At 37.5% G+C, this 144,179-nt stretch overlaps 5 protein-coding genes across 5 annotated transcripts in view; 1 reads left to right on the forward strand and 4 right to left on the reverse strand.

The window, feature by feature from the left end:
* Window positions 1-10,616: 10,616 nt before the first annotated feature.
* Window positions 10,617-16,177, reverse strand: MLANA (melan-A). Its single transcript, XM_066569727.1, has 4 exons — window positions 16,104-16,177; window positions 13,814-13,910; window positions 11,636-11,737; window positions 10,617-10,685 (listed from the first exon to the last, which is right to left on the reverse strand). Exons 1-4 carry the CDS (start codon window positions 16,175-16,177, stop codon window positions 10,617-10,619), a joined length of 342 nt encoding a protein of 113 aa, XP_066425824.1.
* A 9,303-nt stretch (window positions 16,178-25,480) lies between these two features.
* LOC136568602 (monocarboxylate transporter 13-like) lies at window positions 25,481-33,485 on the reverse strand. The gene is made up of 4 exons (XM_066568664.1): window positions 33,284-33,485; window positions 29,501-29,644; window positions 27,559-28,365; window positions 25,481-25,707 (listed from the first exon to the last, which is right to left on the reverse strand). The coding sequence occupies exons 1-4, from the start codon at window positions 33,483-33,485 to the stop codon at window positions 25,481-25,483; spliced, it is 1,380 nt and encodes a 459-aa protein (XP_066424761.1).
* Window positions 33,486-46,030: 12,545 nt separating this feature from the next.
* On the forward strand, window positions 46,031-67,049 carry ERMP1 (endoplasmic reticulum metallopeptidase 1). Its single transcript, XM_066569756.1, has 15 exons — window positions 46,031-46,560; window positions 46,915-47,216; window positions 50,624-50,751; window positions 51,077-51,182; window positions 52,061-52,207; window positions 53,804-53,896; window positions 55,260-55,472; window positions 56,634-56,854; window positions 59,593-59,767; window positions 60,304-60,494; window positions 61,162-61,314; window positions 61,804-62,006; window positions 62,670-62,785; window positions 63,322-63,485; window positions 64,801-67,049. The coding sequence occupies exons 1-15, from the start codon at window positions 46,031-46,033 to the stop codon at window positions 64,963-64,965; spliced, it is 2,907 nt and encodes a 968-aa protein (XP_066425853.1). The 3' UTR covers window positions 64,966-67,049.
* A 3,935-nt stretch (window positions 67,050-70,984) lies between these two features.
* RIC1 (RIC1 homolog, RAB6A GEF complex partner 1) lies at window positions 70,985-117,318 on the reverse strand. The gene is made up of 26 exons (XM_066569468.1): window positions 117,178-117,318; window positions 107,641-107,748; window positions 103,434-103,510; window positions 92,991-93,098; window positions 91,786-91,928; window positions 91,411-91,547; window positions 90,396-90,487; window positions 89,224-89,312; window positions 88,230-88,374; window positions 87,707-87,755; window positions 86,433-86,585; window positions 85,868-86,071; window positions 84,397-84,435; window positions 84,031-84,141; window positions 83,348-83,437; window positions 82,557-82,717; window positions 81,416-81,554; window positions 80,244-80,360; window positions 78,744-79,472; window positions 78,261-78,419; window positions 78,017-78,150; window positions 76,746-77,032; window positions 75,761-75,955; window positions 73,807-73,984; window positions 73,489-73,677; window positions 70,985-73,189 (listed from the first exon to the last, which is right to left on the reverse strand). The coding sequence occupies exons 1-26, from the start codon at window positions 117,316-117,318 to the stop codon at window positions 72,904-72,906; spliced, it is 4,260 nt and encodes a 1,419-aa protein (XP_066425565.1). The 3' UTR covers window positions 70,985-72,903.
* A 19,155-nt stretch (window positions 117,319-136,473) lies between these two features.
* The window catches only part of LOC136569180 (programmed cell death 1 ligand 2-like), a 9,078-nt gene continuing 1,372 nt past the window's right edge, over window positions 136,474-144,179 (reverse strand). The window contains exons 3-8 of the mRNA XM_066569527.1: window position 144,179; window positions 142,612-142,974; window positions 141,282-141,563; window positions 139,817-139,957; window positions 139,020-139,061; window positions 136,474-136,924 (exon numbers count right to left, since the gene is read on the reverse strand). The exon at window position 144,179 is cut by the window's right edge and continues 68 nt beyond it. Of these exons, the coding sequence (XP_066425624.1) occupies window positions 136,899-136,924; window positions 139,020-139,061; window positions 139,817-139,957; window positions 141,282-141,563; window positions 142,612-142,974; window position 144,179 (855 nt within the window). The 3' untranslated portion in view covers window positions 136,474-136,898. The remainder of the gene's footprint in view (window positions 136,925-139,019; window positions 139,062-139,816; window positions 139,958-141,281; window positions 141,564-142,611; window positions 142,975-144,178) is intronic.

The following is a 144,179-nucleotide window of genomic DNA, read 5'->3' on the forward strand; positions in this document are numbered from 1 at the left end:
TTGCCTTTTAAATAGCTATGACAAAGGGGATAAAAGCTTACATATCTGTATTTAGCCATGTTTGTAGACTGAGTTTCATAAAAATGAAGCTTCAACCTTTGCTTTCATCCTGTTGAATTTTCTACTTCCCTTCCCCTTTTGCTGTACACAGTTTTGCAGTTCAGATGTTGACTTGAAGAATAGGACCACATCTTACTGCCTCTGTCAGCTGCTGTTTAAATTGTTCTGAAAAGTAACCTGATAGCTATTTAGCTGAAGTTCTGGGAAACTGGAGGGAAGAAAGGCTTGTGCCTTCCATGGGAACCTTTCCTTTTGCACTAATTAAAAGAATTTCATTGGGGAATTGCATCTTTCTGGATCAGAAATCTCCATCTTATCTTAGAGCTGGGAAAAATGGAAGCTGTCAGTTTTGGGATGAAAGAAGGTTTGTTTAAATTCAGAAAAAGCTACCTGCTACAATTTTCCTACTTCTCATGGAAGGTGTTTTGTAATTGATTTTAAAGACACCTGGTACTAAGGGTGTCTGCATGCCCTTGTAGAGTTTACAGTACTAAGGATCTCTAAGTCTGACTGCATTTTACAGTTGAATGCTGCAGGTGTCTTTTCCAACACAGGGAGATGGCAGAGAATGGCAGTTTTTTCATGGACATTTTACCCATATGTACCAGCAACTCATTTTAGTTCCATTTCACTGCTTGAACCTTGGGATTTGCTTTTTTTTATTTTTCTCTTGCAATGATTGTTTTTTCCTTTTTTCTAATTTATGCTTACTGTAGAGTGAATTGTCTACATTGTTTGGAAAGCTCAAGTCAAAGTTCTAATATTGAAGTTGTTCTTGATGGAGAAAAAATTCTTGCATGACATTTTTCTGTGTGCTAATGTAATGGAAAGATTTATGCTATAATTCTAATAAAGAGAAAAGTTAGAAAGGCTGAATTTAGGAACTCAGGACTCAAGTAGCTTGCTTGAATGATTTCGAAGAAATTTTCTGAATTAATATGGCAATATTTTATGATTTTCATAAATATTTTATAATTTGGCAGACATAAACTTTACAACATGAGAAGTTTGATTAGTTTGATTACAGTTTTCATGGATTTTTATTCTCAGACATATGTTCACATTCCAAATCCTACTGGAGAAAGACTTGAGACTGCTATGTAATAGGCTTGCAAATTCATTATGTAAAACCAAATTTTAGTAATTTTTGTGAATAAAATTCCTATTCTCAATACTCTTTTTGAATAGTATGAATTTCAGTCAGGGATAAGGCTTTTTTTCAAGCGAACCTAAATACCCGTTGACAATTTGCGATGTACCTTTTGCACTCCACCAAATGAATAGTGCTACCAGTAGCACAAAAAGAACTGTAAAAAAGTAGATTATATTCACAGGCACAATGAAAAAGCAAAACTGCCTGCATCTTGACTTGAAATTAAAAAGACATTTAATGAAACATATAAACATAGATGTATAAATCAGCCTTTTAAGAAAATATGTTCAATATTTCAGAGCTTGTAAAATGCCTTGCTTTTGGACACCCTCTGATATTGTATACAATATTCAAACACTATATTACATGCAAAATTCTAGCTTCACTAATGACTTTGAATATTCTGAATGACATCCTTTTATTTACCTGAATGGACATGTTCTGCATAATAGTCTTGCTTTGCTATGAACAGAAAATTACATTAATTTTGCTTCATTGTTCAAACTCTTATGTGTGTGCTGCCATTTTCTCATAGGGATTCTGCCACCTTAGAAGCAATTAATATTTGACAAGTCTTAGAGGTCATAGAAGTACCTATTCAAACCAAGTGTTTCTGCCAAGTCATTCAAACCTGTGCTGATTTCACTGTGTAACATGGCAAAGGGTTTAATGTGAAAAGGGAAGCAAAAATTCTCCTGGTGAGTGAAGAGAAACTAATATGTCTCATGGGAGTAGGTCAGAAAAATACTAAAAGGTAGCATTTGTAGGGCATCCATAGCTGCCACAGTGTGTGTGGTTCATAGTTGGTTTTGCTTATACTTTGTGGTAGTGCAGAACTTTAGTAGCCCAAATTAATTTTAAAGTAAATTAATAATTTTTATTGAAGCATGAATGTTTCTTATGTTAGGAGTGTTTCCTTTGAATAGAATGGCCAGAGGTGCTCACAAAAACTTAATTTATGTAGACTGCTCTCTGTAAGCTGCACCTCGGATGAGTTCACTGCCTCAAAATAGTAAGAAAAATAAGATTAATAATACTGCATCAGAATTAAGATCCATCTATCCTATTATGATGGCCATCAATCCCAGCATCAGCTAGTCTCCTGAAGCACTTGACAGTAGCATTCCAAAAGAGCACAAAACCAGGTCTGAATACTCTTTTAGTATCCACTTATCTGTGAGCCAGAGTATTCCTCACACAGCTGTGATTTTTTTTCCTATTTAATAGCTTTCAGTGTATTTCTCTTGATGAAATACACCAATCCTTTCAAGAATTCATGGAAGTATGTAAAAAGACTATTACTATCCACAGCATCCAGTGGTAAAGAGTTAGTAAATAAATCTCCTTTCTGGTTTTCAAACCTGGCACCTGCTAGTTTAATTTGATGCAAATAATATTTATATTGTAAGATAAAATGAGCCTTTGCTCTTTGCTATTTTCCCATATGGCCTATGTAGACCTTTGCCATGTTGATTGTCTCTTTTCCAGAATAAAGAGAAGTTGTGAATTCAATTATTTCTTTCATGGAAGTAATCAGTTGCTGTCATTGCTGTGTATACCTTTTCAATTTTACCGTATCCTTGAGATGTGCTATCAGAAGAGTGCATGTTCTAAAGGTCCTATGAGCTATTCAGCAGTGTGTTGATGAGTTTTCTTCATAATAATTATTTCAGTCTTTGTGGGTTGGTTTCTGACTATTATTTAGCCTTGTACTAACTTTTTCATAGATATATGAATTGTAAACCAACTTCACATCAGTGTCCATTTAATTCATCCAATAAATCTATACCACTTGCAGAATATTTTAGCTGTAAAGACATGATCTTTAAAACAGGTTATTGAAACCACTGCAAGTCTGGCACTCTCTGTTCCTATTTTTCTTGATTTTATGTCTCTTGAAGATGTAAAAGGGCAAACTGCTGTAATGATTTTCAACATGATGCTTTTAAAATCTCATTGTTTTTGTGCATAGGATATAAGATAAAATCTGTATATGGTCATTTTATACCATACCAGATGGGCATCCATATAAGGATTTTTTAGTTCTTCAAGAAGCCACTTTCTAAATGTGACAAAGAGCAATGTTATTTAAAAAAATTTCCTTGAAACTACAGTGGCATAAAAGCAAACTTAAAAATCTTGATAATTCTTGGTCTATTTTCCTATTTTGTCAAACTATGGAATTGTCTAGTCAGTAATCACACCTGAATGTCTTGAGTAAACTTGGAAATCAGGATAGTTCATTGTTTCATATGTGACTGGTCCAGGAATTCTTCAGAAATTTGGTGTCCTTACAGTCTTTTATTACAATCTCAGCTGAACTAAGCACATTTAATGAAAATGGTATGTAAAGGTAATGCAAAGGAAATATAATTTATTGCTTATAATATTTCTTGAAATTGTTTGTTACTCAGAAGGTCCATTAAAATATGCATAAATATGATTTCCAACCTTTTGCAGATGAAGACAATGAAGTTCTGAGTTCTCATAGCAACATGGAGAAACTGGGAATAGAATCCTTGGTCCCCTGACTCCTTCCAGCATCCCATCCATAACTAAAGGTTAGACACCTAGATTACTGCTTTATCTTCCCCTATTCTCACTTTTTACAATGAAGAAAATATTTGGAAAATGCAATTATTTCAGGAATGTGAGGAACATTGAAAAATAGCATTTATAAAAATTAAATAGCAAAGAGAAGTAAGATAGTAAAGAAACAATTGTGATTTTTTTGATTGTCTTCAGGCTTTAGAACTTTGCTTTTCAATGCCGATGTCATAAAGAGAAGACAATATACTATTTAACTAGTTGTTCATATTGATTCCATCTCAAGTATAAATACACAAGAATGAATAAATAAGGATAAAATAAGACTATTTCGGCTGTCAATTGGTCATTGCCATCTGGTACCAACATACACATTGAGATCTGCCTTCATAACATACTGCTATTTATGGAATCATTGCTCATTCTTTTTTTTAATCACATGCAGCAGTGAAATTGAATAACAGAGGAATTAGTGACTGGTATTACTGTGTAGTCACAAGGTGTCTTCCTTATAATAAAGGAAGGATAGTATCATGATGGATTCCATTTACATAATATTAAAAGCTGGTATTTTTAATAAATTTAAAAATTTAAAATTATAATAAATTTTTACTACTGAGAAGGAGGAATTGTGTGCATGTATTTTTAAAGAACATTTACAATTCGTATTAGCAACACAGCAATACTAAAATTGCAGTAATTTGTTTGAGGCTTGTCTGGACAGTATTCTACAGTTCAACTACGTTATGCCTTCAAAATATTGTTCTTGCCAGTAGAGTGCTTTTTGCAATGTGATCATAGAAGGACAAAAAGTGGGAGAGGCCTATCTGAAGTATTTCCCTCCTCCATGGCCTAAGAAATTAATGGAAAACCAATACATTTTTTAAAAGAGAGCCCATGTCTGAAAGTGAATGTTTTAGTTAGGCAAATGAAATGCAAGTGATGTGGCTGGTGCAGCACACCTGTCCTTGTATTAGCTGCACCTTGGACTGGGTGTTTCACTTGCTGTAGTGGCCAGTAGGCAATGCTTAGTGGAAAAAATTAAGAAATAGATCAAGTATGAGTTAATTTTCCCAGTATGTATACACAGTGCCAACAATAATTCCAGCAAAATTGTGTGAACTCAGCCTGAGCTTGTCTGTGACATGAAAGGGCAGATTTTGCAGCCAAAAAATCAGGTACTGCAAAAATGTGAGCAGTAATTCAGAGAGGCAGAGCAGCAGTAATAGCGATATAAAAGCATAAAACTGCTTATCTATTGTAAGGAGCGATGCATGAATTGTGTTTGATGGCAGAAGGTTTGAATGAGGAGTTGACTGAAGTTGTTAATGGGACCAAAATCCAGGGAGTGAAGATCGTGTGGGCTGCATATCCTGGGAATTATGAATGTAAGAAAGACAAGCTCCTTAAATCTGTGTTGATACCAAAAATGTTCAGGTTGAGTTTCCTGGAGATAGAGAAATAGGAGTAATTTATAACAAGGTAGACACCTGACACCTTTTAATCCTTGCAAGGATTTCTCTACAGGATATTAATGTCAGGGAATAGTCATACTTACCATATGTTTTTTTTTTTTTTGTTTTAATGCAAATTCTGAAGCAGTTCTAAGGTTTTTCTTTTTTATAGTTTCCAGATAACCATCCTAAAATTCTTCTTGCAGAATCAAATCTAGCACTGAACTATGTCTAAAAAGGGCCACTCTTTTGCTCCAGAATGTCAGAAGCAGTAAGTTACTTGAGGCGTACATGGTGCTATGGAGAAATAGAAGTCAATTACTTTTGCCAAGGTGAGTGGGAAAGGACAAATTGATAGAACTTGGAAGATGATACTTTTTTCTTAAGAAACTTATTTTCAACAAAAATGAGTCAGATCTTTCCCCTTATAGCTACAAGATGATGGTAAGGTAAGTGAAAAAAAAAGAACTGTGAAGAAAGAAGGCTGCTTTTCTGTGTATGCAGAGAACATAGCAAACGTGCAGCAGAGAATTCTGTTTCTCCCATCCAGAGATGGAAGGTAGTGGAGTTGAAAAAACTTCACAAAACTAGTATTGAAAGACTGAAGTATTTATATTAGGCCATCACTCTTTTTTTGTACTGATTTTAACTCATGTAATGTATCTCTCAGGAAAGGAGCAAATAAAGCTTGTGGTCCAAACATCCAATTGAGGCTGTACTAAAATGGTTTGGAAATGTGAAAGCACATGTGCTGCTTAAGCATTGTTCAGATTTTCACCCATGTTAATCCACCAAGACTGGAGTTTGCAGCTATCCCATGCAAAGAGCTTTCTGGGGAAACAAGAGGAGGCAGTAACTGTGACATTTAATGTCAATAGTGTTGTCACAATGGATTATAAATGCTGTCCTTTTTTCTCTAGTTAAATATGGCCCAGTAGTCTCTGGTTCTTTTTTGATGAATAAATGTCATAGAATCACAGAAGCAGAGAATGGGTGAGGTTGGAAGGCACCGCAGCAGATAACCTCATCCAATCTCCCTGCTCAAGCAGGATCATGCCAGAGCGCATTGCACAGGATTGCTCCAGATGGTCCTTGAATATTTCCAGTGAGGGAGACTCCACAACCTCTCTGGGCAATCTGTTCCACTGTGAGTTGTGACCCAGTGGCATTTGAGAGATGGTTCATGGTGGGTGAGGGTAAGATGGATGAGCCTTTCTTCTTCATATTGCTGTAAGCACGAGGCAGTTCGGAACACCACTATCCCCAAAAATGTCTTGTGTTGGCACAAGAGTAAAATCTATGTGGACAAAACATCTAGAAGAGCTAGATTTTGGCAGCAATGGAAGCATTCTGTTCATTAGAAATCTAAGACTGCTGCCTTTGAGTCAAATACTTTTTGTGTAAAATAAGTAATGTAAAAATTTGAGGTTCTCTAAGGATGCAAAATATAGAGAGTTAATTCCAAAAAGTGCACAAGTGCTGGATTTTAGCTGGCAGCATATATGGGATGTTTAGATAATACTGATAGATAGCCTTTTAAACTTTGTATTGCTGCTAGTTTGCCTCTATTACTGCATGTCAAGTCCAGTGCAGACCTATGTCCAAAAGATAACACTGGAAATTTCAAGCACTTTTCAGCTCTAATGGGCTGTAAAATATGTTTAATGAAATGGCATGAACACACAACAACCTTTCAGCCTTGTTGCACAGTTTAGTACATAGTCAACAGAAAAGTACAAGTGCATAAATGCTACTTCTCAAAGACAAAGAAATTCATTAACATTTTTCCTTTACATAAGAAGTGAAAAGAAGGTTGCTTTTTAAGGCAAAAAATGTACTCTTATGTCATGTGAGTACATGGACATAACACCAACAAAGTAATGGATATTCTACCAATGTTAGACATAAAAATGAAGCAAAATATATCACTGAAAAATTACAAGCAATATGGCTAATACGAATCCAGTTCTTAGAGCCAAGATAATATACATACATCTCCAGCTGTAGCAGAAGTTAAGTCAAAGGACATTGCTGAGGTGAATGTCACTAGATTCTCCTAGCAAACAGCTCCAAATGCCAGTCATTTACACTAGACTAGTGAGACTCTAAAAAAGCAAGCACTTCCTAAGGAAGGTTCGTGATACTTTTTTTTATGATAACTTTCTGACATGTATAGACTGTACCGTTCGACTCTTTGCTCAAGAGGGTGTTTGCCTGCATGGTGCAGTATGCCAGGAAGATTGAACTCCTGGGACTTGCTGCATTTTACCTTTCTTCAATATCTTTGAAGGCTACATTAAGGCTTGTAACTGCATTAGAAAGTAGATGCTCCAACAGGCTCATACCAGGAATCCAAACACAGACAGTGTAACTACTATTGCCTTTCTAATTTACCAATCTAACCAAAACACACTATATTAGGAAGGGGTCTGTTTTGGAAGTGTTTCTGCATCTACGTCAGGGTTCCGTGCATGGCTATGGAGAAGTTCCTAAGATCCTCTTGTACAGATAAGCTGTAATAACAGTGTGTCTGCTGCTCTGATAGTGCAGATAAGCAGCAAGCAGAGCATCATTCTCCAGCTATGACCAGCCACCTCTTCATCAGCATTCTGGGGAAAAACTCAAATTGCCCATGAATTTCTTCATTAGCTTTTTTTGATGGCAGAAAATGAAGCACAAATATCATGTTTGTTCAAAATTATAGTTGTAATACAAGGCATCTGATAGCAGCCTGATTGCAAAGCAGGTAAAAACCAGAGGAACAGAAGGTCTTTGACTTTTATGTCCTCTCTATTACATACATGACCAAACTAAAGAAATTATGAATCTAAATTTTGGTGACCAGTTGCTGGGGTCATATAACTGTCTAATCTGAAACACTTTCCAGGAAGGTTGAACACCCACCCTATACCATGTTCTCCATGTACAGTAGTTAAAACACTTCTGTCCATTTCTCTTTAAAGGAGCAGATGTCCTGGAATGTTTTAACTAGTCTTTGGTAAAGTGCAGTGTTATTGAGTGCAATACAGAAAGTACCAGTTCTTGCATCATGCAACTTTGGCAATTACAGGTCCCTTGTTTTCAAGGTCTGACCTGTCTTGTATCAGTGTTTCTTTATTTTAATGAGTCAGCAGCCAGACTCTGCCATGTACCATCACTGGGTATAGAGCCAGATTTGAAAAATGGAACTTAGAATGGCATTCAGCACGAGTAATGAAGTTTACAACTATTTGAGTGCTCTGTGAAGCTCTATTTTATGCTCTTATTTTAATGCACTTAAATCTGAGACCACTGTTTGACTGTGTCTATCAAGTAAAAATACTACTTTCACCAGAAGAAAAAAGGAGACGACTTTCTGAAAACTAAGGATACGTTACCAGGAGGGCTTATCTATTCTTTAAGTATCTATAAATTCAGCTCAAAGTTTAATTGTCCCAGTTCTGGCTGCTGAAGAGTTTTAACAATTTAGCCTTACATAGTTCCACATTTCTACTTCATCAGTATTAACTTCTTCATGAGCTTTTGCAACATCTGGTAATATATTTAATTCTGACACTACTAAAAATGTGTGCAATCAAGTAAAGCTTTTTGAACTCTAAGCACTTCTTCATAGTAAGTAATCTCTATTAATTTTTTAATTGATTTTTTTTTCTCAGACATGAGAAAATGACTGCATATGTCAGTTCTATTCCACTGTAGTGCTACAGTCTTTTGAAAGGCAGCTGCCCTAGAGTAGAGAAATGCTGAGTGCTGAGCTGCTAAAGATATCAGCACCGAGTTTTATCTTACCAGTCCTGCAAGAAAATTAGTCGGCCATTGTGTTCTACATCTCTAGTGCTTACTAGCTATAAGATGGCGTTTTTTATGTTTTCCTGTGTATTCTTCTTCCTGTTGCTAAATAATTCCACAATTTTTTTCCTGACAGGCGGATATTGGAAATGACACAGGTAAGCAGCTTTTTAGGTTAAAATTCAAAAATATGTCTCTAAGTTTTTAAATAAATATATAAACTAAGTTTATAAAGACATATGGATGGATTATAACCTTTCACAGCAATTACTGATATTTATTACCTTCCAACAATTTTAATCTATATAAACATTTTTATTACAGAAGAAACATTTCAAAAAACCCATCTTTATTATTTGTCAACATAAATGGAGTTTATGTTAGGCAAGTAACCCGTGCCTTGTGTTGAAAACTTACTTTGTTTTAATGTGTTTGTGTATTTCATGACAAAGAACTAGATTCTTTACTAATAGCAGTTAATAATTGCTTTATGAAATCAGTTTTCTTCTTTAACTACTTTTGATTTTAATGAATGTTGTACCATTCTAGCTGTCTCCTGTGAGATATTACGCCTTGTGTATAAATTTACTGATCTGCATATAATCTTAAGTAATAATCTGGCAAGCAAGCAATAACAAAAAGGTTGAGTAAACAGTAACTATCAAATGTATGTAGCTAGTTTATGCATATCAAAATCCTTAGTTTTGTATTACTGCTAGTGTTCTGACAAGCTTGGGAAATTAACATCTAGGAGTCTGCTGTATTCTGTATTCTTCAAGAAACATGGTTTTTGTGCATTTTCTTATATAGTTTCATCATATTAGAAAGAAATTACATGTAAGTCTTTAAATTTACAAAGTTCTTTTGCTCTCTCACATGACTGCCACAAGGAAATGAAAGAGGATGTCATTATATCCATTGCAGTATGAAATAATATGGACTCCAAGTTGCCTGGATTGATCATGTTTTATAAGGAATTAATTCATTACAGGTACATAAACAAGTAATGTGAGGTTAAAGTGTGTTGTAAAACATAGTCACTTTTTGGAAGTAGATTTTAAAACTGCTGGTGAGGAAAACAGTTTGTAAAAGGACATGTAGTCAAAATTGTTTGGTTCATTTTGTGACAGATTCTTTTACATTACATTCTAAGGAATAGTTGTTTGGGGTTTTTTGGGGGGTTTTTTTTGTGGGTTTTTTTTTTGTTTGTGTGTCTGTTGTTGTTTTGGTTTTTTGGGGCTTTTTGTTATTTTTTTAAAGAAAGGGAAAGATGAAGACAAAGGTGCTGTCACTTTTTACGCTAATTGATACTGAACAGTGTGTCACTACAGATCTATGTAGACCTGTGAAGGATTCAAGATGACTAGACCATAATGTATTAATCTGACTGCAAGAAGTGAAAAGCTTAAAACAAAAGCACATTCAGATTTATTAAGGCATTTCAAGAACCAGTTCTGTAAATTAGGCAGGAATACTTTTCAGCAACTGCTAATGAAGACATGTTTTTTTCTTTTGTATGATTGTAGCTTTAAGCAAGTTAAGCATATACAGGAAATAAAGAGCGAGCATGAGTGAATGGAATCAGTATGTTGATGGTTTCAAATTTCATCTTATCATGGTGAATAAGGTGGTGGTGACTGATCTGCAGCAATTTTGTCATAAGCTGGTGGAGCATCAGGTACCTGTGGTAAGGAAAATGGGTATGAAAGATCAAAAAATATCCCAATTGAATTATAAGGAAAATGACAAGAAAATGACCTTAAACACACAGCAAGCTATTTACCACCATATTAGATACAGTTCTATGACTTAAAGAAGCCAAGGTCCTTCATTGTGTCTATTTTTTAAGGTTACTTTTTGGTAGTATGTTTTCTGGTTTTGCATCAGATTCACTTTATTGCTCTTGTTCATCCAAAGAGAGAATTTTCAATGTTAAAAAGGCAGGAATAATTTTCTGATATATATGGGGTGGTTTTAGATTGATAATTCAGACAAATATTGAAGGTTTTAAGAGTCTTGATGCAGGCATATTGTCGTATTTCTAGTGGTAAAAATTTGAGCAGCTTATTTTAAATGTTTGAGGTTAGCCTCTTCTCAATTCTAAAGCAATTTAAACACACCCATTTATATATACTTATCACTTAATTTACCTTTTTGAAAATTGAAAGCTTAAATACAATCATCTTTCTGTAATTAGAAGAGCTAACACATTGAAGTTTTATAATATACTCTGATAATGCTTATCAGAGTATAGTGTGTACAGACACAATTTTGTTGTTTGTCTGAATGGTAGAAAATCAGTTAGGGAGATGTTTGGGGTTTTTCAGTATTTTTCAGCATTCAGGTGTTGCATCATTCTAATAGATTGCAAAATGATCATACAGCTTAAGAATAAATATAAATTGAAGACAATAGTTTTAAAGTAAGCATTTTAAATAGTAGATGTAATATTTTTCTTTAGTTTTTCACAGTACAAATTTTTCCAAATACTACTTTCTAAGTTGATATTGAAGCACTGAAGACTCAAAGTAGGAGGGAATACACCATGGGAGAAATCATCAAGTGTCTGTTTAACAATATTATCTCACCATGTCTTACTCAGTTTTAAGTGAGGTCTTGACTTGCAACTTACCACAGAATTAAAGTCTCTGTAGTCCTGCAGAGCCATTTTGCAGTCCAGTATTTCTCCCTCACCTACCACGTTTTGTATTGTGCTCACACTAGAGCTTTTGCTCTGTGACAGATCATAAAGAAATATGGGGGAGGTGAAAGGAAGAAGAGATTGTGAAGTTGGAGCAAAACTTGACAGCACATATACAGTATGTATTAGAATCTGGGATTAGACACAATGCAAGTAAGAAAGATACCTCACCTAACACTTTTTGCTGTCTGCTGAGACATATGCTCTCTCTCCTGTGTAATCCAGCTACATTGACAGATAAATAAGTACTGCATTTTTCAGACTGATGCAGGAAATGACATCTCATGTACCCAAATGCCTCCTATTTTTTATGCCAGCTATTTTTTTCCTTAATCCCGAACCTTTTTGTTTTCCATTTTTTCAGCATTTCTTTTGTACACATTCTGTACCAATTCTCCCCTAGCCAGAAATAGCCTAAGAAAAAATTGATTTTCAAAACCAGAAAGTAGAAATCTCTCACAAGATGGAATCAAAAAACAGATTATGCTTTTTGCCAGGACATGCAAAACAGACATTTGGTTTGATTTTTGAAGGGGTTTTTTGAGTCTTGAGTCTTCATTTTTTGCAACATTTCACTAAGAAAGTTCAGCTTTCAGGTATTCTGCCAGTTGATATATGTATTGGATAGATAACTGGATAATTGGATAGAAAGAGACTGAGACAAAGTGACCAGAAACAGCAAGGAAATGGAGTTGCTGACTTAGATGAGACCTTTGCTGGGTTTTTTAGTCACAAACAGTTACTTATATCTTCTTCAAAATATTAGGTTAACTAAAAGATACTGTAAAACACGTATTTGCCCAAAGCTTTGCCTTGGTTTCAGCTGGAGTAGAGTTCATTTTCTTTTAAACAGCTGGTACAGTGCTTTGTTTTGGATTCATTATGAGACTAATGCTGGTAACACAATGATTATTTGGTTTTTGTTCAGTAGCTCTTGCTCTAAGTCAGAGACTTTTCAGTCGCTCATGCTTTGCCATTGAGAGGATGCACAAGAAACAGGGAGGGCTCGTGGCTGGGACACCTGACCTGGACTAGTCAAAGGGACATTCCACACTGGAGAACATCACGCTCAGTGTAAAAATAAGGGATTTGGCTGGGAGGAGTTGATTGCTGCTCAGGAATGAGATGGACATCAGTTAGGGGTGGTGAGAAACTGTTTTGGGCATCATTTGTTCCTTTGGGGTTTTAGTCCTCTCTTTCTCACCTTTTTTATGATGATCATTAGTAGTAGATGAATATATTTTGTTTCAATTACTGAGCTGTTCTAATTTAACCCCTGAAGTTCACCTTTTCTTTCCTATTCTCCTCCACACCAGGGTGGCAGTGGGAAATAAGCAAGTGTCTACACAGTGATTAATTGCTGTCTGGGGTTAAACCATAACAAGCTTTCACTTGAAAGAATTAAAAAAGACCTCCCTTTCATAGAAGACGGAGCAAAACTTAAAAAATAAAGTTTTGGAACTTCTAACAGCAGTTGTTATGAGAGAGATTGTACCTTATTTTTAAAATAGCTTCTAAGAAGACACAGATGAAAATATTTTTAAAGTAGTCTTTAGAAAACAAATCTCAAACCTGTCCACTTTTTTGTAAATCTTAAAATTGCAAGTCAAATTTTGCATGGATGAATCTCACATCATCCATAGGTGAGCGTATTTACCTTCTCTTCTTCCTGGATTTACTCTAATTTACCCCTTATTTAGGGGTAAATCTTATGAACAGTGAATATATTACTTTTATTTAAATGAAAGGACACTGAATGTCTCTTCATTTTGTGTAAATATAAATAGAATGCTTTCTACAAATAATTTTTTTTACTGATCTTACAAAATTTACAGATAAATTTTTTTACTGATATGTTGTGCAAAGTTGGGCAACTGGTTTCATGTCCCTTTGCTTCTGGTTCTTCTTACCCCTTTGTCTGACTTGCATGTTCTTTGGGGCAGGTTGTGTTTCATATGTGGTTTTGTCTGTGACATATGTCAGTGTAAATACTGCTTGAGATAGTGATGTCTTGTTACAGATTTTATGTTCTCTGCATTATTGTTATGCAAATCAAGGTAATTTGTTGTCAAAATAATAGCATGAGAGAAAATGAGCTGCCACACTTACCTGCAGACTTTTGTAGCCACTACGTCTTTTGTAATACCAGCAGCCAAAGGCAAGTAAAATTGCCAGCACCAAAATGAAAAGTCCAATACCCAGAGCTCTGTTGGGAAAGCAAAACAAAATTTGCACCACAACTAAATGCATCCTCCCAGGAGCAAGTATGGTTAGACCAAAAGTTTGTGTCAGCAACTTTTTGTCAGAGGAAGCCATGGAGCAGAATTTACTTCAGAAAATAGGCAAAGTATCAATAACTTCATTTAGTTTCTGTAGATTTACCTGTTAGCTAATTTCTCTACCAAGTTCTTATAAACATTTTAAAAATATATTTATTTGAAAATAATTATCTACCAGTGACTACTAATTCCAAAATCATACCTGTCTGTAAGTCTCTCAAATCACAGCATTGTGATATTGCAAGTGAATGTGAATTAAATTAAATGCCACATCTGCAATGATGCAGCTCATGTTTCTTTGCTAAATTTCTTTGGGCAGCAAGTATTTAAAATGTATCATAATTGCATCATATTGCAACAACTTCTAATGAAGGAAGTTTTTTTGATGCATAAAACACATTGCAACCTTAAAACATGAGTAAGAAACTTTGAATTATTCATAAAGAGTTCTATAAGGATTTAGTTCTTGCATTACATACCAGGCACATTGTTGGCATCACTGGGTCATTTTAGGGAAAATATGTTTTGCAAATTGTGCTGTAAAACACCCTTCCCTCACTGCTTGCTGAGGACTTGGCAGAAGCAGCACATTTCCACTTTACATCAAAAAGCAAGCTGACAAAGTAATTTCAAATTTCCTAGTCACAAAAAGCCTTCTTTTAGTTTTAATATCCTCCCTGTTGAGAAATACTGAATTCATTCCCCAATTTTTTGTTCTTTCCCTGTTCAGGAACAGAAGAATATATGAAATGATTAAAGGGAAAAGAGTATGGGGAAAAATTGCTGTGTGAATCAGGATAAACCCATTCTAACATACACAGAGTTCACAGCAGTCACTTTCTGATGCAGCCAAAGTTGTGAGATGGCTCCACTGGTTTTCCTACTCTCGCCAGCACAGTTGAAACTTGGAGGGACTACTTCTCCAGGCAACATGTGCCCTCCCTACATTTTTAGACTTCTTGCTTGTCACATGTTGTGTTGTTTTAGCTGTCCATTAGCCTGTATGCCCTTGTCCTGGTTTAGGGCAAATTTAGGAGAAAACCCAGGATTTGTTTCTGGAGCTGGTACTTCTGACTGCACATTTGCCATCTAACTCCTTCCCTAACTACTCACAGGATAGTATGGAAAGTGTGTATGCAATTTCTTGCCATTCCAGTTAAAGCTGAAGTTCTGCTGCTAAGAATCTAGGGCTCATATCTAGAATACTTCTGGTACTGGAAGGAGAAGGTCACTTTTGGTACTGGAAGGAGAGAGTCACATATCTAGAAAAACTACTTACAGATGCAGCCACAAGAATTCACAGCAGTTAGAGGTGAGCATGCCTAGTCTCAAGTGCTGAAACATGACTAGCCAGCCTTTTTTTTTTTTTTTTTTTTTTTTTTTAAAAACTGAACTGCTTTGGATGGACTATTAGAGAGCTTTCCCCTTTGTTTATTCTTTCCACCAGGGCTGATGGAAGAGCAGCTATCTTACAGTATGAGTGTTTGCAACAAGTCATAGTTTGGGGCCCAGTAAGCCAGTACTAACACAATTCACATACAGATATTCCAAGCACACTGGAATTACTTGCCTTATGTAGTAAAACATGAGCAGTTGGGTGGTGTCTCTAATAATCCCAGACCAAACATATTTTATTGTAATTCAAAGATAAAAAATATTTGGCAGAAACAATTTGGGAGTCATGTTTGTATGGCACTGAAGTCTTTTGCTCTTTTTTTTAACCATTTCTCCGGGGGGTTTTCGCCATTCTTTAGGGTGAGACAATGTCTCTTTGAGGTTCCTAAGAGAGGTCTGTGAATCTAGAGATTTAGGGTACAGATCACCTTGCAACAGCCTTAGAAGTAAATTCTAAATAAACCTCAATAAACCTGGTAAAGGATGATGACTTGTGATCATATTATTTAACTCTAGATTCTTGAATTCTGCAATTCTGATTTTTCATATCATTGATGGCTCTCTAAGGTTGCCCCTTGACAAACATTAGAGAGACCTATAAGATAGTTAAAAGGCACTCCATCTATATACAACAGTGAATTTTTTGGATACAATTTTCTGGTTTTCTTTCAATACAAATTCTTTCACCAGCTTACATGCTAACATAGGTTTTCATTTACACTTACTCTTCCACTGCAAAATAGACATGTCCTTTCCCTCTAAAGTGGTTGCTGTCCAGGTGGTTATATCTTCTGGGCATTTTGTGAGATTGGTCCTGCTCAAACCTACAGGGTAGAAACACAGTGTGTCAGTGTGATAAATAATTTGTTACCATTGAAGCTTAATATTTTCAGCTTCTTTGTTTTAATGTGAGCATTTTAGAGAGGCAGGATAATCTGATATTTTCAGAATCAAGTAGATTCCTATACACACAACTAAATCCCAATTTAGGATAAAGCTCAAAACCATAACTATAAGTCTACATATTAGTATCATCACTGACATCAAGGTGTTTGCAACTGAGTGTAACAGAGTTTGCAGAATTTGATGTGGTCTGTTTAGGTACCAAGCGATGGCAGATTTCTAAAGCAAAATTGAGAATATAGAAAAAAAGGCAATTTTCCTGGACAAGAAAAACTATTTAGAAGAAAAAATAATACTGATCTTAACAATAGTTGTTTTTCTATTCTGTAATTCCCTGTAAACACTCAGGGGATAGGTTTTCAGTCACTGGATGCTCTCAGAGATCTGTTGAATTTCAGATGGGAATACTGATTCATGTCTGCTGACAATCTAAACTCAGATGTGTAGTAATTAATTTTATTGTAAATAAAATTGTAATTTATATTACAATCTTCATTCCCAATCTTAAGGTGGTAATCACAGCTGTCTGAACAGTTAAAAATCTATTCCATCAAATATAGTGAAGAAGAAATCCTCAAGTAATCATGTTTCTGTAATGTGAAGAGCACAACAACAGATCCTTACTTGATTGTATCCCACTAATCTACCCACCCTATACAAGTAAATTAGAAAACACAATGGCTTTACTGAAGATAATTCTAGCCAAGGAAATAAAGCATATTGAGTTCACTTAGAGACAGTCAAGCCTCTTCTAAAGCATAATTTTTAAACAAAGCTGAAAACTTTGTGTAAAACAAAAAATATAAATCTTACCTTCTTCAGACCTGTATTCTGCCTGTTAACTGAAGGCATATGCAGCTTTCTTTTACTTGGTCTGTTTTTTTCTCCTTTGATCTGTCCTCTTATGACTATCACGAGTTTAAATTCCTTTCAGTTCAGCTTCTGAATGCATTAATTAGCATGAAAGGGGCAAGGAGACAACTTCTCATTTTATTCTGCATCCTTCCCTCTTAAAAAGCAGCAGAAAAATCTGTTGTTATTTCTTGATTAATTACATGTGCTCTGAGAGACAGCCCAACACCTTTTTACCTGCCCAATAAGCACAAGCTCCTAGAGTGGGCAGACTGTTTCTAGATTCAAACATGTTTTCATCTAAGGCTGCTTATATTATTAGAGAGGACTGATATTTTTGCATGTATTTACTATAGCTTTGTTTGTGCAGTCTTTTTGCACCATTTTAACACTGTGCAATATAGTATATGTAGACCAAAACTCATTACCCTGTGACAGAAGTGTCTTTGATTAAGGTAAGTAGAGTTTAATTCTATACTGAGAAGCAAATACTGCAACAAAAAGAGGGTACATCCCATGGGCTGCAGAACTAATGAAGCCGGGCTTTTGCCTTTGTTAACGCTGTAGTAATTCCATTTACAAGATCAGGCAAGAAATGGCAGCCTGTGATTGATTCAAAGGTCTGGGTACTGTGATATACCAGCAGTTAGTTACAGCCAAAAGAGCAAGGAGATAAAAGAGCCATCTTCTGCTTGTCATTTGTCCTAATGAATCATTAATCTGAGCCTCTCTGTCCCTCTAACATTTTTTTTTAAGTTTGAAGGATTAAACCTTTTTAAGGTTTTACTTGTCTTTGAAGCTGTGCACAGGGTTCTAAATATAGTAAAAATGGCTGACAGACTCAAGAGAAAATTCCTCACACAGGGCACCAGTTGTGAGAATACCAGTCATTGGTTTTTGTGGGTCTGCATTGAAGGCACTTGAGACAGTAATTCGTGTTTGGACTCAAGTGTTTATTATTTCTTATCAGTAAAACAGTCTCACTTCTCTGAGTTTGGCAGCTTTTCATTAGAAGGCACCAAATGGCTAACAATGTCTTGTTACAAGGTCTTTTAAGACTAAACTATCCAATTAAGAACTGACACCTGGATTATTTTCCCTTTTGACCCAATAACTGATCCCAAAGAGCCCGCAGCGCATAATTTCTGCCCAATTACAAAATGCCACCCAAACACATGGAGAAGAAGGAAGAAGAAGCATGAAGAAGAAACCCAGGATGACACCCTGTGCCCTCCATCTTGCTTCCATCCACAACATGCTAAAAATCCCAAAACCTAAATTTCTCACCAAGTAATACACGTACACTACTCTCTATAATCTATTTCATACTTTTGAGGATTCTAGTCTATCTTGAAGTCTAGGAAGCTTTCTCCATGAATGAGGGTCAAAGTCAGTGCTCCCCTGGGGGTCAGGGCACCCCAGAGCAGACAGAGAAATATTCCCAAGGTTTCCACAGGAAAGAACAGACAGTGTGATTGACCAACATTCATTTCATTAGGAAGTCAGATAAAAAGTATTAACATCAGTATTTTTTAGCTAGGATGGGGCTGATTCTTGTATTTTTCCTAATTATGGTAAAAATTGTTTCATGGTAGTGCCTAGAGACTGGACCAGAGGCAGTGACCACAGTCTGAAACACAGGCTGTGCTCTCTGAACATCAGGAAACCCTTTTTTCTGTGAGGATGACTGGGCACTGGCACAGGTTGCCCAGAGAGTTTGTCGAGTCTCCCCCACTGGAGATCTGCAAAAGCCATTTGGGCACAGTCATGGGCAACCAGCTCCAAATGGCTCTGCCGCAGCGAGGGTTAGACCACAGGACCTCTAGAGGTGCCTTCCAAACTCTGTCATTCTGTTATTAATGCCAGATCTAGTTGGTTTTGCTAGACCCGGTAAAAGTTTGAAGCAACACGGTTTTTGCAGAGGGGAAAACAAGGGGTACAGGAAGAATGAACAGTGAGGAGCATAAATTTGCTAATTTGGGCAAGTTAACTCAGATGAACTCAATAGGAATTTCAAAGGTGAAAGAGATGCAGGGAAGTTTCTGTAAATATCCATGTATGTAAAACTGTAAGTGGACGCTATTACAGTCTGTCAAGTTCCTAAGAGACATGCCAGCCCTTGTGCACTCTGAAATGTTGTAAAGTTCCTTATCAAATCATGTGTTTTCCTGAAGAAAAGCTTCACTTCTGGAAGAGGATGATAACTAAAGCTTGCTTGATCAGGCTGCTTGATCTTGTGAGAATCAAAACATTAATAAAGAAAATCCACGTGATTTCTTCATGTAGCAAAACCAGTCTCTGACCCTTACTTCCCTCAAGTGACGTGTAGGGTAAAATGTCAACTGCTTGAGTATTATGTGTTCTGAATGAATCTCTTGTTAATAGTATAACAGGAAAGGGAAAAAAAAACCAAACAGTTTTGTCATGGATCTGTGGTGCCCTCTGCAATGTAAATGCAGAATGCTGCTATTGAGGATTTGGATGGATGAAGAAACGAAACACCACATCCTGCTTTTGATCTCAATCTTTTTACAAAATGTTATTTCTCTGATACAGTGCTGCTAACTCCATCAGTGTAAAGTCACTAGGGTTGACACATGGATTCCAAAGGTGTTTTGTTTTCAAAGATAACTTTTCAGGAGTAGAGGATGGAAGAGGAGTACTTTAGAGAAACCCCAGAGTAACCCAGCTTTTTTCTTACAGCCAAACCTGTGGCAAATCCAGGACGCTCTGATGAATCTTGGTGAAAGGTAGGAAATGAATGCTTCTGGTGTAACTAAAAATAACAGGCTTGACCTTTGAAAAAGAATAGCTGTTAGATGGTTTTGTGCTGTTGACATTATGATCCCATCTTTCTAGGACAAGATTCTGGGATTTTTATTAATTTACTTCCTTTAACTGATAATTATTTTTCTCTGATATTTGAGGCTTTCTACAGCACATAGAGCAAAGAAAAACAAGTACAACCTGATTTAGTTTTGAATTTTATGGGAAACTCACAGGTATTTCACTGCTAAATCTACATTACCAGTAACACAGTACAGTAAGAGAAAATAAGGAATTATATCCTTTCAGTTTGTCCTGAGGATCCTTGTCTGTCCATGGTTTGGGGATTTACTTTGAAGGAGGTGTTGTCTGGCTTCCATACTGAAGAACTCCACTATAGGCTGGATTTGAAGCTTTTTGAAAAGAAGCTATTCCTCAACTTGCTTCTACCTTGACTGCAGGCCCCTCCAGGGAGCAACATGTCCTGTGCAACTGCCTTGCACAAGCACCATAAATATGTTCATCCTGAAAGCCTGGTTCATGACAGAAACTTCCTCCTCAAGTAATTTCCAAATGAAGCTGTGGTCCTTACTGTCAGACCCATCTCCCTCTGCTCCACCTCTAAATCTTACAGTAAAAGAAGGAATGGTAGTCTTAATCCCGTAGAAGCTGTGCCAAGAGAATGTGATTACAGTGGTGCCTTTGTTACTCTACCATGTTTTTCTAAAGAAAAATGTCTGAACAGCTTTCTGGCAGTTTTCCTTTGCGCCTATTTTGTCTGTGGTAAACTGGACAAGGGCATTGTTCAGATTTGTGGGGCTTTCTCCGTGAGATGCAGAATGATCAGCCATAGGTGAAAAACTTTTGGATGCAGTTGGATGCTATCAAGGTGAGGTTGAATTGTTTCCCTTGCATCTAATTTCAGAAGGACATACCTGGATTCAAGAGAATGGTAGTGCTTTCCAAAGCCTCATGACCCTGTTTCTACTGAAACTAACTTTGCTAACTTTTGGGGTGAGAAACTCCTTACAGGTGGGCTGCTGATTTAGGCCTCTGAGGCCATCTATTGAAGAAAGTTAGTATAGTCAACACTGACTACATTCTTAGAACTTGGATCAAAAGAGTCCTTTGCAATAGGTTGCTCAGGGAGGTGGTAGAGTCACCATCCCTGAAGATGTTTCAGAGGCATGTGCACTGGACAATGTGGTTTGGATTTAGAGGTGACAGTGTCAGTGCTGGGTGGATGGTTGGACTTGATGATCTTAAAGGTCTCTTCCAACATTGGTGATTCTGTGATTCTAAGTAATCCCTGTATTAAGAGTCCAGTGAAATTTAAATTGGAATATTAATTAATTTAACTTGGAGCTGCAGCTGAAGTAAAAGCAGTTCCAAAATAAATACAAATACTCAGTACTTGAGCTCTGGATATGAGGGGAGCTGACTTCAGGCTGCTCAGGGAATTAGTGAGTTAGATACCCTGGAAAGATACCTGCTTTTGCAGGTGCTGGAGTCTGTCAATGCTGGTCACATTTTAACCACCATCTTCTAAGGGCATAGGAAGAGGCAATTCCCAAATGCCAGAAGTCAAGCAGGGGAGGCAGAAGATGGCTTGGCTGAGCAGGAGTCTTCTTTGGGAGGTAGAGGCAAGAAAAGAAGGTGTAGGCTCAGCAGAAGCAAGGTCAGATGACATGGGAGGATTACAGAGATGCTGCTCACCACTGCAGAGAGAAAATTTGTCATGCTGAAACAGTAAAAAGCTTTTTCAAATATATTAATGGCAAAAGGCAGTGTAGAAATAACATCAGCCTGTTACAGGATGAGGATGATCATCTCAAAAACAGTGACATGGACAAGGCAGAGATGTTCAACACTTCTTTGTCTCTACTTTCAACACCAGTAAGGGACAAAGGGGATCCCACTGCCTGGAGCTGGAGTACCCTGGCTATGAGAATGATCAGCTCCCATGATCCTGAAATTGTACAAAATGTCCAGCCCACAGCTGGGTAAACACATCATGTGATGGGTGATCAACTGACTGATGGGCTGCACAAAGAGTTGCAGTGAATGGGGTGGCATCAGGCTGGTGACCTGTCACTAGTGGGGTTCCACAGGGCTCCACCTTACGGCTTAGGTGCTCTTCAACATCTTAATGATTTGGACGCAGGACTTGAACACTAAGTTTGCTGAAGACATTAAATTGAGAGGAGCTGTTCACTTCTTTGAAGGCAGAGAGGCCTTGCAGGGCTACCTTGACAAATTGCAGGTCACCAAACAAATGAAGTTTAACAAGGGAAGGTGTCAGATTCTGGCCCTGAGATGAGACAACCCTGGGTGTGTGTATAGACTAGGGAATGAGGCTGAAGAGCAGCACTGCAGGAAGGGACATCAGGGTCCTGGTCTGTGGAAAGTTGAACATGAGTCAGCAGTGCCCTGGCAGCCAGGAGTGCCATCATGTCTTGGGGGCATCAGGGACAGCATCTCCAGCCAGGTAAAGGAGGGGATTGTCCTGCTATGCTCTGCTCTGGGACAGCCTCACCTTGAGTGCTGGGGGCAGCTCTGGGTGCCAGAGTAAAAGAGGGTAATGAGGAGGCCTCCTGCCCAAAGGAGGGTGTGATGAGGAGGATGAGGTGTCTGGAGGGGAAGCCATGTGAGCAGTGGCTGAGGTCACTTGGTCTGTTCAGTGTGACTGAGGGGAGATCTCATTGGGGTCTTCAGCATCCTCATGAGGGGAAGAGGAGGGGCAGGCACTGATCTCTTCTCTGTGGTGACAGTGAGAGAACCCGAGGGAATGGCCTGAAGCTGTGTCAGGGGAGGTTTAGGCTGGATATCAGGAAAAGGTTCTTCACCCGGAGAGTAGTTGGGCACTGGAAGAGGCTCCCCAAGGAAGTGGTCAGAGCACCAAGCCTGACAGAGTTCAAGAAGCATTTGGACAATGTTCTCAGGCACATGGTGTGATTCGTGGGATGGTCAGGAGTTGAACTTCAATGATCCTGATTGACCCGTTCCAATTCAGTGTATCCCATGATTCTATGATTTGACTTCTTTTGTGCCATTAGACAGATACATAGCAACAAGATTGACAGTGTGTCCAAGGGACTAATATTATTTAGTGCATTTAGCCAAAAAAATAAAAGTATTTCTCAGAAGATACTGTTCAGCCTGGTGGGAACCAGGGGAAATCTCCAGCCTGAGCCTTGACAAAGCTAGTTCTGAGCTCAGACTGGGCTGCTCAGGACTTCAGCCATTCAGGCCATGAAAGCCCCAAGGATATTATCAGCCCAACTATGCCGGACTATGTCCGTGCTGCCAGGCTCTCCTCATAGCTTCAGCCTGAGCTCTCTCTGTTTCAGCTTTGCTGCTGCCTCACCCTCATACCATGCACTGCTGTGAACAGCCCAGCTGCATCTCCTCTATTCCTCCTCTTGGTGCCAGGGATGCTGTTTGTTACCCCCAAAGCTGCTGCTCCCCTGGCTGAACCGGCCCACAGAGGTTCACAGAGGCTGAACCAGAGGTTCCACAGCCTCTCAGTGATCCTCTCCTGAACCCAGTCATCTTTGTCAACTTCTTTCCTGTGCTTTGCTGCTCCAAAATGCATGCACAACCATGGAGCAGAGGGGAACAATCCCCTCCCTTGACCTACTCCTTGTGCCCCTGTTCTTCCAGCACAGTGTGCCACTAAGTGCCTTCTTCGCTGCCTATATCAAAATAAATTGGTGACAGGGCTTGTAAATAAAATACAGAATTTTAACAGAGTGCCAGAGCTGGAAACTGCATCTATTAAACATTTCCCCATTCTTCCCACCTCCAGCAATACCATCTCCACTTTATAAAATGAAGAGTTATTTTAAGTAGTGGAACGCTGCAGAAGACTGTAGAATAATACTCAGAAAAATCTAAAATTTTCAACTGATAAGTTTAAAAAGGATTTTTGTCAGGTGTGTCAGAGCCTTACTACAAGACTTTGCACACTCAGTTGCTCTCCTTCCAATGTGTGTTCTTCAGTCAAGCCCCCACAGGTAGTTGATTTATTAATGGTTCGTCTGATTCCCTGTAAGTTAAATTAAATTTTAGTTCTTATGAGACAAGAAGTAATTCTTTCAGATGAGAGATTTAAGTAAATTCAACTTCACAGAGGAAGTGTTTCAATGGTGAAAATTTCTGAAGTTTTTAAGTAGGGCAGATATGATATTCATAATAGTTTGAAGGCTTTAAAGTGCTACATATTTTTCCTTTCAGTGTTTCTTTCTAGATGTTATTCAACCTTTTCTCCCTTAAATTCTGTCTTTCCCTAATACAGTAAAATTACAAAAAAACCCAGTTGTTTGGATACAGACTCTTTTTTATTCTTATAAATAAAGACTTTAGTCAAAGTATTTGCCTTAGGAAAATTGGAATGTGGGACTGAAGGGGACATCAGGAAGTCATCTAGCCCATTCTAGTACTCTGAAACACATATATTTATATCCTTGATTATATGTTATCTATTCTCTGATGTCTCTGTATTTTCATATTCTGCATTCATATCCTGCATTGTATCTGAACAGACAACAATGAAGCTTTTCCCATATTACATAACTGCCTTTCTGGGAATGATATAAATTACCAGTTGTTTTAACAAGAAAAGGAATTAATCACGTTTTTTCCATCTCAGACTATTATGGATTTGAATGCTGTTCTCATGCCCTATAAAAATTTTTTCTTCTAAATCAGGCAAACTTTATTTCTTATACTTTTCCCTTAATTTCTTAATTGTCTCATTTATGTTGAACTTAATTCTTTGCAACTCATGTACTTCTTCCAGTTAACTCTGTTTTGCAAGCATTATCTCCTCTGCATTACCATTGTTATCTCCTCTATATTATCATAACACAGAAAGACATTTGCTATTTTAAATACAGGGTTGCATTTGAGATTCTCTACTCAGTTTGAAGTCCACTGTAGCCTTAGTTCTTCCTATACTACTCATTAATCCTTCTCCATTTTGTGTGGGTGTATTTTGCTTTTTACTTCTGATATCTAGGACTGCATTTCTCTCTACTGTATTCTGTTACTCATATAACTTTTACCTTTTACCAGGTTTGTTTATTTATTTATCTTATTCCAGCACTGCTCTGTAGAGTACCTGCAAATCCTTCAGCTCAAAACTGTATTCATTTACTTGTGCTTTCAGATACAACTTGTTTACTGAAAATACTGGGCACCACTTCCCCAAGTAAGCATTTGTGAGCTGATGCCTCTTCCTTTTTTTTAGCAATAGCTGCAGTCTGTGATTGAGGGTAGAGTTTGTATCTGCTGCACACATGCTTCATGGCAATTTAATTTAGGCTATGGTTTGCCTATTTCATTTAGCACAGCCCTCTGGGACTCTACTGAAGGCTTGCGTAGTCAAAATGCAACTTCAATATCAAAATAATATGGTAATGGTTACTGCTCTACTTTGCATGTAAATTAATTACTTTCTTCCTTTGTTTCAAACAGTCGTACCCAAAATTTCTGTTCTTCTAAATGCTAATAATAGTGAGTTTGGCAAAAACAAAACACTTCCATGTGTCCTTGAGAGGCTGTCAGAGGTCTGATGTAGTCACACCACTACATTGTGCTCTCCATACCTTCTGGTTTGATGCTTCAGGATATGGAGGGAGGGGTAAGGTAACGTTGACTTTTCTGGTTTGTTTCTAATCTTGCTTCCTCTTATTTTTCTCTGTTGGAGTCGATCTAAAATAATTAAAAATCCAGCTGATAGGACAAGAATGGCTCCTGCCATGTAGAAGCCTGCTCTGTAATCTCCAGCCATGTCCACAATCAGACCTGGAGAGAAACAAATGACAGGAATATGATTGATGGAGAACAGATGAATGTAAATTAGCTCAGCATTGTGAATATATCCTCTTACAAAGGCAGTGTACTGGCTACATACTTGTCTGGCAGATTTCTACACCGTAAGCACAAGGAATATCACCCCAGTATAGCATTTTTCATTTTTCATTTTTGTGTTTTGAAACACAATTAATGTCTCATTGTTTTTCATTTGTGAATTGCTAGTGAAACAATATATTAGACAGTTTTAAGTACTTTCCAACCAAAAGTGTGGCAGACAGTGCAGGTACTGGCAGAATGACAGACTGTGCAGCTGTGTATGTGAGCAACTCAATGTTCTGTGGGGTAGCTGTCACCAGTTGCTGTAATTTGGACCACAACTACAGCATGAGCGAGTTTAAAGAAGGGAAGGAGATTCATCTGCTGGAGACAAAATTGGAGAATTTGTCTGACGTGTTATGGGTTTCCAGTCCATCATTTTACAAAGAGTCACAGAAGCTAACAAAAAGACCTTGGTTTTCAGGGACATTGAAACCAACCAAAATATATGATGCCATTGTGTATTATACTGAAAAATCTCTACAGTACAGTAGTACAGTAGTAGCACTGCAGCAGTGTGTCAGCTGTCCTGTGGGTATGATGGCACATTCCTTTGTGGGCTGATGAAGGTTGCTTGCTTTTGGGAAGTTTGTCCATGTTTAGGGTACTTCCTCGCCCTTATTCTAAATTAAGATCAGCCCTATATAGGCACAGGAACCATGAACTCAAATCTTTTAGATTTTACACTCAAAGGAGGAGAGGAGAGCTTGAGAGGCACTTAGGGTTCCCTGCTCTTCCATATCTTCTTTGTAGTTCACTAAGTATACAAAAAGGGGTCGCACTGATTCCCGGATAATTAGTACTAGTGACCAGCCACTATAAGCTGTATTTTATTCAGATCTTTCCAACACATTTTCGATACTGTTCTGTTTCAAACCCTCTACAAATCTCCTGGTTCCTGTATTTCAAAAGTGAATTAAAATATTCCAGTATTCAGTTGGACTCATTTGCAACCCATTAGCAATGTCATTACCACAAAAGTCACTTGTAGTGAGTGAACAATGGTCTTTGGATGAGGACTCAGATCTGCATTGTACAAGTCACACTGGTCTTTTTTTTTTTTTTTTGCCATATCACTTTTCAAAGCCTCTACAGCTTGCGGTTCATTTGTCTTGCATTTTTCTAAGATGACTATATCTTTTTGCCAGCCCATAAATCCATGTGCTGTCTCATTGTCTGCTCCCTCTTCCCACTGTTCTTATGTGCTGCCTTCCCTGTTTATTATACTAGCTGGCTCAAATGCTGTCTAAAACCAGCAGGCATTTCTCTGAATATTTCCTTGAGGTTTGCATAGCCTAAGGTTTCAGGCTGTTCAATTTGAACTTCTGTAGAAACCCTCCCAACAATACCAACATTTGTGCAACATCAGTGTTCTCAAATTTCAGTTTCTTCTCTGAAAGTGTGTGTCTGCTGCTTGTCCCAAAGGCGCACTTTCTTAGCTAGATAGTTGGAGGCCATCAAGTGGCATTATGTGGGATTCAGGAAGCAGGACCACCATGTGAACCCTAGCTTTCATCCCTCCTTTCTTGTGTGAAGGCATCTCCAAAATCACACAGAAGAGAGGGAGCAGTGTATTTTGAAGAGGATTTAAACTGACTATTTGTTTTTATGTACTTCTTGGCTCAGATGCCCCTGAGCTAAAAAAGGGGGGAAGTTGAGTGCAGATCCAGATCTTTTCAGTTCAGATTACCATTCCCCTTTCCTCTTTTACACTGTATTTGGCAGTGAGTTGTCTTAACTTACCCGCAAGAGGAGGCCCCACAAAACCTCCAGTGCTTCGAATAAGCATGAAAAGTCCTAGGGCACTGTCAAATTCTGGCATGCCTACAACATCTACTAGCACTGTAATGTGAATGGCGACCGTTGTACCAAAGAAGAATCCATAGAAGCCAGTGAATATTGCCAGGGAAAGGTAATTGTTAGCCAGTGGCAAGAGCATCAGGGAAGTACTGATCAATGTAATCGCCATTGCCAGCAAATGAATGCTTTTGGTAACGTGGAGGTTGGCATACCAGCCACACAGCAATCTGCCTCCAAAGTCCACCATAGCCAAAATGGATAGGAGGGATGCAGTCCATGATTCATCTATTCCCAGGCTGTAGCTAAGTGGAACTAAAAATAATGGAGGAACAAAAAAACTCATAGCAGCTAATATACCAAAAATGGCATAAAGTACAAATTCTGGTCGCCTCACAAGCATCCAGTTGAAGGTTTTGGGCCTGATGGGAGACTGATCTTCTTTGTCTGTCCTGGATGCACCATTGCCAGGTGGTGTTTCAGTTTCATGATGGCTGGCCTCAAGGAAGCAGCTGCTTGCCAGGGGTCGCATCAGTACTCCACAGACACAAATATTGAGTTGGATGCCACCTATGATCAAGAGGGCACCTTTCCATCCGTATTGACCAATCAACCACTGGAAAAATGGCCCAAAGATGAATGCAAAGGCACATTCTCCAGCACTGGCAATAGCATTGGCCAAAGCCCTTTTCTTGGAGAAATAGTGGCTAACAATGCTAATGGCTGGTGTCCACGAAAAAGAAATGCCAAGACCTGAAAAACATCAATAGAAATAGCATAGGTTAGACACTATTGAGGTATTTTGTGAAGGTAGAAATTAAAGCAGTCAGTGCTTCTACATTTGCAAAGTTGAAAAGTGTTAGAAAGAAAACATTTTTGCCCAGAAGAAGCATGAGCTTAGCTGGAGTAGGTGTAAGGGTATACTTGTGGCTATATTATATTCTGTACATTGTATATATTCAAGTGAAAAAGCAGAACGTGAAGTATATACATTATTACATTTGCACTTAAAAAAAAAAAAAAAAAGAATTTGGTTTCACAGCTCTGCCAGTGCATGAGAAATCCCATGGTCATGGGGTTGGAGCTAGGCAGATCCCAGTGTCCATGCTGTGTGTGTTAAGGCTGGTACTAGGTCAGACCAGCTGGTTAAGCTGAGCTGTGTTCAGGGTAGACATGAGTGAGGTGGGACATGAGGGAAGTTGGTGTATTGCCTCTATTTGCTCTTCATTTTCTTGCTCAACTGCTTTGAGCAAATTTAAAACCTGCTCTAACTTAGAGTTATTTTGATGGCTCCCTAGACTCTTTGGCAGCCCAGGACTGCCAAAGGGTTCAAATTCCAGACATTTTCTCAGGCATCCAGTGCAGAATTCAGAATGGTTTATTTTATTCCCTGCTAGCTTTGCTTCCTGTTCCAGGAAAGTCTGCTAGCTGTTGGAGACAACTTTCTGGCCTGGTTTTGCCTGAAGTAAAGGAAAGGATTGGAATAAAATGAAAGCCTGGGACTCTGTTCAAACCATAAGATAAGCTGATACAAAGTATAGAATTTGGGATCTCCCTGTCTTTTTACTTCAGTTCCCTTTATGAAGTTTTTTTAAACCTTCACAAAGCTCTTATCTCTGAATGAAAAACAAAACATTTAATTTTCTGCTTGCATATAATTTGCAAGTGTAAATTATTGGCATCTAAATATTTGTCTTCTTTGTTGATGCAGATTTCCTGTACAAACTCTTATTTCCAGAGTGAAATGGGAGGGAAATCACTTTTAAAGAACATTGCTTGTTCTGGCTGCTCATAAAGTCAAAATAGATAGCAGATTTTAAAACTCCTACCACTAGCACCCTCAAATACGTTGCTGGTGGAAGAAAGCCATGAAGCCATAAATTCATACCCTGTAGGAAGCCAGTTGTTGCATACAACCAGACCATGTTGAGTCCAAAAAATCCCAATGCCATTCCTGAAAAAGCCAGAAGTCCTCCAGTGATCACAACTGTCCGATGGGTATATTGTACACACAGTGAACTGGCAACAGGGGCTAGATAAGCAGAAAAATCGGAGAAAGAAAAATACATTTGAACATTAATCTGATCAACATGGCCAAATAAATAAAACATTTTGACGGTGACTACCCTTATAATGCTTGACACAAACAGCCTTAATTCTGCTGGATGGGATAGGAGGTCAATCAAAATTTCAAAATTTTATCCTTGCTGATAGAGAAATTACTGTTCCTGAGGCACAGATTTGAAAATATATTCAACATATGTGGACTCTTTTAAAGGGAAAGAGCATTTTAGTGCCTTCCTTGTAGTAGGACAGTTCTACTGACTTTCGTGTAAGGATACAGCTACCAACAAGACAGAACCTCACAGACTGTTTTAGCAGAAGATGAAGATTCAGCCACGGAATCTATAGGTTCATCTATAAAAACTGTACTATTGAGAATGTGTTATTGATATGTCTGGCATGAAAACTTTCTGAAGAAAACTAACTTTTGTTTTCTAGAATTTTGCAAAAATCAACCCTTAATGGAATTTTAAAAGTTTATAAAGGACCAAAAATTAGGGTTTATTTTGTGGTAATACTTTTTACAGAAAATTGGCAGTTCATTTCTTAAATCTTTATTTAGTTGTACAGTTTCTCACAACAGAGTGCAGGGGCTCTTCAACACAAGGGCAAAGGTGCAGGTGGTACAGATCTGATGGTGCAGCAGCTGCTTTGGTCTCTAGTCACTGTCTGGAAACACCTGAAATGTCAGAGATATTTTTGCTTAATTACAGATAGTTTTACTGCCTGGCTGGTTTTTTCCATCAGCATCACAAGAGTCGAGGTCAAAGCCATAGGATTTCTTTAAATGGCCGTGGCCACTAGGGGGTTCCCAAGTACCACCTGGCATGAACCAGCTCCCTAAAATCTGTTAAATATCCTGGGAACTGGAGTTCATGCATAAAACCGAATTCAGTTAACAGGGACCACGCTTCTAAATATAAATAAGTAGGAAGACAATTATTAAAAGAGAGCAGCTGGCAAGTAAGGTTTCACAGTACTTTGTAGGGGCAGGTTGTTGTACATTAACCTGTGCTAATCAGAATTAAGAGAATTTTGTAGCTAGGATGAGTGAAATAAACCTGACAGAGTACTAGTTGTTGCAAAATCTTCAGCATATACATTGCCTGACAGCAGAAAGACCTGGCAGGAGTTACATAAACTTCAAATGTCTCATCAGGTTTTACAGCAAAAATCTGATAATTTTATAAACATGTTAAAATGATACTGAAATTCAGTCATTATCTTACTATGTAGTTCATGAGACATGATAAAGTACATGCTGTTGGTGAATCATAAAATATGATGAAAAAAAGAAGAGAAAAGTTGACACAGGGTAACATCCATGAAAGTTCTTGAAGACAAGAAAAAGAACTGCAGCTGGAGCAGAAATATTACTAAATCTCAATTCTTAAATAGTAAATAAGAAGAATAAACAGGCAGAAATTAAACATGGAGTAGCAAGAGAAAGAAAGAAGCTAGCCACAGAACTGGAAATGGGTAAAATAGCTTGACTCCAGAGTTTGAAAGGACAAGGGCAACACACAGAAAATGCACAAGCAATGGAAAGGGATGACAACAAGAGTACAAAGAGAAAGGTGTTGGGAGGTGTACATCAGTAGCCAGAGAAGGCTGGTGAAGGTGATGGGGAGAATCCTTACTGTGGTAAACTGAACAGCCTGTTGCAAGTGCAGACCTTGGGAGTGGAAGCACATGCTCTCCTTCAACACAAGAAACAGACCTGCTGTTGAAAGGATTCAAATAGGAAAAAATAATTCAGTGATCATCCTTCTACTGAGCCAAGTGACACTTAAGGTTTCCCAGAGAGAGACATTAAGAAAGACTAAGCAGGCCGGGAAACATGCTCAAAGAACTGGAGGCTCAGGTGATTTTCATCAGGAAGTTTGTGGTCCCTATAAATGAAGCAAGGCAGAAGAAGATGAGGACAATTATGTATTGACCTGAGACATTTATAAACTACTATATAGAGGGGGTTTGGAATGTTTGACCACCAAGCTTTATTCACTGAAAGAGGATTATTTTCAATGGATTTCAAAGGATGAAAAGCAACTTCTGCTGAAAATTATAGCTGCCTTCCTTGAAATAGGCTGGCCTCCCATGTGGCTAGGCAAATATATTATTTTTCTGGTTTATACTTGATATTATTGTGTTAAATGCTCTATTCCTTCATACATTCCTATACAATGTAAATATATGCTATAACAAAACAAAACCTAACCAAAACAGGACTGTTAAGTTTTTCCGTCCTGTGCTGGGTTTTTCTTCTCATGAACTTCAAATGCCTGAATGACACAATAGTATCACAATATGTCAGTGATACATCTATTTTGTTAACCAAATTGATAGATTACCATTTATTAATTTCTGTGGTCTGTGAAGCAGGTTTTTCAAATTTTTTTTTCAGTTAATTATATCTGTCACTGCCAAGCAGGCATCAAGGATAATAGTTTATGGAACTGATAAAATCTTTTCAACTCATGACTTATTTTATCTTTTTACTTTGACTTTGGGTTACTCTTTTTTCCTACTGAATACATTTTTCAAAGAAAGATCAGTTGCTCTTGATGTTTGGAAATACTGGAGTTCCAAGCAATAATACTGATAGGTGTGGACTGAGTAGGATGCATGTAATTATACAGTGTCTATGCAAAGAAGTGTCTTCGGAAAGAAAATTATGATAGCATTTATTATGTAAGGATATTTACCTATAGCAACCATATATCTCTATGAGAATATGCAGAGCAGATTTCACAAATTCTGTACAGTTCAAGCCTGCACATGTTTGGAATCCTCACATCATGTGAAGGATCATGCAGTTTGCAGGGCACTAAGGACTCTCTAAACAACCAAGCTGAGTCAAATGCAGTATGTTTCTTATTTTTCCCTCCTTCATTTGATGTCATGTGGTATTTGACCTCACTGCCTTTGACTGGGATATTTCACTCTATCTTCCTCTACTCTCTGCTTGCATGGCCATGTCTTTATTGAGTTCTCTCTGTGTGAATAGATTGTTTTTTTCTTTTTAACCCTGTGAGTTTTCTGGTAGATCAGTAACTTGGAATCATAGTAAGAGGGGTGAAGAAGACATAGAGTTGGTAATACATGCAAAGAAAGGGGATCTTGGTGAATATAAAAAGAAGTGGGAAAAAGCAGGACTGAGAATAATTTTGGTAGCAGATGGCTTACCTGATGGATGGGGTCACAATCCTTGTATTCTGAAGTACTTTGAAAAAGTACTTCAGACAGTCACACTGAGATCAGTGAGCTTGCACAAACTGTTTAAAGAGCTTGATTCAACTAGCTCTGTGGCTATTATTCCTAGTGAGTTTAACTCAAAGCCTGTAGCAAAACTTAATCATGAGTTTAGGTAAATGATGTTTTTCAAGCAATCAGATTCCTATGTTTATAGAGTTTTGTTATTAACCCATTCCAAATATGAGGCAGTAAATGCCAATTTTCTGAAATTTTTCTGTATTTTCTGTAGAGACTTCTGAAGGAAGTCTAGACCTTATATGTTGCTGGGATTGGGGTTTTTTTAAGGAAGACTTCCAAACTTTCTCAGGTGATTAATATTAAAATAAAATGCTAGAGGAGTACTACTACCTACCTCCTAAATGAAAGACTGTAATGGTTACTGATGTGATCCAAGAAGTGGTGCTTGCAAGTTCATCAAAGTGCTGCTGGATTTCAACAAAGAACAGACCAAAAGTCTTGAGGACAGCAGCAGTGAGGCCCATCACCATGAAGGCTGACACTACCACAACCCATCCATAGCCACCGTCTGGTGGATTGCTGTCTTTAGCCTGCATCTTTTCTAATTCTTAGTTCTTCTCTGGCGTTTGGGTTGTTTTTTCCTTTTTTTTTCTGGAGTGGTAGTGATGGTGATGAGGTTTTTTAACAGATCTGCAAATTGGTAGAAGGCCCATGGTTAAAGAAATAATTAAAATATTCTAGTAATGGCTTACACAAGTAATTATCAAGTTAAAATACAACATTCATTACAGTGGTTTGACTGAAAATATTTCCTGAGTAACAGAGGTCTGAAGACACAGAAGACTGAATAAAGAAATTTAAAAAAAAATTCAAGTACAGAGTTAAGAAAACAAAAGAAGTATGCAGATGTGAACCAAGGAGAGAAGATAATGGGAAGATATTCAGACATGAAGATTTTCAAAGATAGAAGAATTTTAGGGTCCTCAACATTTTAGCATTTATAAATATTAATCATTCCTGTAATGCCAAGCATTTTTGCCAAAATGGTGCACATCCATCCTTGCAAAGATATATTCATAGGCAAGAATATCTTATTAAGCACAAAACTGAAAAAGCATATTTCCCTTTAAAAGTTTTGTGACAAACATGCAGCAATCATGCAGTGCATGGAGGACCTGGGATCTGGCTGGAGGGAGAGAAACATTCATACATTTTTCTGATTTCTTCATGGACACTAAATGCTGAGCAGGGATATTGTACAAGATACAGAAGACCAAAAAATACCTATCTCAGAAGGAGAATGGGAAACTTGAGATAGCTGAAGATATACTATACTTAAAATTCTCTACCCTCTGTGCACCTGGGAAAAATGAGCTGCATGAGGGAACCCGCACCACTTGAAGTTATCCAGTACAAAGAAGCAGTCACTAGTCCTGTGATTTGATCCCTTGAGGTGCATGATCTCAGGAGGATCTGAATCACTGCAGCAGGGTGGGGAGAAGAAGCCATGAGAGCCTTGTAGGGATCAGAAACAAAATCATTCTACTGCCCCATATCTAGACTGACAAGGCACTGGACTCATTTGCACATCTTAAAAAATCTTAGAACAGCCACAAGAGAGGGAGAGACTGCCTTGTGTTGAGGTCTGTACGAAAGAATCAGGTTTTCATACCCACAGTTTCTGGGGTCATCTTAAGCAAGTTGTCAGATCTTGCTGTGCCTGTTTTCTCAGTTGTCAATTGTAGCTAATACTTTCAAAGGTCATAAATTTTGTAAAGCTGGACGCATTAATACTTGTATTAGTGCTCAGTTTACTATAAGAAAATACAGAAATTATATCAAGCTGTAGCTGTAGCATTCTGACAATGCTGAGCTCAAGTAGCATGGTCATAATTTTGTTTGAGGCTTGGAAGAACACAAAAAGGACACAACACTCAAGCTAAATGAGCCTGCCTAGGGAGAGTGATACTGATATTTCTGCATTCTGCAAAGACATGCCTGGGCAAGGGATTATAATTTGGGCCACAAGACAGATAGAAGAAATCCTGCTGCTTACCAGGCAACACCCAGACTAAAACAGGCATGATAAAATCTGCATGACACCACCCAGCACCCTTCACTTTCATTAGGCAAACTCTGTCCCAGGAGGAGAATAAATTGGGCCTTACTGCACACAGTAAGGCCCAATTTATGCTTAAATGAACAGCATGTTTCCTTACGACAAATACATCTTTTATGTCACAGCTCAGAATTCATCTTTCAGTTCCTTTTAATGATCACAGTGTTACATGTAACTCCCAAATAAAATTATTATTTCAGTTCCATTATTAATTAATAAGGTAGTTATTTTCCAGCAGCGCTATGGATTTCAAAGCAGTGCAGCTACATCCTATAGGGAATTGCTGGAATGCCTGAACAGGGTAGAAGAAAGCATAGATATTACAATAAGGGAACATGTTTCTGACACCACACTTTGCTTTCTTCCTCCTTCACTTGCAAGAGAAAGTTTATTATAAGATTATGTAATTGCAAACACCCTAAGCTGAAAAAAGCCACATAGGATCTCCTTTTGCTCTTAACTATTGAGTAATGGTAAACAGTAAGGTATTAATATCCTCACTTACTCATTTTGTCCCTGGAGTTAACCTTCTAAATAAAAAGGAGTACCTGTAGGGTACTGCTCCTTCTGTTGTGCCTGGTCATACACAAGGTGCCTCAAAAATGTAAAGCTGTGCCTGGAAGCATAAGCATTCTATCTAGCATCCCACTGACTCCTACCTCCAAAATTTCTCATGGCAGCCGGAACAGATGTCCTGTGAGACATGGACTTAAATCAGGAAAGCCTGTGCTTGGTGTCTGCATCAGCAAGAGCAGACAGCTCTGTTAGTAGTGTTATTATGCTCATGGCAAATTTTGCCAGCAAGAACACACAGGCAAGAGTGCAACCTTTATCTTTGCACCTGGATAGCTACAAAGACACTTTCTGAGGCACTGGGGGTGTTCCTCTATTAATGCTCTACAAGTTCTCCAAGCTATTTCTGTTTTGATTCATGCCAATTATTCAAAAAGCTTATCAGACAATAATAAAAATAAATTATAAAATGCTTATCTCATTGCTTGCATTTTAGGGTGCCACATAAACTTGTGAAGATGGATACTTGTTCTACTTGGTTATCTTGTGCTCCATGTTCTAATTTGCTTTTTACAAAAGAGCAAATTAGTTGAATACTTTTGCTGCACATTGCAAAACAACATGGTGGTGGAATCAAGAAAAAACTCTTGTTAGTATGAATCCTAAGCTTGTTGTTTTCATGCAACTCATACTTAACACTCCCATGTATTCACTGTCTCTGAATGGAGGCTGAGTGGGCTCCTTGTGAGCTGGTGATACTTTACAGATATAGGTCCCCCAAGAAGACAAAAAAGGGCAAGTATTAAGTTTTTCCACACTTAGATAAAAAATGTGACTTTGTAATGGGTTTTTGGTTTGGGTTTCCAGTGCAAATATTGTACTATTACCTTGAATTTGGACTTAGGAAAAAAAAAAAAAAGAGAAAAGGAAGAAAAACATACTTAATATACATAGACACAAAAGTACTTTTACCAAAGGCTGATACCATGAAACAGGAGCTATGTAAAACTAAGTACAAAATATAGCTTTAATAAATTAACAACAGATTAATTAAATAGTTGTGTTTTATTGGTTGTATTAGAAGAAAGATGGAAAGAAACAAAGAAATCAATTGTAATTTATGCTGAAACTTCCTCTACACATGTGACTTGGTACACAGGCAAGGATCAGGCTATGTTTGTCACATTCAGATACCTTATAATTTTCATCTAACACTCAGACTGGCTCTGCTGATGCTCACTTGTCACTAGAGCTTCAACTACAGTAGGGTCGTACTAGTTACTTCTCCTCAGACACAAATACAGGAGGAATTCTTCATTAAATTTTCCTTTCTAACTTCACAGCATCATTTTAGGAGTCAGTCTAATGAGTATGATCTATAGCAATTTATAGACAAAGCATACTAGGATGGTAAAGAGGGGCTGAATGCTATGAGCAACCAGTTAGAAGTAACAAAAATCAAGTGTAGCATCAAGAAATTACCTTATTCAGCCAAGGCTTGTATGGGATATGAAACTCTTCCTTCACCTTCCAGTTGTATGTAAGTTCTTGAGTTGTGCTGAAAACTACCAGGTCATCTCTCTCATCTGAACTACCATCTGGCTAGCTGAACAAACCAATTTGTCTCCTTCAGGATGTGTAAGCATTGGATTTTATAAGAATCCCCTCCTCCCCTCCTCAAAAATCATTTGACTCCACCTATACGCAGAAAAACAAAGTTCTGTCCTGACTAGAGATCAGAGAAACAAAATTAGGAATGGGTGGAGGAAACTTACAAGAGGAATGCAGATTTTGTTATTTATCTGCACTATACTTACACTAGCCTTGGACTGCTGTCCATGTTTTCTACTGAACTCAACTATGGGACCAACCAGAAAGTTCAGATGTGTCAGCTGGCTTCAGACTCCCCTGTGTTCTGGGGCATTTACTGCAAATGTTTATCAAATTTGAAATTCATTTGTGGCTTCCCCTCTGCTTGTGCTGTTGGGCAGATGTTGGCTGCAGTGAGCATCACATAGCCTGCAGCAACTACAGAAGTTACAGGAAGCTTGAATGTGCTCTCCTGAGCATGATATATGCATATTTGAACCTTTCACCACACCAGAGCAGTCCTTTACTTGTGTGATTTTAGAGCCCCCAGTTAAATACTGCTGGTCCTTGTAAAACTTTTCTCTCACAGCTGTCACTGTTGGTTTATTGGAACTTATTCCCTTTCCTACCAATTTACCTTGCACTAAGGTTGTAGTGGCCACACTGCTATTGTAATTGTTGGGGGGGGGGGCCCAGGGTGGGCAGTAGCTTGTTCCATTTTGTAGTATTTTTATTTACATGTTCGTATACTTATTTCATTACTTGATTAATAATCTGTGTAGTTTGTGTGTGCTAAGGGAAGTATAAATATGCAGTTGACCTGCATAACTAGAGAAACAGATATATTTCATATTTTGGCATATTTGAATGCGAAGCCAGCAAGTTTGCAACATGACATTCTAATTTTCTTTTGCTGGGAAAATTATTTAGAGTATGTTTTAGGGCTGGAGAAGACAAAAATATGGCAAAGGAAAATTATGGGGTAGTTTTTGAAGTTGAATTAGTGTGCAGTCTTGATAAAAAAGTTGCTGCCACTCCTACTTCACCTTCTCACTACCATGTGAGTTTTCATGCAGTGAACTAGACTGGTGAACTGACCCTGCTGTTCGCTACACTGGTGCAGTTTCCCAATTTGGCAAAATTAATTGTGTGCTTTTACAATGCAGAAGGCAGAAAAAAAAAGTAGCCAGGAATGAAACTTGACAGATGCTTAATCCAGAGGCAAAATTCACATGGTGGTTGTATACAACCAATGTATTCACATGCCCCTTGAGCCCACCACATTCTGACCCATGATGTTGCTGGGCACAGGGGTGTGACTGATTCGCCTGCAGTTCCACTGGCTCCTTATTGCTTCACTAAAAACAGTAGTTATGGTTCCCCTTTGCCAGTCATTGACAGCTCCACCAGCTTCACTGCCATGACTTACTTCTCAGATGTGACATTGTGGCTCAGCCACTTCCTCTGCCCAATCCCTCAGAACCCACGGCTCACCCAGTGAGCCTCCTAGTGTTTCTGCCTGACTTCCTCATTGTCAGGATGCTTGGAATAGGTGGGCCTTGAATATTGTATTACAGTTATGGGAATTCAAGTCTATGGACAAAATAATGAAGTCTGGAATATTTCACTGATCAGTCCATCAGGTTATTTTTAACATTATATTCACTGATATTACTGGGGATTATGTGCAAAGGAATATTGTCATGGCCTGTCATGACTCTCTCTTAAAACCAGAATAGTCTTAGCGGTACTACACTGAATGTTCATTTTCTACAGTCCTTCCTACTAAATACATTTAGTCTTTACTCATACTATGTAGTTTGGGTTATCCAGAACTACTATTATGCATTAAGACCACAGTACATTTTGCTCATTTGATCAGGCTAAAATATTTTCACAATTTTCTGTTACCATACAGAAGAAATTTTATGCTATACCTGTGTACAGTACTTCTCCTTAATCATCTATTGGTTTTCTCCACATGTTAAATTTACAAATAAAATTTAATTATCTTTTATTTCTACTTAAAAAGTAAGAAAAAAATTGTAGACTGCACTTCTATTAAACTGCTTACATTATTTGTTGTTCAACATTTAAGCATCTTAGAAAACTCTTACAAGAACTTTCATGTTTCCATTCATACACTGGAGGAAAAAAGTTTATTTCAGGTGGCAAGAAGAGTCACTTCTCCTCAGATCTATTTTGTCAGCTCAGTTTTCACTAGTTCCAAGTTAGCTTCCAAGTTAAGTGCTTGAGTAAGCACGAAATACATTCACAGGTAGACTGCTCCATGAAATATTTGGTGTAGAGTGAAATGAGAATCTCCCTGGAACATCTGTACTTCAATAACAGTGATTCATGATTATGAAGAGATTATGCTTAAATGCTGTCTGTCAAGTCATAAAGAATATATTGAACCATTCAGGAGTTAGTGTGTCTTGGCTTTTATTGCTAGGCTCATAGAATGAAATTGTCAATGGTTGGAACAGAGGCTCGATATGTATGTATTTCTAAAACGCCTTTTTCTCAGTATTGTTGAAACTGAAAGTAGTGATTGTGTTCTCAGCTGCTGTAAATAATTTCATCTCCACTGATTTCAAAATACTTTTACTTCACTCCTTTCACCACCAGAGAATTTCTTCATTGATTTCTCAATGGGAACAGGGCTGTCTTTGAAGAAGACACAACATACCTACCTATTGCCTCTTAATTGTTATTATTGCAGTATATATAAAATATGGTAAAAAAGTCTCTGAAATGAAGTTCTTATTTAAAAAACTGCACAAATGTTGAAAGCCAGCCTTGCATAAAGTCTCCTCATAGTCAGCTGTGCTCAGATGGAAAGCAGAGAGCTTATTGAAACCATGCCTCCTGCATTCATCAGTCTTTCGTAGTGATCATGCTTGTCCGTCTGCTTGGAACTACCTGCTCTTATCACATACATATTCTTTTTTTTTTTTTTTGACCAAAGCCTTCTGACAGCATTGATAAACAGATAGTAAGCCAAGATAAAACACTCCCAGGTCATATGATCCATCAGCTAAGAGAATATTGATTGAAATGACTGAATCAAAATGACTTTGTTTGATTTGTGGTGTTAAGTGATTACTAATGTAATAGAGGTAGCCTGAACATAAATATTCAGAGAACTGTGTGCAGGAGAGATAGCATATGAAAAGATTGGAAAACTGTTATGTAAGAAATAAACATGGTGACATCACTGCCAAAATAGCTGAAATGGAATGATAAATGAACCTGCGTAATTAATGTGGATGAATACAGAGGTACTTAAAGTCTTGAAGGAAAAAATTAATCTTGATATGATTAGAGAAGAAGAACCAGGGTGGTGATTCAGTTGCATAAAGTTAGGATTACAAAAGAGGTGTGTTTTGTGGAGACAGGATAGCTGGCAGATATCAGAGGGGCTAAAGAGCAGAAAGAGGTAGCAAATAAGCAAGTGAGTGATTAGGGTTTGTTAGAAGTTGTCAGACTGTAAAAAGCAAGCTATTTAACAAATAAAAGAAGAATAATTGGCTTGGTTTTGGACTGGGTTCTGGTTATCTGATTACCAGTTAAACAAATTCTTATTAGTTTAAGATTGACTGAAGTTTTACAGGCTGGGAGCAAATGAAGAAAAAGCTGTCCTGAAATTACAGTCACGTGTGCTGATTGCTCTCTTCCCCAGGGAAACATCAATCCCTGGCCTCCCTTTATAACAAAGGAAATGCTCAGCCTGCATGGAATGGGGGGCAGAGTATCTACAGGGAAGAGGGTGACATAGAGCCTGACTTGGCTGCAAGTGGAGGGTATATTTATCTGAACAAAGGTTGTTTTGTTTTTCAACAAGCAAGAATCAGCTCATTTTCTCTGTGTAATTCTTGGTTGTCATTATAGCTTCCAGTACAAAATTATAGGGTAAGAAGAGGAGGGGACACAGGAAATGAGTACTGCTAAACAGGGAAGAGGGTAATGCACTGCTTACCAAATCAAAATGGTCAAGTACAGTGCTGATGCAAACAAGAGTCTCTCTGTGCCCTATCAATCTAGCAGCATCTGTGGGTGGCTTCTCCCACTTCCTGTTCTGAAAAGAGTGACCAGGGTCTAATCATTCTGCTTTAATTATAGCATGAAGGTGAAAATGCCCAATTCTTGGGTATATCTGGAGTGTCAATAAGGCATTTTCTGTCTTCATAGCTTAAGAAACAGATGGATGTGTTTGGCTAAATTAGCCCTAAATGTCCCACCATTGATGTCTGGGAAAGATTTTTGCAAGGATTCAGCTGAGAGCACAGACATTAAGGGATATAAGCTCATTAGACTTCCTGTCCTATTTTCTTAAACCAACCTGTGACACACTGTGCTATCCATGGCTAGGTGTTGTATTGTGGAAAGATGATAAAGTGAGGAAATAAAGTCCAAAAAGAAGAAGTGCCAGTTTCCTTGACAGCATGAAGTGTGCCTGTATAGAAGAGTTCTGAGAATGGACATCAGCTTGTATTGAACTGAATACAAGGCTACACAAGGCTGCCCTGTATTTCTATAAGGATGGATTATTGAAATTTCAATATTCTTGAAAACATTCTTCCTAGTTTCATTTTTAAAACTAGGATGGCAACAGATAATGAAGAATGTGTGCTGTCTCAGAGCAATACTGAACACTTACAAAATTTGCAAGGCAAACATTTGCAGTACACAGAATAAGAATCAGGCCACAATTAAGGGACGGCAACTGGACTGTTGGTAGTAGTGCCCAAAACATCCACCTTGAAGACAGGGCAGAAAATTGGTTTAGTATGAGCTTCTAGTTATAACATTGTGGTTACAGGAGTGAGGTAACTGCTGGATATATGGTTGAAGAGATGAAAGATCTGTGCCTGAGGGAGGAATAAAGATCTAGCTCTATTGCAGCAGCAAGGCTCAGTGATCCAACACCACCTTCTGTGCAGGGAAGCAAGATTTTTCCAAGCCCGCATCTGACACTAAGGAAAGGCTGACATAATAGGTCCTGGAAACTCAGAATGTAAAATCTGATTCTTCTTCTTCACAGAGTTTTCTGCTGAGTCCAAATTTCATTGAAAGCTGGTCTGTCAGAGAAACTGTGGGACACTGAGTGGATGGCTGGAACATGCTGCAGTGACAGAACCAGATTCCCAAGACAGCCAGACAGAACTGTCACTTCAAAGCTGTGGCAGCATACTTATGTTAAAGCAAATAAAGATCTCTGCCTCCCTGCAGAGTAGCAATGATCTTACCTTTGTATGTGTCACTGGTGTAGGTGCTGCAATGCTACTTCTGTTGGTTTAGCAATGCAGGTAAGTTACTAGAAAACTTGAAATCATCAGAATGGTTAGCAGGAGCATGAAAGGGCTGGAAAATCACCAGTTGATAAAACTTAAGCTTGAAGATGAATGTAAGAGGGGTCTTGATCATGATGTATTAACACCTACACTAGACTAGACAACTTGTAACAAAGGGATTTTCAATTTATTGGTCAATGATGTACGAAGATTCGACGAATAGAAAATGGAAGCTAAGAAATTAATACCACAGTAAGTCACATTTGAATAAGAAAGGTGACAATGGGAACAATTTACCTGCTATTTCATCACTGCTTATTTTTAGTCAAAACTGAATGTTCTTCTGAAGATAGTGTATGTAGCTGATGGTGGCCTTAGCATATAAAACATTTATATCTGTACTTTTCTGTAAAGCAAGAATGCTAACTTGCTATGACTTAACTTAGTTTTGCTACTAAACTAGAAAATAAATCCAACCCATAGTCCTTATCAATAAGGCATTGTCTTTTTACTTTTTCTGATTAAAACAAGGTTTACAAGTATAATTAATGCTCAGTGAACATGGGTTTTTCCTATTTTGTGAGCTGACAAAAAAAAGCCAGCTTGGATTGCAAGATACTAGGTTAAACATCAGCCTTCTTGACATAAAGTCAAACTGAATTTATGCTGAATAATTTGATTGGAAATCAGATCCAATTATCTTAAATTGGTCATTCCAGACTAACAGAGCAATAAAGGGCACTGTGTTTGTTGATAAATTTGACCCTGAAATTACAGTCATGTCAAAACATGTAAGCACTATAATTCCAGTCTAATTCATACCCCGCAGTGCCCTCCCAAATGCTGTGCTCAGAACAGAAGATAGAGGGCTGTTGCTCTTTCAGGCATACAAAGTCTTTCTGATCGAAAGCAGGAAATTACTTCTGAATTTTGAATTGGCAGAATTTTTAAAATTGTTTTGATCTGTAAGAATATGACTGTGACAAAAATTAGTATGTTCAAGACGTTTTCTTAACAAGGGGTGGTTTAATGTTCAAATATTGCCCAAAAAATAAAAGGAGAATTATAAGGAAAACAATGAAATTTTTCTAGAGTTCCAATCCTCATGTAGACCTAGAGCCAAAAGAAAGCTACACATTAACAAATGACATGTAGCTCCTACTTCTCAAACTGTGCATAATGCTTCAGATCAATAATGTAGACATAGTAAAACTGATGCGAAACAAAATATGTTGCTGGAGAGCTACTGGCCCTGCCTAAAGCTGCTTAGGTAAGTCTTTTGGGAGTGGTGGCCCCCCAGTATTTTAACACTGATGATATTATGCTTTAAATCAAAATAAGAGATGAAAGTCTGTATTTGATTCCTTGATTGTCTTCTCTATATAACTTCAAGACCTACACAAGAATTTCAAAGGAGAAATAGAGACCTACATTCAATAGCAAGCCTGTCTTTCTTTAAAACCATATTTTCTTAAGTATATTCATACTTTAAAAGTATTAATAACCTGTATGAATATACTTAAGTATATTCATACAGGTTATTAATATGACATTGTCAAAGGGCAGTTTCCATTCCATGACATATTTGGGGGGGGTCACATTTGATTTGTTTTGTTTATTTTGTTATTTGTGTTGCAAATCTTTCACTGGACTAATTCTGCACTGGTATTTTTAAAAAATATTTGAAAATTTTTAAAAAAAATTATATTGGAATTTTTCATAGTAGTTTCTAATGTAACATCTACTTTTGAGAATGTAACCTGTAGGAATGTTTGTCTGCTTGTGAAGGGAGAGGTAACATAGGTAAGTGAGACAAAAGCAGAAAGGAAGAAAAACTGAACAAAACAGAATAAACCAAGACTCTCAGCCTAGAACTGTGTTACTGGGTCATAGCGTAATTGGGAGTTGCAAATCATAAATCATCACTAATAATGTTGTCTGTACTGAGGATGCAGTGAAGCAAATCAGAAAACTTGCTAAGCCTGAGTATGGAAATTTCCTAAAGAACCTGGGGTGTGCAAAGAGCATAGTCATCACCTTTCAGTGCACCACTTTTTTCAGACTTTTTAATTCCAAAGAGTATTGCAAATCCTATTAGTGTTCATATGCCAATAAGGGCAGGGTAGAAAGGAGCGGTGTTCAGTGTTTATCTGCACCACTGGATTTATTGAAACTGCCATTTCTTTAGATCATTACATATTTTGTTTCCAGATTACATCACAAAGCAGCAAAAAGTAGGTATCTTTTAGGATATCTTCAAAAATGGTGAAGAACACTGGAAAGCAGTATGAAAAACATAGGGAAAATGACCACAAAAAGTGGTCATCTTCTGTGCCATCAATCAAAGGCAGTGTGAGAGCAGGAGGAAGTGTTCTCTCCCAAGGAGAACCATGTGGAGTGCTGCATGAGTGACGGTCCTTGTCACTGCTCGGGCCTCATCCTCGCAGGTGCTCTCCTTAGCATAAGTTCACTAGAAGCCACTATTCACTAGCACCTCCTGGCACTATTGCTCTGCACCCCAGCCTACCTGAGCTCCAGCCTGGGCACTGCTACAACTATGAAATGCCAAAGATATAATGCAGTGGAGGGTGAAACCCTGCAAGAACCATCAGTGCTGTTACGTTTTTTAGGGTGGGGGTTAGGGTTGAGGCACTTTGCCACTCCCCTACATGGCACCACTGTTACTTCTGTGAACTGTGAACTTTCCTTTCTGCTTTAACAAAAACAAAACCAACCAACCACTGAAAACAACTAAAAGAAGCAAGAAACCAGGGAAAGCCTTGAACACCTTTGTGAGCAAGCACATATCACCTGGGGCAGTCTTTGGTCAGGTGCAGGGTCAGGCTGGAGCTGTGGCTGCACAGAGGGCCCAGGGCTTCACCTCTGTCAGGCCACCACTTCCATGGACAGTCACTGCTGAGGGCTTCCCAGCCTCAGTGTGCAGCCAAACCAGGCCCAGCTGCACTGGCTGTGCCCAGTTACAGGCCCCTGAGGACAACAGCGACATGGAGCTCCTGGAGCAGGTCTGACAGAGAGAAACAAAGGTGGCTAAAGAATTGGAGCATCTCTTTTATGAGGAAAGGCTGAGAGAGTTAGGCTTGGTCAGCCTCAAAAAAATATGTCTGTGAGATGGCATTCTCAGTGTAAGTCTCTGAAGGGAGGGTGCCAAGAGGATGGACCTGGCTCTTCTTAGCAGCTCTGAGCAACAGGACAAGAGGGCAGAAGACAAGACGACAATGGGCAGAAAATTATGCACAGGAGGTTCCACCTGAGCACGAGGAAGAAACCTTTATCTTTAAGGTGCAGGTGACTGAGCACTGGAACAGATTGCTCAGAGAGGCTGTGGACTTTCCCTCATTGGGGATATTCAAGAACAGTATGGACAAATCCTGCGCCATGTGTCTGGGATCACCCTGCTTGAGCAGGGAGGCTGGACCACTTGCTGTTGCCCTCTAACCCGACCGTCCCACCGGCGGTGCGAGAGCTGCAGAGCCAGCGCCACCGCCGGGGCCTGTGCCGGGCCACGTGAGCGGCGGGCGGGGCCGGGCCGGGCCGGGCCGCGCTCTGACCCTCGCCCGTGCCCGTACGGCGGCTGCGCGGCGGGAGGGCGGACGGCACGGCCATGGAGCGCGGCGGCGAGACGGCCGGGTGGCGGCTCCGCGCCACCGCCGCACAGCGCGACCGCCGCCGGCCGCCGCCGCGAGAGGACGGCGACCCCGGCGCGGGCGGCAAGAAGCGGGGCGGGCGGCGGCCGCTGCTGCCGCTGCCCGAGGCGCGGGGGGCGCCGCTGGTGCTGCTGTACCTGCTGGGGCTGCGGGCGCTAGCGCAGGTGTCGCACCGGCAGCTGCTGAGCCGCCCGCCCGCCGCCGCCGGACCCCGCGACTTCAGCGCCTCCCGCGCCAGGTACGGCGGGGCCGCCGGGCGGGAGGCGGCCGGGGTGGGTGGCGGTCCCTGGCAGAGGGGTCGTGTCGCGCTGTGCCCTGGCGAGTGCTCGGAGCTGATGGAGCAGCGCCTCCCCCATAGTTTAGTTCCAGTAGTCTCGTGTAGTGCTCAGTGTCTGGGAAAGCTTCAGGTTTTCAGTTGTTATGTCACCGAGACGTCGGGAAGACTAAAACTGTCACTTGAATTTCAGTTTTGGAGTGTTAGCATCAGGTGAATGTCTTGATAAAAGTGTGCTTTTTCAGACATTCAGAAAAAGACATATACGCATATACAGAACCTCGCTAAAGGTAAAATCTTCAGCTTCTCCATTCACCCTTCTGCTTCTTTTTAAATTGATATGTTCAGGTCAGAAAACCAATACCATGGCTTACTATCATGGTAAATAGTTAAAAAGAAGAAGTCCTAATCAGGCCTATATTCCTATTACAAGTTACCATCTAACTGGCTGTAGCCTCTTCTGCCTACCTTGAGTTTTGAAATAGAACCATCTACAAAAATGTTACAGTTGTAGATAAGTTACATACTAAATGTATTGATGCTTAAGTTTTAATTTATGTCTTACAGGGGATATCTTGACAACATTACAGCAATTGGGCCCAGAACAGTTGGAAGTCCAGAAAATGAAGTTCTTGCAGTTAACTACCTCTTAGAACAAATCAGGGGAATAGAAAGAGAAAGCACGGATGCTCACAAGATATCTGTAGACATACAGAGGCCCACAGGCTCCTTCAGCATTGACTTTTTAGGGGGCTTTACTAGTTACTATGCAAACATAACCAATGTGGTAGTAAAGCTGGAACCTCGCAATGGAGCTGAGCATGCAGTGTTATCCAATTGTCACTTTGATTCCGTACCAAATACCCCAGGTGGGTCCGTGTGTTTGTTCCATGTTTCTGTGTGTGACATGAGCTGCAGGGCTTGGCTCATGGATTTCTCCTACCAAGTAGCCACACTAGAATAATGCACGTGCCAACTAGTCAGCTTGGTCTCAGTGAAACTCATTGTTTAGAGTGACAGGTTGATCCTGTTAAACTCAGGATTTCACTCTCATTTTCTGGTAGGCAGTGATTTACAGATGCTTATCTGGATTTCTGGGAAGTTTGGATGTATCTGCCTTTCTTGTACTTCACTGCTTATGCATATTTTTTATGTGCTGTTTCCACCCATCGTCCAGGTCTTTTCATACTTCTGTACTGATTTAATCCTGGTTTTCCTTTCACAGGATGCTTTGTGCCAGAGATTATGCCCACACGCATTAACGAGTCTGTTTTCCCCTCCTACTGGTATCTCAGATTTTCAGTCTGATATGCTTAAGATATGCCAGTTGTTTTTTTTTCTTTCCATATTCAAAGCTTCTATCTCAAAAGACTGTAGTCATCAAAGGCTGGAGTACTATTACCTTGATAGTGTGAATATATTTTACCTGCTAGTTTGATTGTCACTTTTGCGTACTCTCTTATTCTTGTTCCTCTATATTTTTAAAATCTAATCCTTTAAAATTGTTATTGCAGCAAGGGTGTAAACTGCTTTGTAAATTTGTGGGTTTAACAAAGCTAGGAAGGTATGGATCTAAAACACGAAATCTGTTGTAACACTCAGCCACAGGTGTGTGCCTGTTATTACAGTTAAAAAACACCCACAGATGGCACTCACCAATGGTACAGCTTTTACTGGACTTTCTTCATTTACATCCCACACAATATTTTATTTTTTTGGTGGCAAGCCTTCTGTTTTGTAGCACATGTGACTAGTCTTCATTATTAAGGAAACAGTTGAGTGTTAGCTAGAGAAACAAAGCTTTTGCTGGACTCCTGCCTTTTTTCTGAACATAAATTGTGTATTGAACGTCTCTTTCTCAATTGTATTTGTACAACATGAGCTTCTAAATTTAGCTTAATAAATGCATGATTACTATACATGCTCTGTGACTGAGGAACTGCAGAGATGCTAATTACTGCATGTATAGTCTGTGTATGTCTACCAAGACTTAGAGTATTTCACAAGCATAGTACTATGATAATTAAAAATTGTTTTCAAATTGATGTCCTATGTAAATTGTGTGTTGATTTCTGTGGATTATAAAACAGGATTATGTTTATATCAGTTATTTTCTTTACAGTTACTCAGACACTAAAATATTTCACCAACCTTGCTCGGAAGTGCCAAAAACATAGGAGTGGTTTGTATAGGATTTTAGAGAAAACTGCAGAGGAGCCAGAAATCATCCTGTGTGCTTGTTCTTAATCACAAAGCAGCCTAGCCCTTTACAGCAGCAAGGAGTTGCTCTGCCTTTTGTTTTCTTAGTATGCCACTTGCACATTACCTAAGCAAGAGTCTTTTGTTCTCTTCTCCCGTGTTCTCTTAGCTATTTGCTTACAGCCCTTTTTTTCATTACCAGAAAGGTGGGCTTTTAACCAGAATCAGCATGACTCAAAGATCAGCGAGTAATACATTTGAAAATCAGATAATAAAATATAATCTGCTTGTGGTGCTTATAGACACAAAATGTGTGAAGCAAATCTCAGTAAATAATTTATTTTAAAAAATAGAAAGCTTATGTTCCTTGTGAAGAAAAAAACATAAACTCTGAAGTCCTAAAATATGTCTCTTGTTCTGATTCTACTACTCTTTAGTTTATATGGCCTATTTGATTATTTTCTGATAAACTTGACAGCAAAAACATTCTTGAAATTATCATTGCAGACATGATGTGGTTTTCTTAGTTTAACGATATCTGCTGTAAAATCTGTGACAACCTCCTGTCAGTTTTGTTGTGTATGAGGTATTGGGGTATGTTTTCTCTGCAAGTTTGTGTAATAGTCTATGGCAGCATGGCTACTTTTGTCAGATGTATATCTCTTGAAGCCAGTAACTTTTATTTTTCTTAGCCTCACAGCAAGGCAGGTAAATGACTAACCTCACTGTAAACTATATGCATCTGCTGAGTTTTCAATACAGCATTTTAAATAAAATAATTAGATGTGGCTAAGAGCAGATTCCTGATAAACTGGGGTAGCAGTTAAGGTCCCTTTCAACTCAGAATGTTCTGTGGTTTTTGTGAAATTAGTGAAAACCTGTGACAATCAGGGCTTTAAATCAGGTATTTGGGTGGTGATCTATGGAAAGCTTTTGTCAGAACAAGGCCATAATTTCTGAGAAATAGGATAGAGAATTGTGTATTGGAAAGATTTCAAATTTACTTATTCTATGCAATAAACTAAAGCTAAAACCTGGACTAAGATTTATGTTTGTTTATATTAGGAATATGTTGTTTTCGTAGCAGATACTTCTTAAGTTTTGCCTGGTGACAAGCTTTGGAAAAGCTGCTCTTTTTTTTCTTTAATGTGTAAATTGAACATTTTGAGCAGCTAACAAGTGTACCTAAATAGCGTGCTGACTCCTGAACTTGAGGAGTGTTGAACTTGTTGGCATCTCAGTGCATGTCAGCAACATCCATGCAACCCAGGCCCACAGGAATGAGGTTTAAATTTCTGTTTTCTCCCAGATTTTATTTATTAGAGCAGGATAGGGAGGTGCTACAGCTTGCACCAAAGTGAGGGAAGTGGGAAAATGGGAGGCCTTGACTCAAAGATGGCTGCTTAATCAAGATAAAAAACCAGTGGGGCGTGGGAGGTGTGAGATTGTAGTTGGATGAGAAACTCAAAGACAACAGAGATTAGAGTGAAAGGGGTTTCTGCAAAGAAAGAAGGGCAATGAAAAGCATCTGATCATGAAAATCTTTTATATAATGTTTACCTTATGGAGACTTTTAAAGGTGTGAATTCTGGTATTTCCTTAGCTTTATTTTGCAGTCTTAGCTTTATGTTACTTTGAGGTTTTGTCCTCCTAATTGAATGCATTGCAACAGTGTAGAGCACTTCAGGGTGACTTTTGTGGGAATGTATATTTCTTAAAATTTGAGTGCTGTCAATGAAAATTATATCCTTATTTGTTCATGTTGTATTTAGGAAAACAGATAATTATCACATTGCTTTCCTAGTAGCCTGGTTAGTCTGTTTCTCTGGAACAGTAGTGTTGAATCTGATGTCTTGTCATTCACTTGCCCAACTTCTGAATTTATTTTTTCTTTCATCTGTTGCTTTCAACTGGTATAGACAGAGGGTACAAGCAGCACCAAAAAATATACTAAAGCTTAACACAATTGTACTGCAGTTATATTAAAACTGCAATAGCATAAACCATTTTCTCTCTCGTTTTTGTTACAAATCTGTGTGTTTGTTGTAAGCCTTATTATTTTGCTGATTATTTTAAGGTGCCAGCGATGATGCTGTTAGCTGTGCAGTGATGCTTGAAATACTTAACACACTTTCAAAATCATCACAGTCCCTGCAGCATGCTGTCATATTCTTGTTTAATGGTGCAGAAGAAAATATTTTACAGGTGAGAATGTGCCAGAATTAAAAATTATACATCAAAGCAGTATATTAAAGCTCTTAACAAATGAAAGATGTAGCTTGTGTTTAATCTCTTGAAATATTCATTGATTACCTGTCTTTTCTGAGTAGAATGTGTATATTTCAAAGGGAAGCATGCAGTTGGATTAAGGGTATTGTATATATTAGTTTAAATAGAAGACCTGCATTTTCTGCATCTCTTTGTGTTTTCTGCCTTTTGCCTTGAGTTATATGCAGTCTTGAATGATGGAAAATAACATTTAGGCTTGTCTGGTAGATGTTTGACCTATATTTTTTGTTTCCCCATCAAGGCTAGTCATGGCTTCATTACACAACATGAGTGGGCCAAGTCAATCAGAGCTTTTATTAACCTGGAGGCAGCAGGTGTAGGAGGAAAAGAACTTGTTTTTCAAACAGGTATGAGCTTGCATTGTGTCCAATTTCTACACTAGGATAATTTGATAATAAATTATGCAGACTTGAAGGAATATTGAAAATGACTCATAAGCAAAAGACAAGAGAACGTCTGTGCCTTTTTCCTGGTCCTGTGCACCATTTAAATTGTTCTTAGTCTTTAGATAGTTACAGGCTAAAGCTCTACCACAGAAGTTGCTTCATAGGTGGGAAGCCTGTGGAGGGCAGAATAACAGAATTGGGTTTCCCTTTTACTTTAGGATAAAAAGGAGAAAAGTGTTTTGGTAGTACATATATCTTAGCACTCATACTTTCACATGTTCTATTTATTTTTCACAGAAGTTCTTGTAAAATCAGGAAGATGTTGGCATTAGAACTCCATCTCATGCTCAGGAAGCAGCAAAACTTCTGTGTTTTGTAGGCTGCGGTTAGACCTGTGCCCCATCCTAGCTGGACTGCGGACATTCTTGTCCTGATGAAGCCCTTAGGTGTTTACTTGCACTGAATGCTTTAGGGGGACAGACTTTTTTCTAAACAGCAGTACTGATGTGTGATACATGATGGATTAGAAGCTTGGCTAAAGGTTGTGACTTCTTCATTAATGCTAGGTCTTTTTGGGACATGGCTTCTCTGCTCTGCCATTGTTGCTCTCCAGCACGGGAGGCAACAGTGGCTTAGTTTTTTTCCCCTCAGGTGTAGCTAATTCTTTCTCTCAAGTGTGAGTCATTCATCCAACACAATTGTGCTTACTATATGCTCTGCGGGGCAAGAGTGTTAAATCTCCAGTGAGTTACTTTGTGTTATTTGTTACCGTGAGAATGCATATCCTAACTGAAGTTCAAAATATATTTGCTGTGAATTTTCTGCTCATCTTTTGTTAGGACCTGAGAATCCTTGGTTGGTACAAGCGTATGTAGTTGCAGCCAAACATCCCTTTGCCTCTGTGGTGGCACAGGAAATATTTCAGAGTGGCATTATCCCAGCAGATACTGACTTCCGTATCTACAGGGATTTTGGCAATGTTCCAGGTATGTTATCAAAAGGCATGTCAATATACATTACATTTTTATAACAAGGACACTCATCTCTGGTTGACTATTGAACATCCTCAAATTTGATCTGTCACACTGGGAGGGAATTTCCCTGTTCCTTTCCTAAGGAAAGAGTTTTTAGATTGAGTTTGTCATATAGTTTGCTAGGGATGTTTTTAGATGACTGGTGTTTTCCAGAAAGAAGCTTCCTGGTAGAAAAGTTTCTTGAAAATCAGGAAAATACTCCAGGAATTAACAGTACTCTATTAAATATTCTGGTTTGAAATATTTTGGTACATGATGTTAATAACCTGCTTGCAGGAATGAAAATGAAATGTCTGTACCTAATAGATAAAGCAAATTCATCTTCTTTAGAGATAGTGACATAGTCATTAATGCATTTTCATTTTCCTTGGGTTTTGTTTGGTTGGGGATTTTTATTGTTGTTGTTTTTTTGTTTTGTTGTTTTTGTTTGGTTGTCGTGGGTAGGTTTTTTCCCTTACTCGTGGTGGTGTTTTTTGGGGGGGATTTGGCTGTTGGTTTTTAGGGGGTTTTGGTGGGTTTTGTTTGTTTTTTTTCCATAATCAAGGACTGGACAGAAGCTTTTTAGTTTTGTTAATCTGTGTACAGCTTGCTATCCTTTCTGTGGAGAATGAACCGTGGGAAAGAAATGTGAAATGTTCACTCAATGAACACAGTTCAAAAGACTGTAAATTTCTGTAAAGTCCTTGTTGTCCAGGACAGGTTGTCATTGGAGTCACTTTCAAGAAAAGTGATGTTTTTTAATTGATTATTGGTACAAAGCAGTTGTTCTGACATATTCTGTACTGTTCTGAAGTACGCTTCTCGTCTGAAAATAAAGTAGCTGATTTTGTACAATGTGTTCTTTGTTCAGAATCATACCTGGATGGTAAATGATTTCTCACTGACCTCTGGGGTTTCTTTTATAAACCGATAAAAAATAATTAAGTTTAACAACTGGTTTGTTTCTCAGAATTGAGACCTAATTTGCTAAAAATCGTGAGAATTCAGATTGCAGGTAGCAGCTTTTTGCATATGCAGCTGAACAGGTGAATGGGATACACCGAATGTATAACTTATCAAGCAGAGGGTTTAACCTTTGGGTTTTGGTAAATACTTTTGTTTACACATTAGAAGTACAAAGAGCGCACCTGGTATTTTGAGAAGGTGCTCTGTAGTTTCACAGTGCTGCTTTTTATTACTTTTCAGCATGAACGTTTATTGAAGTGTTGCAAGTAAGCATTTGGCAAGCACCTTGTACATCTTGTACATGAGACTGAGATGATCTGGTGTTTTCATGTGTTTCTCCAGTTAGGTACAGATGTCCTGGGAATGGGTGCATGCAAAAGGACAGATACTTTAAAATATTTTAAAGCTGTTCTCTTTTAAAGACACTGGAAGTCCAGTTAGTTTTCCTTCTGTAAAGAAGACTACTTTGTTCATCTCTAAGGATAATGACTGGGTTACAAAGTAGAGCAGCATTTTCTGTAAAGTATATGGGAGGATTTCACGTATTTGTTTTGGGGTTTTAGGATTGTATATATTTTAAAAATGCTGCTTTTCTTTTTGTAGGAATAGATTTGGCTTTTATTGAAAATGGCTACATTTACCATACAAAATATGACACATCAGACAGAATTTTGACAGATTCCATTCAGAGAGCAGGTTGGTATTTTAAGGATTCAATAATTTACCAAAGAGTAGTATTGTAGCTGCTTTTTCATTTTGCTGTAAGACTGCTGTAGCATAAATTAATAATTTTAATGACACATTTAATACATGTTGTTTGTGTTCTCAAGAACACAAAGAAAGAATTAACTGAATACATACATTTTAAATAAAAAAGAAATATAGTTGGTCAGCTTGGGAAGATAAACTTTACCAGCATCCAGTGACATTAGATTCCACAGTTGCTTTCAAATCAAAGTTATTGTCTCTCCATTGATACCTGATTATTCAGCATTCTGTGTTCCTTTTATCTCACTAAGTCCCATTATTGGTTAATGTTTTTCATCAGAAGCTTTTGAGTAGTTTGGTGGAATAGAGACTGATCTACCAACAGAGATTTTTGGATTAGAATGGACCTCAGGCAAACTTATGTGGTAGCACGCAGACTGTGTAAACAGGATTTATTTTCTACAACAGGTTGTGCTCATAGCAGGCTATTTGACAGAATGCAGTAAAGAAAATTATGAAGAACTTTAATTTCCCAGGAAAAGCTAGCATAATCCTAAATGCCTCCAGGATTTTGACTATTTACTCTTCAAGTTCATACAGAAGCCAGCTTAGATGACCACCATGAATTATGGTTTTAAACACTTCCTTGCACCAATTTAGCTGCAGGACAGAAAATAATGCTTTTAAATTCCTGTTGGAAAGGTGATTTTACTGGTCATGATGGTTATATGTAGAACTTGTCCCATTAAATATATGACAGATTAAAAAGAAAAAAAGACAAACTTTACAGCCAGTAAGCACTTTTAATGGTCTAAAAAAGCAAAATCAAAGTTTAGAATGATTGCTCTCATTTGGCTGTGCTGTGTAAAAGCAAAAGATGATTGGTTCCTGGAGGCTACAGAGTAAAATAGTGGTCTTGTCTTTACAGTCATATAGGGAAGGAAAGGCAGGTAATTCATAGTCATGGAAACCTGGAGGGATCGCTTAGTAGTTAGGAAAGGATGAAGATTAGGAAATTATAAATTCTTCTCTGGGTTAGCCTTCAAGTCCAGTGCTAAATATCAGAAGTGAAGAAGAGTTTGTGGGCCGAAAGCTTGACTGTTGCCTTCACTGAGGTCATGTCTAAGTGCATGAGACTTCCCAGGTATACTTATTTTGACAGCTGGATAGAATAACTCATGAAGATAATATTTGTATATTGTCAAATACCTGTTTGAGTATAATCATTTGTGTATTCATGCCTTTGTTGAGGATATTTCTATACAATCTTTCAGAATGGTTATATTAAAAATGCTGTGTGGTAATTTATTAACCTTGATATAATTATACTGTGCCTCTGCTCCTTTAATAGGTGACAATATTCTGGCTGTCCTAAAATACCTAGCTACATCAGAAAAGTTGGCTAAATCTTTTGAGTATCGACATGGAAATGTTGTGTTCTTTGATATACTTGGTTTATTTGTCCTGGCTTATCCTGCTCGTGTTGGCACAATTATGAACTATATTACATCAGCAATTGCTTTTTTTTATTTAAGCAAAAAAGTATTACAGCCAAAACCCAGAGGTAAGTCTAGGTGATTTTGGGTTTTGTTTGTTTGTTTGTTTGTATTTGGGGGGTTTTTTGGGTGTGTTTTTGTTTGGTTTTTTTCCGTCGGTTATTTTTTTGCTTTTTTGGTTTTTTTAATTGCATTATTCATCAATAAATAGTAATTACAAGATGCAAAAACGCAGGTGAAAAAGTGTTCAGGCCATTACAGCATCTGATTAGTTGAACTTCAGAAATAAATTTTAGGTGTGCAGCATGCCATAGGAGTTGCTTTGTGTTTAAATCTTAATATTAATATCTGAATATTAATAATGGTGAAAGAATATGATAGGCCTAGATGTCTAGCATTTATGAATCATGATTTTGTCTATTATCATTTCATGAAGGTTAAAATCTAATCTTTTAAAGATTTGGAAATTGAAAAAAAAAGCCAAGTATCCATATTATGGGGTTTTTTTGTTAATTCAGATATGGTGTCAGAACCATGTTTCTTCTTCACTTGTCTGTAGACAGGACCGAGTAAGGAAAAAATAGGGAAAATGACAGCAAAATTTAATAGAGTGTAAACCAACTTAAATCTAGTTAGACCTTCTTAGTATGTGTAGGAACATGTTTATTTAAAAGAAATAAGGCTTAAGAAATCACCCCCATCTTCTCCTCAACATCCAGAATACATTTTTGGAGTAAGAAAATGTTACAAGAAAAGCAACTCAAATTTTTTGTTGTTCTTGGGGGGAATGAGGAGAGGGACTTGTGGGGTTTTTTGGTGGTTTGTTGGTTTGGTTTGGTTTTGTATTTTTTCAGGGGAGAGTTTTTATTTTGGTTTGGAGTTTTTTGGTTCGTTTTTTGTTGGGTTTCTTCTTGGGCTTTTCTGTATACTTAAAAGTGGAACCATGGCTCCACTGGCCCCCTAGTAAAATTTTTGCTAGAAAATTAAGAAAGCTGTAATCTGCAAAATACACCAGTATTCTGGGAATAAACATTGCAGCAGGGATGTTGCAAACAGACATGCAAAGAATTAGGCTAAGTGATGCAAACTATGCTGTTGAGATACCTTCACAGGGGATCCCTTTATTTTGGTCATTAAAGTAGTTACACTATGGGGTAATTAAAATTTTGATGATAGTCTGCAGTAGAATGCACAAGTATTGAATGAGACTTCTTTTTTCTTCTTCATAGCTGTTCATAACCTGAAGAAGTTACTGACTGCATTCAGCTTAACCCTGACAAGCTGGGTGTGCACACTGGTGGCAGTCCTTATGGTAGCAATGTTTGTCTCCTTCATTGGACGGGCTCTTTCTTGGTACACCCATTTCTATGTTTCTGTGTCTCTCTATGGCACTGCAGCTGCAGCTAAGCTCATTCTTGTGCACATGCTAGCCAAGAAGTTCTTCTACAAGGTAGGCAAGGCTTTGTTGTTATTGTTGAAGGGCAATGAGGTGTTTAATCTGTGGAAGATAAATTTGAGCTGCTAAAAAAAAGCAAAAAGTTTTTCGTATTTAAAGTGTCACTGTGAAAAATTGCTTCATCTAAACATAGAGATTGTTCTGCTAAATCAGAGAGGTAAGAGCTATGTGATTTAAAGCAGCTTTGACCTTTAGGAGATGTTTCATAAAAAAGACAGGAGCCTTTGTGACTTAGGTCACAGCAAGCCCAGGCAGTGCCACAGGCTGGGGCAGAGTGGCTGCAAAGCTGCCACAGGAAAAGGCCCTGGGGGTGCTGGTGACAGCAGCTGAACATGAGCCAGCAGTGCCCAGGTGGCCAAGAAGGCCAATGGCATCCTGGCCTGTGCCAGCAATGGTGTGGCCAGCAGGAGCAGGGCAGGGATTGTCCCCCTGTACTCAGCACTGCTGAGGCCACACCTCAAATCCTGTGCTCAGTTCTGGGCCCCTCACTCCAAGAAAGACATGCAAGTGCTGGAGCATGTCCAGAGAAGGGCAGTGGAGCTGGGGAAGGGTCTGGAGCACAAGTTCTGTGAGGAGCAGTTGAGGGAGCTGGAGTTGTTTAGGCTGGTGAAAAGGAGGCTCAGGGGGGACCTTCTCACTCTCTACAACTGCCTGAAGGGAGGGTATAGCCAGATGGGGTTTGGTCTCATCTCCCAGACAACCAGGACCAGGACAAGAAGAAATGTAAAGTTATGCCAGGGGAGATTCAGATTAGATATTAAGAGACATTTCTTTATGGAAAGGATTATCATGCTCTGAAAGGATTATCATGCTCTGGCTGCCCAGGGAAAGGATTGGGTCACTATCCTTGGAGGTATTTAAAAGATGTGGCACTTAGGGACATGGTTTACCAGTGGTCTTGGCAGTGCAAGGCTTAGATCAAATGATCTCAAAGGTATTTTCCATCTTAAACAATTCTGTGATTATTCTGATTTATGGTTGTTTTGACCACAGCTGGAGATGTAACAGAGCTCTGTCTGTGTTCTTCTCTGCAATAGGTAAAAGTCATTTAGGCCCCTGCAAAGCTCAGTGAGGATTTGGTGTGTTACTTTTCCATTGCTGTCATTTGTCATGAGTACTGTCTGTTTACCTGTTTTGCTTAGGATTCTTTTTTATGGACTAACCAATGTGATTTAATGTGTGTAATAATTTCATAATTATGGATTATAACAGTCTCATATGGTTTTGTGTTAAATACGAATAATCTTGAGGTATCTGATAGATGACACTCCTCCAGGGCAGAAGTTGACTACTCAGGCCTGCTAGGTTGAGGTTTTAGGTGCAGTAATATTTAGTCATTCAGCTTGCTGTTACTTATATTGTCTCGGCCATTTGGGTAGGTTTTGGGCAAGGGAATTTAGGAAGCCTTAGTTGTCATCCAAATACAAATGTTTGAAAAAGTTTTAAGAACTTCATGCCATTTGATTGTATGAAAAATTCTGAGTGGATCCATTGTGTCTTTCTCTGGAAGTAGTTTTTTTGAAAGTTTTTGGGGAAGGGGAGTGTTAAGTGGTACACGTATCTTACTAAATGTATGTATTTTGTGTTTTCCCTTTGTGGAAAAGATGAGCCATTAATAAAATAGATGTAATGTTACCGTTTTTCAGTTGTCTGGATGAGCTGGTTGTTACTTTCATTAGCTGTTAAGACATTTCAGGCTCTGGATCTACTTCATGGCTACTGATTGCCTAATCATCAGATCAGCCATCTGAAAATCAGAAGTGCTGCATGCTGTAGCTTGCACTAGACTGTACAGTTAATGTTGCTTGCATTTGACTTAAAAGTTGCATAAAAAATTTGGAAGCCAGTTTCTTCCTTAACTATCAGAAGCAGATTCATGGCTCAACAACTTGTGAGTTGATAAGCTTTATGTTTTGAAATAGGTTTGGCAACTTTTATGTTTCTTCACTCTCCTCTTTTTTTTCCTTCTCACCCCGAAACTGAAGTAGGTGCTTTCTGATAACCATTGTTCATGCAAGCAGTCCCTTGTGCTACTAGCAGGATTTGCAGTTAGGAATCATGCCATGCGAACACTGCAGAATTGCCCATGTAATTTTAAAAAAAACCAAACCCAAAGCAAATCATATTTTTGATGGTTAAATTTCTTCTCCCCACCCCCCCCCGCCCCCTGAAACATATCTGCTGTTGTCTCACATATTATGTCTTTTATTCAAAACAAGTAACATATTTTAATAAACAGACCTCTGAAGTGACAGCTTGTGGCATGATCTAAAGAGGGACCAATATAATATTTGTGCATTAATAACAGTGCTTGTGTAATAAGTCTTTTAATAGCTGTTCAAAAACAAGTTTACATTCTCAGGAGGTCCAGATAATTTTTCACCCTTAAGTATTACACAGTTTTTTAATATGCTGTGTTACTTTTTTTAAAAAAGGCTCTATTTGCCTGAAACACTAGCCTTGTGTATTCTTTGGTATTGTCATTTGTACATCGCCTTCCTCCTTCTTCCCCAGCCTGTGTAATATCTTTTTCAAGTTATTTCAGCAGATTTAGAAAATTAATAAAAAACTTATACTGTCATGGATAATTCTTTATGGTAAGAGGATGGTGAGATGGTGGTATTCAAAATTGTTTTGCCCAAGGAAAACAAAAAAATCCACATTCTTTGTATACAATTATGTGTTCTCATGAGATGGGACCTATGGAATGTTTTTACTTCTTTTTGTTACAGAATGTGAATGAGCAGTTCCTGGGAGATGTTTTTTTCGATGCCTCATTGATGATTTGGTCCATAGCATTGGCTGTGATGACTCACATGGGCCTTTGTTCAGCATTCATTTGTACATTGTGGGTAGCGTTTCCTTTACTCACTAAGCTGATGATCCACAAGGAATTCAGCCAAAAGGGTATGGATTTTGACGGGTAGATATTATGTTTCTAAACTTGTACCCCTACTCTTATTTAAGCAAAAGAAATCGAAACATTGACTTTGAGTAATCAAATTAACTAAGTCACATTTTTGTCATGAAAAAAGTGTTCTTGAACTAAAGACAGTTTGAAAGTGTGAGAAGCTTTAAAAAAATACACTGAAAAACATCCCAGGTCTCAGGCTGTAAGAACATTATGTGACTATATTAATAAGTGATCAGAATTTTGATGAATAGTAAGGTTCATAAAAATATAATAATATTTAAATGATGCTTGGGACAGTAAACGTTTCAAATTTTTTTTGTAATACAAGATTAATTTTGTGGTGATTTTGAAAATTATACTGGTGTTAGCTGTGCAAAATGAGATCGTCCCATATCCATGTTAGGGATGAGGACCAGAATTGTGTATTGGGACTTGCAGCAGTATATCCTTGTGGATATTTCAATAAAGTTGTGTGTTTATGTCCTAAGGTTTTATTTTTTCGTCTTTTGTTTTTTCCTGTTCTGTACAGGTGCCACAATAAAGTTTATTGCGATGTACATGCTGGGGATGTTTGTTCCCTATCTGTATATGCTGTATCTTAGTTGGACTGTGTTTGAAATGTTTACACCTGTCATGGGACGAAGTGGTTCAGAAATTCCACCAGATATGGTGTTGGCAGGATTTATTGTGATCTTCACTGTAATCCTGTCTTCCTATTTTGTAAGTAAATTTGCAAATGTTGTTTAAAACCCTTGAGCTTCTCTATAGTTTAGAATAAGATGTGCTTTTTAATTAATACTGGAAGTTAGTGATAGTTTGACAGTGTCTTAAACATTACAGGGAATTTCTAGAACACATGTCAAAGATTCCACAGTTTGTGTTAGTCAAAGAAAGATCATTGAAGAGGAGCTTATATTGCTCTATGGTAATGTAGTACAGGCTGATATAAAATACGAAATGTAATGCTAAATTTTGAGTAGAGATTGAGTAGAAATTTGATTTAGGTGTAATATATGACTGAACAATACGTATACAAACTTCAAAAAGGATACTCAGATTTGTGGGTTTTTTCTGCTGCCATAGGACCTGGAAAAATTGGTTTGTTGGTTGGTTTTTGGGTTTTTTTTGTTGGCAGATGTTTTAAAAACAAGAAAATTTTGAAAGTTCCAGGAACTACTCACTTTATTTCTTTTTAAAAAAGAAATCATCTTAAAAATACTAGTTCTAAATACTGAGATTAAAAAGACATAATTGCAAGTATCACCTCACAAAGACACTTCTTTTTAATGTACCTTCAGTTCAATAATTGAATTTTAGAATTATGCAAGTAGTGTTTTATATTTATATGTTGCAGTTTTATAACTGGACTATTTTTTTTATTCTCTAGATTAACTTCATTTACCTTGTCAAAAGTACAAAAACGACGCTAGTAACTTTAACTACTGTGTTTGTAGTCACTCTGATTCTCGTTTGTAGTGGAATCTTCTTTCCTTACAGTTCTGATGCAGCTAATCCAAAGCCTAAGCGAGTCTTTCTCCAGGTAAGAAATGTTTGCATGTTGTATGACCTCTTTTGGTTGCAAGAATGTTTAGTTTTTTCAAGGCTTAATATCCCCTTTCTTTCTTGGTTTAAAAGCTCTAATGATTATTCTTGGTTTTGAAACAATTGATAATGTTTCTCTTGTTCACTCTGTGTTCAGCTCACCTTTGTCAGAAGAGGCAGGGTGTTTTAGGGGGGTTTAAGTAGGTGAATTGTATAACAAATGGTAATTTAAAAAGTGAATATGGTTTGAGGTGGGCTAAAACAGTCATCTTCTGATAGTGTTTTTATGATATGTTTTTTATCTGAGTAATTCTTGCATTTACATTCATAAATACTCAGATACATGTTCAGTGCTGAAAAGCCTACTGAAAATGCAGTAGACCTTAAGGTATTTCAGACCTTAAGGATATTTCAGAATCACCTCTGGCTCTTGCAAACTCCAGAGGCTCCATTATCTTTCTGTGTTTGTTGTTTTTTTTCCTTCTAGCATACGAGCAGAAGATTTCATGATCTAGATGGAAATGTGGTTAAAAGTGACTCTGGTATATGGATCAATGGGTTTGATTATAATGGAATATCTCACATAACTCCCCATGTACCTGAAATCAATGACACCATTAGAACTCCATGTGAGGAGCAGGCTCCCTTCTGTGGCCTTCCTTGGATTCTGCCAGTCCATTTCATGTTCCGGTTTGTGTGAACTCTGCCTCATTTGAGCACTTTACTGCAAAGTACAGGGGTCATTTATGCAATTTCACTTACATAAGGGAGAAAAAACTAAGGATAATCTTGGTCTAAAAGTAAATAATCCTTCGTCTGTGTCTTCTGCCGTGGGTCTGCTGCAGGAGCTGTAGAAGTGAATGTGTGGAAATTAGATGTAGGCACCAGAGGAGAAAAAGGTGAAGGGGGGGGCCTCCTAAAGGGCAGTTCAGAGGAGGAGGATATATGTCTTCTCCCTTGTTCCCTTCCTTCACTGCAGCTGACAGCAGAGGATGTTTACAGTAGCAGGTCTCTACAGAAGGAAACCAGCTGCTGTGGCTATTTCTCACACCACAAGAATCTTGAGAGCAAAAGTTTATCTGTTTGAAGGTGAAAATGTTCTCACTTGTTTGTTTTGTAATTTAAGGCAGATGAAGGTAATTAATTGACACACTAGTGACAATTTTTCTATTAATATGACCTTTAAATATTTGTCTGGCCAAAAGCTGATTTTACCTGTCTTCTGCTAGAATCAACATCTTTTGAATATTTCATGTAGCAGCAGCACAGTCAGCTTTACTATGGAGAAACTTCTTGTCTTCTGACCTCAGGGTGTTGCATTGAGAATAACATGAAACTTTTTTTTCTCCACAGGAAAAACTGGTATCTTCCTGCTTCAGAAATTTTGCCAAGAAGCCCCATTCAGTTTAAACTTCTGTCCAAGAAGCTGATGCCTTGGAATTCTGTGAGGTTAAGCTTTGAAGTATCTGGTGAGTGACTGAAGCTTCTGGTTTATGATTTGTGTTTATTTTTATGCCCATAATAAATCAGGCTTTGACTCCAGTACTGCAGGTTCTAGTGCAGTTCCCAAGATAGCGAGCTTTCTCAGATTAGCATGAATTAATTCAGTTTCATAGCACACTAGAAACTGTGAGTAGTTTTATAAGAAGAGAAATAAGTCTTGCAGTTCTTATTTCTGTGACTGGTAACTTCATCTGTCTTGAGTAAGTCTTGATTTTACAGAAGGTCCTTTCTAAGCTGGATCTTGTAGTATTTTATATGTTAGTATGTATAAGTCTTTTTTATATTTATTATTATAAAATGTCCTGTGTTCCTCTGTTACCTTAACATCACACTTATCCCAGTGCTTAGGAAAAATTGGAGCATCTTCTGTATAGAAGACATTTCTGTCGTGCTTTGGAAGACATGAATAGTAGCTCAAGGATGCCCTGCTGTTCCAAGGGAAAGCAGGTGGTTACTCTGCCTCTGCCTGTTGATCCCTGTGGACACATCTCTGTCCCTGCAGGCCCGAGCCACATGTCCCTGTACGTGCGGCCGCGCGTGGGCTCCGCGCTGTCCCGCTGGTCCCTCGGGGATGGAATGCCGGTCGCCAGCCTGGGGGGAGACTACTTTGTGTTCTACTCCCATGGGCTGCATGCAGCTCCCTGGCACTTCTGGGTGGAACTGACGGTGAGTGCGGCACTGCTGGAAACTGGTGATGCCTTGGTCCACCCTCTTCCCACCACAGCTGCATTCCTGTGTGAAAAGTGTCACTGTAACTTCCTAATGCTTTGGTTTATTTGGTAGATCTTAATTCTAGTATCCTTCTTTTGATAGGTCAGCTTTATACATCAGCTCCCATGTATTTCCCATGATAGTCCACCAGCTTCTAAACAGCCAAGGGAAAAATACTTTTCTTGTCTGCATGGTCTTTGATTATAAGTTTTGATTTCTCTGATCTTCCCCTCACAGTTCCTGAAGTTTTACCTTTACTACTGTTATTTCAGAGTTGTTTTTTATTATTATGAGTAGTTCTCTTTCCCTTTCTTTTCTCTTGTTTGCTTGGTTTTGGGGAATTATAGAATCCTTGGTGGAAAATGTACCTGTCCTGAAGCTGAAGAGAGCTGTAAAAGCTTTGTTTCCTAAATTTTCTTTTGCCTTATTTTCAGCTGGAAGCAAGGCTTCCAGCCTTCCTGTTTGAGTGGGATTAGACTCAACATAACCCTCTCACCCTATAACTTTATGTCCTGCTTCCACCTAAGCTTCTACTCAGCCTTTGCCCTAAGCAGCCCAGGCCTAGCCTTCCACTGAACCCACCTAATCTCAGCCCTACCATGTTTAGAGAGCATAGTACTGTCCATCTATTATCTATCTGCCTCCCCACCCTTCTAACTTGCAAAGGAATAATTTTTTGCAGACCTGTATGTTTTTAATATAGGTTTAGCGGTATGTTGTTGTATGTATGTTTTTACTATAGGTTTAGCACTTATCCTTTGAGTAAATATTACAAGTATCTTTGAAAGGTCAGAAAGCCCATTTTTCCTTCCTGCACCAGGCAGTCTAAACACAAATAATCCTCAAAGGGTACTCAATAAGGTAGATTGGAGTCTCAAGTGTGACAAGCCTCACGAGCCAAATAGAGGCAAAGCTAGGCAGAAGGGGATTTGCTGTAGAAGGATCAGTGTAAACACTGTGTTGGAGTCCATGTCTTGATTTGTCAGCAAAACAGACAAACACTGAAGCAGGAGCATGTGGAAGCTGTGTAACACATCAGAGGCACTGTGATCTAAACATCTGGTTGCCAGTTCCTTTCAAATTGAACTCATCATGTAATCAGACTGATATGTTGAAGATAGGGAGTGTTTTAACATAGAAGACAAAGAGCTGCAGGATGGACAAAGAACTGCAGGACAGATACTGTCTATAGAAAACTACATCTGAATTGATGTATATTGAAGTGTCAGGAACAATCATAAAGATTGTGTTGTCCTTTTCTCATTTTCAGGCCCCAGAGAAGCATTCTGATGGAATAGTCTCCCTTGCCATAGCAGCACATTACTTTTTTGGGGAAGATCAAAAGTCACCTCAACTCTATGCCTTACTGGAGAGGTTTCCAAACTGGACGTTTTCTTCTGGCTGGTCCTGTACCTATGATCTTTTTGTCTTTTAATTTTGACAGCAATGCTGCAGGGCTGATAGGGTTATCTCTGATGCAGCACGCCCTTATGGCAAGCACTTTCTAACAAGATGCCAGAGACTTCAGCAAGAATTTAAAATACTTCAGCAAATGCGTTTCTTTGGCAGTTTGACTGTTTAAAGACTACTGCTATCTTGGGGATATAATGATACTTTTCTGAATGCAGTTCACCTTGGCTCTTCCACTGAAGTGGCAGTTTGGCTAGTGGGTTTCTTAAAATGAAAACTACACTTGACGAGGTAATATTAGCATAATAAATAGTGGCAATTGTAATGGGAGGGCTTAATGGAATTATTTTGATACTGTGTAAAATACAACTGTACTTGACTAATACATGGAGTATCACCTACCAATCCTATCCGTCCTATTCAAGTCTGATCTCCAGCTAGAAGGTGTTTGTTCCTGTGGAAGCACGGCAGAGGTGGCAAAGTCCCAGGCATTACTTTTGTCACTGGATGAAGTCACTGATAGCTGTGGTACTCATGTTGGCTGCATTGAGTCCTTGGCAAATGCACAATGCAGAGAAATCAATATTATGATGGGACATGGTAATTGTTTATCCAAATTGTATGTTTCTGTTAAAAAACTTAGTCCTACCCCTTTTCCTGTCTTTCTGGTGTTACAGCATGAGTGGCTAAGTTCAACCTAACTACCATCTTGTGGTTTTGTTCCTGTTGGGATCTTTCACTATCAGCACATGAGCATGTGACTTGCTCTCTCATACATAAGAGTGCTAAGTCCTTACTCCTTTAAGTGGATGTCTTATAATTAACCTACTCTAAATTTTTAGTTTCCTTCCAATTTATTAGAATTGGCTAATTTTGGTATCTCCTCTGGAGAAACTTTTGGTAGTGTGTCGGTATTGCACTTGCTCATACATTTTACTATTTCTTAAAATAAAGTTTCCTTTCCTTAAGGAAAAGCACCTAAAAGAGTAATCTTGAAAAGATGTCTAATATTCTGGATTGCTCTTATTTTATTTTCATAGGATGGATTTTTATAAATGTCTGTGTCTTAGAGTATCTTCCAATTTTAATTGGCAAGCTTTGAAACCAGAAGCTACTGACCTCTTTTTTATACTTACCATCTTTTTGGGGTTTTTTAGTGCAGTGGTTAATAGTTAAGGGTAATTTTTGAAATTCAAAGAACTTGCTATATCTGAAGGAACTTAATGGTTTTTTCCAAATTATATATAAAACATTTGGCTATATCAATATCACACTACAAATTTAAATAGTTAATCTCATGAGTATTGCCTAATGTCATGCAGAGCAGATTTTGTGCAGGCATCATTTTGAGTAGAAACATGCTAGTACTGATAAGTTTGCAGAGCACATGAAAGAAAATTGTGTGACAGTTAATTTGTGTGAGCTGTGATGGATAACAGATCTTCAGTCAGGTATTTTTCCTTTAGATTGTTCTGTAGTAGTGTGTAATAGTGGAAAGAACCAGTTTCATTGGTTGGTCAAGGGACATTAACAAAGATTGTCAACTAACTCATGGACTAGGGTAAGAGGTTTAATTACTGTAATCATAATGAACTGGCCATCAGTATCTTAAAACCTGGGGGTTTATACATTAATGTGCATTAATCATCACTTGATTGTATCTGATTTGAAAGTACAATCCCTATATTATTTAAAAGTGCTATTAATGATTTGAAAATCAGAGTTATAAACTAAAACTCCTGTGTCTTGAATCTCAACGAATGTGTTGTACTGTACTCTAGCTGATGCACAGCTAGTTAACTAAAGCTGCACTGATATTTACCATCTTTCTCAGTTTTGAGTTTTGTGTTTTCCTTATGATTTAAAGCTTTGGAAGTGCTGTGTGAAGAATTCATATGGGGAGCCAAAAATATAAAAATGCCTGTTGGCAATTTCTGAAACTTTAAGTGAAGCAATAACTTCTGCTGTCTCAGGATTTAATCCTTGTTAAATAAATTTATTATGAGGTATATCTGGTTTGTTGCAAGTTTCTGTCTTTGTAAATAAAAGCAAAACTTGATTGGTGACACTTGATTTTTAGCATGATTAAAGGCTATATATTTGCGTTTCCATTCATTGCAGTAATGTTTTACTTGAACTTGGGGTAGAAATACTGCTAAGAGCAGTATAATACTGCTGGGTCAGACAGCTGGTGTTAGAGCTGTGTGGAAGATAAGCTTGGCCAAAGAATGCAAAAATCATCTGAGCTGAGAAAAGTCAAAATGGGAATTCTGGTTGGTTTCCTGGAGAGGAGGGTGGTTTTTGAAAAAGATGTGATACAGAGGAGTCACTGGTAGCCAAGCTAAGTGTTCTTTGCAAAATTGATTTTTGAGACCAGTTTTATTGTTAATCTAAGACAAAAAAAGAGGATGGAAAAATTCTCTGTTTGTGTCCATCTGCTTCCCTATTCAAGTACAAGCAGATGAGTCTTCTGCTACTGTGGGTTACTATTTCTCCTAAAAAAAGCTATGTGTGATTTACTCTCTGAAATGTATGAAATGCAAGCAGCTAGTAACTTTAAGGATACAAGGGCATAGAGTAGAAACAGTATTTATTCTTAGTAGAGGCAGTAAACAGTTGGTTAAAATTACCTTGTGCTCATTGGAAACAATTTACATCCACAGCATTTTCTCAATTGCTTTCTTATGGTTTTCCCCTCATTTTGATGGCTTTGAGAATCTACTATGTTTTCTATTAAAATATGTATTTCTGAAGCTGAGTACTAAGCATTTTATCAATTTAAGCAAAGGAGACCCCTACCTACATGTTGTTGTTATGCAATCTAGTGCATCCTTACAGTGTGTCACCATACCTTCAAGATTGTCTTTCAAGTAGAAGCATGCATTTGAAGAAAGAAGTGTTGGGATAGGTGCAATGAACAGGAAAATTTCAGCTATCATACACAAACTGTTGAGCTGAGTGGGGCTGTTCTGTGCTAGTAAGACCTGTCTTTGATGTCTGTCAGTCTGTGTTGGATTGCAGTTCTCCTGGAGAAACACCAATCAAATAGATAAGATCTGACAAGTCTATACAGAGGTAGTTGTAGCAGGTGGGATGTAGCTGAAGAACAGTTTGTCTGCATGGCAAAGCTGTTCCATACTTTTCTCCCTTGAGGGCTAAACATAATCTGACTTTTGATAATTGTCTGGAAGGGACCTGCAGGATGACCCATTTTAGAACTTGGTATGTGGTCTTGGTGGAGAATGATAGAAAGACATGCAAGATCAGTAAACCTACGTTCTGTGGTTACTGTTAATTTATGTAACTGGCTTCCGTTTTGAACACAGAACATTCATTCTCAACCTTCATGTAAATCCGTTTCAGTCTCGGGGGAATAAATTGATCCTAGAAATTAGCCAGGCTCTCTTGTTCACTGTGAAAGAGGTTCTGTTGGGCTGGAACTCTTCATGGTTCTGTCAAAACTGTGGGTGCAGCTTAAGAACATGCTAAGCATTAAAGCAGAGTCTTGAGCAGGAAGTATAAGCCAGTTTAGGGAGATCTGTATTTCAAGCAGGGTGTCAAGTATCAATGTTCCTCAGCAAACATGTTTTTAAAAAAATTCAGTTGCAGAAAGATTAAAGAATCAGTCTTAAAAACTAGCAGTGATTCATCTAAAATGGAATAGTTCTTTCAATCTGTTCTGAGAATGGAACAAATAGAAGCTTCAAAGCCAATAAGTGGACAGGTGAATTTAAGTAACCATCTTAGAAGGCTGCCCATGCAGAGTTTATTTGGAGATGGTTTTTTCAAGGGAGAAGGTGGTGGCTTGTTCTGTTTGGGTGGTTTTGTTTTGAGGTTTTTGTTTTGTATTGTTCGGGCAGGATTTTTTTGTTTTATTCTTTTGTACTTGTTGGGTTTTTTTGGGGGTGTGGAGTTTTTTGGATAAAAAAGGAAAGAGTAGTTAGGTGCTTTGTGTCTGCTATGTAGTAGCTTTAGGCTCCAGCTCTGAACTCTTAAAGCCTTCTCTCAGTGCTCTCTGAATAAGTAAACCCAAGGAATTTCCCATTTCAGGGGCCACATGATAAACAGAACACTCAAGTTTGTATCTCTCTTTTCTCTGTTTAAACACTGGGATGACTTACACCACTCACCCTGTGCTGCCATTCCTGTCCCTGCCTACTAGAGTACTTCAGCAGTGTTCAGCTCTAGGACAGGAGACGAAGCTGAAACAGTAGATTGTGTCGGTTGCCTTTATGTTCCCTCTTACTGTGGGAAATCCATCCTCCAGTTGAACCCAGCTTACCACCCTCAGCAAGTTACCCATCATCTTTTATAATATCATTATCGCCACACACAACTTCTCCCCTCAGTTTATTATGAAAAGGACCTCCTTTGTACAGGTTCTGGCTAGATTATGAATTCAGGTATTTCTGCTTACAGTGGGTCTCAAACCTGTAGCTTAGAGACACTTTGGCTTGAAAACCATTTGAACTGGTTTCTTTGACCTAAAACATGCTGAGGAAAAATTAGTTTACTTGGGTTGACAAAAGTGATAGTGAAAAAGTACCTTCAGAAATGCAATTTGATTCAAGCAGTTTTGTAGGTATACCTGGTGTGAAAGGATCTAATAGCAAAGAATACAGAGTATTCCTGTTTTTCTGGAACAGTTTTGCACAGGATGAGAAACAGATCAAGAAAACTTGATGATGTGCAAATTGTTGTGAAGGAGGAAATCTTACATCAGCCAGTTTTATGTGAGCTGGATACACGAAGTGAAAAGAATGTCAACATGTTGGGATTTCATAAAAAGATGTTTATCCTCATCTGGTTAAGTGGCCCATTTTTCCTATCTTTAGTTAAATAGTGCATATTTGTGGATGACTAGACCTTTTGTGGAGGGTTAACCCTGGGTAGCTGATGGGTACCTATCAAACAGCTGACCCTCCCCTCAGCAAACCAGGAGGAGAAGAGGGGATGAGAAAAATTCATGGGTTGAGACAGGGACATTACTCACTGGTACCCACAACAGATGAAAGAAACTGGCCTTGGCAAAATTATTTTATTATCAATTAAAATATGATTACCAAACACTTTCCCCGAACCTCCCCTTCCTTCCCAGATTCATTCTTCTGCCTTCTCTCTCACCATGGTGTAGAAGAACTGGGGATAGTCAGTTAAGAGTCAGGTCATGGTCAGTCTATACAATTTCCTCTCTGCTTCCTTCCTTTACTCACTATTGCCCTGCTCCAGCATGGGGTCCGCTCCATGGGATACCGTCTCTCATAAACTGCTTCAAAGTGGATTCTCATTCTCCTCTTGCTGGGGTGGTCCTTCAGGAAGAGACTGTTCCAGCATGGATCCCTGTGGGCCACAGTTGCTGCCAGAAATCTGCTCCTGTGTGGGCTTTTTGGGCTGCAGCTTCCTTCAGGGCTCATCCATCCACCTGCTTAGTGTGGGTGCTCCAAGGCTGCCACTGTGGGTATCTGCTCCAGCGTGCTCCACAGTGGGCTGCAGGTGTAGAGCCTCTTCCTCATCATTTAAAGGACTGAGCTGCTGAGCAGTACCAGAGCAGTAAGAGGCTGATTAGCAAGACTATATAATTTAATGTGTGTATTTACTTGGATTGAGCCACAGGCTCCAGGGAATCTCTGTTCCAGTGCCTGGACTACCTCCACCTGCTCCTCCATTATGGGCCTGGCTGCCTGTGCAGGACTCTTCCTCACTCATATTCCACAGCATTTTTTACTCCTTGTTAAATACATTACAGAGAGGAGGTACCAGCTTATGTTTGTTGGAACTGGCTCTGTCTGACACAGTCCTCCCTTGCCACCACACCCCTGCCACCTAAATGCACTACATCTCTTTTCACAGCAGCAGGTGGATGTAACTTCAAAGATGCACTAATAAGGCAAAGGCTCGATTCCTTCATCCTGTAAAAAAAAAGCTGCAGGAGTATAAAAAACAATTTCATCAGGTGGTTTCTCTGAGAGCTTTGTCTCTCTAAGATGGCCTACGTGAATGGCTTGCAGTCAGAAATAGTTCTTTTTCACAGGAGTAACTTCAAGTAAAGTTGAATATATTTGTCTTTTAATTACAAGTATAACAGCAGTGAAATCAAAATACAAAATTAGCATGTAAGATTTGCATAGAGATAATTACTACTAAAGAAGTACAAACTTCTAAAATTTCACAACTAAAAAGATTTACCTGCTAAACAACAGTAGCACAGTAGTAAGATATGAATATTAAGAATGTTAATATATCAGTTAATGTATGTTTTACTTGCACAGATCCAAAACCTGAACAGCAGAACGCTGACCAGGATGGGCTTGGCTTACATCATTACCACAGAACCACAGAAAAATATTAACTTGAAGCACAGTTTTTATTTCTTTTAACATAGATTAAGCAGGTTTCTTTATCATAAAAAAAGCTTTAAGTATTATCCCCTTAAAACAATAATGAATTTTGACGTCAGGTCACAAGAGGCTTGTAGGTATGATAGACATTATCTGTAACCAGTAGCTACAATGCAGAATAAGCTTAATGCTGGGACTCAGACTGAGTTTCTTTCCTCTAACTTCAGTCTCAAGTTTCAACTCTTAAAATGAAGTTCAAGTTGCATTCATTAATAGCTCCAGCTTTCCACGTAATACTCGCAATTATTGCACTTGTACTGGTTGTATTGGCTTAGAAAAGCCATTCTAAAGCAACAGTTTAATATCTGTACATTTTAAAGCACTTGATCTTATCTACAAAGGAAATAAAGATGATGAAACCACAATTCATTTAAAACTTAATTGTGAATAGTCTTAATTTCAGAGTTTAAATGGATGTGCATTTAGTAACTACACTAGAAAAGCAACAGATGCTGTAACTACCATAGGATGACTAGTTTGGTCCATGTCAGTAATCAAATGATGTTATAAAAAATAAACTAGTTTATCGTGTATAAAATGAGTAATGTTGCATTTTTGTTCAGATTGCACAGTACAAACAAGCTAATATCTAAATTAATACTGTTACAGGTAGTTATTACATAGGGACAGCAGCTAGAAAAAATAAGTACCTCAAAGCAACAGACTTCTGCAGCCAGGTTTTCATAACGTTGTATGAAAGTTAAATATGTCTTAGTTAGAAGTATGCATACTATAAAATGTTTGAAAAATGTTTAAGTATGAGCTGTTAAACTAGTTTTCCATAGCAAGAGTATATGATGATTATTTACATTTTAAAAATCCATTTATCAGAAAAGAATTTACAATTAAATAAATAACCTTCAGCAGTCCCTTAACCCAACTACAAGATCTGTTAAGTGGCAGTAAAAAAACAGGTAAGCCACCTTGTGTCAGTGTTAGGTCAGTAAAGTATGCCTCATCCAGAAAGAAGTGCAACTCTGCTTTAACTTTGCTAGTCATCTAGAAACATGCAAACACACATAGGTACCTCCAAATATGGTACAGTCTTGAGTATTTGTACAAGATTATTCACAAAAACATACAATATATTTTACAGTCCTTTAATACAAAATATCGGTATCAAACCAATCTGAACTGCATTGATCAGACATTTATTAGGCAGGCAAGCTGCAAAGAAAACAGTTTTTATATTTAATCCCCTGTTCGCCTTTTAAACTCAAGCAAGATATAAGTAGTTTCTTCAGAACGTGTTGGTGACGTAAAGGTACTGATGAACACAGGCTGAATCTGTCTCCATGTGTGTTCACTCTCCAACACTATTTAAAGTATCAAAATGTAAAGCTGCAGTCTGGCCGTTGCATCAAAAAAGAGTCATGCCTCCTTTTGAAATTATTTGATGAAACTGGTGTTTAGTTATCCCCACTAAAAATTTCAAAGACTGAAATATTAAAAAACCAAAACAAACAAAATTAAAAAGAGAGTTCAAATCCAAAACACAGAAGCAGATCTAAGAGCTGGTTTGCTTCCTTTCACACCTGAACAAATGGAAGTTGTTCACCTTCCATTTAAGACACAACACAGTCATAACTGCCTTCTTGGAATGAATCCTCATCCTCTGTCTTAGCCTTGTCCTCTTCATGTCTGCTTGCATTGCTGCTTCCAGCATCACTCTGAGGATTAGTGCCATGGCTAGATGAAGTCCTGCTTTCCTCAGCTCTTGGGTTCGCTTGTTCAGGAACCTTAGAAGGATTCACTGGCTGAAATGCTTCTGGTTGTACTTGCTCTTCTACTATTTCATTTAGTTTCTGGATCTGTGGTTTGATGATACTTAGAAATGGCTTGTACCCAGGGCTAGGAAGAGAATGGGATGAAACACCATAAATGAATTAAAATTAGTACTTCTGTCATGTACCTGAAAAGCAGAAATGTTTATAAATAAAGAGAAAAAGGCAACCCTGATCAAATAATAAAAGTTGGAAAGCTCTGGGTTTGTTTTGGTTTGGTTTGTGTTTTGGGGTTTTTTTTCCCAGTTTGATCACAACTCTCTAAAGTGAGGTTTGAGATAAGGAAAAGATAATAACTTTTGTTACTTTTTAGGTAACAAAATATCTACAGCTCAAATGAAAATGAAGATAGAAAGTAACACTTACCAATCTGTAGAAGCCCACTTGTCAACAGCATCTAGGCCAGTCTTAATATTCTGACAGATTTCTCCATCAATATCAGAGGACTGCATGATACTGAAAACCTGGCTGATAACTGAAGATTCTCTGAGAATAAGGCCTATGACAACACACCAATCCAGACATCCTGCTTCCATGAAGATATGTAGCAAATACCTATATGGAGAGAAAGGCTGTTTATTTTTCTACTCCCAAGACAAAAATTGCAGTGTGATTGTGCAGATTGTTTCTTTGTCCAAATGCTGCAAGCCAGCAATTCTCAGTCTCAAAGGTGTCATTACTTACCGCAGCTGCACCTGTGACTTGTGTGGCCCTTTACTGGCCAGCTCTAGAGAGAGCTGCTCAAGCTCTGACTGAGTTAAACTTAGACTGGAGAAGTTTTCATCCACCATGGTCCAGTCTCCATCCACCATAGAACTTGTTTCAGTCAGGTCCGTTGCTGAACCAATGCTGCATTCATCACCTATCAAAAACACTCAGAAACATAAGGGAAAAAAGAAACTACTTACTTTAGTAAGACTCAGAATTTCTGAACTACTTCCTATAAAAATTGACAAACAGTAATGCTTTACGGTGCATCACAGTTACTTCAGGCATATTGTCCATCCCGCTTCAGCATTCTTCTTGTCACACTGGATGGTAGAACTAATGTTGCAGGAATGCAATAGCTTTTCTATCCAGTAAAAATAATTCAGGAGAATTATTATCAGTAAGGCATCCTAGTATCTGCTGGCAATCATCATAAAAGCACCAATACAGCATCTTGCATACTATAGTCATAGAATTAAGTCCAGGAAGGGTTACAGTCTGTCTAAAATTCTGCTTATTTAACTTTAAATTTTGTTAAAATGAAGTTTCAATATAAAATTATTTTCTTCATACAAAACCATGAAGATTTCACATGTTTTGTAATGTAAATATTTACCAGCACAAAATACAAAAAGAAGTATTTCCAGTAAAAACATGAAGAGCACATGCAGTAACAGAATTTTCAGAGGAACAGTAACAAAGCTAAAAACATTACAGTGGTGAGTCATGAAGGCACCTACTCTTGAGAACTATTTCCATATTAAAGCATATGCATCTTTTCTTGGAAAAAGTTTAGGAAGTCAAAAGGTTATTTGATTATATTCTTGCCCATAAATACCAGTGCCGGATTAGTAATTTATGAAATTTTTATTAGAATTCAGCTTGCAATGTTTTGAAGGCTATTAATTTCGTTTCTTTAGAAATAAACTGCTTCAAACTGTGTAGCAAAGTCCATTGAACTCAAAGGTCTTCATCCAGCTCAGAAAAAAACCCCCACATATACCTATTTATATAAAGACCAGTAGTGGCAGACAGCAGTAAAGTCAATGCAATGAAAAGAGGTAACTATTTTCTTGCAGTCTCCAGATTTAAAAAACAAGAGAAACAGGAGTGAAAATAAAATGAGACCGTGCTCAAGCAGACAGAAAACATCTCCAAATGCTCTGAATCTCACAGAAGAGAAGGCTCTACAGTTGTAAAAATTAAGAAAAAAAACTGTAGCTCACACTATGTACTTAGATCTTTGCCCTAATGGAGTGGAAATCACATGATTTAGATACTGTTGAAAACGCTCTATGCTCAAGGACAAGAAGAAGTATACAAAATTTTAAAAAGAATACAATGGTCTGACAAACTTTTCCCATATCCTTTTGTGTTCAGAAAAAATACATACAAAGTACAATTTCTATTTTAGTAAGCTCGTCATACATTGCACCTTTTATAAAGCAATTTACATAAAGCCTTAGGAAAAAATACAACTATATGGATCTCTAATTTCCTCAACTTCCTCAATAAGTGATATATCTAATATTCTTAGAAAACCCAAAAGCACAAAGTTCATGCAATTAGAGCTGTTCCAACACCTGCAAGAGGCTGATTTATGCAAGAGACAAGGAAACAAAAAACCACAACGTAGGACACTCTTCCTATCCAGACTGAAAAAATATTGAACTTCAAGTTATCACCACAGATAGAAACTTCAGCAAATATTCCATATTCAACTTCATGTCCTTAGAGATGTACAACATGGCCATTACCTTTCTGCTGTAAAAAATTTGATTCACTTTTCAATAAGTCCTTTCTTTTTTTTTCCTGAATTTTTCTTATCAGTAGTTGAGAAGGGACAATACAACAGTGACACACAAATATCAAAATATAAGCACACACTTCACATTCTTCCAATGAGCAGATAGAAGGAAGAGTGACTAACCTTTACTTAGCAAAGGAGAAAGGAATGCATCTTGCATGTGTGGTCCATGGGATGAAACAGTATCAATCTCTCTCTGAGAAGAGCTGATAGTACCAAGCCAGCTACGACTGCGAGGTGTGTTTGAAATCCCTGTGTCCATTTCCATGTTTACAAAGGTGTCTGTAGACTGAGATTTTAGTAGTTGTTCCCCCACAGCTAGAAAAATCAAAACACACCATAGAAAAATCATGCAAGTATCCAGAAGGAAATTTAGACAGTTCTCTCCTGGCATTTCAGGAAGCTAAAATTTCCATCTAAGTCAATATTAAGGGGACCAATGAAATTCAAGGGAATGCAGCAAGTTTAGGCATTTCAGGAATTTCTAACTAGCTTTTTATGAGAGCACTGGCATAAAAGAAGCATGATGTAATAAAGTGTTAGCATCAACAGAAGTAAATAATGATGCTGTTACTAAAAAGAGGAAGACTTGGCAGCAATGTCAGCCTTGCCATATGGAGATAAGGTAGCAAATGTCAACTTTGCCGTAAGGAGGTAAGGTAGTGAACTGAGAGATCAGTAACATAAAGGAGGCTTAGAAGTCTTCTAAGTTCTTACTGTCTAACAAAGTAAATTTCAAACATTAGGAACATTACTATTTATTTTTTAAGAAGTTAATCAAAAGCTCATCAAGAGACTACAAAAGAATATTGATTTTAGTTATTTTCTGCAGCAGAATTTACACTGAAGCAATGTCCATGTTGAGTTCAACATCTACAGTGATGTCCAATTCAGTACACCTGAGAAAGCAGGAGAGGTACTGTCTATGCTAAACAGAATCTCTTAAAAAAATACACTCTCTGTGAGAAAGCTGTGCAGGTGGCAAGCCTCAGCCTGTTCTTATCTTGGCTAAACAGAGGCAGAACAGACCAGAACAGAGATTCACAGATGTAGCATTGCAGGACGGAAATCTGAGTTTGAAATATATCAAACTCAGATGCTACTGTACCTGTCTTGTACTTTCCATTCTTGAAAGGTGAATTAATGGATGAAGCTGGTATAACTGGAAATGGCCAGAGGAAATCCTTGTGTAGCTTTTTCAAAGCACACACAAAATCCTCCACACGGGCAGCTCTGGCTCGCTCCTTGCACAACCAGCCGATCAGCTCAAAGCCCAACTGTGCAGCAAAGCAGCCAAGGTCTTTCAGCTTGATTTCCTCCAGCAGACGCCGAGCATGCCGCCAGAGCATCATGTCAATATACATGTTCTCAGCACAGTCACTGTCTTTACTCCACCTACACACACAGCACAGAACAGCCAAGTGAACACTGATAAAGCTGAGTCACAAAGGCCACAACTGCAGAACATCAAGTCACCAGAGTAGTAAAAGGGGAGCTTTCTATATAACAGCAGAAGCAGTTTCCCTAGTTCCTTGCTGTTTATATTCTCTAAAAGATCCCACTGCCTCAACAGGTAGGTGAAATAAAGGATTTAAGTTACAACAGCAGCAGTTTTTATAGAACATTAAACTATTAGCAATGCAGAAAAAAGTAAAGTAGGAGATAAAAGGCAGATGACATTGCAAAGTTTAGAGAAATAGTCAAGTATTGGCCCACAGCCCTTCCTATCCAAACCTTTAAGACAGTACTCTCTATTAAAAATTCCTAAATTCAGAATTTATACTAGGATGGTTTTAGAAATCAGGATGGGGAAAAACGCCAAAGCAAAGATAATAATTTCAGTTCAATCCTACTTCTGAACTGTAATACCTATCAATATCAAGTCGGTACACAGCAGCTTTAGAGGGGTTCACCCCAAGGCATAAAAGGTTCTATTTGTAGCTTGGAAACACAGTGCCAGATCAAGATGTGCACGGCAGCAGAGCAGTACACTGTGATGCTGTGAACTGTGAGCAGTTCAAAATGCATTTTTCAGAAAAACAGGTCCTTTAAATATGAGGCACGTGATCTCACTAGCTACTTAAATTACTACACATGTAATATGTACCACATCCAGTGGTTTCAGAGTCTTTGGGTCAGCAATATCTATGTAAGCATACCTGTGCATACATACAAACATACATACATGTATTTACATGTGTGAGAATATATTTTCCCAAGAATGTTATGAGACACAAACAGTACAAAAGTTGTGAAATTATAAATGCAAAAAATGTGGAAGGAGATTATGACAAATCTATCAAATAATTTATTCCTATAACTTAAATTAGTAAGAAGTTAGTCCTCTACCTAATAAAGTGGGGAATGAGAAGACATTACCTTTTTCCAGACGGGCCAGAGGGCATACTCAGAGTCTTTGTCAGATTAAATTTGCTATGGAGATTCTCCGCTGATTGGGATAAACTAATGCTGCGGTGCCTGAAGAATTCAAAACCACTACTTGAACTAGGTTCCTAAAAGCAAGAAAACCAAAACATACACTGAAAGTACCAAACATTATATATAATATGAAGATTAATCATACAAGGCATGATGCTCAGTATTTACTTTTCTCATCACAAACCTGAGTTGTTGGTGTAGTTGGGGGTGTTTCTGTTTCTCCAGAGCCAATGGCTTTAAGAAATCTAATCATATGACGACAGAGATCCCACTTTCCCTGCTCTAAGGCAGTATTAAATAGGAGAGTAGCGTGTTGTCTGCTAACTGCTGGAACTTCCATATTCTGCAAGAAACAAAGCATAATTAAGTGATTTTGTTTTACTATAGAAGATCTGAAGTTCTATTAAGTCAAGTCACACTACTTCACATTCGAGTATACCAAAGATTATAAACAATAAATTTCATGCTATAATTTTCCCATTTAAAACAGTAAACTAACTACTTACACTGCATGATCTTACCACCCTTCATAACTGGACATAATATCAACAGAAAACTGTTACATTAAAGATCTGTTGAACATGCACAACTTTGATATTACTTTTTTTTTAAAATACTGCAATATTAGTAAATATCAGTACTCTTGCAATATATCTGGTGCTGTTACCTGTAGGATAATAAGGTAAGAGGCAGCTGTGTCCAAGTCCTGGGCCATTAAGCACTCTTCAAATAAGTCCTTCGGGTTTCCAACAGCAGCAAAAAGGTAATTCCACAGGGCATATTCTGTCTTCCTAGCACAATGAACAACTGTCTGCAGGAAGAGGGGGAATTCTGTAATGAACTTCGCCACAGTGGGAAGGAGAGGGTCGGGAATGGGTTCCCGCGAGGTAGCTTCTTCTTCCAGCACTTCATGAAGCATCAGTTCTAGTACATGAGGGAAGTATGGTAATGTGGCACAGGAGTGGGCCAAAAGCAAGGCTTGTTCACCGAGGTTCCTAACCAAGAGCTGGCGTAAAATGTGATGGAGGTAGATCTGAGAGGTTCTCTCAACAATGGAGAACGGAAAGAGAACCTCTAAGTGTTCTCTAGCACTGGTTTGAGTGTATAAACAGTCATAGAGCACAGTGTCATTAACAGCACCAAGAACCAAGGCATCTTCAAACAAAACAGCCAATGGGTATATGTTGATGTGGAAAGGCAGCATGATCCGTCTTGACAGAAAGGAATGCGGTTTTCGATGATCTCTGGGAAACAGGGGAAGCCAGACTTTCATACCTGCCCCACCACAGCTGAGCCACAGAGCCTCCAGTAAGTGGCGTTTCTGTTTGTTAATCCTGCAAGTAGTCCATACATTTTCAACAGACTGGGCTAGGACAACTGGAGCACAAAAAGGCAGCTATTTAAAATGAAAAAAAAAAAATCAGTATCCATTATTCCTTTTATTTTTACCCTATTCACAAGAACTCAATTTTTCAGCTAAGTATTGTCTTCAAACATGTTATTCTTCTAACATAGAAGAAACAAATCTGCTTCTCTCTTATCTGCATCCTAGCATGTGACAAAACACCACTTAATACCTATAACTATTAACTCAAGACATTTCTTTTTGTAACCTCCTTAATAGTTAGTCAGGAAGCAGAGATATAAGAATAAAGGTGAAAAATAAAAACCTGTTCTCTGCTTCTTCAGTTAGCCCCCAAGTCCAACCTAGAATTGACAAATCTTTATCTGAATTTTCCAAATTTCAGTCTCCCAATGTGCTTGTTTCAAATAGAATTGGTTTTCATCAGCTCAGAAGAATTGAAAGTTCAGTAATTGATTTGTATTGTTGTTATTGCCAAGAACTCTGTAAATGTACTCTGCAAAAAATGATAATGTTCCATAAACATACAAAACCGTTCTGGACAGACTAGAGATTTTCTGTTATTGGTGCATATGAAATTTTTGGCAGTATCTTTAATCTTAAAACTTGTCTATTTTATTTCAATATAACTAGCGAACACAAGCAAATGCTCATATACTTCCAGCCAACAATTCTGTCAGTAAGCACAAATACTGCCTTGCTGATGGTCTTATTTTCTTTATGTCTGGACCACTCTCTTGCACAGCTTCTTCCATCACTGCCATCTTTGAAGCCATACACAGTACTCCACATACATTTACTCACATGCTTTCTTTGATTAGGATTATTATCTTTATCTCGTATCTGGGGTCCAGATCGATCCCTTTGCAACATGATAAGTTGTCCTGCTAAGTTAAGCATAATACTTTCAGCTTCACAAGCCTAAGGATAGAAAGAATATTATGCAAATTATTTAAGCTTTTTGAATTATAATTTTACTCATAACCACATTAAAAACCCAGAAAAAATGTAAATTAAATGTTCCACTTTACAGAGATGACTAACAGCTGAATTCAATATAGAAGGACTCAGAAAAATCAAGAACAAGTTCTTGTGCAAAGGAGTAAATACTGGAAGGTTTCTTATTCAGCAAACTCATTCCATGTGTTTAATATGGACTTTTTCCAACCATGTGTCTTAAAATGGGCAATCCACCAGCATTCTAAGAAAAATAAAAGTCTGTATTCTTATCAGTATTATCACAGTATGATTGCCAGTATCTGACTGCAAAGACAACATTGGTACACAACCCAAGAGCTGAGCCAAAAAGAGCTGAGCCACAGTTGTACAGCATCTTGAACTTTTATTTAGCTGCAGTTAGAGAAAAATTGTTTAAGGTGTGTCAAGAAAGCAAACTATTCTGCTCAGTTAAGTCTACTCCGTTTTGATTTACGACAAAAATCCAAGTTCTCTTCGCATGTGCTTTCAGTGCCCTGACAAAATTCTGAAGGTTAAGACAGGGATCTTCACATCTTAAGTCATTGTTTGGCTGTTGCAGAATTTACAAAGAGTGCCTCATAGGGCCAATATGCCATCTTTTCATTTTTTCTATTTATTCTTTGAGTAATGGACATGTTGTTGCAAGAAAGGTAATTCCTAATGCCATGGATTGTTCTGGATTTTGACGGTTAATACATGATAGAGCAACATACCCTTGATAGAGTTAAATTTAATTTGTTCACCAAAACTTGGTCTCAAACTTTTCAAGTTAAGAAGAGAAGGTACGAAATAAAATCTAAACTCTTAGGTCTCTATCCACCCCCTCATCCCCAATTCCCACATAACATGTCTATATAGTGAACATCAGAAAAAGCACATTCTGGATTTTACCATATAGAAGAGTCACTGATTCATGACTGATTTATCAGCCAGGTAATCTTTAAGGAGTAAGCTAACAAATTCAGGCACCAATTCTATCAAATTTTGAGATCTGTTACCTGCTGAGGCATCTTCAAGGTGATGCCAGTCTCTGTTCTCACTGATGTCAAGGTAACAGACACTACAAGAAAAGGATGAGGAATGTACCGAGACATGGATACTTCTTGAAGAATTTGGATACTGGCAGTAGGATTAAGACTGAAAGGAAAATGACTACACTTAGAAATTTTACAACAGTACTTAACATGAAATAACTACCTTGAAGTAAACCTAACAAAAATAAGCAACTTACCCTTAGCAAACAATTTACTCTATGAAACAAATGACATTCCTTTAATCAGGAATAAGTAGAAATGCCCACATACCTACTCTATATAAAGTTACCAAACAAACCTAAAATGGGTTACTGATCTTGATACTTTGGGAAATACAGCTATGCATTGATAGAAGACAACATCAGATACTTCAGAATATGACTCTATTGACTCTTCAATGAGACAGTTTCCAGGTTCGGGTTCCGTTGGGAGCTTTTTTAAAAGCATTAAAAATATTTTTCTCTGAAGTTCATCAACAACTTGCTTTTTTCTACCACAAAAAGGTCCCCTCTTGCTAAAAAGATGATACCATTACTGTAAGAAAAATCACCTACATAGGGACTTAAACCCCCCATCTCTGAATCTTTATCTCCTCCTTAGATTCACTAATCTTAATTGTCTGAAAGCACCTGGCATATTTCACATTGCTACTCCTTTTGTACTAAAACAATTCCTCAACACCTCACCAAGACCAAACCTTTTCATCTTTGCAAGCCTGCTGCCACCTTCCCTTCACTAATTAGTGCTTCTAATATTAGAAACATGTTTTTATTTTAAAATATTCAAATATGTGGATGTCTTTTAGTCCCTTTTTGTCCTATTCATATTCAGTTTTCAAGTTCCTACAATTTATGAACATGTTTGTTCAGACAGCTGGAAATGTGCATACATCAGCCACTACCTACCTCTACCTTGCATGGGCCTATCAGTATGCGTGCAAATGAAAACACTCATGAACTTGTGCATAAAGATAACACCACTCCGTATTTTAAAAATCTGACTCCACCAGTTATCAAATACCTTTGTATTACTGTAGGATTTTACTCAGACTGAGAGCAGGTCTACAGGTACCTTACTGCAAAAGCATTCAAATAGTGACACTCACCCCTCAGACCGTCTCTCAATACTGTAAAGGCAAATGGAACAATCTGCTCTGAACAATATCACAATGTCCCGGAAGACACTCAGTAGTAACGTGTTTGCCTGCACTTTGGTGATGTGAGCAAACGCGTTGTCAAGGTTAGACGTTCGCAGGTAGATTCTCAGCTAAAAGGAAAAGGAGTAGTTTGTAAACATGTTCTGTTTACCAGGAAGGTAATATTAATTCCACTTTTGATTATTTTCTTTATTGTGGAATGGTTGTCAAGAATTTCTACCAAGACACACTACTGAGTTTTTGTTTCATCAAGTATTTTATCCTTTGCATCCATTTTATTATTATAACCAAAGCAGTTAAAGCACAGTACAGCCAAAGCTGAAGTACTGAACACAATCATAAGGAAGGAACTTTATTCACCAGTTTTAAAAAGCAAAGAGTAAGTAAATCTCCTCTGCCCATATAGTTTAAAAGCTTGCAAAATTCTCCCAAAATACTGTAAACAGGTATCTCAGAACACACTTCATGCTAATATGCAAAAGTGTCACAAAGTTTTCAGAACAACGAGTAGATTCACTGTAGTCAGCAGTAAACAGTTTTTAATAACAACAACAAAAATTTTCTGCAAAGAATTACTTATATATTAATATATAAACTCTGAATATAACCAAAAGCCACCAAAGTTTATCATGTATAAACATGTTCACAATATCACAATAAATTTCATGTTTATAATAATACTGTCATACAGATCAGATATTTTAATCATTATATGTTTACTTTGAAGAAAAGTATCGCACCTCTTCCTGGTGATCATTTAAATTATAACATGCAAGAACAATGAAGTCATTCCACCAGGCTAAGCCACCTGTTACCATCATAGTTTGCTCCTGAAAAGAAAAAAGCAAGCAGATGACATATAGGTATGTATTTTTATACACTTACACACACAGACATATACATTATATGGGTAATTTCTTAAAGTCATGCATGATCTCTGTAAGCTTTATGCTTAGTGGCAAGACTATGAATAAGAAGTTCTTAATGTTTAAAATAACCAAAGTACTAAAGAGTAGTATGTGAAGGACAAACCTCATCCTACAAAATATAGTTCCAGAGTTCTTCATGCTACTGGCATCCCTGGACTCTCTCAATTGTGTTTCTAGCCTGAATTTATAAGCTTTACATCCAAAGCTACATCACATGAACTCTCAGATAAAACAAATGGAATTAAGTGACTGACTATATGCATGCAAAATTGGAACACTCTGCTAATATTCAGACACAAATTAAGTGTGTCAAAACCACAAGACCTGTGTTTCAGACACTTTATGAGAAACACATGTATAACCAGCAACCCTAATCCCAAGTGTGTCTACAGGCTGTTTACTTGAAAATGATACTCTTTAATTTTCTCCAAGTCTCACATCCCAACAAATAACATCTTCCCTGTGCACCAGAATAAAATTCCATAACCTCTCACCTGGGTAATGTTTCCAAACAGCTTCCATTTTTTGGTGAGTAAAGAATAATGTGCAAAACCAAACTTGCCAACAACAGCTACATTCTGTCCAAGCTTGTCAATAGCTGAAAACTGTAAAAAAGAAATAAAAGCCGCCAGAACCTCAGATGGGAACTTATTTAAACTATATATCCTATCCAAATATGCACCACAAGGCAACAACATCAGACTCAAAACGTGTAAAGTATCTTCACGTTTCATACTTTACTAACACAGTTTTCTCTCTGTAATGTAAATTAATTATTTCATTTTCAGAGTTCAGCCAATCCTAAGGATAACCCTCCAATATTTTTAAATAAGCATGAACATATTCTTAAAATAACTCACCCTTATAGGCCAGTTGCTCTCTAGATATGTACTATGAATCTAAAAAAAAAAAGAGAAAATGAAAACCACATGACTATACCAACTACCATTAAAGTACCGATTAATTGCCACATCCTACAGCAATTTGGACAATGTCAGTTTCTTTTCAAAACACTATCATGAAGGTATTTAATGTTGGAAATTTGTTTTTAAATACAATTACAGCCCACACACCAAAAGTTATTGATGCCTAAATGTTACCCTGTTTTGAATACACAAAACATCGAAATGCATTAGCAACACACACCAATTAATATTATATTACAGATTAATAGTCACAATTTGCTCATCTCTCCTCCCAGCTACTTCCCTCTCTAAGAGAATATTTCAAAGGAACATAAAGATTTTGATAAATACAGTCTTCAGAGAGGACTTTCAGTATAAGGATGAAATTTCTAATCCTGTCACAAATACACACCAGCATATCCAAAAGCCTTCCTATGAGAGGACCTTACTGGAATACGTCAGATCAATCTCAATTTGGTATTCTTCACGTCACATGGGATGATACAAAATCAGCCTAGAACTCCATTCTCCAATCTGACACAAGGAAGGTAGGTACTCTTGAGACCTAGGCACTGTCCTTTTTCATGGATATGCTGCTCTGCACCGTAATTCTGATTGTTTCAGCTTTACTTTTACCACAGAACAAAGATATCTCCTTCCTACACCAGTTTTAGAAGACAGAAGAGCTACTTGGCCAGCTAAAGTGGAAATTCAGCAGTATCTAGAACCTGCCTGATATGCCTAGAATCAAATACTTTTTAATACTACTGATTCATGTGCTATGTGAAGAACAAAATACTGGGGATCCTTCAGAAATCTGTTTTAAAAGTGTCACCAATTCAACCATCAAAGAATACACATTAGAATTACAGATTAAAAGATATTTATCTATTTTATTTATATTACAGTAGAAATAGAAGTCCCATTACTACCCTGGAAACAATTTCTTCTTTGAAAGTCTGATATTGCGAAGTTTTAGTTATATGCTTAAATAGATGCCATTTTTTATGTTTGAAAATACAGATGGAGTCAGAAGACTATATACATCAGCTGAATATATTTTAAAGCATTTTGCATAAATAAAAAAACAAACACCTAAATTATTTCTTGTGTGTTGCACTTATTCTCTCTTTCAAAGCCCAGGAAAGTAATTAACTACTCCTTCCCAAAGTCATAAAAGCTTTTAAGACTGTATTTATTGGCTAGGAGGCAAACTCATACTCACAAGGCTGATAGGACCAACACTGTTTTACCTTTTGTCAATGAGAAAAAGCTGCACCATGGCAAACCCCCAGCGACAATAAAAAGGCAATGATCTCATACCAGAGTAAAAAGGTCCGGCAGAGAGTGAGGAGATCAGCCGCATATTCTATTCCTACAAACTCTTGCAAGCACGAAGCACATACGGGCAACCAGGATCAATTACCTGTACAACATGCCAATGCCGGTGTCCTAGTAAAGTGCTTAAACCCTGAGAATCTAAACTGCCATCTGAAAATGGGCCTCTTTCCCTGGTGTGGTTATGTTCAGAGTGTGCCAAAGTATTTCTGGGACTCTGAGTCTGTGCTGCATCTCCACAGTTCAAATATAAGCGATCTTCTCCTTGAAGGAGGACTTGCTCCTGGTTACTCTATATTAAAACCAAACAAAAACAAAACAAAAGAAAAAAAAGCAACTTTGAATTCCACATACAGAAAACAAAGGTTTATTTGTATGTATTTATATGTATTATAAATACATATAAATGTATAAATACATATAATTATGTATTTATATTTACATGATGAATATATTAAGAGATTCTAGGTAAACAATATGAAATATTGCATAGCAATATTTTCACAGTACCATTTTAAAGGCTCTATGACAAAAAAGAAAGACAACTCTAATGGCTGCAGAACAGACTTAAACCTGAGAGAACAACTCAGAGGTCACCCAAAACTGGAAGTATGATCTAAAACAAGGATATATTTATCAACAAAAAAACTTACCATACAAGGATTAACAGTGAGTGCACTCTTGATGAACTGAAACTGCAGAATACCAAACTGCTGAGCTTCATTATTTGCATTTCTTTCAAGTTTCAGGTTTGAAGAAGAACTCCCATCAATAACCCAGAGATGATACCCTTCTGATCCCCAGGTCTGAAGGTAAAAGAATAACAATAATAAAATTACCAGCCCAACACTACATATACATATATAAATGTAATACTATATATTCTCATAAAACAAGAACTACAGAAACTGATTGCAACTGATCTTATGATATACATGAGCCTGGAAAAAATCCACACATTTTGTTGTTCTAAACCATATTATTATAAGAATCAAACAGTAAAATCCACAAGGTACAGTAAGAATCTAGCTTGAATAATTTCCTGTCTTATGTTAAAAAAGTAATGATTAAATGAAGCGTAACTGTGCAAAGACACCCACATAAGTAATGAAGACTGCTTAGTTCGCAGTTTAGGGCAACAAACAAAAATTCAAACAAAGAGCCAGGTATGAAACAATCCTGATTTCCAAAATTACAATGGCTGCTGCTCATCAAATTCAATTATATCAGAATTTCAATTTTTGAAATTTTTTAAGAGGTAAATTTAAAAGGTACTGTCATTGCATATATGTACCTTCACTTGGGATGCATGTTTAGAGTTGCCAATCTTCATAGCAACTATGTCATGATGAATAAACCAAATTGTTTTAGAAATACTACAAAAAATTCATCATGGTTTGTATGAGGCCTTGTAGACTGTGTCTGAAATTTGTTCTAATTTAAAATTTATTCCAATTTATTCTATTTATTTATTTTTACAGACTAGCAGGATTGGATTTAATGTTAACTAGTTTGTATTAAAAAAAAGCAGTTCAGTTCCAGTTTCTCTGGAATTAATAATCTTAGTAAAGTTACTTTAAGTGTCAAAGGCCAGCTAGTAAATTTAGAGAAATAAGGGAGTCTACAATTAATGTTGATCTGTGTCTGACTGCACTTTGAAATACAGACCAGATAAAAAAGCAAAATTAAGAAAAAAATCACAAGTGTTCATTCTTAATATTAAAAGCAAAGGCAAGAAAAGGCATGTCATGCATACTTCATGAAAAAAATTCATCAGTTGTCCTCTTGTCCTTCAATAAAACATTTCATCATACTATGAAAACTAATTAGGCAAAAGAAAGTTTGATTTTCTGAAAATCTGTTATACTAAAAACAATTAAAAACATTAAGAGTCATCCTACTACAGTGTTTTTACATTCCTGCTTACCATGGAACGGATTTTTAGAGGGTCCTTTTTGGCACCATCAGATTGATACCTTAAAAACAGAACAGAACAAGTCTGAGTTTGCAAATGACTTCATCAGAATAATAAATTAAATTCCTATCTTGTGTTTTCATATGGTTCTACATTGAACCTCATCTCAAATGGTACAGCTTGTTTGATCCACGATACTACAGAAAAGGCAATGCAACTGTCAGATGTCTAGCATAAACTATTTGAAATACAGGCACTGAGGGAATTTTAATATTTGCTTGCTCAAGCTTACTTCTAGGGTAATTTTCTTTTACAGACAAAAAGACCATTATAAAATAAAAATAATATATTTTTCTTTATATTTAAATGATCCCCTCCTAAATATTTTCCAAGATATCTCAATATCTAAGAAATCATAAAGGAAAAAGAGAATTTTAAAAAGCTAATTCGGTGAATTAATTTCTACTTAAATTCTTTTAATTATAAAAACAAACACTTCTAATAATCTCTTTACAATGTCATTAAAAATACTCACGCAAAATCGCCTCCTAAAGTACAGATAAGCTGAGCACCAAAAACACTCCATAAGGACAAACCTCCACATTCCCAGGTCACCATCACAACACAGCTATCAGGTGACCATCTGATTAGTTTAACGGGTCCTGTTTTATTCCAAATATCTGTTTAAAAGTAGACAACAAAGTAAGTGAAAACAGTGAAAGTCCTTCAACTGGTTTCACTGGAAAAGTATAAACAAAAATATATGGAAGTAAATATTTGATTTTTCAATTAACTGATGCATTTATCAAACTGACCCTCTCAAAGTGAATAAGTAGCAAACAAAAAACAGTTTCTTTCCAATGCATGCTTGGTTTCATAAGAAACTAATAATACAGGAAAACATGCCAGAAGTACACTGCTATAAGACAACCACAGAACCACAATTCTAATAAAATAATTTTTCAGACAATAGAGGCACTTAACACAACTGTAAAACTTATTTATGGATTTGTTTTTTAACTGAAAACCAATAGACACACACATTTTCAGTTGAGGATGCAATTTACCTACTTCATATGCTCCTTACTCTCAAGCACAGAATACTACATGAAAAAATACACGGCAGTGCAGGAAGAAAGCTGCAGTACTCAGTATTTTTTCTGTACTCTGTATATCAGTCACTTCAAATTAATTCACAGTTCTATTATACTCATTATCAGTTTTGGCAATAACCTTTAATTTCCTGAGGTTATTGAAAATTAATTTCAAGACTAAGAATTAGTTAAAAACCCCACAAAAACACAAACCACCCACCCGAACCCTCACATACACAAAACACATCCAAGAGTTAATTAAAAAGCAAGCCGCTAAAAGTGCAAAGACACAAGAGTTAATTACTATAAACAGACAGGAGTAAATACTATTCACATCAGTGATTATGCAAACAAACAGAGGTTAACTAGCCAATGATAAAAAATAGAGTATACCCTAAAAGCAGCTGGAAAATTCTAGCAATAAAAGTAGCTCACCAGGATATTGTTTTGGTGTCAGTTCCAATTTATGAGAAAACTGCATGGCGCCAGTGGTGGTATCTATTGTATAAACCTGCACAGAGCCACTGGAAGACATTACACATGCTTTAGACTATGGACCATTTGGATTTCTTACCAGTTTCAAGAGGCTAAGAAAAGATGCTATTTCTCTCACCAGTAACAAATTTATCTAGAACAGAGATTCAAACAGTTGAATCAAATTATAGTCAAAGAACTTTGTGAAACAAATTTCTAAGATGTTTTCCAGAAGGCATCAGAGGACCCAAACCACCAGCCCTAGAATAATTCATGTACTGGAAAGACTTCATTCTCCTAAGATACATATGTACATACAGTCCACATACATTTATGGCTTCCAACTGCCAGACAATCCATGAGGGAAGGCAGTAGTTACTCAGTGCCAAAGTTTCATCAGGGATGTACTAAGGCATACTATGATCAGTTAATCAAAGTAACTATTCCTGTTTCTGAGAAAACACCAACACACTGTATTGTTACTACAAACAAGAATACTGGTTCTTAAGAGGACAGATGAAAAATAAAACAGATTTTTAAAAATGTTATAAAACGAAACCTATGTAAAATACAATCAAAGAAAATAAAAGGCTGCACTCCAAGGCCAGCTTAAGCAGTATTACACAGGGGGGACCTGAAGCAGCAGTATGCAAAATACCACAACTAAAAGCACTTCTGCAAGATTTAATTTACAAATATTCACAGTTACTCTAACAGGCAATATTTTTCTTGACCAAATCATAACTGCACAGAGCATCTTCTCAGTTGAGTGCCAAGTGCTGATTCTTGTCCAATATTACTATGACTAACTACTTAAAACTCACTTTATAATCCTGCTTTGAGATTAGCTGGGATTGCAGCACTTTCCAATCCTTGCTACTGGTCAAGCCATCTTTCAAATTTTTTTCCCCAGACGTGAACAGCAAACATGAATCTCAATTGTAGTTCAACCAAGCAACCATTTCTTTCCACCTCTCTCCTGACTCCTTGACAGCACATTATGTTATCTCCAGGCAGACTGATTATTTTCATCTTTACAGTTCTTGCAACCCAACTTAGTAAGAAGTAACTACTAATTCAGATTTATAATGAAACAATCTCCCCCTGCTCTGAACCAGCCTTAAAAAACTTACTTGGCACATCCAAACGCCATTAGCCTGTATTTATTATTCACTGCCACACAAGTTCCATCAACTACATCTTGTGCCCAAACACCATGGAGCTGCTGTAGAGAAAGGAATTCAGAAGATTTTTGTTAAACAGTGCTTTTATTAATAGCAGTCAGCTTCTATCCATGTCCACCATATTACACATCTGCAAGTTGACCTTTATGATCTCAACATTTCTATTCATGTCGAGACCAAATGACATGGCTCAAACAAATAAAATCCAGTAAATGCAAAACTGGTTTCATTCTTCTTAATATAAATTAGAGAGAGATAACAGTATGTAAGAAAAACTTATTAATAACAAAATAAGTCAATACCTGTAAGGCAAAAAAGTTCCTAACACTGTCTAGGGAAAAAAATGGTAGATGGTACTAAGAATGAAGAAAGAAAGAAAAACATAAAAGTAAGTTTCCATCTGCAACAGCTGAGATCACAAGTGTTTTAAGTGGGTAAAGGAATCTGATATAGATCTATTCTTTTCAGTATTCTGTAGCTAAAACACAGATATTTAACAACAAAATGTAATAGTTTTTAGGCTGAATTACAGGTGAGAAAACTTGGAAAAGATTCCTGTAAAAGAAATTCTGAAGTATGCTTGTCACTATGAGAAAGAGACAGACTTGATAAGAACTAAGACCTAGACATAGTACTTAGGAGATACCACTTCCTGTCATCCCACTTGTAACTTCTAACAGGAAGGCTGTTGGTCTGACACAATAAGACACAGTCTGTAACGACAATTTCAATGAATAAATGGAAGTTATTATCAATTATGGCCTCCCACTGGTACCAACTCTATAAAAATCTAGCTCAAATTATGCTACAAAATGCAGCCTTGTTCTTATGTCATCTCTTAAGCAGATGTTAAATTTTAGTTTCTTTGTAGCTGAACAGAATGTAAAGTAAAAAGCCGACTGAAATGCAGAAACCAAGGAAAACACAGTTATTGTGCATGGTAGAAATGCTAAAGGAAACACACCTCAGCAGTGAATCTACTTGACATCGGTGTAATGAAACCAACTCTGCCATCATTAAAAACAACAGCAAAGCCATCAAGCGTGGCACAGTATTCCATATCTCTGATGTAAACATCTTCAAATCCCATAAGTGAACCTGCTGAGAAAGTATGAGCAATTTAAAAATAAGTGAACACAGAAATATTGCAAACTAACAGACATTTCAGATATTTACTTATTACTTCAATGAGAAAACCCGATTTAAACAGGCTATTTCATTCCCATTTACAAATGGCAAAATTTTCCCATCTCTGCTTAAGAACAGAGAAAATATTTTATGTCAGATGGTATGTCACTAAGAGGTAACTGTTATAACCAATAGAATCCCTAAAACCTACCTCGGGAAGACTGCAGATCTACAGAAAATGGAACTGTACATAGGTTGATGGCCTTCCTCCCATTGGTCATCCCATCCCAGTGAATGAGATGGAGAAATCCATCAGCAGTAGCCACAAGTAGATCTTCTAACATGGACTGCAAACTAATAAAAGATATTTGTTAATCCCTAAAAACACTTCATATTAAATCAATGTCACAGAAGTATCAATTAATATCATGAACACTGTATTGCTGCCTCTTGTACCAGCAACTGCATTGTAAAGTTACAAACATTTACCAGGCTGACAAAATATGGTATACACCTCAACTTCTCTCCAGCAATCACTGTTCATGAACAGGTCTGTACTGTTAGAGTAATTGCTTAACTGGGATACTAACTGCTGAAGATCTTTTCAATACTTTTGACTAACCATAAGACATTGCTGACAACAATCAATTATTCATCTATCCCAGAAAATTAACAATACTGCCTAGGCTGTAAATAATTCCCAATACATTTTAATCTGTGGTTGGAATGAACTGGTGAAGGAAATTAGACTCCTTCTAAATCCTTTCTTAAACATTTCCAAACTCCTGACAACTACTGTTAATCTACTTGCATACAAAGCTTTTTCCAGTATATACTGCATGTCTTCCAACAGCCATTTTGTCCTAAGGAGCCTCTTCCCAAACTTCACTTTGTTACTTTCCCCCTCCTCCAACGCTATGAAGTTTCAGCAACTTTTCACGCATACTTATTTATCATGTTCAAAATTTCTTTATAGGACAGGCCATCACCACAAAAAAGCAAGAGGCAAAGAAAAAGGACAAATGTGGACCCTCTGCAGGCATCTGGAGAAATGCTGAAATCCTGCATACAGTTTTTCTCTAACTGACCAATGCCTCCATGAAATCTCTAATACACACTTGGAGCTGAAGGACAAACTCATTTATAGTAATACACAGTAATACTGAGCATACTATATACTTCTGTATGCTGGAAATATCAGTATAGCCAAGCACAGAAAGAATTCTTAAACAGCAATTGACTTTTTCACCTCCTCAGACTTACTAGCTGCTAATAGTAACTTACTAATACTAGTCATTAGTATTAATAAGCGTAAAAACTTACTAGAAGCCTTTTCTTCCATCCAGTTTTCCCTTCACTTTTTAAAAAGCATTGATACATATGGAAAAATTCTCAAGACCCAATTAATGAGCATACCTTGTGATAGAGGCTTGCAAGTCCAGCACTTTCTTCATTTCTAGATTTAATGAAGGAGCACATTGCTCTTCCTTATAATGTGGGGTTCCCTTCAGGTGAGGGCTTCCTCTAAAATACAAGAGAAATGTTTTAATTGAAACAGGTTGTCCTTCAAAAGACGCAAGAGTTACGGACTTACATTCCTGTGGTCTTTTTTTCCCCATATTTATATGTGTGTGTATATATGTATACACCCACACCCCCACAAGCAGCACTGAATATCTAGGATGTAAGTCTGATGCTAAAAGCTTAGTCTAATACATAGACAAAATAAGACAATGAATAGAGAATGAACATTACAATAGCTGTGTGGCCTGCCTTAATACTCCTAAAATAAGGGATATGTATCAGTGAAAAATCTGATTTAATAAATTGTTACTCAACTATTTACAGTAATTAAATTCCTGAATTCTTAAGTATCTCCAATTTATTATTTTTCAAGATGCATTACAGACTTCAAAATTACAGACTTCAAAATGTTTAGGTTTCTTCCATTCCTTTTGCCAGATCAATGTTTATAATATAAATTATAAGTAGACATCTATCACAGTATTTCATAGGAATATTTCTCCCTGAAGCAAATTAACTAGTTTTTAACCTAAGACCTACTAAGAAGAGCTGACTGAACACTGATTCCATCCCTTTAAACAAACCATTACAAAGTATCAACTTCTAGATGTAGAAAGCATCTTGTTTTTGTCTTCCTCATTTTAAATTTCACATTCCATTGATTATGTCACAACATCATTATACATTACTACACAGCATTAAAGTATTCCTTATTTATCTGTGTTATCAGACATGCCATGTGCTTTTTAAACTTTTTTTTAATGAAAACTGACCTACAGTCATAAGTATCATGTCATTCAGCTTATTTATCTAATGAGCATTATGCTAGTAAGCAAAGCAAACTATGAATGCAGCAGGCATTGCAGACAAGAAGAATTAGTAGAATTAGAATCTGTAGTAACTTCAATAGTCAGAAACAATAGAGAAGCACAGAGATTCATGTAATCTTAATCTGTATTTTAATTGACAGAACATTTATTTTAATTTACATCAGGGTAGCAAGTGTAACTGCCTAAGACATGGCAGAAACCAAAGCAGATGCAGCTTTAGAGAAGTTTGACAGCACAAGGATGCATCAATCTCTTCCCTGTCTTGTTTATCTCAGTAGATACCAAGTTCCTTAATTCATTACCATTTTATAGCAATGCTATATTCATATCTGTTATTCTTCGATGGGCACTATACCTTTCCTTGTGTAGCAAGGACAAAGATATATGCCAGCTAAGGTAAGACCAAGGTAACTTTTGTCAATCTGGATTTAGCAGATGGAAGTAGTATCATTTTTTCAGAACAAAACTATGGTGGCTGTGAAGAATTACATCGAAAAATGAGAAAAAATTATTTTAAGGTTAGTTATCTACCACCAAAAGATTTGCAACTTGTATAAATTTTAATAATTAGAATGTTTGGTTTGCATTTTGAACAAAAATTAATTGTAGAAGGCAGCTGTCTTAGGAAAGATCTAGGCCTTCATGTAAGCTAGCTGTCATGGACTGACAGGAACCCTGAAAAAAGCAGTAATTTCTTTTTTTAATAATACTAGCATGGTGGGGTTGTTGTGGTATTTTTTAAAATGTACAAAACCCCAGATGTTTGGAGATAGGCTTTTCAACACATGTGAACATACAGTTCCAGAGAGTATACTCCCAAACTAGATGAAATTACTCTGGTTTATCAACAATCAGTGGTACAACTGAATTGTGCAAGCAAGTGACTAAAACTGAGATGAAAGGGTTGAGTAATGCAGAAATGTTGCTGTTAGGTAGGTATAAGACACAACTTAACATGTCTGTTTTAACTGACTGAAGTACATAACCAAGAGTAAACTCAATGTTTCTACACAGCACAAACTACAAAGCCAGAATGGTAACAACATGGTTTAAAAGACATGTTTTCCAGGAAGAAAAATTTCAAGTCTCCACGTAGGCTGGCTTTCTTTCCCTTCAACACCTTTGATAAAAAAATAGCTTGCAAGAATATTTGAATATTTTCAGTTTCATAAGCTAGTTTTAGTGAATTGGTCACCATCTGTGGTACTTTATCTTTTCCACTGGGGCACTATCATTACTGTCCCAAAAAGGCTTCTTTTATCCACCTTGCAAAAGGACAATCCACACAGAGTTGAGGTACATCACCTTGACTGAAATTCCAAAAATGCCACTATTTCAACTCATTGCCTATGATTTTGTCTAATTTATCAATTCAAAAAGAAACCCCTAGTATGGGTGCAAAGGAGGTGCTACCAAAAGTACACCGTGTTCATACAGTCCACATCTGCATGAGTCAGCCTTACTGGCTGAGTTCCTTTGACCTTTAAACGAAGAATGCACACAGATGACTGAAGCAGGAAAGAATGTTTGGTCTGGGTTGCCACATCAGCATCTGCTATGGCTACAGCCAAACTTGAAGTTTTGCACAAGAATTGAGAGGAATACATTCCAGCGACTGACCGGCTGCATGTTAAATCAAATATAATCATTGCTATTTGCATAGCATCTGTTAATGTAACAAAGCCTGTGAATAAATCTCTTAAAACTCAGAACTGAGGAAAATCTGCAACCCAAGAAAAACTGAAACATGGAAAGATTAGGGATGCGGTTTTTAAAAGCCCCAACACACCAAACTTTAAAGCATCCTAAATTCAAGAAAGAGGCAGCACCATGCAAAAGCAGAGTCAGACAGCCTCTTCTGGTAGGAAGAATTTGTTATCTGAAATGGTGGGAAGTCCAGGGAGGAAACAGGACACCAGCCAGCTAATTTTTCTAGGTGCACATTTATGGCCTCCACTAACTGCACAGAAGTTAAGTCATACAACATGATGCACAGACAAATTTGTCACTGCTACCAAAAGTATCTAAGAAAACTTAAGAAGTTAATTATAGCAGAATCTGAAAGCCTGTAATTAGGGAGTTTCTTTATAATTGCAATTAAGATACACAACACATATTATATTTAAGTCTGTTCTAGTACTTTAAAATAATGTCCACTGCTTTCTGCTTAGTAATGGAGAATTCTAGCTTGGAGACAGAATTAGCATTAAATTCATATTTAAGTTTCCACTGTACTATTTGGGGTAATCATAGTAATATAGTTGGCAGATATTGTTGGATAATAGTTTAGAAAAATTCAGAAATGCTCTCACAGTAAAAAAAATACAGTACTTCAAAAAATACTGTGGCTAATGGCAAACAATGTATTACTTAAAAAACCAACCAAACAACAAACAAGGCAGTAGCATCCATTCTCACTAGCTAAACCACGCAAGTAATGAGAAGCAATGGAGACATTTCACTGAAAAAAATAAGAAAGACTGCAGACACTTAAAAATTATTTCTAGAACAATTGTTTGATACAAACAAGGTAAAATATTTTTATACTACTTTTGGGCTATGATCTTCTTAGCTGTTCCTGATAAAATTACTTCTTCAGTAGTACTTAGAGTGGGAAGGAAGGGACAAGAAGAAGATTAAAAATCATGATGCTTCAGCTATTAATTGCAATATTTATATGACAAAAGCAGGGCAATGTTTCTAAAACAATTTACATCATCAACAAGTTGTTCTTCTTGAAGTCAAGAAGGAAAAAAACTGACAACAGCCATTATCTTGGCATTAGCACAATTACACAATTTTTCCTAACCATTTTACAATGGTTCATGTGAACAGTTCAGTTAACATTCACACTGAAAAGCTGAGGACTTCATTTTTTTTATACCTGATTCAAAAAGCCTGTATCATCACCTGTGAGATTTGGTTTTCATGCATCTAGCATCTTTTCACTCCTTAAACCTGCATCTCTCCACCACACACTCCAGGCAGCCACCAGTTGAGGATTAAATACATCTGACTGGATGCAGAGATGTATTCATACAGATTGGCAACAGCTGCACCAACAAAATTAAAGTGAGTTTATGGTAACAACTGTGAAGAATAAGTGCTTAGAAAAGTAGTTCTTAGTATATATAGCCTTTACAACACAATTAGGTAGTAGCACATTTCTGCAGTTTAAGAAACAGCTAGCTAGCATTGATCAACTATACATATAAAAAGGCTAAATGGTTTACTAAATGATTTCAGTTGCAAAGATTTCTTGACAACAGTTACAGAACCACAAAATCACTGGGTTGGAAGAGACCTTTAAGGTCATTGAATCCAATCCATGCCCTAACTAAACCATGGCATTGAGTGCCACATCTTTTTTCAACGCATCCAGGAATGGTGACTCCACCACCTCCCTGGGCAGACCATTCCAGTACTTTATCACTCTTTCTGTAAAAAAAGTTTTTCCTGATATCCAACCTGTGTTTCCCTTTAATTAAAAGGTTAAAACATCTTGAACCACCATCAAGAGTTTGCAAGTGCCATAATGGTTAATAAAAGTTCCATACGGTTCCAATGGTTAATAAAAGTGCCATAATGGTTAATAAAAGTTCTTCAGCTAATCTAGTTTGAAAAATATATTTTTCAAACAATCCTAAAATCTTACAGGGAAAACCACAATGGTAAAGTTCAGCAGAAGCTTAATGCTGAGCACAAATTACCTAGTAAGTTAATTCACTGTACACCTCATTTATTACCCTTGCAGAGTTTGAAGTTCAAAACCTTTGTACATAGTAATCTTCAGTCATTGAATCAGGAAGAAAATGTCCACTGATGAGGTAATTTATGGCACCTATAAACCATCAGGCTATAGAAAAGGAGATAGATAGCTTTTAAAAATGCCAGAAAGACATGAATAGAGTAACCAGGTATATAAGCAACAATACAGCTTTGAAAACCATCTTATGAACTAGTTTCTTCAAAAATTCATACTGTTTAGATAACAACTGATTTTCAAAGCATTTTCAGAGACTTAATAACCTACACCACTGAGGTCTTATTCTAAATTTACACAACATCCTTATCATTCCCCAAATGCAGGCTCCACTTGAGGATATGAAGAAACCTGACAAAAAAGACTCTCCAATTACCACATTTAGTTAATTAGCCGTGTAAAATTTTTAGATTTTGTCTTTTTTGAAAGGCAAAAATATCCTCAGCACTAAGTCACACATGCTCTTCAAGCAAAAAAACTTCAGTTACTCTCCTTGGCAAACCTCTAAACAGAAACAACAACCAGATCAGTACAGAGAAGCCTCTGATGGTGTTACTCACCTCTTTACTGTCAAGCATAAGAATAGCTATATAAATTCATTTGGAAAATCCTCAAAAAGTTTCCACTGTACCTTGCCGCAGCTTACAAAGCTGAAAATTTGCTTTTATGCACTGTCACTTTCCTTAAGCAATCGAAGGCAGAGATAAATTTTATTTTAAAATGCTACAATCTTACCTTACATACATTATTTTTCATGTTTTGTCTTGTAGTTACTTTAGGAATTGGGTGGTAAAACCAGACCGAACTAATTGAAGCAGGACTTTGTACTTGTGCTCACTGTAGGAAAATATCCCAGAATGTGGGCTAATGGCCAATACTGATTCTCTTCCAAATCTGCTCTGAACTGGGGCAAAGCATCCAAGACCTGGAATAAAACTGCAGGGTACTCTGGCACAATTTTAATAAACTAAACACCATACAATTACTGCTTTCTTCCCCCTGTTTTTAGTCTCACAAATTAAGCAGGATACTGTAAGTTTTCATTAAGCATGAATGACAGTTCACTCCAAGAACAGACTGGCAATTCCTAGCCAAATATCAACAGTGCCAGAAAAATTTTCTTTGACAGAAAAACTACATTCCTAAAATATCACAATATGACAAAAAAAACCCCCAATAGATTCCAGCAAGAAAAATGAAAAGTTTCCTTTTTTATATATAAATATTCATATGTTGCACTTACAGCATGAGCATTTGTTTCATCATAGAAGTCTAGTAACAGGTTTTTACATATAATATGCATAATACTGAACAAGTTAGTTGCCTAACTCTTACCATACCTACATGAGTAGATTTCATATAGATTAAATCTCTAAAGGTATAAAATAGTGTTTAAGAAGCATTTCCCACTAAACTTTCTTTCAGTATTTAACATGTTCTAAATTTTGTAAGAGCTATGTCCTCAGTTACTAATACAACAAACTTCAACAGATTTGTGGGCTCCAGCAACAAATTTTAATTTTGGATTTTAGTACTTCCATTAAAACACTGGATTTCAGAATATAAAGACCATTACAACTGGATTATATGAAAAGGAGACAATCATGTGAAATGTGCATTTTTAAACAGGAAATCAATTTTCCTAGGCTCTGATTCCATCTGGTTTAATACAAACAATAGCAGGGTGCAAGAGAAGATCACTCAACCTTACTTTCCAAAATCTCTCTATTTCATAATACTGAAAGATAAGGAAAAGCAAAGACTCTGGCATTCAAACAGGATGGCATCTTAGCCTCAATTCACACTTTAGCTCTCTTACTAAATGTGTGCTGATTAGATTGAGAAAAAAAGAGAGACTTGGCCCTGAAAAAAAATCATGCTGCGATTAGATATGCTAGAATGCATACTAAGCTACAAACAGCCCAAGTATTTCTGTCGCTTCTCATACAGTTTTGTTTCACTTTCCACATTGAAGCATTTTGTTTGAGCTGGACCAATAAAAAACTTTCATAAGTGCAATTACAGTTTTCACAACAGCTGCATGCTAGAATAGCTGTTAAAACACCAGATACAGGCAAGCTCTTCTGGTCGGTGTTGCTCAAAGGCTAACAATTCTGTATAAAAGTAACTATCAATTGGAGGAACATTTTCTCCACAAACATCCCTCCCCCGGACAACTGACGTGCAATTTTGACTTTCAGCAAGTCATTTGATCCTTTTCTTCAAATCAAAGCTAAACCATTATCAAGCAAATTTTAAAGCAGTTATTTAAAATATACCAATACCACATGAAGTTACTTTACTTCAGTGTCCCAATCCAATCTTGAAGACTGCAAAAAATTACTGAAGTCAAGAAATTATCTACCATATACCTAGTACCTGCTTTTCTGACTACCCACTTTTTCTTTCATTTATGGTAAATTATGCACAGTTTGTTTAAACGAGAGCTAAGCTGACAAAAGGATCTAAACACAACCATTCTCAGTATTTTCACCTGCATGTTAACAAACCTAGCTGCAATTTCAATTTCAGGATACTGAATAAACTAGGAAATTTTGCACTAGACCAGTACTGTGGAGCAGCTGAGGATTTTACTGGTGTGTATTCCCAGCACATGACCATCTTGTTATATTGATATGCACAACTTAAGAAATCTGTTCAAGAAGAAGTTGTATTAAGAGGGTTTCCCTTTCTCATTGTAGTCATGACATTGAAGTTTTGTATTTCTGCCAGAACTGGCCACTATTATTTAAAGAAAGGCTACTAAAGAACAGGCTTCATTCTACTTACAAAAAGTTAGTAGATATGGGCACTTAATAAACATCAACAATTAGTAATAATAAAGTAAAACATGACTGTACATTCATCTCAGTTTTTACTAACTAGTTTCCACCAGATGTCACTTCACTAATGCAAGGATTTCCTCATACTTTTTCCAAAAGTCATCGCCCTCACTCGCACTTTGCCCAGCATAGGTAAATAACCACAAAAGACAGAGCTGGAAGAGTCCTAATTAATATCACCATGACTGCAAAACTGTTCCAAGCAAATGCTTTACCATGAACCATAAGATTTATACAAGTATCACTGAACAGTCACTTCATGCTTTTCAACTTCCAGTGTAGCTACTCAGTACTACTTCAAAGTCACCATTTTCTAATGCCAGCCTTTTATTAAATGCCAACTTGCAAAATAAGCTACTAGAATCCAGGACAGGGGACAGGGAGAGTTAAAAAAGGGAGATAGGTAGGTTTAGTTTCCCCATCAGGTCAACAACCCGACTTCACTTAAGGCACAGCTGCATAATCACTGCTGCCAACACAGAGGAAGGAGCCAAGAACACACTGTTACAGGGGGAGAAAACAGTAAGATGTCCCCTTTCAAGCATGAGGCAAGTCACATACAAGGCCTTTCACTGATCTGTAATGGCTTCAGAGTGAAGAAAACTAATTTGGTATTGTTCAGCCCAGCAGAAGTGAAATCCGACCATTTCAATGAAATAATGCCTTTGGAAAATGAATATATGCCAAAAGAAAGATAAAAGTTTCAATTCTAGCTTTTGGTCTCATTTGTCAGTTTGTTCATTTTAGATTGGAGGGTTTTTGTTTGATTAACCTCTGCCAAGTATTTGCTCTACAATGTAAATTAGTGAGACTGCCTACGGGCAGCACACTGTATCTGCACCTGCAAAAGAAGTTCATTCCATTTTAATAACTTAAAGAATCATTTGACATTAATCACAGGAGACACAATTCATCCACAAATACTTGTGTTTCTTTTGATCTAATGTAATCAGAACAGTAGTAATTTTATTTAGGTTTTCAAAATTGAGGGCTAAGTATAGACAAGCTAGTCATCCCAGTGAATTCAGTGAGATCATTCATCTTCTTAAAGGTAAGCACACACAATAGTCTTAGGAGACTGTGAGGAACCTATTATAAACACACAAACACCTTGTCCTACTCTACGGAATTTGCATTATAGTCCTTTTTGGGCTATACAAATGTATTTTAAAACCCTGATTGTTCAACACACAACTAACAACTAAAACATGCATTTTCAGGTCAACAATTCATATCAATTACTAAACTTTTATAAAAGTTTTATATAAGTTTACAAAGTTAGACTGGTTAGTCACTGATGGCTTAATAGGTATTTTCAAGCCTTCGTACAAGTGATATTCTAAGCAAACTTGACAAAGCTTCTTTTTCAACTTTTATTTTGTGTTTTATATATATTTCCATAAGTTTTCAGATTTTGCCAATTAAAACACCCCCCAAACTTTTCAAAAAGAACAAGAAAAACTCGCAATAAACTACTGCTTAGTTTTCTGCATTATGTAATGTACAGACAAGGATCTACTATCCCTTTATTTATTTGGACAAGTTGCAGCAGCAGGCTGTCTGCCTCTTCCCCTGATGACAGTAAGCCACATGTGAAGAGTCAGCTTGAAAACTGCTATTCAGTTCTCCAATGAGGCAAGTAAAGTAATATAACTTGTCTACATTAGTCTTAAGTTTCTAGAAAAAAGAAAAGTAAATTGCAACAATAAATTCCAGTTAATTCCAGAGCTTTGAGGGCTATTTCACAGGTCAAAAGATGGATTATAGCCATAACAGACAAAAAATTTTCTAGTCAATAAAGGAAAATTCAGTTTTAAATCATTTACTACCTGCTAAGTAATTTCTTCCTACACATATTTGTGAAAGAAGACAGATTTTGAATTTAAATATTTTTGAAAACTCCCTTTATTTTCTTTTAATGTTCATGGTTTAACAGTTACACTGAAAAGAAAAAGAACTCAAAATATCTTCCTCTTACATGACATCTTAGGTAATCCAATACTCCTCAGAGATGACCATGTGGAGAGATCCATGATTCAACTTTAACTCTTTTTATGAATGTGAAAAAAAAATAAACTGACTAGTACTATCATAATGATGAAGATATATAGAGAGATATATTAAAAAAAGAGAAAAAGTTTCTAGCCAATTAGAAATCGAGAGTGTGCTATTATGTGCATGGACAAATTCAATCCAACCCATGACTACAGATTCTGTCTATCTAAACACACAGACACGTACACATAAACTCCTTGAAGTTTTAGTTTGTCCTGGGCATTTCCCAATTTCGTAAAATCCAAAATCAACTAATCCAAAATCAACCACAAACACACCCAAAATACAGTCGCAATTTAAATGTGTAAGATGTATTCTGTCATTCACAATATGGAAAATAAGATGAAGCCGACAACATAACCATTCTTACTAAAAAGTATCTATTTGCTTTCAAAAATACTGGGATGTTATTCCCCATTTCTTTTAAAAAGACCCTCTAAGTTATGAAAACATCAGGGACAGGATCTATTTTTGAATTGTACCTTAACAGTTCCTAAGACGTGATTTTTTCAACTGAGTTATTCAAAAGGCATCATTAAATCTTGTTGCAGATCATGAACACAACAGACTACCTCAAATTATAAAATTAGACTTTACCTGCTATTAAGCTTTTGAGAGCTTGTAAGAAGGACCTAAGGAATCACACCAGCACACAGCAATCTACTTGAACTGACTCTAACTGACTCTACCCTACACTAACTCTAACTCATAGGAATGATGGTTCATATACTCATCAATGTTAAAACATACTCTGTAATGAAGTATCTTTTGTCATAAAAACTGCTTAGAAGTTGTCTAGTCATATTTTTTCACACTGTGAGGATCCAAAGTTTAAAATACTTACTTAGGATATATTGGCTCATAAAGATACTTGTCTCTTGCTGATGGGATTTCAAAAAATAAGATGTATCCATTTGCAGTCTGAAAGAGAAATACTGGTAAGATAAATATCTAGTCTCAGCATCAGTAAAATCTGCTAATCTTATGTGATTTCTATGTATGTCTCATATATTGAACTCAAATATACATTAATTCAGACATTTAAAATACTGTGTGTTTATAGTAATTCCAGATAAAATCCATACCCACCCTTAAAGTCAAGTGAATTGAAAAATGGAAAAACAATCCTGTTTATGCACCAGTCCATCAGAAATTTTCCTCCAACTCATACAAACCTATAAAACCTGACAACTATTTCAGATATGTAGAAATATCTGAATATTTCTAAATAATTCCTATCAACTACATGAATTATGTAGAAAACAAAGTAGAAGGTGGGAAGTACCTGAATAAACTCTCCAAGTGTTTGAACACAAACGGACACTACTGAATGCAAAGAGTTCAGTACTGCCTCTCAGTGTTGGTCATCCAGGTAATTACCAAAAATCCTCACATCACTTATCTTTAGCTACCACAAAACCTGTAAAAATTCAATCCCAAGCCATGTTCTGTCATTCTGGAAGAATGACTTCATACTATATACAGGGAACAAATACAAATCATTTAGTTACCTGATGTTCCAGTCATACCTAGAAGCTGCTTGCATAAGCTTGAAACAAGTAGATGACCAATAATGTTATGTGTTCAAAGCAGTGTCATTTGTTTACAGCATGAATTTATTTTCTGGGCAAATTGGTAAATGCATTTTGGTTAAATAGCATTTCCATCCAATTATTTTAATATGGGCTGGGCATGTATCCAAAGCACTGGAGACAAAAAGCACTGAAATGAACGGTTTCACATTTCTTTGCAAGATTGGTTTCCTTTTCTTTGAATAAAGCAACACTCTTGTTAGCTTAGTGTATCATTTCATAGATGATATTCACATTTCAGTCAAACATTTCGCTTTAGAAAATTTGTGCTTTGGCTTTGAATTCCAAGAAACACTGTTATTCTCATTCAAAGCGAGTATCTTTTTCAAGCAAGAATAAAATCTGAATAATAATGGTGAGCTTGAGACAGGGTGACAATAAATGGAAGCCTTTCTGTGTGCTGTAATATCATGTTCAGGTATTATGTGGTAAAGAACCGTCTTCATTTCTAACATCTTTACAGGTTCATTCCATTACATCATTAAATATTTAACCCCTAAGTTACCTTATCCTGGAAAGAAGAGTAAAACAATACTGTGAAGTATCTTTATACTGATAATAAGGTACAAAGGGCCTTACTGAACACTATTCAAAGCACAAAGTTGCTATTGTTACAGGTTCATTTCTAAATAGAGCCTCAAATTCCATGAAGAGGGGGATGAAGTGTAGAAGCATTCAAGCACAGACTTCTGGCAAATTGATCATATTAATTTACAGAGGTTTCATTGCTTTAAAAACATTTGAGTGAAACTTACTAAGTAACCATCACTGTCATCCATTCCCTGATCATTCTAATCTTTGACAGTCAGAAGTACAAACACTGAGAATCTTGCCAGGGATTTCATAACATGGTTTCTTGCTACCATGTTTAATAAAGCTCTGCCTTAGCTATGGGAATGCACGCTGAAGAGCAGCCTGTATTGAAGGACTGCCTGTAACGTGGGAAGGACCAAAATGCCTTCTACATTTCTCCATAATGAAGCATCTTGACCCAATTCCTAAGTTTGATTTACTACTAGAATTAGCTACCTGGATGTATGTACTAATCTAAACAAGAAAAAGTATTTCCCAGTAACACTGGAAAAATCACAAAGGCAGCAATATGAAAAAAGAAACCACAAAATATAAGGGGTAAAAATAAGATCTGTCTAGGAAATGTGCCAACAGTTTAACAACAGAAGATACTAGTGGAAAAAGAAGTTAGAATTTGTAGGGGATGGTGACACTGAAAATTGCTTAAGCTTGTTTAACTGCATACCTTTACAGTTACTTGAGGTACGTTATAAAGCTTGATATACTGGCCCAAAGTCTGCCTGCAGTACAAATAATATTTACCTCAAAGCATATGCAGTTAAGTGATGTGTTTTCATAAAGACACTTTGAATATTTGGGCTGTCAGAAACAAAACACATGGTGTATCACTGGTATGGTGAACATAAAATTCAGACTACATTCCATATGATGATGTCATTAAAAAAAAAGGAAAAAAAAAAAAGAATGTACCACTTCATTAATAAGTACGTACTAAGCCTTATCTTCACCTTCTTAAAAACAAAGACTTACTACAGAAAATTACTACAACCAAGTACTCATGAGCACAGGTAGTAATAGGTGATAAACATCACCTAACTCAGCTTTCAAACTGAAATGTTCAAGTGTTGCACAGGACTTCAGTAATTAAGTGATGCTAACTCAGTTCAAAATCACTGGGTTTTTCATTAAAAACTTGCTTTGTCATCGCTCCTTCATTTGAATGTGTTAGTTAAGAAAAAAGAGAAAACTATTCACTTGGACAGAATTCTTCTTGGGCTGAGAGTATCACACATCTGCAGAAACACCTTCTTCATTAAAGCTCCAAAAACTGACTTTCTGCCCTGTCTCACTACAACAAAACCAGCAATACTGTAAATGCGGTCTTTCAGTAGGACTCAATAACTGTTCCAAATTAAACTATATCTTTTTTTTAAAGTATACTGCAAAACAGCTTATGTTAAAACCACCATAACTAGCATGCTTGACTATATCATTTGTATACATACACCTAGGGATGAAATACCATCCTATGAAACACAAAGAATATTAGAAATCTTATTACAGTCATTATTTTATAAATGATGATCATTTAGAATTTTAATTCACAGAACTTTAGCTTACAAAATGAGACTTTATGGGCATTTACATTCTGACACTATCTGCCAAAAAGAGCACTGTACATTTAGTTGCAGAAAAACTTTAAAGTTCAGTACTGAAGTGGCAAAAACTAAAGCTAATCTGTCAGCTGAACCACAAGGTCTCTTGAGCAAATGGATCACAACATCTCAGAAAAAAAAACCCCACAATATGCAAAGTAATTAAATATAAAAATTCAAATTTCCTCTGAACTATTACTTAAAGGTTTAATTAAAATGTGTTTGGTGCAATATAAAATTGAAGAACTCTTTTTGATCCACAACAAAAATTACAGAGATCTTTCTGACTTTATTGATAATTATTAGTACTCACTGAGAATATAATCTGGCACTAACAGAAATATTTAACTTCATTGATTTCATCAGATACTTCTAGGCCATTTTAATACTTTAGACTAATTATTTACTTGCATTAACTTGCATTATGCAAAAGAAAACCAGACCATGGGAAGCTTAGCTGATTTATGATTATCATGATATTGCTAGAGAGAATAACTCCTCCATAAATCATCTAGTGTTTTCCACTAAGATAACAATATCTAATTTAAGATCTGGCCATAATGTTAAGACCTGACCAAAAGACATCAAGAGGATTATCCCATATTGCAACTCTTATAAAACTGTACTTCCACCTTTCTTGTGTTCACCTTGCACCTCAGACTTCAAATACTGCTGCTGAAATAGTCCAAAGTACTGTGAACACAGCACCAGCTATGAAACAAGACTTTATTTCCATGTGAGACAAGATCTCATCTCTAAGATTCCAAACAGAAGAGTTCACATATCACTTATCACTGCCCTTGTTTCTGTGTTCTCAGTTACTTGCAATATTTTTTAACCACCAAAAGCCAGTAATAAGACCACAGTTTCATCTCTTAAGACTCACCTTTAAACTCTATTTATCAAGTTAAACATAATTATGTTACCTAAGTCCACAACTATTTCTTTCATTCACATAACTTTACATTACCGTATTATTTGTTACCAGATTACTAAAGTAATGAGATGTTGTATCACCCCCTGCCTATACATCTAACCACTGTTTTAAGACAAAGAACTGCAGTTCATTCTCACAGGGAAAAATTAATGAATTTTAACAAAAGAAAGCTTCTATTGTCTAAAAAGTCCTTGGTATCATTATATATTTTCACAAGACAAGTATCAATTAAATGTATTTACAGTCTGCAAGGTTCTATAAGCACAGAAATTGGTAAAACAAACTTTTGTTTGCAATAGTTTAACCAGAGTAAGAAGGAAAAATTCTACTCACCGAAACAGCTATCATTGTGCTGTCAGGCCGCCATTCTGCTTGTTTGTAAGGTCCAAACTGAGAAGCTGCTTTTGAAAGTTCCTTGTAGCTTACGATTAATACACTTGGCTGGGGGAAAAAATATAAATAATTATATCTCATATCTAGTAGGAATGAAATGCTTTATATGTTGTGCTATACCTGTTAAGAACTATGTCTCCTTAAACACCTACAACATGTTTCCCTTGAAGGAGGTTAAAAATGAACTTTAAAGAAACTTCATGGAGAACTGTTGCCACACTGTCATTCCCTAATCTCTTTCAAATCCAGGATGTTTGAATAAAATACTTAATTACAGCACAGTAAGGAGTCATTACAGAATACAGAAATAGTTTCAATTTAGATAAAGGGTAACTGATGCTTAAGATGAACAGACACACCTCAAACAGGCTCCTATAATGACAAGGACTGTCAAATGAATTAGGATGAAATATTCTATAGAATATTTGGTACAGACAATTTGCTTAGTTTCTACTAAATGAGCAGGCTGTTGTATTAAAGAGAATGATAATCAGGAAATTTGTTTTCTAGAACAGGTTGTCAGAACCTGCTGAAAATCCACCTCTACAGTTAGCTGGAAGGATTTTGCAAGTAATGAGGTGCCCCCATTAGCTCCTTTCCTTCTGGGAAGGGAGAAAAGCTTTGGGGTGATGGAAGACCAGACAAAGCTACCATGGGCACTAAGCCTTCATTCCCTTTCATGAATGCAGTGGAGAGCTGCAACACAAAAACCTAATGCAAAGTTGCCCTTCCTTGCTCTAGTGCTTAGAAATGTTAATTCTCCTTAAATATATTGGACATCTGTTTCTATTTTCTTGTTCTTGAATGAATAATAGTTTTCAGCTTAGATGGGTATTTCTCCTTCCATTATCCTCCAACACTTAAAGGACACAAAAGTTAAATTAAGCAGGACATACTTTTTGTTTTGTCAAAGAAGTTACCCCTCATCTTCATACCTAACTTTATCAATTTCAGTTGTCATTCAGATTTGGATCATCAAACATTGTACCAAAAAAAGCACACTGAAAGGGAACCAAGAGGGTACAGAGTAACCACTCATTTAACTGAAATTAACCACAATACCACTAGGCAAAGCTCCCCACTACAACCACAGGTGACAGAAGTTTAATACTGTTCTTTGCTTACTTGATGGACCAGGAGAATCAGTACAATAAATATAAGACATTAATTCTATCCACAAATCTTGTGAGTGTCCATCACTCCAGAATTTAGTAATCCTAGTTAGAATTCCATCCTATTTGGAATCACTTCTTTCAGTTTCCTTTCAGCTGAATTAGTGTCACATGGGCAGTCTTAGCTTTGTAAATTCACAGCATGACTCGGTGTGCAGCTAATGGCATTATTCTTTAAATTTCACACCCACACAGAACTGAATTATCAAAAATAAAGTCAAACATTTATGAAGTATAACAAGCACATTAATCTTTACCCTAAGAACTATTTGAACCAGCTTTTTCAATTTGAATGGCTTATTTTGCATCAAATTATTTAACATTAAATAGATAACTAATTATTATTACTAGCAGATTCTAGTTGATTGTTCTCAGTGAACCACACAGCCTTTCACTGATTGGCTTAGAACCACCCTAACTGCCTTAGATATACTGAGAAAAAGCAGTGTCTTGGTAATCTGCATCATTACTGCAAACCTGGAGATCATTTTTAAGCACTTCCATGCCTGAAGCATTTTAGCTGCTGGCAAAATTAGAAACTCAGTAATACACAATTTTCTTTCTATATTACTATTTTTACAGAATATAATTACAGTATTTATAGTGTAGAATTCATGTGACACCGATTCACATAAAGCTGCTATTACATCTTTGAAGATGGAAGAACATTCTATGTACACATCAGCTACAAGATTTATACAAATTTATTTTTAGGCTTTGTGACTCACAGATGAGGACTTAAGCAGTTAAAAATTATTGCTTGCATTCAAACTGTTATCTTTCTGTAGTTTAAGTAGCTTCTTATTAGAAAGCAGACCCACTTCGAATTAAATAGGTCATAAATGTTACCTAGCGAGATGTCAAATAAGGAAATATTGCACTGATACTATTAATTTCCACATACTCCAGAACTCAAAAGCATGAATTCAGACATGAAGAAAACCCTAACCCCGTTTAAAAGCTTTCCACAGATGTGTGAATGGTCTGGATTAACAAAGATAGAAGGAGAGCTCAAGACCCTGCTCTTCTTATGCATGAGAAACAGTAATTTTACATCTGAAGTCATTTATTATATCTAAAGTGACTGAAAACATATATTGGCACAGGAATATTTCTGTGAACAGGAATATGTGTCCACCTAACTACTTGACTCAAGCACAGCAAGCTACTGAACATTCATTTTAACAAATAAAACCAAAGCAAACAAAAAATCAAAACCAAACACCAAAACAAAACCACCCACCAAAAACCACCAAAAGTGTCGGGGGGAAGGCTAGTTAGTTAGATACTCTCCTCTTTTTAGTTTTATATATTTAATTCATCCCTGTATAGAAATAGTAGGGGTTTAGATTCTATTAATTAGAATTTTTCCTAAATCTTTACCTTTTTTTCTGTTAAGAAACCCCATACCTCCATATAAGCTTCATTACAATTCCAAGTCTTTTACTCTTCTCACTTCTGCATGCAGCTACTAACATTATGAAGCTATGCAGTTAAGCTCAACTAACAAATTATGCCCACTGTCACAAAAAAAACAATATATTAATCCTTCTTCTTTAAAATGCTTAAAATCCACTTGCTGAAATATTAATGGTAGAGCCACAGCTTTGGGAAAAACTGGATTCCAGAAACATAGCAAAATAAAGACTTGTTTAAAAAGAAGTAAAAAATTTATTTAGAGGAAGAAGTAAACACCTTCAGTTGTTAAGGAAGAAAGAAGTCAGTAAGCAAGTCACAATTGCAATTTAACATTAAAAAAAGCTCCCCAAAATAGATAAGAAGAATATCTAGCATTTTTTAATCTGCTGCAAAGAAAATCTAGCATTTTGTTATGGTACTTTTGTCTCTCAGAAGGAATGTAAGGTCAGGCAAAACAGAAGCTGCCACTCATTTACAAAAGGAACTGTGGCAGTGGATGTTTACAGGATAAGAAAATCGTGAAAAGAAAAATAAGATATGCAACCTTAAAAACAATAGCACTACTATTACTAACGTGTAAACAAACTCTCCAGTACACTAATTAAAAGTACTGAAAAGAAAAAGAACTTGTTCTCATAGCTAAACTTTATCTTCTTCCATCAATCAGCTGTGAAAAAGAACATGTTCCACAGTTGTTACTCAGAAGTTTTTATGCTTCACAACAAGGTTTTTCTAGAATTAAACATGCCTCTTTTTTACTGGTGTGAGATTATAACATGAAAGCAAATCTGGTTTACATTACCAGAAATTAATTGCACTATTTAGTAAAACAGCAAGGTAGCAAGAAAGCTCCATCCACAAAGCCACCTAAATTCAAACTACCTAAAAACTCACAGGTGCTTCATTGTCAGTTGTACATTAAGAATCCCTCTGGACTTTCCACTATGAAATACAAGATCTGTATCAACATCTGGACAAAATACCTATGCAAACAATCAAAAAAACTGCAACATAAAACACCACAGCCAAACCCATGATGAAATAATCCCTAATTGTTACTGTTTAACTTAATTCTACCTGACCTAGTACAGCAACTTGCTCACTTACCAAGTATTAGCAACATAACCTATGTCAGAACACTTAGCCATGTATAACATATTTTTTATTAAAAAATCTATTAAGGTATACAAACCCTGCAGCAAATTCTCTCAGCAAGCTTAGATATGGGAAATTACCAATTAACTTACCTTAACACAAGCTTTCTACAACATTTGATGAAAATGCAAATCAAACTGACATTAACCAACTGGAAAAAGATACAATCATTTGACAGAATATAAAATAATGAAAAAATTTAGTTTCCTTAAACCAGATTCTCTGGTTTGACTGCAGGTTCATGACAAACTGTGTGTATTGTTGATTTTACAAGTAGGTTGGCAAATACAGTAGAAAACTACTAAGTCTGAAAAGCAAACACATGACCTGACAGCACATATGCAACATGGTCTTATGTATAAGTTCGGGTTTCTTAATGTAACTTCAATCCAAGAACCTGCATGACTGTGAATAATTGTTCAAACCTAGTATTCTCATCTCCTGACTATGTATTACTCTAGATATCAAAAATCCGTCCCACCGAGGATAAAGAAGCCATTTCTTTGACAAACACCTGTCCTGTTTAGTTTTATATGGCAAATGCTTTAACGCTTCATTAGGCTGTAGGCATGACACAAAAATCAAAAATGCTGTTCAGAAGAGCTTATGATCTAAGTGACAAAGATAAGGCTGGGAGAAAACAACAACACAGAACAGAATGAAAGTCTGGTGACACTGTGCAATTTATTTTGTCACTATATGGTCTGTGCTTTGCTTTAAATGCTGAAGCTTTGTAAAATTACAAACTAATAAAACAGAAAGGTTATATGGAGAAAAGCAAACATGTGCACATAAGAAACAAAAATTTCTATAGACCACAAAAGGCCATTTTGTCAGTAACAGAATGGTAACTGACAAATGGAGGTGACGAATTTCTAAAAGCAATGTTAATTATAAAATCATAACTCCTTTAATTTAATTTTGAAAGTATTTGGAAAGCTTAGAATCAAGAGAAGATCCACCCAACAGAGCAGACACAGCTTCCAATCGTGTGTTCCATGGCTATTGTGAAATAATTCAGAAAAACAAAGTGCAGAATTGTCAACCACTACCTCTCCCAAATGAAAGTTTTCAGTTAACCTACTTCCCAAAAATGCTGCCAAAAAGCAAAGGCGCATTCTATACATCTTTGGTTTTCTCTTACATGCAACTAACTGGACACTGAAAAATCATAACTGAAAATGCATTTTCCCATCATGCATGTAATTATGACACCGTTTTCAGGGGTCATCTATTTTATAACACAGGAGACACTGAAAGCCTGTAAATCCTACTAAATAACCACATGACAATTTTGGATTTCATCAGATAAATTCATCAATGCAACATTTTTTTCCTTATGTAACAACAAGTTTATCTTTTTAATAGAAGCAACAGCACAACTGTTGCTGTTGCTGACAAATAAAAAGAAATCCCCTTCTCAGACAAGTGTCTAAAGGGCCTAAATAAGAGATCAGCATTTTGGGGGTTAAACTACTAAGGAAGAAAACACAGTAAAGGGGTAGGATATCTTAACTTGCACTGATGCTATCTGTATCATATCGTTCACAATACACAGCCAACACAACCACTTATATCAAGACATCTTTGTCCCATTCTGCAGTCAAATTCTAATGAAAAGCCTCCAGAGGCTGCATCCAATTCTATTAAGAAAAAGCCACACACAATAATTCTGTAAATTATTCTGCTTACAGTTCTGAGATGAAAACAAACTTGAAAGCATAGCAAAAACATTTCTTTTTAACAGCCCTCATAAGTAAAAAAACACTACAGAAACAACTGCAGACAATTTTAATGCATTTATTAATATATCTTATGAACTTCATGCACTGTGTCACAAGTAACTCCCTTTATAGTGTGGCAAAATTCCAGGTTACAGAGATCACCTCCTCAACAGAAGCTCTGTTTTAGCCTATTGTATGCTTAGATTTAAAGCACACATTGACTTCAACTCTAATACGGCAACAGCTAGAGACTGAAGAGCACATTTGACAGAGCTGTGAGAGCTGTCTGAACATCAACTTACAAAGCACTTGAAATTAATACCAACTATTTGACAACTTAGGATTCTGACATGCATGCTTTCTCAAAAGCCTATTATAGTTCATTTAGGTGCTCAGACTCAGTATCAGATCATTAGAAAAAAAGAAACCAAAAAAGGAAGAAAAACAAGAGTAAATGTAAATCATAAGTGGAGAAGCATATAGGTAATCAAGAATTCTCCTCTGAATGAGCAGATGGGACAAACTACTCTTAGCTTGAAAGGGCTCACAAAACTGGCTTTGACTGATGAGAATCATAGCAGATAGTCCCAACAACCTACAGGAGATTTCATTAAATATTGAAGGCCAGTACTTATTCCTGTCATTGTCACAAGTTTGTTAACACTAAAGAAAGGAAACGCTGAACGATATTTATATGTACAACTACATCAGCAGACTATTCTTGCTGTACACAACTCACTTGTCAAGAGTTAGGCAGGGAACTCCACTCATCTATGACACCTTCTTCCTTAGCTACATTATCTTGTCTCTTAATACCTAGAGCCCTATGGGTGAATTTCCAGAATTCAAAAGGTAACTAAACCAATTTAAAATTAAAGCCACAACTGTCAAAGGAGTAACACTTTCAAAGGGCCAACTATAATGTTCCTTTCATTCTTTCATCAACTAAATAAACAGGTTTCTATTTGTTCATAAGGCTTAACAGCCCTGTAAAACAACATCACTAGTCCATCACAAGCTCCATTAAAATAGAGGCACAAGCAGGAAAGATGATGACACACAGGACTGCACAGCTGCCTTGTGAAACCTCATCTTCAGTTCCCAAGTCAATCTATCAAACAGCAATTATCTCATTATACCATTTCAGAAAGGTTCTATAACTTGCTGATGTTTCTAATTTCAAGCATCCAACTACTTAAACTACCAGAATGAAAATGTTTGACAAGCTTTTCCATGCTATCAATGAAAATAGTTAAGCTGGCCCTTAAGTGTCAAGGTATTATCTACAGTAGACCTAAAACTTCTGATGTAAGGAAAATGTTTGGAGCAGAGGTCTCCACAATGGGGTGTATTTAACAGAATCCAATGGGGAGCAAGAAAGGATTTTTTTATACCACTAAAAAATAAAATAAAGTAAAAATTTTAAAATGTGTTCATTTTGGTATTACCCCATTCTTTCTTTTTCCTTTTCAAACTCTGGAAGAGGCATCCAAGAGACGTGGTTGATGCCCAGAGACTACTAGTGTATAAGAGCATTTGAATAATGTTCTTAATAACACGATTTAACTTCTGGTCGCCCAGAATTGGTCAGGCAGTTGGACTAGATGACCAATGTAGCTCCCTTCTAAACAGACTAAAAATTATATGCATGTGCTACTGTACTGGTATACACATTATCAAGCATACAAAATGTAGTTTGTGTACAGACTACATTGTGTATGCTTGATAATGTGTATACCAGTACAGTAGCACAGGCATATAATTCATAAATAAATGTCAACATATCTGGGGGCTGTGCTCAACAACCTTTCACCAATACTGGTTCATGATCAAAATCATTCACCTGAGTGGTCTTCTCTGTCTACAACCCAATCTCTCCTTACATGTAAAAAGTCAAGAACTTTTTGGTTCAAAAACACTAGCAGAATTCCATCTGTTTTTTTTCAACACCAGTTACCCTGTTTTGAGTCTTAATACCTACAATGATTCCAAAACAGGAAACAATCCACACTTTGGGATCAACTTTCCTTAGTTCCACTAGTTCTTAGTCCACAGTAGGTGAAAAGGAGTTTTAAACATGACTATGCCACCTTAAAAATACACATACTGAATGTAAACTCACACACCTGGAAGCACTTCAAAGAGCTGTTTCTGAAAATTTCAAAACAGAACTTTCCCAGTCTCATCACCTCATTCTTAAATGAAACCTTTGATACATAGCTGAGATAGTAACAAGTCTAAACAAGAATACAAGCCAGAAGGCTTTTCTGTGACAAGAAATCAAGTTAGTGCAACCTGGCAGGTTTATCCTTGTTCCAAAAACTGTACTTCTGACCAATGAAAACATCTTCTAGAATGCAATAATTAAATTGAAAAAAAGAAAAGCCTGGGGGAAAAAAAACCAACAAACCACATTCAGGACCCCAGCTAAACATAATGCAAGAAATTCTCTTTTAAAATGACCTTGACCAAAACATTTATTCTTCCAGGTTTCTGATAACAGGCAGTTTTCCACAGAGGCCATGAGACTGTAACATATTTTTCAGTTTAGGATCAGTCAGCGGGTCAGGCCTGGTGCCTGTCGGCACCTTCCTCAAAAGCACCCATTACAAACAGAATCAAAACCTATTTAAAAAATATTAATGGCCTGTAAGTTTAGTCAACTCTTCTGCACCAAGTGAATTCTTCTAGTGGTGTTTGTAGCAAGTCTTACAATGTTTAACGTTTCAAAACAAGTCTAAGCATGCAAGCTAATGAACCTCGTCCTTGAAAACAGACCATAAAGTAAACTACATTCTAGACAACAGGGCACATCTTGTGAAGCATTTCATGAGCCCGTTGTTTTCTATGTCTTTCCACAAAAAAGATCAGTTCTGCTGTGCTGACAGACTACAACTAAAGGTTCAACAACTGGCAAAAACTAAGAAGTGTACACTTTATATACACTCTGTGCCACAAACCGAAGAAAACGGAGGGCAGATGATGATGCTCACAGAGCAAAGTTACTGGGCTGATTATGTGCTGGCTGGATACCTGTCTAGGTTCAAAAAACAGCATGAGCAGCCAGGAACTAGTGAACAGCCTTACTGAGCACAATAAAACATAACGTGATGAAATTGCTGCATAACTTAAAACAAGATTTTAAGGCTATGACTGTCATTTGACATCTTTCAGTATCATCTTTCTAAAACTGGATTGTTGGTTTTCCCTGGTAATCTGAGATGAACTCTATAAACCACCTGGATCTAGAGATATTTATAGACAGATTTAGGGTCTAATCTAGGCAGTATTTAAAAGGATCCAGCATCAAAATTTAAAGTCAGTATCACAGTTTTCATTGACTGCATCAAATCAAACTGACAAATAGCATTTTTGCTATCAGACTAATACAATGTGAATTAAAAGCAAGGTGCTTAATGTCAATTATTCACACAGTTTCCAACTAGATTTAGCTAAACCAGCACTTTCCACGGAAAAGCCATGACAAGTCTTCTTTTAGAGCCACAAAACTTTCAAACTTTCCATAAAAAGAAACCTTAGTGAACTTCTATGCTACAACATTCGGGGTAATGATAGCGTTTCTTCCATGTTTTACAAAGAATGCTTCATATGTTCTATATTCATAGGTTCGTTTATATAAAACACAGAAAATACAAAGGCAAAAGACATGAAACATATATGCAAAAAACCCTACACTGCTACAAATACTCTTTATATTAAGCACAAGCAGAATGTACAGTCTCAAAAAGAAAGTTGCTTGGAAGTTTAATTTTTTAGGAAAAACCAGTGTTAACTGTAAGCAGATAGGTGTTGCATATTTCCTTAAGACTATACTGCTATCACTAAACACCGTGGATAACCCCTCAGCTTCACAAATACCTGTGAATATCCTGTGAAGTTAGCATCAAATTTTACAACCGTTTCTGGAAGAAAAAAAATTAGCAGACGACGGGGCTTTTCAGCTGGTAGAGCAGCGTCCGAGAGCTTATAAAATGATGGATACTCACTCTGCAGTACCAGATGCTTAGCTGCGACGGGAACAAAACGGCGAAGAAAGCTCTCTGGGGATCCGTCTGGATGTGAAGCGGTCGCTCCAGGGACTCCAGAGGACACAAGAGCCTCTTGGGCCAGCCGCTGAGGAAATACATGGCTGAAGATTTCCAGAGGAGCTGGCGCTCAGCCTGCTCTAGCCTAGGCGGGGGAACAGCGGGGACATCAGCGGAAGGAGAGATACAGCGTCCGCGGCAAGCCACGCATAATCACCGGCACACCGACGGGACCCCTGGGCTCAGCACCACTGGGGACGGGGGGCTGAGATCTCCCCGGCGCAGGGACGAGAGAGCGCCGCAGCCGCCGGGGGCGGAGGAGGATGCGGGCTGGGCAAGGGCCGAGCGGCCTGCGGGAGGCGGCGGCGAGGGGGACGCGGCCGGGCAGTCACTGCTCCGAGCAGGCGTCGGGTCGCTGCGGCGGCGGCAGCGGCGGCTCCGCCCTCCCGCGGGTGTCTTGCCCGCCCGCGCTCCGGATCGGTGTCGTCGCCGTCGCCGAGGCCCCCGCCGCCATCTCCTCCCCCTTCCGCTTCCGCTCCTCTTCCTACTCCTCCTGCTTCCGCTCCTCCTCTTTTTTCCGCTCCTCCCCCTCCGTCTTCTCGTTTTCTCGCTTTTCCTTTTCCTCCTCCTCTTCTTTCTGCTCCTGCTTCTTCTCCTTCTTCTTCTCCCCCTCCTCCCCTCGCTCCGGTGTCCGAGGCCCCGAGGAGCGGTGGCGGCACGGGGGGAGGCGGGCCCGGGGCGGGCCCGAGCGGGAGGAAGTGACGTCATAGAGCTGCCGCGTCACTGGTCCGGGCGGAAAAGGCGCCCCTGGCGTTGGGGCTGAGTGCGGGGACGGAAGGGAGGGGAGCGGCGGGGGGACAGAGAATCAGAGCCAGAGGTGGCAGGATAAGGAGGAGTGGGTTCAAACTTAAAGAGAGTGGCTTTGGAGTAGATCTGAGGAGGAAGTTATTTGCTGTGAGGGGGATGTGGCCCTGGCACAGGTTGCCCCGCGAAGCTGTGGATGCCCCGTCCCTGGAAGTGTTCAAGGCCAGGCTGGATGGGGGTCTGAGCGACCTGGCCTCGTGGCAGGGGGCTTGGAACTAGATGACCTTTGAAATTCTTTCCTACCTAGCCATTCTGTGGTTCTGTGATGAAGTCCACCTGAGACAGCCTTGTGAGTGTCCGGTGTGAACGTTGCCACTGAGGTGGTTTTGGGGACGAGTGCAGGGCACAGTTGCTCACACAGTGAGTGTGCTGCATCTTGGGTTTGGCGTCAGGCTTCTGACAGGTGCTACCACAAACTTCTCTCCCAGCTGATGTGTTGGACTGAGCATCCACACTGTGTTATTTTTACCCAAGACCAGTTTGTTAATCTTATTTCCATCATTGCCCAGATGCTTTTATTCACACACTGTGGAGAGAGCAGGAGCATGTGGTATGAAGAATGGAAAGTAGAGAGCTGTAGCTTTAGAGGTAGTAAATGAGGCTTGTTAGTCTTTTTCTATAACTGGAAGATAAAAGGAAATAGAAGAGAACTAAAAGTAAGCTCTCCATGCCATTGCAGGGGCGGTGCCTCTGTTGGAAAGAAATGCTATTGGTAGAAATAATCAGAAGAGTTTTATGAATCAGTCCCCTTGCACTGCCTGTTAGAGAAGTTTGTCTGGACTGAGCTGTCTGCTAACTGGTCTTACTGCACAAATTACCCAGTGCTCTTCAAAGAACATAGGTTATCTGCATACCTAAGGCCTTCTCTCTCCCTGCAGCTTCCTGGTTACATTACCATATGAATTTTTGTTACCATCTGAGTACCATTTTCCAGCTGAAGTATTTTCATCTGAACACAAGCACAAAAAGAGAAGTGAGTTAAGAGAACACATATATTAGAATCCTAACAAAGCCATAATATAACTTGGAAAAAAATAGTAGTAATGGAACAAAATACCCAGATGTTTCATACCTTAGGCTTTTAAGTAGGGTAGTTGGAAATGCCTTAAAATCAAATTCACCACTCTCAAATATATGCCAACCAGTGCTTTATGCTACAAATACCCTCCTTGCTTTAGTCTTTTCTCAGAATCTTTTTGATCTGTGTTTTTGACTGCTAGCCTTTTAAATTAGGAAATAGAAGTTATGTTAGGAATGTGGCATCATCTCATTTTACTGTCTCTCCTGTTATTCAGGTTATTAAATAAGTGGTACAAAATACACACTGAGGAATAGTTACAAGTATAGAATCACCCTTCTGGATTAATTGCATTTAGCCAAGTTCATTTTACTTGAAAGTAAGGAGAGATTTGTCAAAGAAATTCCATTAAGCAGTTAGTAAGAGACCTGCATGTTCCTCATACTTGTTTATAGCTTCCTTAGTTAATGCTGCAGCATCCTAACATGGCTGTGTAAGAAGCAAACATACTTCAGATCGTGCTGTTCATGCTGTGTGCCAAGACCAGTATTAATGAAGAAAATAGCTACTTCTTTTAGTAGTCACTACATGGTAGGATTTTGTGGTAACTGTACAAAAACTACAGGTTTTGGGCAAAAAGTAGAGACTGAAGCCTTTGCAATTTTTGGATTGCTGCTATTGTTCTTTTCTCTGTGGAAAGACACAAGAAATGAAGTTAGAAGTCATGAAGATTGCTCTATGTTGTTAAAAGTGTGACTACTGAAATCCTCATACCAATAATACAATTGTGATCCAAAGTATGTAATGGTTTTGGTACTTTTTTGTAGACTGAATCAAAACCAGATCTAGATGCCTAGGATGGTAAATCAGCAGTGATCAACTTTTTCTTATAATAGTCTGTTTCTAGTTGGCTAGAAAAGCATTTATGAGTCTTGCGGTATGGGAGTGTAACTCAAAATACTCAAGGATGCAAAAGTTGTGTAGAAATTAAATGTGTGCAGTGGGCCAAGCTCAGAGAGTTTCTTGAACAGCTCCGGCAGTGGATACCAAGGTGCAATTACAGGAGATAGTGGCAACACTAGGATAACAAAGCTCAAGGGAATCATGAAAGCCCTTTATACACAAAGGTCCACTTGTCAGTTGTCATCAACTTCAAGTTGAAAATAAGTCTTGATTGCAGCTGCCTATTTAGTGACAGTCATGTGGTTTTGGAAACCACGCTCCTGAGGTGATTGTGTCCTGGTAAGGAAGAGCTCATGCAGAGCTATGGGAACATGCAGGGACATTGAACTGTCATAAGTTTGGATATTAGCAGGCTAGTGAAAGGAAGGAGGAGATACTGCTGGTGACAAAGCAGGTCTGGAATGAAAATGTTGGATGAGGATAGCTGTTCTGTGTAGTTGCCTCTGTTAAGATGTGCAGGTGTTGGCCTGAGCTGTTCCTTAGATTGTGCAGCTAGCTCTCACCTAATGTGTTTGCAGCTCTTGCATGAGCAGTAACAGTATTAGTTCCTGCATGTTAAATTTAAAAAAAACAATTACTCCTCCCCCTGCTATTGTCACTGCTAGCAATATAACTCAGAGTAAAAGAAGAAAATTCAAAAAGACTGAGGCATGATCAGAGTCAGTGTCATAAAGTTTTTGCCATGCTGCTTACACATGCAGGCATTGTGTCATATAAAACACACTAAATGTGTGACACTGAGTGAGCATCTGTGTTATGTACATAAAAATGTCTTCATTTAGTCATCTTCACTTAAACTGGTTGTGGAACAAATGAGTTTTTTACCTTGCAGATTTCTGCTGATGGAATGTGAAGATTGCCATAGATTAGCCTGTTAATTAAACTGCCCATGTTGTTAGTCATCCACTGATCCACTAAATGGACGTTTATGTTGAAAACAGTTCCAGATAAACCGGATGAGGTAGGACAAATATCCAAACCATTTTCCCACAGACCATCCACAGAGGTGTTCTCAGAGGGTGAGTTATAATGGTTGTTATCATCCTTAAAGATGAAATCTAAAGTATCAAAATAATAATACCAGAAATTTTTAAAAAACCCAAACACTCCAAAACCAACCCAGTAAAAGGGAAGTGATTTCTTGTAACACCACAAGAAAATCTTGCATATTTTAAAAGTAAAAGGAAGAAAACCAAACAAACAGTGGGTTAGATGCTAAGGCTAGTCAGTTGCAATTAGTAAAGAGGAAAATCACTGTGATTATTTGAGACAATTTCTGAAATCAGCTGAGAGAGCTGGAAGGAGTATTCCTGTGAAGAAACTGTTAGGAAGAAGGGGAAGAACAGTTTATTATATTGTTACTACTCAATGCAGCAATTGAGTAGTAATTTGTGCTTAGGTACAGTAGATGACCTGAAGTACTGGGACAAAAACCAATAATTCCAGTGCAGAATACAGTACAGTTCTTAATCCTAATGTTTAGATTTACTTTCTGACAATTTTTCAAAGTTGTTTACTATATCCAGCTACATTTAAATACAGCAAAAAGCTAATTTTGAGCTAAGAAAATGCAACTAATAAAATCAATTAGAGAAATTCTAGCTGATTTTTCTAGTAGTCACTCACAAATGGTCACAAATTTATTTACCTTTTGATAATTTATAAATTAATGCAATTAATAATGATTGGTTTGAGATCATTCTCTGATTATATGTGATATGCTGCCATCCATTTTATAGTGTATTTTGTAGACATCACACAGTACCATTTCAGTTTTTGACTGAACAATTTATGTCACCAGCAGTATAAAACAGTAGCATTAGAACCCACTTTCCTGAGTTTTTCAGCAGTGTATTACAGTAATGTTTTGGTTTGGGTTTTTTTTTCTTTCCAGTGGATAAACCAAACAACTGATAAAGTTGTATTCTAAATTTCTTAAATGTATATAGTATTGAAAAGTGGCTTTCACCAAGCATTCAAGAGCCCAAAGCTAAAATTTTCAAGCTTACTAGTGAATTTTAGAGTGGATAAAGTTATGGTTATGATTTAGTTAGAAATCAAATAAATTTGGGCTCAAAATACTTTCTTTTGTTTACTTATCTCTGAGAAAATAGAAAAGGAAATCATGACAGAGGTTATGCATTAGCAACCATACCAATATATAAAGCCAGACAAAAAGGGAGACAAATATTTCAAAGTTTTTGAATGCCAAAACCATGGTCTATCAGATTTAACATAGCTAGCACAACATTTGCTGAAAATCAGGGTTCTTCACATTATATAGCTCTGAGGAATCCAGTTTGGTTTTCATAACTGCTATAAGTTCAGTGGAGGGTATTAAAAAAAAAGAAAGTCTCCTGCATCAGTAAAAATATCCCTAGAAATACAGTCTGTTCTTTCAGACTTCATTATCTGGGTTTCAGTGACTGGTGAATATGCTCTTGGTTTCGTGAATAGCTTACCACTGAAGTATTTGCTTTGTGTACACAATTACTTTGCCAAAAGCCATTGTGGTTTCTGAGCTGCATTCCTTTAATATTTGATGCCTGGAAGACGAAACATCCAGAATCACAGATCATTTTTGAAATCTCAGCTTTAGAAAATAATTAAATTATTTTAGATTGTGGAACACACAGTGCTGCCTCCTATGCAAGCACTGACATAATGAACTGCAGATCATTTAATTGCATTAGGTCACTGCTGCTCAATAAAGAGTCTGTGTATAAACTATATATGACTTTGCAAGAGGAAAAAGGGATTGTAGAAGAAGCTAACTGACTCAGGTGTGCATTTACTAACATAATTTTCAGTATGAACCAGTGCTGGAAAGACAGTTTATATTCACTGTAAATAAACTGACTGAAGAACCATGCAAGCTGCTGTGTGTAGAGGAAATTAATGAAACTTTTTTGGGGTGATAACTGCATGTTTTTACTAGGTAACACCACCTACATGAACTACAGGCTGCACAGTAGGGTTAGAGTGTATTAGATGGATATGGGAGTAGCAGACAAAAGAGTTGGAGAGGTAGTAGCTCTTGTATATGGAAGCGTTGGTAGATAGGATGGCCTAGACTTGCCATGTATTATACGTTTAAATTACTATTTTTACTAGGTGTTTCTGAAATTTTGTGAACATCTGCTTTATTGTATAATCTGTATAATCTGAAATTCAAAGGAAGTGCACTTGAATTATATTGCTGTACATAACACAGCCATACATGTTATCCGTGACACGTGTAATACAGTGTTACGTGTAATAGATCATGCCTCAAATCTGCTGATGAATTTGAATGTTTTTGGTCTGAAGGTGAACAGTAAAGGACAACAGATGCTGGAGGCAGGAGTCTGATCTGGTGGTGTGTTGAACATCCTCTGCAGCTTGGAACACAGTCTATATCCAAGAGGAAGGGCCCTGACTTTCAGGTGACAGGATGTAAAACACATCCACAGATTTCCTCTTGAGCAGATATAAGGAACAAGTCAAAACAAGAAAGAAAACACTGGGATTTTCTTATATAATCTTTGTGGATCTTAACCTTGTCTTCTATGTCTCCTCATTGTAGGCACTTATTTGGACTGAGATGTGTATTAAATAACCTCTAAAAGTATGTTAAGATGCCAGTGTTTAGCAATGCCCTCTGCAGGCTTTTTTCTTGGTGGTTAGAGAGAGATGTACTAGCTCCACTCTGTCTTGATTATGTGTTTGTCGTGGTTGAGCAGGTTCTTTTAAAATATTTTCCTAGCTGATCATCACCTGAACTTTGGAATTTTATTCCCAAGCTGCTTGGAAAAATACGCAGAGTGCTGTAAGTGATTCATGAAATGGCACATAAATTACATGCTTGTTTCAAGAGCCTGGTTTCTTATTAGTTTTTGTATTATAACCATATAGTTCTGAGCAACAGGAATTCCAACTCCCCTGTCTTTCCCCTAGAGCTTATGTCTAGGGGAAGCTTATGTCTGTCTGTACTGACCTGGCTATGTCTAAAAAAAAAGGTGATCAATTCAGCTTTTAGTTCTTCGTGAACAATGATTACACTGAAAAAAAAAATCAACTTTTTTTTAAAGGTCTTTTGTCCCTCTCAGCTAAGTTGATACTGAAAGAGAACTGTTCAAACTTCTCTAAAATACAATGGCGAATACAATGGAAATTGACAGTGTCGGAGACGGCATCATATTTTGAGCTGTTTTCTGTAGAAGTCCAATGTAAAAGAAATTATATACAAATCTTTTTTTACCTATTTGTTAATAATCTATGTATTGTGGCCTAATGTACTTTCCAGTTGCAGGACAGAACTTGGAAATAATTCCTCTCTTGGTAAATTACATAAAAATGGATTGCTCATTCCAAATCATCATTGATTAAATGGTAACCCTTTGAGTGCAAAAATATCATCACATAAAATAGAGCCTTTTCATTAGTGTATTTATTAGTAAATTGTTCTCATTCCTGACTGTGCCCTGCACATTAAACAAAATATGTTTTCTAATTATGAGGCTCAGAACAATGAGGACAGTTACAAGCCAAGAGTTCTGTCTTCTAGTCTGAGACTGTGCAGGGACATCTTTGTGGTCTCTAGGATATCATCAAAGTCTTTGTTGCTAAAATCTTACTAAGAATATGTGTATCACCACACTTAAGTGTGTCAGTTATTTAAGGAGACAGATTGGAAGCTTTTGTCAAGCAGAAGCTCATACTTCAGCAGAAACTGGAGATCTGAAGTGGCAAAGGTGTGACATCAGGACTAGCTAAAATTACACACAGCAAACATGAATGCTGTTATATTCTTAGATAGACCTGACAAATATTCAATAACCTAAAGTAAAAATACAACCATTAAATAAGAATGCACTTGAAAAATTATAGAAAGCTGGTTGACTTTATCCACATTTAGAAAAATCTGTAGGTATTCTGTAGCCTGTTCAGAGGTTTGACGTTGGTAAGTCAACACTGTGTGGAGCTGTAGAGCTTGTTCTTCAGTAGATTTAAATTTGCATCAAAACAGCGAAGTGAAAGGAGAAGTGCTACATGAACTTCTGCTTTTAGGCTATACTGCAGTAATCACATTTTTTCAGTCACTGAATCATGCCAACCTTTTAGCAGTTCCTTGACAGAGTTAAATAGATATTTTCCTAATTGTAATCAAAGCTCTCATTTGCAGTTAATAAAAAAAAAGAGGAGCATTTCAGCTTTTGTAGACCATACCCACAAAAATATGAAATGGGAAGCAAACTGGCTGAATTGCTGGCAGAAGAAAATACAGTTCTGTACACTAAGGCTTACTGGTTTTGAAAACTGTTAATTTATCATTGGATGCCAGCAATCCATTTTTCAGCTTGGATACTGCTTTTTGACTTGGTTTATTACTTAGTTATAGTAAATAAATAAGAACACGCAGAAAACTTCCCATTACTCATCTCTTTAGGCATCCTGTGGTGAAACATAGCCCCAATTGTTCTTAAATAATCTTGGGGAACACAGGTCCTGGAGTGACTGGATTACAGTCTTATTAAGAGTATCTACCAGATTTTATTAAGAATATTATACTGCCATATTAAATGTTATTTTTATCTTTTACTTATTTAGGTCAGGGAAAAATTTTGACCAACCCTGAACATATTGAAAATATCTCTGTGATGGAAATGTAGATGGAAATGTAATGGAAATGGAGATGCAGGCAGGAAGATGTTTAGTCAGAAGACTCATTTAGCAAGCAGGTGCTTTGAGTGCCTTGGCAACTCACATTGACTTCAGTAGTATGTAAATAGATTCAACTGTTTAGCTATACTTTTTAGTGTGAAAGTACTACATACTGTACTGATAAGAGGTTCGTATTTATAAGTTAAAAATCACTGGAGCATAGTTCTAATGCACGGCTAATATCAGCCTTTAAATACTTTTTTAGTAACTGATGTTTTGCCCTAACAAATGCCAGCTCAATATTACTTTACTGATAGTAATAAGAACATTATTTTGTCAGTAAGCTCAAAATGGTCTTGTCACATGAACACAGTGGGCTGTTTTCACCTTTTGATGTCAACAAGGGCAACAAGAAATGATTAAAGGCATCAGAACTGCAGGCTGCTGAGTAGGATATGACCAAGGGTTAAATTCATTGAAAAGAAATGTGAAAAAATATTGTAAATGACATGAGAAGGACTGCAAAGGTGAATGTAGCTTTGACGTATGTGAGAGAGGGCCTGCATATATGTTGATCAGCCAGAGAGGAGGAACAGAATCAGGCCACCTGTGTGTCCATGCTTATGTGAGTTCAGTTTCTGTTTGCATGTGAGACACAGAAGGAAGAGATGAGGGAGAAACATTGGAAAATCTGTCATACTCAATGATATGAGCAAGGACTGGTATTCACTGTCCTTTCCAGTATAAGAACCTAGGAAGTATCCAGTGAAATTTACATTTGGTTAGGTACTAAATAAGCAGAAGGGCAAATTTGGTGTGTTCACTTCTTGAGTAGGCTGTTCCATTGCAGGTATGTGTTTTCTCACCATTTTATGATTTTTTTCCAAAATCAGTTCATCAGCCAGTATGTATTGTTACTTGGTAAGGATGAACAAGATTGCCTAAAGGTGAAAAATCATAATGCCCAGAATGAAAATCACTGTCATTCCTGTGTTGCTTCCATTTGGAATGCACATAATTCACAAGCATTCCCCAGTATTAAATGGGGTAAAACTTTAACCCTTCAATCACAGTGTCCAATGATCTTCCTTCAGCTTTTACTCAGGCAACACATTTCAAAAGGGCATGTTTTATTCTTTGATAGAGTATCCATTTTGAAACCTTGTACAAATAGATTTCTAGTTAATCTCTGTTGGCATTAAAAAAACAGAACCTCAGTGACTCACCAATTACAAATTATTTTTAATGGATGGATTTGCAAAATTTTTTTTTTTTAATTTCCTCTGATGGACATCTGAGAGCTTATAAGATGGCATACAGGCAAAACTATTCTTACAACCTTGCTTTATCAGCTGGAAGAATTTACCAACTTGCAAGGCTTGTAAGCAAGCACAGGACATTGATAACTGAAGTCAGTAGAAAAATTAGGTTTATAGATCTAGTCCTGCAACTGTTCAGTTTTGGAGCTGCTGTTTAACGTAAATACTTGTGACAGCTCAGCACACCTCAGGATTTACCTCTGTGTAAACATGAGAAAAGCAGGTATGCCATTGCTATTCAAAATCTGAAGAAATGTTGTATTTAAAAGAAGTCTTGTCTTGAATCAGGTGACATGTGAGACTTTTATGTAGTCCTTGAAATACTGAGATTTCATTCCTCCTTTCTTCTACTCCCACTAAGAAGTAAATTCCAAAATAATGTTCCTCTTGCTGAGGCAGCAAACTAAAATTCCCATGTTACAGGCAAAGTCCTGTATTTTGCTGTAAAGGTCTCAAGAGAAATTTCCAAATGTGACATGCAAATTAGAATTAAGGAGCTGAAAACTCAGCTTCTGCCGGTAGAATAATGGAGGTGCAGTAATACAGGTTTTTGCACAAGAAGAGAACATTATAATTTCAATATTGACAAACCCAGTGAAAATACTAGCAATCTGGGGTTTCAAGATGTAAATGACAGGTAAAACAGAAACCTCTCTCATGTTGATGATAGCACTGTTTGGCCTCTTTGACCAGGGCTAGGTGTTCACTAAAAATGTAGGAACGCCAGACCTAGATTCCAAAGTTCTCTTGTTACAAAATACATACTAGCATGCACACATTGCTGCTAGTGCACAGCAAATATTCTTCAAAAGAGTAAAAACACAGCAAGAATTTTTTTTGAAAGTAGAAGAAAGATAACCAGATTTCTCAGTGATAATTGTTGTTTTACCTCACTGTTTCCTATGAGAAGCAACTTGAGCTGTATTTCTCATGGCATACAGAAACCGCCCTCACATGCCTACAACATCCATGTACAGAGCACAGTGCTTGGGCATCAGACAGCTTGTCTGTTTGTATTTAAAATTCTGACTTGAAATGGCATCGTAGTCAAACAGCATAAAATATTCAGATCTCTGTATTAGTAAAATAAAGTCTTTAGAGACTTACTGGCAAGAAAGGGATTATTTGAAACATCAGCCAGACAGCGGTGCTCTGACTTGGTGCAAGTTATATAGATAAAAATGTTAACAAATATGTTGTCATTTCTTTTTTTTTTTTTTCCTTTTCTTGTGGCTATTAGCACATAGTGCTCAAGAGAAATTTGAAATATGAAATATGCAGAGGAGGGCAGCAGGAGAGGAGAAGGACCAGACAGCAAACAGGACTGAAAATCATTAGGGTAGCATACAAAAAACCTTTACTAATTTAACTATCAAATTCCTGATTAAAGATCCCCATTAGAATCCTTTGTCTGTTTGAGGCACACAGTATGCCAGCACAGCAGTTAAATAACTGCATATGAGCACAGTTTGCTTAGCTATTTAACTATTTTCTTTTCACATCCTCAGGACTGCTTTAGCCAAACTTGTTTCAGATTTTTAGCAGTGTATTCCTTGTTGGGGTGGTGGAGATGATGCAGGAAAGTATCAGTTATTTTCGTCATTTTCTTTTTTTTAATAGTACTTGCTTTGTTCTTGCATTTTGTGGTTTGTTTTCTTTTCTTTAGTTGGTGAGATCTTATTATGAGATATTTGTTGTAATTCTCCATTACTCTGCTTGGTAATAGGTCTGTCTGTGGTCAACTGTGCTGATGATTTATTCAGCTGAAAATCACTTGGCTCTGTACTCTGTGATACCTTGTATAACACTATCTTTTAATTTAAGGGCCTTTTCTGAACATGATTATTCTGTAAAGGCAGAACTGCTGCAAAGAAGATCTCTAGCACTTGATATTGCATTATCAGCCCTACCAGTCTTTTGGTCTGCTGACTTGTGAGAAGCAGCAAAATTGCAAAGTCACACTATGTGTCTGTCAGAAGCAGATGTCAGATGACATTTCCTTAAATATAACCAAGTTTCTTTTGAAAAAGAGAGAATAGGTCACTAAAGCATGTAACCAATCCTCCTAACTTGAGATAAGATCTGTCAGCAGCATTGTGGTCAGTTCAGCAGAACTTAGCGGTAAGAGAAGCTGGAACAAGGTTTTTTCCTTGATTAATACTTTCAGAAAAAAAAAATCTAGAGTGGGTGCAGGGATCGTGTCAGCTAAATTTCTGCTCAGAGTTTTCCAAAGCTCTGCTGAGATCTCAAACAGTTCTGAAAGAACTGTTTGAGAAAGGAAAGAAGTAGTGCTGCCATGCAATGAAGAATTTACTGACTTAACTTTTGTCAACAGACATTTAGATGTAAGTATGAATAAATATATATGAGCATATGGGTTTCTTTATTGCAAAAGAAACTCCAAGCCCTTTAATATTTAAAAATGGCAACATGCAGGGCAGTGGTTAAATAATACAGTTAAAGCAGAAGGCACATGATTACTCCAGAAGTGGCTGCTCAAAAAATAGGACTTATAGGAGTCATCCTACTCTAACAGAAAGATGATTGCTATTAAAACTAGGAATATTGAACACAAGATGTGTTATAGAAGGCAATGGACTCCTCCTTGTTGGGTGGCTATGTCTAACAGAGGGCTTTAACTACCCTAGCTACCCTGGCCAGACTCAATGGTGACCCCACCAGTGCATCCTCTGCCCATGGGCCCACAAACCCTCTTTAAATTCATGTCAGGCACCCAAACATTGCCGGAGCCAAGCTATAGGTAGGTCTGTGCCCAGCTCTGTCCCTGGCATCCTGACTTGCTGCTTTTCCTGACTGGGCCATTGGTGCATGCTGTTGTAGATTGTCCTGTGTCCAGGCGTGGCTGGCTGTGCCCAGTCAGGACTCCTGGGTGGGTTTTGAACTTGACACAATCACCTTGACTGAAAAGGGGTTGTTTAGAGATGTGTTACCAACCCTTTTCCTACTTAACCTTGGTGTTAAGCCTTGCTGGGGAGGATGTGGTGCTGAGGTTGCTATCTGTTCCTGGCTCATAGCCCCTCATGGGGCAGCCCTGCTCTTGAAGCTCACTGGCAGTTTATCTTGCAAGGACTCTAAAACTAGTTACATGAAGATTGTAATGAAACTTCATAGATTACTTTTATTTCTTTGATCTCCTTCTGTCTGCTTTTATTAAGGTACATACTTACCTTCTCCATCAGTAAAATACATTTGGAAAACATTTCTAGATTATCAGATAGGAGATATTGCTGCTTCACTTAAGAAACACGCAGTCAGCTAATTGAATCCCTTTCTAAGGAAATTCTTACTTCTTGTGAAATAGATCAGATGACAAATAGCAAGATTCAGTACAAAAAAGTAGTCCCTTTCTCAAGTCTTCTTAGGAGAACTCACACCAAAGATAGAAAATGGGGCCAAACCTTATTCCTTCTGAAAGCAGTCATCTGAGTTCTCAATGTAATTACTCTCTCTTTTTCAGAAACATGGTCAGCTATTTTCCTGCTACTTTTACCTGCAACTGTTTCCCAAAGTTCAAATAAATATAGTACTGTGATGGTAGGCTGTATGGCCTGCTCTTGGGCAGACACTTTATGAAAGCAGACTGGGTTTTATAGGGTAAAGTGACTATCAGTCAAATGTCTCTAGGCCAGCTGTGTCAAGTCGGCAACTTTAGATAAGTTACCAGTAATATCACTGATTCCTTTATTAGGAGCCTTGTATCACTGTAGCCAGTTTGCCAGGAAACATTATTTTTCCCCAGAATGTTTAAAGTTCAGAATTGATGAGTCAGGCTAGTTTCAGCATTCTGCAATACCAAAAGCAGTGTGCACCCTCTCCTCTGTCCATTGCTGGTGGGTTTTTCAAATAGGGTATTATTCAAGCTGGGTACTGTCCACTCTATGACAGAGTGGACAGTACCCAATATAGAGCATTCTGCTGCAGTACCTGAGGCATATCAGTTAACGAATGAAGCTCAAAACATGCATATCAACAAAAGATGCATGACTTGTATCAATACCCAGCACACAGCACATGCATAGATGATGACCTTTGACTGGAGAATATCCTTGGCCTTTTCTGCATGGTCCTGGGATCCTGTCTGTCTAGTTGATTTTTGTAATCACTTCCTATCATTCCTCACAGCTTTCCATATTTGAGTCAAGAAACTTTTAGCTTCTACCCATTATCAATTCTCCTCTCAGGCCAAATTCACAACTAAACTGGTTTTAGACAATAATCAGTCACCTTGAAGCACTAGGAGTGTTACATTATCCTAGTGCACAGTTTGGCTTCCAGAATAGTGGTGTCTGCAGTATTAGAGACCAGATAGTCAGCAGTGACTAACTGAGCAGAGTTGGCTTGTGCCCAACTGGCTTCCACAGTATGTCTTGTTCAAGTCTGCCTTGGCTGAAGAAAGAAAATGCTTGCCAGCCTTGGACAGTTTTCACCCATCTCTCTGCAGTCTCGGATACAATTGTACAACTCAGCATTGTGGAAATACTGGGAGTATCCAACCCAGCTTCTTCCAGTGGAGGTTCTAGGAGGACAGGGGCTCTAACCTTCTGTCCTCTTACAGCAGTGGTCATAAGCATTTTTAGTTTTGGAAAACTAAACAACTCTGTAGAAAAGAAGTTTGAGACTTTTTATAAAGGACACAAACAGTTCTTCATACACCTAAGATAGTGGCAATTAAAACAATGGAGTGAGTAGTCTCTTCTGAAGTTAAACCTATATTAAGAGAAGAATGTATGGGACAGTAGAAATCATTCCAAGTCACCACATATACTAATTTTCATCCATCTCTGTGAAATTTCATTTAAATAAGCTTCACAGATGGGAATTCACCAGATTCACCATCTCTTAGGTTTGGTGAATTAGATTCTGTACCTGGTTTTGGGCATTTAACTAGACCGGAAGCAGACTCTAACCCCTGACATCTTCCCCAGTATCTCAGCAAGGTCTACTCTCTTGCATTTTACTTCACAACTCTTTAGGAGCATAAAGTACATGCATGGCAAACATAGAGAAAATCAAAGACTTTGCTAGGAGGTCTAAAATATTGCTTCTGCTCTATAAATTTTTCAGAAAGCTGTCTTGCTTTCTCAGTTTTCATACCAGTCTGAGGGACATCTGTGCACTAGGACCACAATATTTTGGGGTTGTACAGAAGCATGGCTCAGCAGTTATAACTTCTTATATGAACTGGGAAGTTCTTTGAACTCACAGTGCTTCATCTGACTTTATTAGTTTCACAAACATTCTGTGTCCCTCTTGAAAAAAAAATGTTGACCTTCTCCTGTTCCCTATTCTCACCAACAGCTTCTCCTTTCTTAGTGATTTTCTCAAGTTTATACATCTATTCACTGATGCCTAGCCTCTGTTTCACCAGGTTTGCATAGTTAAGACTGACAATTATCTATTATTCTTCTGTAAGGATTATGTTTGTCCTATCACCTGAAAAAGGTTGACTTCCTACACAAATACTGTTGTCCAGTAGCACAGAAATCCTCTTGCTAGCAATGTTGTGATTAGAACCCCAAATTTCTGACTAGGTAGGTTCCTCCCCTCACTAGTGAAAGTACCACCTTCACCAGCAGAGACTCAGGCAATCATCTCACCCTACTGCCTGAAAAACACCTGTAAGGAATGAGCTTAAGCCCACTGTGCAAATTTCTACTGCATCATTCTTTATGTAAAGTGGTTTCTAACATAGACTTTGCATGAAAGATGTTTCACTTCTCACTTGGAAAAGCCCATTAAGGAAATGTGCTTGTGAGTAAACAAACAGCTGCTGAAAATTGCATTGAAAATAAATGCAGAAGTGAACTCAGTAGTTCATTAAAGTCAGCTTTTAACAATATTTGTACAGTGCACTTACCTGTTTCAGCTACTTTTTACCATATGGCTGTGTATTGAGTTTGAGTGAAATATTAACAAGCACTGGCTATAAAAAAGTATTACACAGCATGCTTGACATATGGTGAGGAAAACCAGGATATCTTGTTGAACCACATCGTAGTCATTGATCTAAGGCTATACTTTAAGGCCACGTGTTCATCAGAGTAAAAGTAAAATGAGATAATGACAAAGGATATGGAAGTTAATTTGAACAACAGGTTTACAGTCAAAGATCATTTTGGGTTAGAAGGGACTTCTAAGATTGCTTAGTTGATCCCCATCCCCACAGAAGGAAAAGACAAGTTAGACTTATTCCTGTAACTGTGACCCTCACTGTATAGAGATGGTTTGTAAAACTATCTCTGTAACTATTTTGTGGAGTAGGTAGGTATCGGTTTTGGTGGTAAACCGTATGGTTCTGTCAGATGAAAGAAATTCTCTAAGAAAAGATGACTGCAGTATTTCTTAAGGAAGAATAGAGGTTTCTTGATGTCCAAAATTCTAAAAGGCATTTCCAATTGCTCCCATAGTCAGAATCAGCTGCTGGTTTTCTAGTATGCCGACTTAGTCTTATAAGGTATTTCAATTGGCTGTTAGGAATATCTCTTCTGCTTCAGTCTTCTTCCAGAGATATTAACCTTCTTGATGTTAGCAGTTGCTTTCAGACGTGTCTGTGGTAATGGGAATCAAGAAAATAGTATGGGTTTAGGCTGCTACCAGTATGAAAGTGAACTTGGTACAAACAGCTAATCTTATTCTGCTCTATGCTCTTAATCACAGACCAAGCTGCAGTTCACAGCTACTGAAAATGTTGCAGTTGTAGAAAAGCTGAAATAAACCTACTGTAAGCCCTTAAAATCTCTGGTTGATAGCAGAGGTGAGGAATTAACAGAAAGACTAATCACCCTATTTGCCAGTTGCTCCTGTGCTAAAATGGCATGTACCTCACTCATACATAGTAAAGCAGGTCATTGGATTGGAAAAGTAGATTTTCCTTAGCCATACCAGAACAATTCAATACTGAAAACAAACTCTCTACTTGCTCGTGAAAAATGGTCATCATGAAAGTTCAGTGAACTATGTTTTAGGTGACTATAAACCACTGAGTATATTCATTGCACATGTTTTCACAAACATTACACCAACTTCAGTTGAATCCCTACTTTTTTCCAGTACACTAAGATGCTGCTGCTTATGACATGGACCTAGTTGAGACAAATGTATGGAGATGAATAGAGGCAGTACATATCAGAAAGAGTAACAGTATCTTTTTATGCAAGGAATCCTCTCTGCCATTCAAAAATGTCAGATGACAGTACAATTAAGTCAAATTTTAAAAATACCTAATAGTTTTATGGTCTAACAACATCATGACTCACCATCAAGTTCAAAACTATAAAAAAACCAAAGAAAAAACAACACCAAACAAACAAAAACCCCCAACAACCCAAATTTTTTTAAAAACCCAGCAAACAAACAAAACAACAACAACAAAAAACACAGAGAGAGCACCACAGACAAACAGAACACAAACCCTTCAAACATTTTGCAGGCAGTGTGTATGTGAGAACTCACTTCAGCTGTTTGGAGATCACAGCATGTAAAACAGTAGGTGAAGCAGAAAGAACAGAGACTCATCATGTCACACGTGTATCATGTGCTCAGTGGTTTACAGTAAAAGACAAGTCTTGCATGAATTCATAGACATATATAGACTGCCAAGCTGCTGACAAGCTACCTTTCACATACTCAGATGTGACAGTCAGCTTCATAAGCATCGAGCAAGAGCTGGTGAAAATAGAAACTCATGAGCTTTTGGCTTTTCTAGGTATTCTTACAGTTATTGCAGTAAACAGTGCTATTGTTCCATTCATAATGAAATAGAGTGGACAGGTCATAGGAGTGTTGTGGAAAGCTGAGCTGCCTCTGCCTAGGGATGCCAGGTGAAACCTTTCAGTGTACAATCCAGTAAGAGGGAAAGCAGGGTGTTTGCCTTGCCTGTAAAATGGGCAGGAAATGCTACCCACACTTGTTCTGCGTTGCTCACACCAAGGCAGCATTTACTCACCAGTATAAAGTAATGACAAGATGACTTCCATTTCAGCAAGGAACAATGATAATCACTATAACCTAATTGCAAAGACTGCAGTGTACTATTTATGTCCATCCACATAAATTCATTTTTATTACTTCGATTTCATTTTCATGAGGAAAAAATAAACAGAAAAATGCAAAATTAACTCTTTCCAGAAATACAGTGGGTTAGATTTCACCCCAGCTGACAGAAGAGCAAGGGCTCATAGTTCCCAGCAGAGTACAAGTCTGGAACAGAGAGAAATTGCTTGACCTTATGTACTGACCCTTAAGTATTGCTAAATGGTGCAAGCCAGGGCAGTTCCCAAGCTGCTATTCCATATTAAGCTAACCAATGCTTTAAGAAGCTGCCTCTGATTCTCTGACATGTGCCAGATTTGCCATGTCATCAAGGACATAGGACATAGCAAGCCTAGTGTGGATTTGTCTCAGCTGAATCCAGTGGCTACAAATGGGTAATTAAAGGTGCAATACATAGATATTAAATTACAGATGATGTCAGAGAGAGATTAGTTTTTCTCCTCCAAAGTAAAATCAATGGCAGTCCTGCTTTTTAAAACCACCTGTCCTGGTGAAACAAGAGAGGGTGCATGCTGATGTTCTGGTCTCCTAGCAGCACTGTAGGTCCACTTTTTGCTGGAATAAATAGCTGCAAAGTGACACTGGAGAAGCAGTTCCCATCCAAATTCAGAGTAACTGCTATGCAAAAACTTCAATCAGTGGAACTCTTCTAAGAGCAAGGTCATAACAGAAGTAGCTTCCATGTGAACACCTTTCTTCAATCTTGTTACATCTATTTTAGTAGAAAACACAGCTTACCAAAGCCACTGGTCTTTCAAAACAATATGACAGATCTTACCGAGTGCCCTTGCTTCACTATCTCATGACTGACTAAGAGGAAAAGGTGTTTCATTTTGGATGTTTTCCCAAATCTGGCATTCCAGTATTAGGAAGCAAAGCAGCCTGGCATGGAAAAGACTCACTTCTTCATCTGAACAAAGGCAAAATTACTGTTTAAAAATAACCAGTGCAGAAATCTATCTGAGCTTCATTTTCACTTTTGCTTCCAAATTCCTCCTAAAGAAAATTCTGTTGAATAATCAGTTCAAATTTGAAACTTTTTACGTAGCATAATATCACAGTTCATGTTTTTTTACCTGACTTACTTGTGAGGTTTTATATAGACATTAAAATTCTCTTATGCAACATAATGTTGACTTATTGCTAGTATTGGGTTGGTTTTTTTTTTTTTTTTGTCTGTCATTTTATTTAATTTCAACCTCTTATTGCTCTTGATATGAAATATCTTCCAGCTGTTGCAATGATACAAGTTATACAAGTGCATACACTGATGCGAGAGGGTACTTCTGGTAATACGCAGTTTAATGTGTTAGAAAATTTGGAAATGGGATATGGGCATGTAATGATGCTTCCAACAGAAAGATAATTGACATAAGATAGCATTTACAGCTTTTATTCAAATTCCACAAGATTTTTTACTCCAAGCACCATTCCTGATACTGGAACAGTTGATAAAGGCATTCTTAAAGAAAAATCCCTTGAGCAACAGTAAGTCCAAAAGTAAAGTATATCAAATGCTCTCAGCTGACCTCTCCACAGTGGTAAACCACATTTCATGACAGCATGGTTCTCAGTAACTTCAAGAAGATACGGTATCTGAGGAGGCATATCTTTCCATCGCTGCAGTGTAAATACATCCCCATGTGTCCACTTTTTATCCTAAGGCTAAAGTGCTGTAATTTTCTTTTGAAGTCCCCAAAAACTGATGAAAAAAGTGCAAATTGTGGCATGTAGATGAAGAATTTTCACAGACTCACACTCCCACTGTCTCTTGAAGCTGTGGCAGTTGACAAGTATAAAGCCTAAGTCTGAGAGTTAAAATCATCACCTTAAAGAAAGAAAATGCAATAGTATTAGTTTAAAAATCTGCAGTGATTTAAGTATAAAAAGCCTGATTTTAACAACTGAGTCGTAAAGAGTGAAAGCTCAGTCTCCTGGTTATCAGGAGACTATCATGCTGAAGTTACCATGGCTCCTTAAAGCTGTTATAATTTAAAAGAACATCTGCTGGGATCTTTTCCCAGGAAAGAATTACCTCTTTCATCTGTAGTCCAAAGTCTGAATTTTCTATTACAACAAAGCTATCACTCATTTTCAGCCATATAAATGAAATAACAAAACTGAAATCTGTTTAGAGAGCATCCATGGTAATGATTGTCAGTAAATATGTGCATGTGATTAAAAGTGTGCAGAACTGGGACTTCAGCGATGAGTTTAAGTGTCCTATATATTCGGTTCTGATACAGCTCGAGCTGTAAGTTAAAACTGGTAACATTAACAGTCCTTGTTACTGTAACCAGGACTGTATGGGTCATTTCCAAGGCACTGTGGTAAAGTATCTGTGGCTTTATGCTTCAACTACCTACTCATCATGGAAAAAAGGTTCTTTCCAGGGTTTCTTAAAAACATCCAATGCTGAGAAATATAAATGTTTGTCATCTGACTTACTGCATGTTGCAAGTAAGACAAAGTTTTTTTGTCATTAAAATGAAGAAGTAAAACCACAAAGAATGGCCTTGTCTCCTTTAATTTCTTCATTTCACTAAGTGCACAGAAGAGGCTACAAAGTGGAAAAATACAAAAGTAATACAAAAAGCCAGGGGAAGCCAAGCTATGCTCAGACAATATGCCATGGAATGATGTCTGGACATGCACCAACGCTGTTCTCCAGAATGCTGCTTGCCTTGAGCTTGTGTTCATTCAACAATGCATGGCATGATGCCACTGAAGTTTCACACTGTCACATGAAAAATAAGAATGAGACTTTGCCTGCAGCAAGGTTTCTGGAAGGTGGAAGTGTCTTTCTGAAAGTGTTGTTTCAATTGTAATATCTACTGATGGCAGTGGATCAAACACAGTTAAGATGCAAACATGACAACCTGAGGTGATTTGGAAATCAGCGAATTCATGCTCTCTTCATCCAATCTCTAGCTTTCACCTACAAAATTTATTTTTTAAGCTGGTGACTTTTTCATGTATTTTTTTAGCAGTGAGAAATATGGGTGGATTCTCAAAAAAATCCTGTCCTTGGAAAAGCCCTGAGTTGTCTCTGTGTTCACTTGGTTAGCTGCATCACAGTATTACTCCATTTGTCCTCCTTGGCAGCCTCAGGGCTGACCTCAATTCACTATGTGAGGGTCTGCTTGGACACCAAGGGAATTATGGCTGAACCAAGCACCTCTGTACCTAACACTGGCCACAGCCTCTCACCTCACAGTGCATTAGCCTGTCAAACTGTTATCTCTAGGTAACAGAATTGATTTATGTCAGTAGGTATATTAAGACTTTTCTTATCAGATTGATTTATGGTTTTCTATGGTCATATCATTTTTTTTTTCAGTTCAGTTTTAGTATGGAACAGTTAGATGCATCCTCACAGTTTTTTAGGTATTGTCTTCCCTCTGAAACATAAAAATTTCTGGATGTCTCGGCAAGTCAGATTCTCATAAGACAAGAAGTAGCCTAGGAGATGATATAATATTCCAGATAAATGAGGTATCATTTTATTTGTTGTTAAAACCTGTAGCCTGAGCTAAAAGTATAACAGACTATTGCCACAAAAATCTTGGTGCTATCCAAAACAACCAGCTTTCTGTGAGTATCCTTCTCAGCCAAGACTACTAGAACCCCAGCTAGTATACAGAGGTGTATGCTGAGTTGTATATGAAAGGTATTGGTACCTCAGTGAAAGGGAACCAATATTTATAATTTTTTGCATTGCCCAAGAGAAAGTCAAAACTTTAGAAACTTCATTTTTTAAAAACTCAAGAATAAAAGAGTTTTTAACTCAAAACTTAAAACTCAAAACTACCCTCTATTCTGATGTAACATTATTTAGGTTTCAATCTACATATTTTTTAAGATTTTAGATGTAAGAAGGAAAAATCTGTAAATGTAAATTTTAAAAATTGCCTATGACTTACTGTTCTCATCCTTTGCATTAGGGTTCAGTTTTCTTTTCCTGTCTGTTAAAGTAAATATATACAAATTTAGCATAAACATTTCTAGATTTGAAAGAAACTATATTGTAACTATAACTATTCAACAAATCTTTAGATTAAACTGAGCTGTAAGTACAGTTGTTTTATTAAATAATATCAAATAAATAAACTTCTCTCCATTTCTTTTATTTTACAAAACTTGAATCAAAAACTTTACAAAACTTGAATCAAATTCTGAAGTCATAATGTTAAGACTCTCATGACTATAAATACATATAGTCTGGTTTACTGGAGTCTGTTCATGTGCAAGAAAATACTAGCTTTATTAGTTTTGTACTACTGCATATGCAAACAAGGAAGGAAATACTGCAATAGTCCTGTATCACACCATTTTAGTTGTAGAGCCATAATGGAGTTGAAAAATAAAAAATCTGTGTAATATATTGTAGCCACAGTGTCTTTGTAGCTATGAAGAAAACACTGTTCAAACTATGCTTTTACAGTCTTCATGCAAGGCAAAGTTTGTGCTCTGTACAGAATACTAACTGGTCAGCTTTAAAAATGTATCTTTCCATACACCTTGTCTCACATAAGTAACACAGTGAGGAAAATAAAACCCAATTAAAATTATCCAAGATCTCATATTCTACCCTCTTGTCATCTAGAAATAAAATGTGACTGAAGTCATGCATGTGTGCCTTATTAAAATTTCCTCAAGGTTGTTCACAGGAAAAAGTAAAGAAATAGTGAAAAGTTTCACTATCTGAAGTAAAATGTACCTTTTTTGGGTTGCTCATTCTTGAATGATTTTCTCTTCTGAAATATTATTAGTGCAGAGAGTAGGACAGCTACAATCACACATGTGGGGATGATTAAAGAGATCAGGAATTTTTGTCCACTATACTGTGTACTCATTAAAGCTGTTAAAAACATTAAAGGAGAGTAAATTTATAACTTACAAAACAGGCATTGTTTCTCAAGTTATTGGTTCTGTTCCTCCAAAGTCTTGCTCTGACTAAACAAAGGATTTGTAAAATTTATCAACATAGTGATTTACACTCATATTATGAATAATTTGTTCTGAATTATTACTGTGAAAAGCCTTTTAAAAAGCCAGTCAAATCTTTCATTTGTATGGGGTTTAAGTTTGTCACCATCCTATTGGCATCTGTCTTTGAAATATTTCTATATATTGATGAGACCTCCTCTCAGTCTTCTCCAAACTAAACAGTGTCTCCTCATAAGAGAGATGCTTCAGTCCCCTCATCATCCCTGTGGCCGTTGCTGAACCCACTCCAGTACCTCCTCTCTCTTGTGTCCTGAGGAGCCCAGAACTGGGCACAGCACTGGGCACAGCACTCCAGATGTGGCCTCACTACTGCTGAGTAAAGGAGCAGGATCATCTGCCTCAACCTGCTGGCAATGTCCTTCCTAATGTGCCCCAGGATACCATTAGCTTTCTTGGCTGCCTCATGGAGAGCTTTTTGTCTGCCAGGATTCCTAGGTCCTTCCATCCACTTCACAGATGTCAGCCCCAGCCTGTGCTGGCACACGAGGCAATTCCTCCCCAGGTGCAGGACCTTAGACTCCGTTCAACCTCACTAGATTTCTCTCTGCCCAGCCCTCCGGCTAATCAAGGTCCATGCCTTCAGGTGGATCAGTCACTGCACCCAGTTTAGTGTCACCAGCAAACCTGTGGAGAGTGCTTTTGATTCCTTTGTCTGGGTTGTTGATAAATTGAATAAGACTGGACCCAGTACTGATCCTTAGGGAATGCCACCTACAGCAGGCTTCCATCTGGATTCTATTCCTCTGATCACGACCTTGTGGACTCTGTAATTTACCAGTTCTTGATCCTGTTCATCTAACCCATATTTCCTGAGCTTAGCCATGAGGATATTAGGGGTGACAGTGTCAAAAGCCTTGCTGAAGTCAAGGTAGACAGCTAGATAGAACAATTAAGTAGGAGACTATCAAGGAAGATGCCCATGCAGCTGAAAAAATTCCCTCTGTATTGGCAGGAAAATAAGGAAAGCTACTCTAAAATTAAAATATACAGAAAAATACAGACTGGTTTGTTGGAGTGGAAGCTAGCTGAGACTTCAAAGACACAAATAATACTGGCTTGTTCAGTTAATCAAGAATCAATATTACACTGATTTCTAGAACTGAACTCCAGTGATAGAGCATAGCACATGATATATGTATGAACACTGCCATGTACAAGTTCAAGGTCATACGAACCTAAAATGGAAAAGTGACCTGAAGTTTCTCCATTCAGTTCTTTATTCCAGAAGACACACGTGTAGTTCTCACTCATATTTGGTTTGAATGTCAGGATGCTGGTGACATTGTAGAGACCATCTGCAGTCAGTGTATAGGTGGTATTTGCAGATCCGCTGAGATTGAAGTTCTCATTTTGCCAGAAAACCTCTGCCAGAGGAAAGCCTTCTGACTGGCACATAAAAACAAACTTGTCTTCACCTGGTATTCTCATTACTTGAGTATTTATTCTCTTGTAAGATGCTGCATGAGAAGTTTTTGAGTGAAATTGTTGTATGCAACAACAGTCATTTTCCCACTTCACTTTCCCTGCTTCCTTTTAATCCTATGCATTGTCTCTGGCTATATCTGTGGAACACTTATTTAAAATTATGAAGGATGTTTTGTAGAACAATGCAAAATGAATTATTCAATCCTTACCGTGCCTACAGCAAAAGTACACACTTCAGTGTGTTTATGCAGGACAACAGTTGACACTAAATTTATGATTTATTAAGACAGAAGAGACAAGTGGAATCTTATGGGACTTATTTTCACTTTTAGAATATGCCACTTCCAGAAAGCCTGATTTCATGTTTGTTTTACCGTAGCTTATAAACAGTGTAATGTTTTCATCATATTAGAAAAAGAATTGACTTTTCATAGGAACTAATGTGGGTCTTAAGAATGTCTGTGTCCATTTTTGCATTTGATAAATATTTTTATTTAAATATCTGGGTGGGAAATGAATGCTGCCTTGCATCACACAGACATGCAACTAGTGGGAAACACCAAAAATCTTTCAAAGATCTAGACTGTCTTACTTTCCATTAACATATACGTTTATTACTAATGCCCATTTGGCTTCAATGGACACAGAAAATCACATGTCCTTGCTCTGGGAAATGTAGTCACTTGGGGAATCCCCAGCCACTTGGACCATTGCAGCAGGATTCATAAGTGTATCAAAGCATCTCTGAGAAACTTTTTGGAATGACCAGAGGGTGGCCCAATAAGGGGACTAAAGGAGACGAGGGAGGTGGTGGCACTGGAGAAGAAGGCTGTAGAAAGAAGGATGGAAGGAGAACAGATGTTGTCCCTCCCCTGCACCAGGTGCTCTGGGAGGAGCTCAGCTATGGAAAGGCTAGGCACCACTAAGACGACTGTTTTAGTTCAGCTGGGGGCTGAGCACAAAGTCTTGGTGGGACAACTAGCAACAAATTCCTTCAGATTAACCAGTTTCTGCAAGCCTGTAGGAATTTAGTAGAGACATCTCAACGAGCATACAATTAGATTTAATTTAACCCCTCACCTCTTACATCCAAAGCAATGTATTTGTAGTCCACGCCCTGGTAGTCAATGAGACAAAGGTATGATCCTGCATCTGTGATCTTAACATTGGTGATCTGGAGGATGGCTCGTCCCAGCTTCAGTTCACTGTGCAGAAGTGATGCTCTTCCTACATCATCAGGATGTTGAGATGGACAGAGTGCGTTCCCATTGCGGAAGGTGCACACCTCTTTTGATTTCAACAAGCCCTGCCTTTTCTGCTCCCAAATAACAGTCAGAAGTCTTAGATCCACTGAGCCATTCACAGGGAATCTGCATTCCATGGTCACGTTGCTCCCATACTCTGCAGTGTAGAGCTGTTGAGGAACTTCAACTGTAAATAAAGCTATGTATGGAAAAGAGAACAGTTTCATTTGTTTCATCAAAATATGTTCTGATTTTCTTTAAAGTTGGGCAAAACTGTGTCACACAGTCAGGGGTATATGGCTACTGATTTGACTAAAAGTTTTAAGCATTTTTTGTTCATATTCACACTAATATTTTTACCATATAGTAATAATAGCAAATCATCTATATTCTGTATTGATTACAGAGTCTGAAAGATGAGGGCAGAGTGACCAAATTTTTGGTGGTGGGTTTTGGGTTTTTTTTGAGGTTTTTTTGCATTTTTTGAGTAACTTAAGGCTAGGCCAGTGGTTACACAGGGACCATTTTTATCAAACTGTGATATGGTCTCTTACATGTCCTAAGGTTGTAATAAAAGCAACAATTAATTGTGGAAATTGTAAATCTAATGTCACTATCCTTTACAAGGAGGAATACCAGTGTAGTTCCTGTTAAACGGAGTTGCACTGGATAAATGTGTATAGCTCAAAATTGCTATGTAGCAATTACAGTCTCCACAAACCTGGAACCATGTGAGTATCATTTGATCTCATGCGTTTTCTCAGATATGTGCAACAGTATTGCAGAAAACATATCAAAATAATCTCAGCCATTCACCCAATCTGAAATTAATATTGTTATCAATAGGTTGCCATTTTAAAGTGTACTTGATATGGTTATTTCTAATACATCATTCAATATACTTTGTTACTACTTTCCATATTGGACGTGCTATGTATTGGTAGACAATTCAGGAGCACTTGGAAGTGTTGGTAGTGACACTGCAAAGAGAAGTCCATGCAACTGTAGCAAGGGAGAAAATTTTGTGAAAAAGTGCCTAGCTCCTTCTGGGTTTTAGCCAAGCTGCTTCTGCTACAGGCATGAACAGGGGAACACAAGTGATTATACTTCACACCATCTCACACTTCCCAGTGGGCATTGGTTGCTTTGGTCATTCTCCTTCTCACAGCCATGCCACTGATGCTGGACATCTCAGCTGCCAATGCACAATATGTTCCCTGACTCTGGAAAGTGACAGACACCTGTCCTGTGCTCAGTCAGTGCCTGTGCCTTCTATAAGATAGAAAGCAGAGGCTCCAGACATTACTGACCATTCATGCAAGTATTGCTGGAGGTGCTGAAGCCCACATGCTAAAAGCTGCATTAGTTCTGTTAGTGGAACTGAAAAGCTGTTTCTCTCTTACC

The sequence above is a fragment of the Molothrus aeneus genome, chromosome Z, assembly GCF_037042795.1.
Source record: "Molothrus aeneus isolate 106 chromosome Z, BPBGC_Maene_1.0, whole genome shotgun sequence".
Taxonomy (NCBI): domain Eukaryota; kingdom Metazoa; phylum Chordata; class Aves; order Passeriformes; family Icteridae; genus Molothrus; species Molothrus aeneus.

What these genes read in the sequence shown, in the direction of transcription:
- MLANA (XM_066569727.1), bottom strand. Translation starts at nt 16,177, where the DNA reads ATGCCCAGAAGATATAACCACCTGGACAGCAACCACTTTAGAGGGAAA. An exon ending in GTCTATTTTGCAGTGGAAGA is followed by an intron (nt 13,911 to 16,103) that starts GTAAGTGTAAAT and finishes CTTTCCCAACAG; the next exon opens with AGCTCTGGGTATTGGACTTT. An exon ending in ACAGAGACTTTAATTCTGTG is followed by an intron (nt 10,686 to 11,635) that starts GTAAGTTGCAAG and finishes TCCTTACCACAG; the next exon opens with GTACCTGATGCTCCACCAGC.
- LOC136568602 (XM_066568664.1), bottom strand. Translation starts at nt 33,485, where the DNA reads ATGCAGGCTAAAGACAGCAATCCACCAGACGGTGGCTATGGATGGGTT. An exon ending in AACAACTGGCTTCCTACAGG is followed by an intron (nt 28,366 to 29,500) that starts GTATGAATTTAT and finishes GATGTTTTTCAG; the next exon opens with GTCTTGGCATTTCTTTTTCG. An exon ending in TGTGGGGCCTCCTCTTGCGG is followed by an intron (nt 25,708 to 27,558) that starts GTAAGTTAAGAC and finishes GTTTCTCTCCAG; the next exon opens with GTCTGATTGTGGACATGGCT.
- ERMP1 (XM_066569756.1), top strand. Translation starts at nt 46,031, where the DNA reads ATGGAGCGCGGCGGCGAGACGGCCGGGTGGCGGCTCCGCGCCACCGCC. An exon ending in AGAACTTGTTTTTCAAACAG is followed by an intron (nt 51,183 to 52,060) that starts GTATGAGCTTGC and finishes ATCTTTTGTTAG; the next exon opens with GACCTGAGAATCCTTGGTTG. An exon ending in ACTTCTGGGTGGAACTGACG is followed by an intron (nt 63,486 to 64,800) that starts GTGAGTGCGGCA and finishes TCTCATTTTCAG; the next exon opens with GCCCCAGAGAAGCATTCTGA.
- RIC1 (XM_066569468.1), bottom strand. Translation starts at nt 117,318, where the DNA reads ATGTATTTCCTCAGCGGCTGGCCCAAGAGGCTCTTGTGTCCTCTGGAG. An exon ending in GCACAATGATAGCTGTTTCG is followed by an intron (nt 103,511 to 107,640) that starts GTGAGTAGAATT and finishes TTTCTCTTTCAG; the next exon opens with ACTGCAAATGGATACATCTT. An exon ending in CCTTGAAGATGCCTCAGCAG is followed by an intron (nt 80,361 to 81,415) that starts GTAACAGATCTC and finishes TTCTATCCTTAG; the next exon opens with GCTTGTGAAGCTGAAAGTAT.